Source organism: Cololabis saira, chromosome 2, assembly GCF_033807715.1.
Source record: "Cololabis saira isolate AMF1-May2022 chromosome 2, fColSai1.1, whole genome shotgun sequence".
NCBI lineage: Eukaryota > Metazoa > Chordata > Actinopteri > Beloniformes > Belonidae > Cololabis > Cololabis saira.
The window spans coordinates 34887785-35031963 of NC_084588.1; the positions used below are offsets into that span (position 1 = coordinate 34887785).

Genomic DNA, 144179 nt, shown 5'->3' on the forward strand with positions numbered 1-144179 from the left:
TGTTTGGAAAAATGCTGTTTAAATGTAGTTTTTTATTACCATTACACGTTTGACTAGACGACAGACTAGTGAACAATATCATCATTATAAAATTGCCCTGGTTGTCTGTTTATCTATGTGGCCCTGCGATGGACTGGTGACCCGTCCAGGGTGTACCCCAGCATCTCACCTGAAAGTAGCTGGGATAGGCTCCAGCAGACCCCCGTGACCCTGCAAAGGATACGCGGGTATAGAAAATCGATGGATGGATGGAATATCATCAGTTAAGCTAGTTAACTAGTTACAGTCCAAAACCCTGAAATGTTAAATTAACGTCTCACTTATTGGACGTAGTGGTTCACTAGTGAGGCAAAACTGGATAAGAGAAGGTGCCAGTTTATCCCAAGGGCTTAAATGTTTGCTAGATACATTTTCATACACGAGGCGACTTGTAAGAAACATATAAGTATCACTAATAAACCACTGTTTCACTCTTTTTGGGCATCCATAGTTCACCATATAATAATATTATATGTATTATTTATTATTATATGCAGTCACTGTATAATATATATGATAACATTATTGAGATTATGCTCGATAAGTAGTAAGGCTACTTAACTATTAAGTACACTATGATCACTAGTAATATTAGCTGAGGTCTTGATGATAATAGTAATGATGGTTTTTATGATCATAATCATTATTACTATTATTATCTGACAGAAATATTTGGGCTTTTTTTCCTGACGAAAAAAAACAAACAAAAAAAACAAAACATCACTCAGCTCATCACTTCAGGGGTTTGCGTCCCACATTTTGAGAATCACTGCACTTAACTCTCAGCAGGGGTGCTAAAAGTTTTCCCCCCCGTTGTGACTGGAACCATATATAGTGTTAGTCATTATTATAGGTCTAGACGTGGAGAAAACAAGCTTTTTTTTCCTGTCTGGTAGAATCCTGCAGGCCAGTGTGTGTCTGTGTATGAATCAGTTCTGGATGTGTATATATATATATATATATATATATATATATATATAGGCCTGCTACGCAGTTTCACAGATGACTAAATAAATAGAGCTTAAATTAATCAACTATTTCAAATCTTTCGACGTTGATCACAAAGAATAATATGTCAGGCAGAGAGTAAAAGCGGGTGATTGTTGGTGGCTCTTCTAATAAAACTTTTAATTTCATTCCAATCATGGACGCTAATATTTCCTCCAGCTTTCATCCTCCCACGTGCTGGATCAATCTCTGAGAAACATCAAATATGGATCACCCGATCAAGCAGTAGATTAAAAAAGATGAGGAAACCAGTAAAGAAGACAACAAGACACTGAATTTGAATACGTTCAGCTCTCTTTATATTTCATTGTGTAGAATGAATTCTCAACATTTCTCAAAACCAATAAATCCCTTCAAATCTTTTTATTCATTATTTCAGTTATCCAGCATGAGAAAATTGTTGTTCTGGTATGCACAAAAGTGATTTCTCCGATTCACTACAGTTCTTTAGAGACAAATGTTCCTCTGAATAATGATTATGAATCATTGGAAAACCAGCGATGCCAAAATCCTTGATGACTGGGAGATATAGTATTTGCTTGTACATACTTACACATTAAGTCAAGAGTATAAAAAATAACAACAACAACAAAAAATGGAGTCAAGGTAAGATTAAAAGGATAGATTTACCAGGAATGCAGAAAAAGCAATTCTGATCTATGAAAAGAAATAATGATTTAAAGGCAACTTCACTCCCTTACATTATAGCTTACAGCTTTCCAGCATTGATTATAATATAGTTTGCAAATTATCCATAGGGATTTGTAATAATATATTAAATATAGGCAATCTTCAGCATCTCAGTGTAAATGCAAACATTTCACAGCACCAATGCTACAGACCAACAGTGCATGCACCTCTCAGCCTCACGCTCCATTCCCAAGTCAACAAGTCAACATCAATCTTATATATGAATACAAGTCTTTCTAACAAAATATGAATTCCTTTTATGTTTGCATTGATTTTCTGATTTCTGTCAGGTTTTTCTGAGTGGTTCATACAGAACATTTGCCGTCCCTGGTGTGGTTCATCACGGTCTGATTTCAAGACTAAATAAGATAAACTGACAAGGCCAATTCACCAGGCCAGTTCATCAAGAGGAATAAGTTAATGTCATCTTGGAGGTCAGCTGGATCGCTGCTCCGATATTCATCAAATGCAGCTGACCTCCTTCTTTTATGTTCCTGCGGAAACGCTCCTGGCATTTATCCCATTGTTTCCAATTTTCCTGTTTTCTTCTCAGAAGGGTTGGAATTTAAATTTAAAAAGTACGATAGACACATTTCAGTAAAATATAGGGTGTATTCTGTCCAGCAGTTTACTGAACCTTGATCCCAATTATGAATATAGATTTTTAAATTTTTTTATTTTGGTCTAATTCATGTGCAATGTTTTTATTTCACAACCGCTTGGCTCTTTTAAAGTACACTTTTAAGCATATTTAAAGTTACAAAAATAGCTTTTTTAGATAAATGTCTACCATTCATAGTGTATGCACTTTGCATAATACAAATCAGACATTTCAGGGCACGCTGACGGTCGACAGTTAAACACTCATACCGACCTTTGTCTCGCAAAAAGTTCTGGGAAAAGTGCTGCACACTCAGGTAGGCATTCACATACAGACAGGGGGGTTTGTGCCCGGAAAACACCATTAGAGAACCTTTTATTAGGCCAACATTTCACTCTTTTTATTTAAATTATCTGCCCTTTTTTCAATAAAAGGAAAACATATTGCTGAATAAAATTAATTACCATCCATTACTGCCCATTTCTGTTTCAGGAAAAGCTCTTTCACTACCAACCAATGCCAACAAGTTTGCATACTTAATGTGCACCTTAATATTGCAATGATAATAAACTAACCGTTTCAGATGCATAAACCACAACTTTCATCTGTAACCTACATCATTTATGATGCTGGAATTGGGTTGGGCTGTTTAGTCCATTTGTTAATAACCGGAGGCTACAGTTAAAAGCTCAACAGAAACATTACTGTTAGTGTTAGAATTATGTTAACATTTCAGATGTAAAAAACTTTACAAAGAAGGATTTTCAAAAACTGAGATGTTATTTTGACATGGTATGGACGTTAACGTAGCCCGTCTTGTTTAAGCCGATTCTCTATGAAAGGAGGTTAGATACATGATGTCCTTAAACTTTACATGCTCATAAACAACGGGACTTATACTTACCCATCTGACAGAATTTGGTCCTTTCAGTTACAGACACTAATGTTACCATTTCTCTGTTATCATTTGATGCAGAAATTGTCTAATACTGGGGGGAAAAAATGCTTTTGACATATTGCGTATCTACAAAGATGTGTGTAATTACTTATAACGTCATTAACAAAGAATGAAATCTGCTCTCGTGGAGAAGTAAAATAACCTTTTCAGATTCATTAATTCAAGAGCTAAAATACACCAGTTGTGTGTGAAAGGACGTTAAGAAGAGGCTAATCAGCATGTAAAGAAGACCGGCGGCCTTGCTGCCAGTACAAATATTAAAAATCAGTCTGAAGGAGGGCCGCCTCCGTGTGCCTTTGCTGAGGACGAGTTAAGCGTCTCCCCCCGCGCACGGGAGCGGGACTGAAACTAGAACTCGGACATGTCGTTCTGCTTCTTCGCCAGCTTGGCCACCTCCTGCCTGATAGCCTGCACGAGCGCAGAGGTGGAGAGGCTGCTCAGGGGCATGTTGTCTATGTCCTTCAGCACCTGGGGCAGGCTTTGCTCAGAGGCTGTTCTGGGGGCAGAGGGCAGCTGCTCCAGTGTCTGGTTATACTGCAGAGGCAGTCTGGTGGAGCTCCCCTGCGGGTAACGAGGATTAGGAAATGCCTCGACATACCCAGGCAAGGGTACCTGAAAAACAGGGCAGACGGGACACCAGAAATACAGCATCTTTATTATAACTGCCCACCAATAACAAGCGACTGCTTAAAGGATACACCATAGTGTTAGTTGTCAAAGTGCTCAGTGAGCATTTTCTCCTGAATCAATGGATGGGTGATAGGGAAATACAAGAATGTCTTAATTTAATTTGTATATATATATATATATATATATATATATATATATATATATATATATATATATATATATATATATATATATATATATATATATATATACCGTATTTTCTGGACTATAAGCCGCACCAGTATATAAGGCTGCATCCGCTCTATTTTAAAAATAAAAATAAAAAAAAGATATACAAGCCGCACCTGTATATAAGCCGCATCCGCTCTATTTAAAAAAAAAAGATATGCAAGCCGCAGATATTTCTGTTGTTAGATTAGATATTTACTACATGTACAGAAGGATTTTGAAGTGTAAATGATGTACATGTTTGTACCTAAATAGATCCTTTTAACACGGCAGAAACTTTGCTGATTAAAACGGGACAGAACCAAGAGAAAATAACCAAAATAAATTATTTATCTGTTTGAAATCTGCTTCTACCTACTTCTATCTGCTAAAGAAGAAGTAGCGTATTCTTCTTTGCATTTATTTTGTCTTAGTTTTGATTCTAATTCCGGTTAGAGCGCCCCGAGCGGTGGAAGACAAATCCACAGAACAGCCGCACCTTTGTATAAGCCGCATGGTTGAAAACCTATGAAAAAAGTAGCGGCTTATAGTCCAGAAAATACGGTATATATATATATATATATATATATATATATATATATATATATATATATATATATATATATATATATATATTGTATCGAAGGTAATTAATTTGTAGGTTTCTGTGCTGTGAACAAAAATACGTTTTTAACTACCCAAGTGTTACAGCTGTACATTTAAATTCAGCAAAATGACACTGGTTCTGTAAAAAAAGATACTGCGTGAGGGTGTCCATTTGGCACAAACACACAGACAGGAGGGAAAAAAAGACCATACAGTCAGAGAAAAACCCAGGGCAAGGGAGGGAAAATGCATCAACAGATCAAATGAGACGCTTCATAGACAGATGAAGACGCCCTCACCACGGCAACTGTAAAGCGTGAGAGCAGTCAGTCAGAGAGACAACAATCGAGGGAATCCCACGTGCATCTGGCTGATATATTTTGCTTTACTAGCTCATTATGGAGTGTTTAATGCCTTTAATGCTGGATTGTTGAACTGTAGCACCATCTCTGCGTTAGACAGAAGTTATGACAACCAACAAAGGTCGAGGCTGTGGTGGAGCATTTTCGACAACACCTACTACTAAAACCACGAGCACGACACAAACGGCAAGAAAAACGAGGAGCTACTATTCTATTCATAGCATTTTTCTACGACCCGGCCCAGATGGAACATTAATTGTGAGACAAACATCACAAGAGCTGACTTTAAAGGTGTAATCATTGGACCAAAGGGCCGTTTGGACTACTGGGACATCTGCTTGAGCTGGACTGTAAAGCTTAATCTGAATAGCTTCTGCTATATTTTCCCAGTAGGCCTGGGTAGTTCATAGGCAGGAAAAATGGGCTTCCTTACAGAGTCTGTCCACTGTGGTGTTACATCCTCAGGTTCTGGTGGGTAGGACATCCAAGAGGGACTGTGGTAGGAGGTGGGTGATGTGCTGACAAAATACTCTGAGTAGTCGGGCCTCGCGGCCGGGATGGCGTAGACGGACGTTATTGGGTTTCCTGGTGGACAGACCGACGGTGCAATTCAATCATTAGTATATCACAGAGTCAAAGCACATTATAACCTTTTGAAACGCTAAGTTATGTCCTTATGTGCTTACCTGAGTAGTTAGACACAGGCTGTTCTGCAGTGATAGCTGGAAGTGCTGCCCTCGTGGCCGGCCCATATGGGTTGTTCTCGTGTGGACCCCGTGTTTCGCTGACAGATGTCTCTGAACTCCTTCCCTTAGGCCCCAAGTCAGAGGTGGAACTAAATTGGGCCGAGAGTGCAGAGGCGTAAACGCAAGGTTGCTGCAAGATTTGACCACTAGATGGCACAAACACTCCATGTGGGAAAGTCCCTACCTCATTAAGATTCTCTCCATTTCTCTATACACTAGTTTATATTAAAATTCATTCAAAGCCTAAAATCACCCTGGCCTCAGCACACCACCTCCTCATGCCTCAATATGAATTTAAATACGATTAAATGAAGTATATCTTAAAGGTTTCAGAATGCTGCAGGCAAAGTGTCGGTCTGTGTTAGTGTCTGTTTGTTGTTTTTAATTCTCGATGCTCATCTTTCCCCTCTGTGCTCTCTCTTCAGCCAGTTCGTGGTGGACCCACACAGCCACCAATTCTTACACAATTCTATCAACATTTTTCATTCCAACTCTCGCCAGACGCTTGCTCAACAGGGATTTATTGGGTCTCACTTGTACCATTATCTAATACCCTCATGAGAAAGCCCTGTGGTAACTTATATATTATTTGGTGCAATAAAAAGATAGTAAATGCCTCTATTCATAATACACTCTTTCTTCTTTAATCTTTTATTCATCAATCTGTGATATTAGTATGATCTAATATTTATTTCAGATGTTAGGAGTGAAATAAAACATGACCAGAAGTACTTAATAACATTCTAAAAGACAACTTCATCACTTGTGGTTGCAGAATCAAGCGGCCCAAGAGCAAGAAACAGGAACACGTGCACGAGCTCCTGCTGTGCGCGCGCGTGCGTGCGTGTGTGTGTTACTGCACCGAAAATGACCCATCATTAGTGGGTCAATACATTTTACTGGTCTCCACCTCCAGACTGTCAAGTCAAACTGATTGCAGGAATCTAGAGGTGGTCAAGCAGAAACCGTTGGGCCTGCGGAGAGGAGCATGGAGAGGAGCTGAGCGTGTGTAGAGGGCTCCATTGCATGCAGTGGCCTTGGGATCTAAACCACTGTGGGCCCTTGAGCAAGGCCCTTAACCTCCAACTGCTCTCCGGACACTGGACAAGCAGCAGAGGACCAATTTCGGCATGTTTTGTGAGATATATACTGACAAATATGGATGATGATAATAATAATAATAATAATAATAATAATAATAATAATAATAATAATAATAATAATAATAATAATAATAATAATAATAATAATAATAATAATAATTGTTGTTGTTGGGTCACTTAATTCTGCAACAAAAAAAAAGCATATTTCATTTCCCTTTTGACAACTGAATTGCTTCCTGAAATAAACCGAATTATATAAGTGTACTTGTTTGCCTTGTGTTTCTGTGTCTGCCTTGTGTTTCTGTGTGTGTCCTCAGCTTTACCGTCTTAAGGACGTCCGGGGAGGAGGCCCAGTCCGAGGTGGTAAAGGCGGAGGAGAGCTTAGAGCCATCTCAGGAAGCTGGGTGAAGCGAAAGGCCTGAAAATGATGACGGAAGACAATCAAAATGAACGTCTCTCTACTCGGGGGCCACCAGAGAAGATTAAGCAATCTTAGATAACTCACTGGTTTCGGCATGGTGCACTGATACACGTCAGCACCGTAAGACGGCACCCACTGCAGGGCCCCCCGTCCGCAGCGCATCGTGCCCGGAGCACTGGTCACCACGTCTGCGTAGGGGAGGGGAGGCGAGGCAGAGCTGTACTGCTCAGGATGGGGTTGGTGGTGGTGGCTGTGCCTTCCGGATGTCGTCTGCCCCCCAGATGCAAGGCTGAATGCCTCCTCCAGCAGTAGGTGCATCTGATGTCGCACTTCGTCAATAGATGGCTGTGAGCTCAGAGTGGACGTCTCCGAGTGGCCTTTCAATCCCCGGCCGTACATGTATCCTAGCGGCGCCATTAGATGATCAACATTTGTTTCCTCAATCAGCTCCGGCTCAGTCTATAACATGAAAATACCAGGCTCTTGTAAGCGCCGACAAGGTTATGTTCAGATGTTGATCTACACTGACTCTCCCCCCTTATCATATCCCCCCTCTTTTTTCTCAGTGGTTCTAAGCTCCCTCCAAACCGCTTCATCCCGTCTCCTTCAGCCGGTGTCCCTCTATTCAGTTTTAAATTCAGGGACACGCTTATATGAGCTGAGTCTGCCCTACTTCCTGTGCGAATAGAGAACAGCCATGGGAGACCCTGCATAGTGCATCTCATAAATCAGTCCCCCTGCAACAGCAGTCTTGCATCTGCAGCCACACCAGCCCCTTCGTTATCAACCGGGCTGGGAATTGTGAAAATGAACCACACAGCCAACCAGGAGTCATGGCGATGCAAGGTCATCAAAAGCAAGCTCCTTTCTCAAGGGTTTGGCAAGACTTTTTCTGTGAAATTAATCATGTGATTGCAGAGGCGTTTTGTTCATTGGACCTTCGGAAATTGCTGAACCCATGATCATGTAAACCTGGAGGATCAGAGGTTCTCAGGGCAGAGAGTAGCGTTGCCATTAGAGGACAAGCACAATAACAATCCACATAAATGCTCCACTTTGGTCATGACCTCATGTCAGCAGGCCAGTTGCCACAGTTGCCACAGCACCAGAGCCGGTTATATCCGTGCTTTTCTAATGGTTGGTATCAGAGAAAGTCCAGAATCCTTTTTTTTTTTTTTCCAAACAGCTCAGAGCCAGAGTGCTATTTAATAATTGTCTACTAGATCACTCTTTGGGGCTCAGATATTTATGATTTCATGACCAAAAAAAGCCATATATATAGAACAATAATGGCACAATAACTGAGTGAAGACACAAACTGACCAGCCTAGGATGCATTATATATCAGTACGACAGGACGTTATAAGCCTTTAATCTTAATTATAAATGACCCACTTCTCTGCTTCACTTTACTGTGGGACACTTAAAACCACACCTGAGCAGAAACATCTGATCTCCATCTCTGTTGCTAAACCCTCTCTGAGACAGTGAGGGGATTTAGCACTTATCAATTGTGATAATTAAATTTCAGTTCCATAACTGATTAAAAGATGGTGGCCACTGGACATCTAATTATAAAATAAGACTTTTTTAACGAGCACATGATTGCATTTACCACATCACTAAGACACATGTGTCTCCTAGGTAAAAACCCCTTGCCTGTCTGCCCTCTACACATATATCAAAATGAGCTAATAACTATCAGTAATTTTCTAAATGTTGTTCATTTGATTATACGGTTAAAGTAGTTGGCAGTTTTTTTTAAATAATAATATATGCAGCTTAAAAGCTGTACTCAGTCATTTTAAGACGTCATCTACAGTATGAACACCCACTACTTCATAAGTGTAAAATGCTAATGGGAATGCAAAATAAATGATGGGGAACATCTGAATGTGTAAAAATACTTCCGAAGCTAATTTAAAGGTTTGTTTTTTTCTCATCACATTGGTTTCTTGCAAAGTTATAGAATAACCCCCCCTCCCCCCCCCCCCCCCGCCTTTCAATGCCTCTCTGCAGCAGGACAGCAGTGAGCGCAAATCAAGAAAACACAAGCAGAAAGATGCAAAAAGTGCAACTTTGAAAAAGTCATTCTTTGTTTGTCTGAGTAAGCTTATGCCTCATTAGGGGTTTGAATGTACTGTAGAAATTGTTACACAAAATTACCACTGTGTATTTCTATTTTCTTGTTGAGAGATGTCCTAAAGCCAGCAAGTACAACAGGAATAATTATATCCGTCAGCGATTACCCCATTGTGTTCTATATTTGACTATGTCTGCTTCAAAATAGAGTCGAGAAAATGATAAAGACATCTTTTAACGCTCACTTGGCTGAGACTGGTGGATGATGACATGTGACTTACATCATAGCCGCTGTTGCGGATGCCTCTCCTGGGCCTCTCTCTCATCACGAGCAGGTCCATCTCTGTTCCTCCAGGGCTCGGGCTGCTCAGACTCTGTCTGCTGCGATAGGCTGTCTGTCCAGCCTGGGACTGCCTGCCAATTAGAGTAAAGACGCAGATTCAGGAGAAATCAGACCTGGAGCGTGCTCGTTATTAATTCAAGGCTTTTTAGTAAATCTTTTAGTTTAAGTGCACCTGCAGTAAAGCGGAGGTGAGGGACGGTCTTGTACAATAAACCTTATGGTCCTAATATGCCAGACATGATTAACAAACTGGGAAGAAATAACAGAGCCCCCCCCCCTCCCCTCAAAAAGTGACAAGTTATATGTCAGCAAAGCTGGTCGGATATGGTCACTTCAGCTTGGCAATGGCGGTGTCACTGACATGCCATATAATAGAGCTGTCAGTGAAAGATTGCTTTTTTTTGGCATTTTTTCAAATATAAAAACTGTAATCCAACTTTTTGCTGGATCAGCGTAAAACATGCAATGCAAAACTTGCTTTCCATCGAGAATACAGCCATTACAGAGTTCTGCCATGTGCACAGAGCAGAAAATAAAAGTTTTTGGAAAGCTGTGTTAAAAAAATTGTTGTGCTCAAAGAGTGAAATAACCTGCTTACGTAAGTGTCCAGAACTTATAACCCCCTCAAATATCACATCATAATTCTGTCGGGAGACCTTGCAATGCCTGCACACTTTGAAGTCCACCTGTGCCTAAAGGAGATCACTGAACCTAATATGGAAGCTCCGGTTGTACAAAGAGTACAAAGACCTGCAGGACAAACCAGTGACAAGGGACGGAGTCATAAAAGGCTGATACATTTCACCGGTTTTTAAAGTACCTAAAAGTCAAGTCGTTCCTGTTATTATCAAATTTAGTACGTTTGGAAACATCAGTAGACTTTAGGTGAGCAGGAACTGCCCACATTACGGCAAATATATCAGCTAGTTCCTCCAGCAGATGCCCTTCTCAAATCCGGTGGAGAAATCAGTGTATATGGTTTAGAGGAAAACAGATGAAAAATATATGACAACAATGGGTGAAATGATTCACGATGCATCAAACTGAAATGCTCTGGATTTTATAACAAGGAAAGAATTCTGGATAAAAGCCTGCAGGGCATCTGTAACATGAAAAACCTGGAAGATCGCCTGATGAGATGTTGAATGCCTGGATGCTAATATAGCTGGTTCAAACAAGAACAACGCATAAGATAATGATAGAGGTATTGATGACTTGATCAACTTCACAGTCATCCAGATTGGCTGTGAGGGATCTCCTTGATGATGCTGCACAGCTGTGTTACCTAATCCACTGTCCTGCCTGATTTAGATGTTTTTCTGCCCAAAAACACCAAATTCAAGCCAATGGATCACCATCAGCTTACCATCAAGGTCCACACAGGTCTGTTTGTGAGCCATTACAGGAGAATCCGTGTGTTGGAGGTAGGAAACATCTGAAAGCTGAAGGGCCCTCAAGAACCATCACTGGTGTACATCAGAACTGGGCTTAAACAGTGCTTTATGACAAATGTGAACAATATCAAGTACAGGACTATGGGATACGTGTTTTCTTGTACAACATAAAAACAAAAGTACTCGGGATTCACTAGTCCTTCATTAAATGCACTGCATTTATTTGTATCTACCTGACCAGGCAATGTCACATGTGCAGAAAGGATTTGTTTCCATTTACAATAAGAGATTAATAACTAAATTAAACACATTTCAAAGAGAACATAACATGCCTTTCTTTGCCAAGAGATAATAATTTGGTTTCTGAAGCAATCACTAACTCAGCAACATGACATAACCCTGTTACCCGTTTGAGGTGATCAAAGCCTGTCATACATCATTCAGTGACGAGTTCAGTATTTTTTAAGACAGCCTGATATCACAGACACAGATCAGAGTACAGTTTTCCTACCACCCAACTTTTAACTCTTTCCAGTTTTACAACCTGCTGCATTTGTTGTACCTTGAAAATTGGTGGTGCAAAGATGTAAAACTGATTTTTAAAGATGGAACAAATTGCACAAAAGGAGGAAGAAGCTGGACCAAATTGTTATATATGTTCTCTTTCAATCATATTGTATTCTATGAATTCTGATCCACATCTAATAAAGAGGGAGAAACACACTTCCAGTCATTGTTACTAAGAATCTAGATTTTTCATACACATGGGATGCTGTTAGAGTAGATCGCTCCTTTACTTACTAATTATAAAAGGTCCTGTCAGCTCTTTAAGGTACAACTGCCAATTTTTTGCAACACTAAAAAGTATATGAGAGAGAATTTTCCCAAAGACAACTCTCAGACCATGAGGAAACACCCATGATCTATTCTAAAGCAGGGGTCGGCAACCCGCGGTTCTAGAGCCGCATGCGGCTCTTTAGCGCCACCCTAGTGGCTCCCTGGAGCTTTTTCAAAAATGTTTGACCTTTTTTTCCTTTTTTTTCCTCTTTATTTTCTCTTTTTTTCCTTTTTTTTCTTCCTTCCCCTCAAAATTGTACTTCAACATTAATCTCGACATTTCGACTTTTTCCTCGACATTTCCACTTTTTTCTCGAAATTTCCACTTTTTCCTTGACATTTCCACTTTTTTCCCGAGATTGTACTTCAACATTAATCTCGACATTTCGACTTTTTTCTCGACATTTCAATTTTTTTCTCGACATTTCGACTTTTTTCTCGATATTTCGCCTTCTTTCTAAGGCTTATAGAAGACTTTTCATTTTTTGCGGCTCCAGACATATTTGTTTTTTGTGTTTTTGGTCCAATACGGCTCTTTTAACATTTTGGGTTGCCGACCCCTGATCTAAAGAAACAAACATTGAAATATTTTACCACACACTGTCATTTACTTTCGAGCTGACGGGGTGAAGGTGAGCAGACATGAGGCACTGGCCAGTGTTAAAAGCAAAATCAACGAATATAAAGTGCATTTCACTCGCAAGTCTCCTCAAAACCACTTAAACAATGAACATTCCTTTTTGTCAACATCCAACCGAGCCACTGTTCGTTTTGCTTTCCCGAACCCTCCTCACCTCTTGTGTGACTTGACATAAGTGGAGCCTCGCTCATCGTCGGGCTCCAGAGGTCTGCCGTGCTCGCTGGCGTCCCTCTCATGTCCGCGCCGCTGCCTCTGCGCCAGGGCTCGTCCTCCGCTGCTGCTGCCGTTCGTAGACGGGAAGTCATAATAGCCTTTCTTCTTAGCCTTCAACCTCAGCTTGTTCCTGTAATGCTCGATGTCTGATTTCTGCTTCAGCGCCAAGTTGACCTGCAAAGAGTAAAGGCCAAAAGATGGAACAGAACATAGGGAAAAGAAAGTTCTTCTAGCTGCTTGTCATTGATTTTCTCTGAAAATGCACGTAGATGAAAGAAAGGATGGCCTATTCCTGGCAGGGCCTTAGCTGAATAAGACTACTCAAGCTCTCAGATGTGCATGTAGACACGCTGAGAGGGAATGAAAGAAGGATCACCTTGAAGTCTCTTTAAACATTTTAAGAAACAACCTATTGGAGTGCAAGAGTGGGTTTTAACACTTCTGATTGTATTATAAATCCTCCTGATTCCACTCTTACTATGTTTTCACCTCCCCTTTGTGAAAAAGTTTTCTTTTCCTTTTTTAAAAAGAAAATCTCCATTATCGGATCTTATCTCACTTCTGCCTTGGATCCCGCTGCGCTGCCTTTATACCCAGAACTCCCAACAGGTATCCCTGTCTTTTTTGACTGAAATAGTTCAGCATTTACATTTGCCCCCTGGAAAGCATCCAGCCCAAATCTCCTTTTGGATATTATTAATCCCTCGGGCCATGTATTGTGGATCTAATTAATTCCTCTCTGATGTCTGGCAGGGTCCCAGCCACTTTCAAAGATGCCATAGAGCAGCCTCTCATCAAAAGGAACAATCTTGATTATTCTATTCTTTCTAACTTTACGCTAATTTCTGAGCTCCCGTTCCTATCAAAGGTTTAAGAGAAGATAGCTTATCCATCATACCTCTACTTAAATCGGTTTTCTGAAAAGTTCTGTCCTGGTTTCATAGCATAGAAACAACTCTTTTAAAGGGGACATATTATGGCATTTAATGTATATTTTAAACAGGGCTTGAATGTCTTAAAAACAATCTAAAGCTTGTTTTTTCTACATAAATCAGAAATCCAGCCTGTGGGCCCTGTCACTAGTTTTATCGCTTGTAACCCCTTTTTCTGTGCTCCATTCTAAGGGAAGGGGGGGGTATGATAATGAGGCTCTGTGCTGATTGGCTCCCTGAATGACGTGTAGCAGGGGAGGAGAATAAACCTCGCACCGCCAGAGCAGCCCGAGCCTGTAAATAAATCTCAAGACTGAATTTTCACAAATGGCAACTTTATTGTTAAAAAAATAAAATATGAGTTGTATATAAATAACATTTATGCACTATTTCAGCCGGATCTGCCCGGCGGATGCTGAACGATGCGCCCCGGAGCCACGCCGGGCGCCCGGCGTGGCTCCGGGGCGCATCGCCCGTTACCGGGGATCAGACCGACAGATTTCGCTGAAAATCTCAGAGGGTGAAGCTGGTCCAGCCTGGGACGTACCCCAGAAATCCCTGCTCCCAAAGCGGCTGGGAACCTGGACAATTTAGCCGGAAACCCCGCTTTGGAAACCAGGAAGTAGGCTGGAGCAGCGCGCATCACCGCGGCTTCAACCAGGGAATCTGACCGGTTCCAACCGGCCGGGACCGCAGGAACCGGCCTGGACTGATAGCAGGGACTCCTGGGGACCGACCAGCGGAATTTCAGCCGGAATTGCCCGGCGGATGCTGCGCGACGGGCGCCGCAACTCCATGGCGGGCGCACAGATCGGCTCCGGAGCGCATCCGCGGCGCATCGCCCGTAACCGTGATCAAACCGACAGATTTGGCTGAAAATCTCGGAGGGTGAAGCTGGTCCGACCTGGGACAGACCCCCGAGGACCCAGCTCCCAAACCACCCGGGAACCTGGATGATTCAACCCGGATCCGCTCCGCCGCGGCGCAGCGTCCGACTGGCTGAAGGAAGCACCGCTCCAGCAGCGGAGAGAGCTGGTTGTGGGCGTGGTTTCAGCAGCGGAGGCTGAACCTATGGAAATGAGCGCCTATGGTGACGTCACCATAGGCGCAGATTCAGAATGGCTCAAAAAAAGGCCACGTGACACTGGGGACTCTGTCCGGCGGGGGTCAGAGACCTTGCAGAATTTCATGGTATTTTGTCTCCCCTGTGCTGGCAGGGTGAGGGGAGACCACTTTATATATGTTAAAACAAGAAAAAATGCGTTTTTCATAATAGGTCCCCTTTAACAGTTTTTTATGACTTGTGTTTAAAGGTTAAAATGCGGAAGAGGACTCGGTTCTAAGTGTTGGAGAACATGCTGTTTTCTTACAGGGTCATTGAGGGAATGGTGAACTTTGGTGCATCTGTGCACATCACTTCAGCTGTTCATGCCTGCATTCATGTCAGTTTGTAAATGAGTTAGTGTGTGCGGGCTTCACCTCTCCATTGACGATGGTTGAGTCCTGGCTGTGCTCAGAGGATGGAGGATGTGAGTAGTTGGTCTGAGCCGCCATGGGCTTTATGGAAATGAGCTGCAGGGAGCCGGAGGAGGAGTCATATGGATCTGTCGAGGAGGGAAATCCACCAACAGAAAACAAATATGATATCTGTTACACTCAGTCAAACAGGGGGGGAAACAAACTGTTGCACATCCTGTCTGACTCCACCCCAACACTAGGAACCCCCCCACCTTTGGGATTACATTAAACAACAGTCATGTGTCTCAGTGCATGAAGCGGCTGATAAATCACAAAGACAGCTTTGGCTCGGGAGGCTGTGGCAGTGCATCTGTGTGAAAAATGAAAGAAAGTGAACTTGCACTTTCATTCTTTATCCAACATCAGACAAACCTGATTGAGCTCTGGATTCCCTTAACTGCGCTGATGAATAATTCATATTCAGCCGTTAAGAACATCGTAATCTGGTGGCGCTCGATCCAATTTACAAAGAGAGTGTTGGAATTGGATGACTTGAAATCATACGAGGAGCATTTAGCTTCCGAGGACAGGAATAGAGCGTGACATAATTCAAAATGTTAATAGCTTTTACCTAGAGCAGCGCGGGATGCGAGCACTAACGTGGTCTTTCTGCACTTTCTCAACGGAGCCTTCGTAAAGGTGCACACAAAGGTATCATGTCAGCAGAGTCTCTGCCTCATGCATATTGATGTGGTCAATCTCAGCCTTCTGCTGAGCGCTTATCTTTCGGAGAATAAAAAAAAAGCTGCAGCGCCAGTGCATTTCTCTTAAGGTACCTGTGTGCTTCAGAAACGGAGACTGCAGAAGTGTTTTCCCGCTTGAATGGGAGAGGATTATTTCTTTTTTTTTTTTTTTTTGCATTTGCCGCACACCTGAGCATGTCTGCAGAGGAGCAGCAGAGGCAATCCTTTGTATTTGCATCTACGAGCGGCTCTCACCATCCCTCCTGCGCGTCTCCTCCTTTGTTAGTTTCTGCTGCGCTGTGACTTTCGGCACCGTCAGACCCCTGCCGGAATTCAGCTTCTCTGATTCGTTGCTGATGACGGAACCATCTTCACTTGGCAACTTGCTGTAAGTAACCATAGCAACAGGAAAGGCGGTGAGCTCTCAGGAAGCTGGGCTCACGGCCAGGTTATGTCATCCTTCCCTTTGACAACCTCACCGTCCTCTCTCTCCCTCTCTCATGTCCAGTAACCATAATGTGTTATTACTGTATTTGTTTGCAGTTAAAACAAACATGTGTTCATATTAAAACCATCACTGAGTTCTAAGTCAAATCCAGACTTACCAGTCCCCATGCTCAGATGTACGCTTTGAAGTAAAATTGTTTATTCATAAATGACAGAAAAGTCCACTTATTACACCAAAAACATCAGAGTTTTTATCAAATTCATAAAATTATCACAATAATGCTCAGATATCACCAGTACTCGAGTTGTAAAAGAAAATCGGGGGGGGGGGATTTTATCATATGGGGACAGATAATTTGTGCTGATTACAAATAATATAATATATTACAAATAATAGCACTGACCAAAACACCTGCAGAAATACTGCAGGAATGACACAGCAGCAGTTAAATGCAGCCTTCTGTAAGCTTTAAATATCCACTGGGCTTACATCAAATACATCAAAACACAACAATAAAAAACAGTTTTCTGAACTTATCAATATGACTCTTTCCTTCACAGGATAAGTAAAATGGAGCACTCCAAAAACGCAAAATCTTAACAAGAATATTTGTCTTATTTCTAGTTAAAATGTCTCATTTTAGTAAAAAAAATCTCATTACACTTAAAATAAGAGTCATCGCTGGAAAAAACAACAATTTTCACCTGTTTCAAGTAGATTTTCACTTGAAATAAGTAGAAAAAAGAAAAAAGATTTTTTTGCTTGTAATGAGAAGATAAATCTTGTCCCACTGGGCGATTTTTCTACTTATTTCAAGTGAAAATGTACTTGAAACAGGTGAAAATGGTCAAATAAGTTATTTTTCTGGTGTTATTTTTCTGGTGATGACTCTAAATGTTGAAATAGCAGTAAAACCACATTCATTGATGAAATTACATAAGGGATGGAAAGGGGGTATGGCAGTTTTACAGGGGGGATGATTTTGACCGTTTTTATTTCAGGGGGGATGCCATCCCCCCTCATCCCCCCTCATCCCCCCTCAACTCGAGTACTGGATATCACTATTGTCCTCCAAAGTGGTGTATGAGTGTGTATTTTTTAGGACATGTCCACTTAAACACTTCTGTATGTGCATCCGTCTCTGGTCATAAGCTTTATGAGATGCACATTTCAGGGTGTGTATTGTACGTGTGTGTGTTGATGTCCTGAGCGACGCACGAGTGATTCTGGCACTAAAAGGGGCAAACAGTTGCTTTACCCAGTTCTCGTTTCACTGGCCTGAAACTGCAGCCGGAATTAGGGCTGATCAAGCCTCGGCTCAGACGGCCACAAGTCTGACAATGACTTCAAAGCACCCCAGTCTATCCCCTTATTGTCTGGTAAAATTGATAACAGCGGGGAGAGGGAAACAGCAGTGGAGTGGCCACCCTCCCCTGCTCTAACGGAGGCAGTGCTGCAGAGAGCTGCTTCCACTCAACACTCGCAGCCGCAACAAAGAGGTGTGATGTGTTCACATTAATTGAGGTGTACAGATTATGTTAACGCTTGCTATCTGGGAGGGTTTTACGCTTGATCCTGCGCTGGTGTTTACAACAGTTGTTTGGCCTTGATACAAATGAGTGAACCATTCAGAAAAGAAGAAGCGATTTGAAGCGAATTGTTGAAACTACGTCTGGAAACACAGATTTCTATTATAGATATTATTCAGGACCTTTGTCCTGAATTTATTTCACGCTAGATAAATATTTTCAGGGCAAAGTAACAATAAACAAAGATGTAACCTCACAGTTTTCTCTTCATTCCTTCATTTAACCCTCGATAATTTGCAGAGCGGGGCTGCTGCTCTTCCATGAGCATGTTTCATGGTGGCCACTTACTGAAATTACTCTGATTATTTTTAGCCTTTTCTGCTAATCTACAACTGTGCAATGTGATTGTAAGATGCTAATATTCTCCAATTTTGAATGCCTGGTACGCCCCTGTATCCGCCTTGGGACAAAGGTTACTGGAGCATAAGGGGGCGAAGTGAGTGCTCTGTGAATAGGCAATGTATAAAGGATGTAGCGAATCTGGTGTCTGGAACATTCACGTGACATTTATTTTTTATAATTTCTTTGAACACCGAGATCCAGGTGTCCAGCTTGTGACTATCACAGTCTGCTAAACAAAGGATGCGTGGAACCAACAGGAAGGATTTACGACGACTGCAGGACTCCCTGAAAGCCAGAATCAGCGTTTTCATGGCGACCCAGTAAAGAAACAGTCATAAACTTTTGCCACATCCCCCTTTGCTGCAGACAAAGCTTTGTTTAAGTTGATCAAAGTTTGTGACTTCACTTAAATTCAGTTGCCAATGTTTTAATGACAAGTCATTATTATTTTCAGGATGGCTTTCAGGAAGATTAAAACAATATGACTTTGTACTATTTTATAGAACCTGAAGTAATAAGAGCTTCGTTAACTCCATTTAGCATTTATCACTGAAAACACTGTTGCACTTATTGTGGGTTTAAAACCAAGACATTTGAAGGTTTTGTTTTGAGTCCTTATTTGGTCAATATTGATCAACTTTCTTTATTTTCTTTCGTAAGGTTAATTTAAGCTTGTTTAGTAGGTATCATTTCATCTTAATTAAGTTTCTGGAAATGTGTATTGACATTCCTTTACGTAGAGTGAAGGTCTTCATTGTTTGTGAAATCTAAATGTTACTATTAAGGTTTAGTTTTTATGGTATTTTTAGTTAAATCCTGATAAGATACGATACCTCTGAAGAGGAGGGCAGATCAGCCCTTTTAGAGAGGAATCTTATGTTGTCAAATTCTGATTGGCTCGAGCCCAGAGCCCACCAAAGCTCATCATAGAACTGCAGTTCTTTTGTCTTAGTTCAGAGAGCTTGGGGATTTTCTTCAGTTCAGGGCCGTCATGAGTTTCTCTCAGTTTTGCAGTTCAGTCATGACAACACATGGAAGTCAACAAAGAACTTTCCTCTGGATTTTTGGTTTTCGCCTGGAAGTTTTGACCAGTTTCATCATGATATTTTGAAGCAATTTTACTCAGCTCACCAATAATGTGCCATCATCATTATTTTTTTCTTTTTTATAGAAACATTCATTTTTGTAATGTCGTTACTTTTCTCTTATCTTGAAATCAGCTCTAATCCAGAAATCCCTTTCTGATAATCTAAGCATTTTTAACCTAACGTTCTTCTTCATCGGCTGCTTGATCAACCCAACACCTGCATGAGTGAAGATTCCCTCTGAAGTCTCCTAAAGATAAACAGCTGAGTCCTGGTACTGAGCACTTCTGCCCGTCGCCTGCCTGCAACCATCTTCTGCCAGCGAGACGCTTCCTGGGGAACCTGGGCTTTCATCTCCATCAGGAGAGCCTGAGCGGGGCCTCGGCTCACACCGCTGCCGTAACTATGAAGACGTGCAGATGATTTTGGGTTGATGTCACAAATTACTCGACAGAATTATGTTAGGTCATTTTAGTAAATGTTTCATAAATAAATCAATTCTCAAATTTCCATTCAAGATTTTATCAAACTCTTGACTTTTGACATCCAGCTGAGTATTCTTATCATTCTCTACAGATACCGATACATTTTTCAGGTTACTTTAGCCATTATTGAGTCTTAGATCTTTTTTTATTATTTATTTTGTTTGTTTGTTCAGTTTCCTCCAAGTTATTCCACTTATGTTTATCACCATCCTATAATCATTTAGCCCTGGAATAATATACATTTATCTGGACATTTCACTATTATTACACGCTGTTAATAAAAGTTCACAACTCACGTGTGTTTTTCCACAACGCTAAGATCCCTTCAGTGAGAATTACAACTTTAGATGATTTCGATTAATTTCCTCCTTAATGGAATGGGATGCCATCCCCCCTCATCCCCCCTCAACTCGAGTACTGGGTATCCCCAATGAGACAATTAATCATTATTAATCATTTAGTATGGTGACGCTACAAGGAGTAACAGAGCTGCGAAAAGATTGCTGCAAACTCCACACAGAAGATGAAATCTGACCATTATACGGATGGTGAGTGAGTGGGATGTCTGCCAGTGGTGTTCAGTCTAGCTGTCTGGACATCTAGCCAACTGACAGGGAAGTTAAACACGCTGCAGGAAAAAAAGAAATACCACTAGGTTTTTGACCACGGTGGTCAGAGAGACAGCGACTGGATGGAGCTGAGCTTTTTACACAGGACACGAGATGCAGAGGACTCTGCTGCTATGCTTTGCAGCCTGAGGATCCTCTACCAGCTGCAGCTTCCTCCACCAGCCTCGCTAACAAAGCACACCAAAGCAGTGACAGGGAAACAGTGCAGCACTACTGTGTGTGTCCTAAGGGAACAACCAGGAAGAAATGTGCATTTGTTTGTGTTTTTTTCTATTTTCTATTTTAAAATAAATGTTCTATTTAACAGTAAACAGTAAAGACATTTGCGACCGGTGCTACTAGCGACTTCCTACTGACTGTGGACTGCAATGTCCACCAGTTTGAAGAAAGGGACCATCTTCAGATTTCAGAATGCTGCAATTCTTTATGAAAGCGCACATTGGGGAGGGAGTATTGCACCTTTGTGGGATCACTGTGAATGCACAGCTGGAGAGTGGAGGCCGAACCAAGCGGAACAATCTAACATTTTGTAATTCAATTCGTCACAAATGCTCCATTGAGAAGTCACCACTCTCAGCTTTACTCTCAGGTCAGATGGTCCTCCTTACATTCTCGTCGTAATATTCATTGGTTCACTCTTAGTGACAAAACCCTCCTAGGAAACTCACCTCTGTGTTTAAGTCAACTGCTGTCTCCAGAAACTGCAGCGAAGTACAACACACTAGTGTCCACAGTTTGCTAAAAATATCCCCCAACTTGTCCTATTATGTTACAGCATCAAATTACTTTAATACAAATAACACTAACACTGGATGCTTTATTTCGGTTTCTGGTTTTAAAGGCTTTTTAAAGGGATTTTTTTTAAATCATAATCTTAATCTTTTGAAGTCTTATTCTACATGAGTCCTTGTTTGTATTTTGTTGCATCATGTGTTTCATTTTTTTCCCATCTCCCTTATCCTCAAGTGTTTTGGTTTTTTTTTTTAGTTGTTTTTTTTTGCACTTGTCAACTTTGCAAATACAATGGTTCTTAATGTTCTTGCCCGGTTGAATAAAGGTTAACTAAATAGTTGAAGCCTTAAAAATGCTTAGTCAGGTTTCACAACTCTTCACCTGGGGCCTCATTTATAAAAGAGTGCGTAGGATTCATACTAAAAGTGTACTTGCGCTCAAAAGCCGAAAATGGCGTGCGCACAAAAAAATCCGGATTTATAAAACCGTGTGCACGCACATCTGCACGCAATGTTCGCTTTATAAATCACAGTCCAGCTGGAAGGTTGCGTGAATTCGCCTCATATCCCGCCCTCTACACGCCCACTTTATACCATGAATGGGCAATGCAAGGTACTTGATGACTGTATTTGCATATAAATGAGACTGCCGATCAATGGTGTTTTACACTCAAAAATCATGGCAGGGAGGACCAGAAAGCGAAATTTCGCGGAGACTGAGATCGAGGTGCTCGTGGATGAGGTGGAGGCCAGGAAAACAACATTATTTGGTGGTCACAGTAGTGGCATCACTAATAAAAAGAAAGCAAGTGAGTGGCAGCACGTCGTTGCTGCTGTAAACGCCGTGAGTGCCACGAACAGATCTGTGGCTGAGATTGGTGGTGCGATTTGAAGGCGGAGGCCAAGAGGACATCAAATAATTTCTGAAAAATGTCTCTTAATATGAGAGCAAAAACTTTTAATATTTTTCCTTTAACAACCTGTCGGAGTAGTGTACTTAAATGTTGAATAATGATATAATAAGTTTTAAAGTTTTTATCCTGCTAAATAATTTAGAAATATATTTTGGTCATTTTAAAATACTACGGTATTTTGACGACCATACGGGCGCCGTGTGGAAAGGCGCACCCTCAGTTTTGTGTGTCATTTCTGTATTTAAAACACACACACGGCGCACCGACCGAAAAGGCGCCGTCTACACACACGGAGCGCCGCCTTACAACAACACACACGCACAAGCATACAAGTGTGCGTATTTAAAAATAGAGCGGGAGCAAAACTTAGTTTGATTGTACTTTATTTAAGTTATTACATTAATCAGTTCTCAGGACTCAGCGTGTCGGGCTTCATCTGAGCCTGATCGCGCTGAGACCGGGAGAAGTGATCAGCGCTGCGACGGGCATGAGCCCGCAGCTCTGGCCATGCTGAGCAGCCGAGTCACTTTCCGATGCCGGTGTTCTGCCGAGTTGTCCTACCTCCGCGAATCGTCCTACCCGTAGGATGAACAGAAAACCAAGAGTGGTCAGCACCTGTATGTGCACCGGGATGGCGCGATTCCGGCGGGTCGGTCTGTCTAACACTGGACCAGTTCAGCACATAGATCCAAGAGCACTGCTCTAGGGAATTGAAATCGGCTTATTAGCCAGTCATCATCATGGGCCAGGAAATCTTCATGGTCCCTAAATACTTTCTCCATCCGGATCCTGCCATTTACGTGATCTTCAAGCAGTGCCAGCGCATCCATTGTGCAACATTACACACGGCTGTCACCACGCAATTTATATTCTTACTCAGCAATTAGACTGATTGTTACACACCTTGTCACGATAAATAATCATTCTGGTGCTATTCACCACTCCATACCATTTGAAGATGGAAGTATGATATATGAACGTATAGTACCTACTACAAATACCTGCGTAATGGCTCACTTACGGAACACATAGATCTATAACACTGCCGGCTTGAGTGTACATGGATCTATAAGTCTGATATGTGATGGCATTAAAAGTATGACATGAATCTGGCTTCATTTCACCACCTGCATCGCCAGTTCCCCATATCTTCAAAATGTTCGTGCGCTAAGATCATCATTGGCGTAAAAATACGCACATTTTCCCGTTAGTTTTTTTTTTTTAATCCCAACCTTTGCGTAGAAGGTGCTGTGCGCATCTTTCAAGCCCTGTTTTGTGCGCACGCAAGCTTTATAAATGAGGCCCCTGGTCTTTTCAAGAGGCATGTCACAGCTCATTGCCAGGCATAAAATCCAACATCTACTGGACATAACTATATCTCTGGATCGTTATCGGACTTTTACCTTTCAAGTGAGGGTGAGAGAAAATCAGTCAACCTCAGGATTGTTTTACAAATGTTCTTGAAAAAGTATTTCTGACACCTTAACTCTCATTTCTCAAATTGCTGCATGTGTGTGATTGTATAAAGAAGAAAAGTACAGAGGATGTTTTTCAAAATGTATCAACAGTTCCCTGAATATTTGTACATTTCTCCGTTAGCTGAGCTCACAGTCCTCAAGTACCACTTCCCAGCACGTTTTAGCTGTTTCCCTGAGCCAACTCACTTGATTTCAAAGGAATGGATCACCTCTTTTGTTTCAAATCAAGGTCTGCATAAGTCTGTAAACAACCCCTTAATTTGAGCCTGCTGCGCTGGAGCAGGGAATCATCTTAAAAATGCCGGGCAGTGATACTGAAGCACTGGAACTGTGCTTAAGTATCCCCTGGAGTGGTCAAAAACAAAAACAATCCAAGAGTACATTTAATTTATGAGGAGAGTCTTCTTGGCAGTCCCTTACTGACTTTGACAGGTGTTAATGTGCACATGTTCAGGATCAGAGAAACTCTAAACCATAATGGTGCATCTGGCAGGACTGTTGGAAGAAAGCCGTCATTCGTCACAAAGAAAATCACCGCCTCGCAGCAGATTCCCTCCCACCCCTTTCCAAATGGCTAGGTCAAACTCCTGAATACAAGTCATTTGTTTCAATTGGGTTTTTCTTTATTTTCTTTGATGAATTTGTAAAAATCTAATGAAGTCAAAGGTCACGTACATAAAACTGCAAAATATTCCAGCATCAGTTTCATCGTGTGATTTCCTGGGATTGGGCAGAATGATGACACGAACTTTAGGAAACCTCAAGACCAGATGCTCGCTGAATATCTCATTTAAGAAATGCTGCCTCAGGAGTCCACGCAATCATTTCTCCAGGTCCTCCAGGCTTTAGATTCACTGCTTTGTTCCATAAATCTTTCATAGTATCATCCTGCATGGCTTTGAGAAATTATGCCCTTTTGCGTTCCTCTATAAAACAATTCAACATGATTTAACGTGGCAATTAATTTCTAAAAGAGTGCTATCTACTGTCAAACGAGGAAAATGGTCAATTTCACCTGAAAGTACCCAGGCTCTCGATAATGATTTCCAGTCATTCGGCATCGGGGTAAAGTGAGAACAGACTATAGGACCAGAGGGAATTTAGGGTTTTATTGCCCTTCTTCTGTACGTATGCGACCAAAGAGCTTTCTGAATGAGGAGCAGGAAATACACAAACTGTAAACAGTTGTATTAGCATGCTAATGTTTGCCATCTGTATCTCTTGAAGGAGAACCCATCAATTCTTCTAAATAAATTGATTTGACTGTGTTGTTTTCCTCCATGCTAATATATTGGAAACAGCTGAAAAGGTAGTAAAACCTAAGTTATATTTCCACTGAGGTTGTTAAGCTGACTTTGTGAAACCTTAATGACCGCGGAAGAGGTGATAAATGTCTATTTATTTGGCTTACCGCAGTACCGCCCTCACACAAACCTGTCTGCAAAATGTGTCTTTTGTGTTGTTAGAAAGCCTTTATCCTCCATATATATATATATATATATATATATATATATATATATATATATATATACAAGAAAAAAAATTGCTGCAGGATTACAAATGTATGTTTTTCTGGCACAAAATGGGAGGTGAAATCAAATTTCACTGCAATTCTGCAGCATCAAAGGAATGCTTCTCCAGTGCGTTTACTTTGAACACCCAACTTGTGCTCCACACAAAGTGAGGCATCTAATTAAAACACAAGCTTTGATACAAAGACGAAGTGGATTGAATTTAAATTTTGGGTGGAGCTCCGCTAAGCAATTTCATATCAGCTGCCGTGACAGTTTGCAAAGTTGCGCGCACATAACCTTCTAAATAAACACACATTTGTCTGCATCCACTGCCTGGTAATTTAATGCTTTTTGTGTCTTTGACTTTGCATCTTGCATCTTGTCCGAGGCTGAATATTTATAAAGTATCCCTCCCATCCACATTTGATCAAATTCAAGACTTACAGCTTTTTCACACACTTCTGATAGTTGGTAGTGCACATCGCAGCCTGCAGTAGTGAACAATGAGTGAGGAGTCAGCGATACCTTTTATGTTTGTCTGAAGTGAGGCTTTTCTTGTTGGCAGTCCCATCTTGTTGCAGGGCCTTTTCTAGTGACAGAGACGTGTCCCGAATTTGTAGGGACATGACTAAAGTATCCTGACTGGCAGGCAGCGTCTCCTCCTCTCCCCCCTGTTGGCCCAGGTGCTGCTTGGCGTAGTCAAAGCCCTGGACTGGCTGAAGGACAAGTGGAGAGAAATTGGAACAAATAAGAAAGGATCGCTTGAGCGGAAAGAAAAGAAAATCTGCCATTTATGAGAGAAACTAGAGAGCTGTTTAACATCTGGGGGGGGACAGCTTTAAGTATGGATGTAAATAACACGGGACAGATTCAGATTCAGATTCAGATTCAGATTCAGTCACTCTGGGCACACATTTATATTTTGGAAATGGCGTCAATTCAACACCAAATATTTAGTGAAACGAAACTCAAATCTGAGAAAGTCTGACAACCGAAACCCGGAATCTGTAACCAAGAAATCAAAATCTCTAACCGAGAGTCCTATCACCTTTCTAGGTTATTCTTTTCTTTTCTCTCTATCAGCTCTAAAATCGTCTCTGTTTCCAAACTGTTTTCTTAGTTGTGCTTTTTCTTTTTGCGAATGCAATTCTGAAAAACGGTTGTCTAATCAGCGTCACGTCAAACTTCAGAAGGGAGGCAGGACAGAGCCGACATCTGGTAGCACCAACGTCAGAGCACCAAAACCTCGCTGGTCCTAGACCCAACAAGCGGAGGTAAGTTGTTCACGTCCGTTCCTTCTTTATCATATACAGTATGATAAAGTTGTTCATGTCATTAACAACATACCTCCGTCAACATAAGGCGCTTAGCCAGCAGTGAGTATCCAATGAGCTACTAGATGTCGGCTATGTCCCGAACCTTTAATTTGCGTATGGGGCAGGGGAGTGAGATCCAATCACAAGCTGCCACTAGAGACACATGTGGGGACACGGTTACGCTCAGGTGTGAACTGCTTAGAGCTGCCCACATGTGAGTGGATCAATCAGAGGAGAACTTGAAAACCAGGTGTAAACAGGGCCAAAGATTTAAACTAGCAAAGACCTACCCTTTGAGTGAGCATCTATATATAGCTAATGACTGTATCTATGCACTGGTGTGCCTTCAAATAGACAAGCACAGATTAAACTAAGGCCCTATTTGGAGTTTTTTTTTCAAATTCCAGTCCAAATAAATGTTTCACATTGGGCAGAGTCAAGCTGAGATTTGTGGACTTTTTCTTTATAGTAAGTAAGTGAAACATTAGATTACTTTAGAGGATAAAAGTCGGAGGATGAAAACTCTGCTTAAGATTTTATATCAACATCTAAAGAGAGAAGACTACAGTAGAGGCCAGAATAGTTCACACTCAATCCCCTAAAGCGCACACACACACACACACACACACTGAAATATTTAGGACCGCTCTCATCACCGTGTCATAAATTGTCAGGCACACATCACTGCTTCAAAGCCGGCCGGCAAAATGCAAAATCAATGTGTGATACTCCCCCGAACATCCATCGTCTATATCGTGCACACACACGCATTGCACAAAGAGTAAAGATTTTCATTGAAAGTGCTACTGCAGCTGGTCTTTAAAGAAACTCTAACAAGCCGGTATGATGAAAGGGGTTGGCTTGCACACAGAGTAATGCAGAGGAGGTGGTGAGAGCCTCATTTCAATTTTTAGAAGTAGTATCTGTGAGCATTTTAAGAATTTCTGTTGGCTTTTGCATTAATTATTAGCCAGAACTGGCTGTATAATCTGCCTACAATATAACGGGTGGTCTGCCAGGGCACTTAACATGTATTTGATGGAATTAATTGTTAAGGTGCATATTTTACAAGATAAGCCTTTGTAGGACCATAGTGTGCCATATCAGTTCTAGAAATGGATCCTTTTTCAGTTTAATATAGAATAGTTTATTGAGTTCTCTCTAATGAAATTCAATAAATAAGCAGAGGAAGGTGCTGGGATTTACACTCTGCACTTTTCATTTCTCTTTTCTGATGTATGCCGGCTGAGCTACTGAGCACAACAGACAAAAACCACAGGTATAGAGCTATAACTTTGATTAGGACATGATGCAACTATGGAACTGAAGAGTTATCAATTTTTGTTAGATGTTAGAAATAAACAAATGTTAGTGTGCACAAAAATACAAGTACTTTTTCTGCTTGGAAAAAAAACAAAGCTTCCTAATAACCAGTCTCTGTACAGCTTCACATTTAACCATCTGGAGACCAGCATAAGAAGGATTGACAACACCAGTCTTTTATCCCAGAAAACTTCATCTGGTGAAAGGTTTGCTACTCTGAATCCCTGCAACATGTGCATATCCTTAGTTTTCATTGGCACAGCAAGATTTATTGAAATTTATTCAATATGTTGTCTGCACCGTATCCCGTTCAAATTCCCACTACTGGCTCAGTTATGCCTTGAAAATGAAAACACAGTTTGCTAATGAGAAGAAATACAAACATACAGATACCTGATGATAATAGCCCACATCTCTCCGATACTGCATCTGAAAATAATGAGAGAGAATATTTCAAACAGTGCATGTTGCCAAAGTTGATGTTCAAATTTGACTACCAATGTGTTAGAACAGAGCACTGAGAGAGTACGATGTATTAACATGGAAGAAAACACAGAATACAACACGAAACATGCGGTTATTGTCTACTGTCACTTACACGTAACATAATTACAACCATCAAACACAAAGTCTGCAAACTGTGACCACAAAGTCATCGTCATGTCAACACTGCATGCCAATTGCTCTCTCAATTAATTGTTTTGCTATCAGACAGTATTGAAAAACCCTCATTATGAGGTCTTTATATCTTCATCCAGCCAATAATTCACAAACCAAGAGTTATCAGATAAGGATAATACAAAACCCCCAAAAAGCAACAAATGATCACATTAACTGAGGATGAAAATTGATGGAAGTATTAAAACAGTTTCAGACAGATAAGGATGAAGACAGGTACCTTGGCTCGGGGATTGAGGTTACCGATGGCATCAGCTTTAAACTCATTCTTATTCTTCCTGCACAGCACAGCTGTGATAATGATAATAATGAGCGTTACCACTGAGATTGGGGCCAACACTGCAGCGATTATCCAAAGGTTATTAGGGGGGTTCTTGACCACAGCTGAAAAAGCAAAAACGAAAAAAAGAAAAAAACATTTTTCTTTATTTGTTCACTCTCTCTCCGTGACCTGGCATGAAGTAGACTTTAAATTAGAACTGTTCATTCCACCGGCTGCTTCGCCGGGAAGATTCACAGTGATGATGCTTTAACTACTAAAAGAGTATTCATGTAGCATTCGTCACACCCACGCCAAGTGGCACAGCTAAGCCTGATATGAAGTGGGCCTGATTCAGCTATTGTGGGCAACAATCTATAAGAGAATGCTGCATGCGCTCACCCTCTCTCCCCTTCTCTACGCCTCTGAGCACTGAGCAGAACTGCAACCCAAACAAACACTGTCCTGCTGGGAGCGTTTCAGAGAGATATCACAGCAGCCTTTTCTTCTATGCCCCTCACCCCAATACCCGCTTTTTCTTCCCAGACATGAGTCAAGTCTTTTTGGCTTGGCATGTCTTGCTGTGAGCGTTTCTGTTGATTTGCCTTGTTGTCAAATGTGAGCAGAAAGCTGTCCTTACGTTCCGCTTGCAGCTGGACAAAGTAGCCCAGGGTGAGTGCCATGATCTGGGAATCCACCGTGTTCAGGACTTTTGCAGCTGAGGTGCCAGATAAAGGAACGCCGTTGTGTTGGACGTAATATGTCATCTCTGCCGGGTTCTTGGGCCCTGAAACTCTGCGGATGCTCACCATCTGGGTGAAAATGACAAAGTATCTACTTACATAACTGCAAAACACTTTGGGAAAAACTGTTAATGAATTGTCAGTGCTACAGAGTGTTTATGTCTCATAAAATAAAGTATGATTTAAACTATACACTTTGGCATAAACGCCACTCAGAGGGACACACTCATGAACTAAGAATAACAGCTTAAGAAAAGCATTGAGACTCTGCTTGTTTTGATTAGCAATTAGCAAATGATGAGTTAAGAAGCTCTCCAATTATTGAAGGATGACCACAAGTAATCATCCAAGTGTGTGGAGAAGTGCTTATTAAAGTGTACCACTTATGAAATATTCATATTGCTTGAGATAATTACACAAAACAGTTTACATTTCTGACATCCAACCAAAGAGTCACAGTAAAAATCTAAAGCAGCTGCCAGGCCTGTTTCCTACCTGGACGGTGTAGCTGCCTACAGTTGTGGCTCGCCTGAAACGAGTGCCCTGCTGGTCCGCCAACACAAACAACTCTGCCAGTCGCTGCTCCATTAGACTGGCGAAGCTTTGGTAGTGTCCCTCCAGGCTGACATTATCAACATCCTGGATCACTGCAAATGGAGTTAGAGACAGAAGATGGACAGATGCAGACAAGACAGAAAGTTATTTAAGAGAGAAAAAAAGGGTGCAAGGTTAAGAGTGTGTACATGCATGTGGAAATGTGTGTGTCCTCAGTTTCCACATTTAGCTTGTGTCCAGATTTAAATAAAATGTGCAAAAAATCTTGAAAGGATTAAAAATATTACATTTTGTTTCAGTTGGCTAATGACATTAGTGCAGTTGAGGCTGTTTCCCAACTACGTGGCTTACAGTGTCAGCAACTTGGTACGCTGCTCAGACTACATGGTTCGCTTTTTTGTACAGTAACTGAAGTCTTAAAGCTGTTGTGGTGTTCACACTATATGACTGATCGGCAACAGCGGGTAATACACTACATGATATGACATTGAGTTGGTCACCAAGCAGTTACAAAACCATATTTTGTCACAAAGCTTGTGCAAGAAAAGAGCTAGGAAACAAGAAGGGATAGGAAACAATGACCAAGAGAAAAAAAAGCAGTGTAAGCTCACTCCTCAGCTCTGTTGTAGTATTCATCATGTGACAAATCATAAAGACATTGATGCATCCCACAATCCAATCAAATGTTTGCTACCTTATTTGTGTCTAAATTCGCCTTGGTGCAATTTTGCTATTGCAGATAATTAGAACATCAGTACAAGACATCAGGACATCTGCAATACATCTTTGAGTTATTCACACATAATGACGGACTGCCAACTGGCAAACATAGATCCCTAGCTAATTTGCCTCCAACCAGTTGGTGATCTTGGCAACTGGGAAATTAAATTTAAATCATGTGTGTGGAAACAGCTTAACACACAAAGTGGAGACCTTCTGTCTCATACGTATTCCAGCACAGAAGCTACTCATTTTAAAATATGGATTCCCATGAAAAAGTCTTCAGCAGCACAAAGATCTTGTTAGATCAGCCACAACATTACATTTTGCTACAGGTTTGATCGGTGAAACTTTGTATGTCAAAATTATTGTCTAATACATTGATGCCATAAAGAGGTGTATTTTATTTGTTTGTTTGTCAAAATCTAACCAACCAGTTGTGATGCCCAACCCTAACCAAGCAGATATAGCAGAAGCTTGCTCATCAGGAACCAACACCAAAAGGATGTACAAGTGAATATTTATCATGACCTTTATCATTTATAGGACTGCAATGAATAATTGATCTAGTAGACAGAAATCAATGACAAAAATTAGGTGCCAACAAATTTCATAATTTATTATTAGTTGGCTAAATTGTCACACGTCTGTGGATTGAAACTTAAAACTTTTCTTGAAGGAATAATAGTGTTCATGTTTCTTTTAATGACATCAATCAATATAACAACTTAAAAAACCTTTCAAAAAACGTTCAGGTGTTTGAAGCTCTGTGTCCGTTTAGCATGATTAAGGGCAATTAAGAGCTCTATATGCATGTATGTCTATAAATATAAATATATACACACACATACATACAGTAATCGATAGATTAATCGAATACAAAAATAGTTGTTAGTTGCAGCTCTAATAGTTAACATGTTCTTTGGCATCATAAACATAAAGTGCTAATCTGTTCACGCCTGTATCCAACTGAGTGTCGAATTTTTGGGGGAACAAATACTGGAATTGAAACAGGCAAGTCAGAACTTAAAAATGTGCCGAGTTTTAGTCTGTCTGCCCCATCATTGCACAAGAGCAGAAGTTCTCCACTTTATTAACATCTGTAAAGCAATAAAGCTGCTTATATATCTTATCCAGTCTCGGTAAATCCCATTATGTAGGTTTTGACCTTGTATTGACTTGGCCTCACATTGCAGCAAGTGCAGGTTTAAGAACAACAGTCTGATGTGACAGACTAATCCATAAAACAATGTAACTGTATGGACGTCCTTGAACACTGGGGAGATTTATTGCTGCTGCTCAGCATACATACTTATTCATAAAGCCCACAGAGTAAAAACGATCAAGGATTGTTCCATGCCTAATTAATCGCTCATGCAAACACCAAGACAGTTAAGATTGTAAACATGAGCAAAGATCTTAAAAGTTTCCATAAATAGTTAATAACACATTCTGTTCATGTGTGCTTTTCCCCATTAAGTTTTAAAGACAGAATAGTTTGAATGTTCCTCTCAGATGCATATCTGCCGGTGATTTATCACAGCATGGAAGGGAAACACATGTTTGCCTGCATGTTAATGGACACGTTCTATGACAGCACACTCACACGTTCATCAACAAGAAGTACAGTTTCATTGTTTTTCCAGAGCAAGGCCATCCCTACCTGTGACAACCCACAAGTCTCTGGTCGCAACGGATGTGTTTAGATTGTGATATTCAAGTGCTGCAGAAAAGACAAAAGATCAAAGTCAAGGTTAAAACAAACATTCCCTTCTGTAGTGCGTACATTTACATTCAGCATCAGTTTTTCAACTTAGTTATTCAATGTCCAGTGGGGTTCTCCTTCACCAGGTATTTTCAATTTCTCATATACCTGGATTAATTACATTCAGACTTCATGAATGGGGGAGATCGGTTTAAAGTTTGGCACAATTTTGTGGTTCAAATCACAGCCTGAAGCCTCATTATCACCAAATGTCAGACAAATCCGGACGCTAAGGGAACCCGAAGCTGTCTGAGCCCTGGTCGTCTCTATTCTCTTGTATCGTTTCCCTGCTTGGTTAAGCTCTTGTGCCGGGCGCTGGTGCAGCCGTGTTCGGGGGAATGCTGTATCACTGGTCTGTGAAACCCAACTCGCAGGACTGTACACTCAGGCATGACGGCAGAGAGGGTTGGGAGGGGGTGAAGGGTGAGAGGAATGCCAGGGTTTTAGCTCCGGTAATCGAAAGGGCTGTTAGCAATATTGCAGTCTTCAGAGGGGGTAATGGAGTCTATCTCAGCGGTCATCAAGCGAGAGTCGGGGTACACCCTGGACAGGTGGCTAGAGGCTGTGAAGGGGAAATCAGGGAGGAGATTTCACATGAACCTCCGCTGGTCTGTGATGAGCATCTGAAGGAAATTTGTAACTGTTACAACCAAAAATGTAATAACGGCCAATAACGTAATAACTGCCAATAACGTAATAATTTTGGCCTTTTCAAATGTAATAAAGCCAATAGTGTAATAATGTGCCAATAATGTAATAAAACTTTTGAGCCAATAACTTTTAAGCCAATTTCAAAATGTAATAACTGGTGCCGATAATGTAATAACACATAAATATGAAAGCAGCTCTTGGAAATAAAGTTTTTTTTTGCAGTTATTGGGCAGTTAGACGTTCTTGTCTAAACAGGCAATTTTTCATGTGTACCATGCATATACCATAAAATCAGTGTCTCGTTGAGGGTGTTGAGGTGTCAAATGAATTCACCATATATTTTCCTGGACTTGCATTATTATTTATTTCCAATCCCAAAATCTGAACTGCAGTGTACAGTGCAGTGTACTATAGTCGACTATAGGCTACCTATTTTTGATTAGCAAACTGCACAAAAACTTCACAAAAGCCTTTATTTCCAAGAGCTGCTGTCATTTTTATGTGTTATTACATTATCGGCACCAGTTATTACATTTTGAAAGTTTTTTTTTTAATACCAGGCCAATAACGTAATAACCAGCCAATAATGTAATGCCTTATTACATTATCAGCAAAAAGTTATTACGTTATTGACTCAAAAGTTTTATTACATTATTGGCACATTATTACACTATTGGCTTTATTACATTTGAAATGGCCAAAATTATTACGTTATTGGCAGTTATTACGTTATTGGCCGTTGTTACGCTTTTGGTCTTAACAGTAACTCATTTCAAGTAATGGAAAAAAAAAGGGCTATATTGTTCAAACATTATTTCATATTTTGCACGAGCAAAAAGAGTGCACTTTTCATTTGCAGGCTGTGACATCCAGTCTTGCTAATAGTCCACTTGGGAGAAGCAGAGCTGGAGAGCGCTGGAGGTCAAAAAGAGCTACAGTCCAGCCTACACAATTGCCACAGGAACCTCGGTGCTGCCAACGGGCCCTTAAGAGTGGACTGAGAACTCGGGCCTTTTCCATCAGCCCGGAGCCCAAGGTGGCGCGAGAATCCCGTACTGTTAATTATTTACTGCTATAATTGACTTTGGAGTGAGGAGCCAGTTGCTCCGAGCTAATCCTCACACCTCCTGTGAAAAGTGTAATGTCACTAGTGAGGCTACAAAACAAACAGCAGAATCTATGTTGCCTACGCTCTTGTTCTTTCCCTCACGCTCCCGTCTCTCTGGGTTTGCCTCCATATCAGGTTCTGCTGTTGTAGTTATGGAGTTTTCCTTCCTTTCGTTATTTGTTCAGCGACTGAAACATTCTGTCTGTGTAACCTGATTTTCTAGCAGAATTCAATCACAGCACAGGATGATTTTTAATTTAAGGCTTACTAACAGAGATTCAATTTCTCTTCATTTAAACCCCACATAAAACACGACTGGTATCTGGCCTCTGTGGTTCTGCATTCCAGATCAGCAACTAAATCCTCCTTTCACTGGGTTTAAGGGAAGCAACCCCATTAACCCCAAAGCTCCTGTAAATCAAGTTTGGAAATGCAACGTCCTCAGTTGGGAAGGCAAAACCTCTAAATGTTCCTTCTGCAGTCATCTACTGTATATCTCATAATCCATAGCTGGTTGAGGCGGTTACTAATGGACGATTGAGGCTCCACATCTCCAAAAGAAGAAGAATATTATTTGACCATGTTTTATTTACCAGGTTGAGCTGGTCATCAGTCAACTGTAAACACATCACATCTGCACCGATGGAAAGGCCACTGCAGTGAAAGTGAATAATGAGAGCCATAAACGCTATAGGTCTTCTAAGAGAGCTGGAGCATTCTGGGTGGTATAGTAGTAATTGAGTAAGAAGGTTAATACAAAGGGCACACCAGGCTCTGAATTGTGAAAAAGTATGAAAATATGAAAAAGTATGTGTTTTTCTCTATAGAATATATATATATATATATATATATATATATATATATATATATATATATATATATATATATATATATATATATATATATATACATATATATATATATATTAGTGATGCACCGAAATGACAATTTGTGGCCGAAACCGAAACCGAAAATAATAATAAACACTTGGCTGAATACCGAACAATAACGAACATGGTTCTTCGCAGTTTTTCATTTTATTTTGCCAATTTTTTCACCATTGCATAAATCAAATACATTTGATTTAGGCATGCTTTTCAAAGAAAAAAATCTTTTACAAAATTACAAGGTAGAAAATATTTATTGAACATAAAAAAATGAAAATTTCCCAGCATTATGTTGTTTTGGTTCCACCTCCTGTTGAATGTTAGGTAAAATTCTTATGTGGTTACTTTTTGGTTGGCCAACGATTTATATTTGTGGTGCAACCGTTACGGGAGCGGCCAGTCTATTTCATTATTTTACAACGCCATTATTAATTGTTCGGTTTTTTTCCCACTTATTCCACCGAACACCGAAAGTGTTTTTTTACCATTTTCGGCCGAACAATTTCGGTTACCGAACAATCGGTGCATCACTAATATATATATATATATATATATATATATATATATATATATATATATATATATATATATATATATATATTCCTATTCCTGCACCAGCCTCAGCAAAAGGTTGTAGTATAATTTAAGCTGGCATACCAGCTCCCTATCTTAACCGTTCATCTTTTAAGGTTTATAATTGTACGTTAGAAGAGGATTACAGAAGCCTCTGTGTTGCAGCAGCATATTATTGCAGTCATGCTGCACGCTGCTGCGGCACCTCTTGTCACCTTCTCTCTAAATCACTATGTTTTGGTTAGTGGCCCTATAGAGCTCGGCGGCGTGACTTCACACTGCGGTTCACTACATAGGTGATTGTGTGAGCTGCCACGCTGTGAAAGCACCTGCCTTTTGTTCTGGTAACTTCAACAATGTAATTTACATTCATACACCAGCTTAGAGAGGATCCCCCCTCATAGTTGTTAATCTACATCTTCAGGAAATTTAGATCATTGTTGGAAAGTCTTGTACTAGTTTGATTTTTAAATATAGCAGCATTTTTTTAATTATTATTATTAAATGTAGACATTTCAGTATTTTATTGTCTTCTTTTTAAAATCATATTTTAGGTTCCAGTCAAAACACTTAATTCGCATTTAACTGTGGTTGTGTGTGGATACACTCAGCCTCTCCTCACAGTTGTTTCTGCACTCAGATTCATTGTTTGGCATACGTACAGTATCTTGTGGGCTTCACTTACAGCACTCATCCTGTCATTCAGGCTTCTGTTTGAAGATGATCGCATTTGTTCTTGTTGAAACTAAACTGTAAAACTATCAAATCAAAACTGTCAAATTCCCGCCTGCCAATAAGAAGTCAGATCAGCAAAACTGTCACCGCTTTATTGTACGTGCACTTGGCTATATTGATTGAAGACAGTAATATAACCACATAGGATCCAGGAATGTTTAATTCCATATTTGGCAGAAGTAAGCAGTCTTGGAGTGCCGCAGATGTATCATTTAATTCTGCTTGGAAGCAGAATTAAGTGTGTGTCAACGTAAGGATGAGAACAAGATGGCTTGGAAATCAGCTGTAAACTTTTGATCATTTTAGCAGTGCGTTAATGCTGAAGTAGTTCACTTCTGGCTCGCTTCAAGATGGGCAAAAACAGCTAGAAATGTCAATAGCCTGGCTCACCAATCCACTTTTCCTCAGTTTTCGTTAAGCATCCATGTTTCTGACTTTTATTTATTTATTTATTTATTTAATGTTGCATTTCGTTTGCGTTCAGTCACACTTGTGTCTGTATCATCCACTGATTGTGACAATAATTAGATGGTGGAGGAACTGTAAACGGTACCAGTATAAGCAGAATGCTGCTAATTTGTCTTCAGGCATGGCTTCACACCATAGCATAACTGCTGCATTAAGCAATGCCATTACTGGCAAAGCTCTATTAGGGCATCTGCCTGGTTGGCCAATCAGCTCTTATTGGTCAGCTAATTGATCCAAACTAGTGGAGTGTGAGCCAGCTGGCCCTTCTTCGTTTGAGGAGTGTTAAATATGCCAATAGTAGGCATGAATTAAATGAAGCAAAGCCTGGACTTCAGAGGCCATGTTCAGGTAGTCCAGGAGTGGTGTTTTCTCCCGCCAGTGTATACTTTGGGCTTTATCATGCAGAAAAAACTATTGAACACAATGAAGGAAAGGAAACCTTCGCTAAAGCATAAAAGGATCTTTTTAAGTATTTTATTATCTGGCTAATAAAAGTTATTCCGTTGAAAGACAAAGTGGAAGTCATGATTCAACACAGTCCTTGGAACTGGAGGCAAGTATAACAGACTAATACATTCAAAAAGGCAGACTCTTTACAACTCCGGTATATCTGTATCATCACAGCACTTTCAGTGACGGTGTCCATTCAGGATAAAGATAAATGTGATCACCATCTCCTACTCCTGGGTTATTATGGACAAATTATGACATTTTGGGATGTAAAATGGCATAATTTGTTTAGTAATTTTTCACTTATAATTCTCAAATACATTCATATAATACTAGACAGGTTAATCATTTTCATTTTCCTTTTTATAAAACTAAACACGGACAGTTTTCCCTCAGATATCGCGGTGTACAGATATGGAACTCCAAATCTCACATTATCAAAAGCTCTGCTTCTCTAGAGATTTTTAAAAGAAATGTATCATCTCATTTAATTCACATTTAAAAAATGTCAAGTTTTCTTTTTTTTTTTTTTTTTTTTTGTTTGTTTGGTTTTTTTTTGTGTGTGTGTTGATGATCTGTAACTATGTAGTCAAACCTTCTTTGTTTTTGTTTATAGTCTTCGTCTTGTTGTTTTTGTTTTTTGATTTTTTGTAATTACTGTTTTACTTCCTAAATTGAGGGGAGGTCCGTTGCATAAGCCTGTTGGCTTTTTGACCTCTCCTGTCACATTTGTTTTACTATTTTGATTGCAAGTGTTAATTTTATTGTGTGCAAACTAATAAAATAAAATAAAAAAATAAAAAATTCATGATTTTATCCTAACATACATGTTTGGGAAAATTCATTATGATTGTAAATGACTAGTGTTTTGGCCAGAAACACATTTTCAAATAAGCCCATCCCTCGGGTCCAGGTGAACATCTGTGTCAGATTTGAAGAAACTCCCTCTGGGCAATGTTCACAATGGGACACGTAGATGGAACATAATAGCTCCCACGTGGCTGTTGCCAGGGGCCAAATGAAATGCTCTCAAGACCATGCTTTGTCACAAGGTATTACAAGACAGGTGCTGACCTAAATCGAGGCTCACGCATAAACTCTATTAAGATCTTGAGCGTTGCTCTACATAGCTCAGTGTTGTCGGACTGACCACAGTTTAGGTTTCTTTTTATGCCCAATAAGACAAAGCTCTGTTTACAGAGGAGGAAATCATGAGGATGCTCAGTGATACACAAGGCGTACCCCCCTCCCTGTATGACAGCATGGACAGGCTCAATCCACTTACGACTCACTTAAGTAGGATGAAAAAGGTTCAGAAAATGGATTTGGTGAACGTAAAGCCATTTTTGTGCATGTGAGCAGGGAGGGACCCCCAGGTTACATTCAGACACAGCATTGAGTTTAGATTGGCAGCACTTGCAGCCGAACATGCAAGTACTTTACTTTAAAGGGGACCTATTATGGAATCTAATACCTATTTTAAACAGGCCTTGAATGTCTTAAAAACAAGCTTTTGATTTTTTTTGCTAAATAAATTAGAAATTCAGCCTCTGGGCCATGTCTGCAGCCTCCCAGTCTCTAACCACGTTATCTATCTATCTGAGTGGGCGGGGCTATGATAATGAGGCTCTGTGCTGATTGGCTGCCTGAATGACGCGATACAACGCTACGAAAAAATGGCGGAGGCTCTGGCCGGCGAAGTTAGTTGTGGGCGTGGTTACACGCATCGGAGGCCAACCTACAGTATGTAAATCGCATTTTCGTTACTTAACGACGGGAGCAGAATCTGAACGGCTCGTAGAAGCCACATCACACTGGACGGCTTATCCGGGCGGCTGTACAGACACTGCAGAATTTGGTTGCTTTCCTCCTTCTCTGAGTTGGCAGGCTGAGGGGAGACCACTTTATATATGTTAAAGCGAGAGAAAAAGTGTTTTTTACAATAGGTCCCCTTTAAACAAGAAAAAAAAAATATATATATATATAAATATGTATCTGAATGATTTTCTTTTTTTGTTTGGTTGGTGTTCTTTAAGACTTGAATTCAGATCCAGTGATTTACTGCGACCTCTCCCGGGTGTACTGCTGCCTTTTGCCTCAAGAAAGCCGAAGCAAGCTCAAGCAGAGCCTTGATAGGTAGAAACGGGTATAGAGAATGGATTTGAATGTATTTAAATGTGACTCTTACACATGAGCAGCACAGATGATTAAAAAATACAGCTGAAACACCTATGATACAGACTGCTGAGGATGTTATTGTCATTCCTCTCATGCTATTGGCTCGGATCTGCAGAGGCTTCAAGTACAATATGTGATGTAATATGACGACTTGCCTTCAGGGTAAACCATTTGAGTGTTTTGCTGACTATTTAATGCGTCAGAGCAATAAATCATGAAGGTCAGATGGATTTGTTTACAGACAGAGCAATAGGGACTCCATTCCAGTTTCTGTTCAACAATGAACATTTTAAGGCAGCTTCTGTTTGAAACTGAGTGTAAAACAAGCTTAAGTCTGTACATCAGCTGCAGATGCTCTTTTCTTGAATGATTGTTGTGAATTGAGTACAATTGGGATTGTTAAAAACAATTAATTGCTCCTCCAGAGATGAATAAGGTACCATACAGATTATGCCTTGTCATTTGTGCCTATGAGGTCTCTGTCTGTGTGTTATCTCTTCCTCTACTGAGCATCCGAACTGGGAATAGAGACAGACTGGGACTCCACTGGGACAGCTGTTTAGACTCCTGTGGATTCTTTGTCATACTTCATTTGTCTTCGTCTGTGTGTAACATTAAAACAGATGGAGGCTGAGTTTGCCCTCAAAGGACATTAAGATGGAAGACGTGGGCTTAAATGTACAGTATATATCATTAACTATCATTGAGCGACAAAGATAAAATGATGAAAATTAATAAATAAATAAAAACATCTGGTTACTTTAAACTGGAGTGTCACTCAGTCATAGGGACTTAACTCCTGGTGCACTCGCAACACTTTTAGAGACGTAGATTTTTTTGAATCACTACAGACTAAAACGTGTCAGAACAGAAACTACCACTTACGCTCAGCAATGACAAGTGGGGGATAGAAGAGGAAGTAGCCCACCAGTTCAGCTGACAGCTGACCAAGGAGGTTTGAGGCAGCCGTGCCATTAAGATAAACAGTCCTGTTTTTCACAGCGTAGACCAGTGACACAGAAGGAGAGCCTGCTGCTTGAGATACGCTCAGCATCTAAAAAAAGAAAACACACGTACACAAAAACAGTTCAGGTCAGAGGAGAGACACAGAAAAGAGACTGGGGACTGTGTTGTTTAATGAGCAAATTAGGAGTCAACGATGTAGAAGAGGGTGACAAAAAATTGAGTTTCCTTGCATGACTTGTATCAACAGATCAAACTCATACAGCAGCGTGAAAGCACAGAATTTGGCAAGCCATGAAATGCAATGATATTACAGCATCATTTCTTACGTTCATGCTTAACTGTCAAATTAACGTTAATAGAAGATGCACTTTAATGTTGCAGCTCATTAAAATTCATGCAAACATTCCTTCTCTAGCATAATTAATTTGCATCTTAGCAGAAGCTCTTAAAAACCGAATACCTCAATTCACTGTGGTGCCATTTACAATAGATTGCACCCAGTTTGTATCTGTTTGTGGCTGCCAAATGACATAAACTACATGGTAACACTGACGTCTACAAAGGGACATACTGTTATCTTTATTCCAGTAAATGTTTAATAAAAATGAATTCTGTATTTGTGTTGTAGAATGTTCCCTAGAGATAATGCTATTAAAAGGTTCTTAATTTGGTAAGTTTAAGTGCAGTGACACCATGTCTGCTATTTACAGCATTAAACCCAAGCAGTGAATGCAACACCTTTGTAGATATATACTCATTTACATGCACTAAGAGAAAGTCGAATTGCCTTAACCTGACCATTATCACATTTTTAAAAGGCACATATACACCTTATCCGGGCTGTAGTCGAACCGAACTGAAGCTCTTGAGATCGAGCTATTAGTGCCAAATAATGCATCCTAATTTGAATTATTCCGGCATGTATACACAACCCACGCTTAGCCGAGCTAGTGACTGCACCGGGACTCCCCCTTCTGGAAGTGACGACACCGCAAAAGCCAGAATATCAACACAGTAGGAGAAGAAGAAAACGGACAACAAAGAAGGAACCAGAAGTGCAAAAGTGCATCTGGCGTCAACTAGCATGGTGGAGTCGAACGCATCTCACTCAATAATCGATTGTCTTCTCGCAGATGTATACTTGGATTTCTCGGAAACTCCAGTTTAATTCTTAGCTATATTGTTGCCAATAGCTTGTTTTAGATGTGCATGTAACCACACTGAGTGCAAAGATAGGCCCTCTAGACATAACCCTTATATTCCTCAATGTAGACAAAACTGTCTTGTTTTAAGCAAAAAGATATCCCTGTCAATGGGGTAAGAAAAATGTTATTCACAAGAATTCTTAAAGCTAACACAATGGTCTAAAATAGTTAGTTTTTTCGAAATTTCCTGAATCAAGGGGTTTTTGCTGTCTTTAAAAATGTGTTTTTGCAGTGTAGGCATGCAACCCAGTTATTCCCCGACAGTACCTGAACTGAGAGCCTGCCATTGCTGCTAAACGCTTTGGCCTGCGCCTCAGAGAACACCTTCTCAAGCCGCTGTTCCATCATTTGGGAGAAGCGACAAGATCGAGGATCATCGCTGGGCCCAACGAACTGCAGCACTGCAACAGAAGTAAAGGCGTGTCAATGAACACATTTTTAATATTGTGATTATGTTATTTTCGTGTAATAATGAACAGTAAGAATGTGAGTCAAAGATAAAAAAAATTAGAATCAATGTAAAGGGACCTTTCTGATAATGGCATTTTTTTCTCTGGTGAATGTCACAAAAATGTATTTCTCACTTTTTCCACCTCTCTTTAAGTGCACACTCACAACAGGAACAAATGGCACTAAGTCTTGTGCGTATCTCTGACTTATTTATTTGTTTTCATCCTGCATAAGCACGGGCTGACCTGTTTTCAGCTGGAAGCCGTTGGCTGGGCTGGATCGCCACAACGTAACGGGGACAGGGAGGGCTGTTACCATGGGGAGGTACTGTCGCAGGTCTGCAATCAGTTTATCACGACCGTAGGATGCCAAGCCTTCCATCACCACGGATGGAGGGTAAACTATATCACTTCCAGTCACATGATAAGCCACCGTCATGTTGGGAGACCCAAATACAGTCTCCACCTGAGAGTTGGGGGGAAGAAAAGAGGTCAAATTGGACATTTGTCAAAGAATATAGCTCATTAATTAAACAATGATTGGGTCCAAAAAGCCAAACTTATAGAATAGTTTTGCACAAGGTTCACAAAACTGTGGTCCACTCTCTTCTGGGGGAAGGTCTCAAGCCTGTTTCATCTGCATCCTGTGTAGTTACTGGGTCAGATAAGGTTTGTTGCAACCACACCTGGCACTAATGCTACAGAAGGACACATGTCCGTCAGTTCAGTCGTGCACAGGGTTGATGCCAAATATTCTTCAATACTAATTTCTAAATGTAAAAAAAAAACATTTATGCATCTCTGTGTTAATTATGTATCTCTTAAATCAGCATTTTTGCACAGATGAGAATAGTTATAGTAAGTAAGTAGTTGAATAGCAAGTTTGGAAAAGTTTAAACTGTCCTGTTTTTCTTCAACTTATTGCTCCTCACAGTGCATTCAAATTAACATTAGTTTACCACCCTATACGTAGAAAACACTTTTTAATCTAACCTCCTTGGAAATGTAAACTGTGGCCGGGTGGAGAGGTTGACGGGACACGCACCCGTGTCCCATCCACCTGAGTGGCTGCCACGCCTCCACCCGGCCTGCCTTTATAAGGCAGAGCTGGACAGCAGCAAAGAGGTCGGAGGAGCTGCTGTCATTTTTGTGCACTGTGTGTGGGGTGTTTAAGTGAACAATAAAGGGTCTGCACGAAGCTCTGTGGGCCCCCGTGGCACGCACCCTGCCACATCTGGCGCCCAACGTGGGGCTTCGAGGGACGGACGGGGAGAGGCATGGAGCGGGCCCTGGACGCGCTCGCCCAGGCCATGGCGGGCATGACGGCCATGTTCCGCGACCAGGGCGAGAGGCAGCTGGCCGCAATGGAGGCGCTCGTGGCCGCGGGGAGACCCGCCCCTGCGCCAGCAGCGCGGGAGGAGATGCCAGCGCCGCAGCTAAGCGGCCGGGAGGCAGGAGCTGCGGGCCGCCAGGTGACGGCTCCCGAGACGGCGGGACCGACGGAGCGACCCATCCCTGCACCCCGTCTGAGGTTCGCCGCGGCAGCGCTGGTGGCGCAGCTTAGGGGCCGCGAGGCAGAAGCTGCGGGCCGCCAGACGACGGCTCCTGGGATGGAGTCAGCGGCGGAGACGGAGGGGGAGGCGGAGTTGGCGGGGGAGGCGGCTGCGGAGGCGCAGCCGCCCGCGACGGCGGGTCCCGCGGAGACGGGGCCGGACCGGCCGGACCGGCCGGACCGGCCAGAGCAGAGTGTGGGGGAAGAGGCGGTCCTAGAGGCGGACCAGCAGCTGGCGCAGGGCTGCGTCACCAAGGAGAGCGTGGTCCGGGACGCACCAGCTCCAGGACGGGGCTGCGCCGTGAGGGACACGGTCGTGGACGCACCGTGTGGCCCGAGGCCACCATGGGCCTGGCCCCGAGAGCGTCTTCCACGGCGGGCGGGCCGACGCCGGGGGCGACCCCCCCCGACCGTTGCGCTGGTCAGGCCGACGCCGGGGACGACCCCCCGACCAGGAAGGCCCGGAGGGTTCCAGGCTTCCTCTCCCGCTCCGAGGGGGCGGGGGGGGGGGGGGGGGGGGGGGGGGGTAGGCTCGCTCCGGACGGACCCCGGCTCGAGATTGGCGTTGGGGGTGTGTGGCCGGGTGGAGAGGTTGACGGGACACGCACCTGTGTCCCATCCACCTGAGTGGCTGCCACGCCTCCACCCGGCCTGCCTTTATAAGGCAGAGCTGGACAGCAGCGAAGGGGTCAGAGGAGCTGCTGTCATTTTTGTGCACTGTGTGTGGGGTGTTTAAGTGAAATAAAGGGTCTGCACGAAGCTCTGTGTCTCTCCGTCCTTCGGTCGGGCCCCCGTGGCACGCACCCTGCCACATAAACAAAGTTGAAACATTTATTTTTATGCTGGGGGGGGGGGGGGGGGGGGGGGGGGGTGGCTGCACACTGGACATCTGGACTAAGTAGAATAAAATGAATGATATTTGATGGGGGTGTTGGCAAAATGTCTTTAATGGAAGAATTATAATTCTCACTAAGTGTCAGAATCAACTTACACATTAGAAAAATACATTTTTAACCTGTTTCACAACAAAAAGTTGACTTAGCAAAATGGGGTTTTAGACTTCTGGTATTCAGAGTCACTAGATTACATAAGAATAAGAGGCAGCAAGAAATTCAACAAATGATATAACCAGTTCCAGATTGTATGGAGGCAAGGGTTCATGAAGACCATGTGACTGAATCAAACTGAATCCTGCGACACGTAAAGATGCATCGCCCTAATGGTTAAACTAATTGTTTCATGTTCAGTAAGGTGGTGTGCATGCGTGCTGACTCACTATCACTACCACGATTGCGTACTGGAAGACTCGACTAGAATGAGAGCCAGTGATAATGTTATTTGTCACACCTTAGACTTTTTTAACTGCAGCACTTCAGCAGCACTGCAGAATCTCTGCTAAAAAGGGAAGACTGTGAAGCAGGTTTTTATATTGATTTTTCATACTATACTAAAGTAAACATAAAAGGAAACTGAGACTTTAACTCAAAGCGTCACAAGTTATATAAATATTCATATGTTTTTTTATTTGGATGAGCTGAAGGACAAGGAATGAATAACAGCGACAGTAATGGCAATAAGCTACACGGGACCGATATCGTACTTACAACATGTCGTAGACTAATTGGTTACCAATGAGATTGTGAGGAAGAAGAGAGTGTGATTGTGGAATACAGATATGTGGGAGAAGATGTGATAAGAGGAAGATGTAGGAGAGACTGTTAAATAAGTGAGTTTGGTACAGAGAGGCTTTTGTTATGAGGGCAGGTATCAGTGAAATCACATTCCCCGGCAATAGCAAATGCCAAATCCATGAGTGTTGGCAGCTGTGCCCCATGAAGCGGTAAAAAGTGCGTGTCTTTGTCAGGAACGGTTTGACTTTTCAATGAACTCTTACATACGTGGAGACAGGAAAGAGAATGATGATGGATTAAGGCGTTGTGCAGGAGAGGTGAAACCATTCAGATCCGTTATCTAAACCCATCTGAAAGCCTCAGCCGACAAAGTGGCTGAAACAGCCTCTCGTCACGGTGGCTGAAAGTCACTGCTCAGCTCGGCACAACTCAGCCTTGTTACAAGCGCTGTGAAAAGAGACCTTTATTATCGCTTCATCCTCTCCGGCTTCACCCATGGGAAGGTGTTATTAAGAGATTGCATTTCCAACACATTCATTAACTCATCTCAGAAGAGCATGACAGACTGTGGCCCATTAACCCCACAGATCTCAGATCTGGCATTCAAATGGCTGTGAGTCATGTGTAAACTCATATGACACACACAAAAGTAGTTGACCATTATGTTTTAAAGTAGTTTTGTGGTTCATTTCATTCCGTCTTTTTCTCATCATCTTTTTTACCATCAGCTTGGCACATCTCTCTCCTCCCAACCATTTATAGCCTATAATTAAACACAAAAGCAATTACCCCAGCCAACAGCTTGCTTCCTATTGGACGAGAAAGCAGTGCTACTAAAAGAAACCATGCAATGATGAAATGGGTGACAGGGGTGCACTGATCAAAGACACCTTTTGAGGCCGTGGAGAGAGACCCGGGTGAACTTGTGAGTGTGCTGACCTTCACAGGGACAGGATGTATCCACAGGCTTCGCTATTTGATACTTCCACATCAAGAAATCCAAAACGATAAGACATTTACTGAGATTGCATGCACCCTGGAGTCCCCCTAACAAAGGATAATTTATCTCTAGCTGCCATTGTTTTCATTTGTTCGGTGTTTGCACAGGAAGCCGATATTTTTCTCACATTCCAGACTTTTACGTCCTTTTTCACACAAGTACTAGCATGAATATGTTTCTGCTACTCACTGACGCTGCAATTTAATATAACTTTGCATTGCTGAGTTGGGCTCCTAATACAAAGTAAAACTGAGTGGCAGTATTAAAGACTTGCTGGAGAGAGAGAAAGAAGGAGAGAGAGAGGTGATCCATTTTGGCACATTGGGAACCATGACTTGTTTCAAAAATGACTAATCAACACACACAAAGATCATTGTGTGTGCAGCAGCTTTGTCAGGGGCATGCTAGGAGTGCTTTCCTTCTAATTAATCTTTTATCTAACCAAATTTAGTGTGTCCAAACTATGGATGGCTTCATGTCGATTCTCTGGTTGTAAATAAAAGCCTGAAATCTGTCTAAAGCTCTGCTTCGGTCCTAATCTACATCTTGTTGGTACAGTTACTCAAATATGTGACACCGTGCTCTGCCTTCTGGGACACAGTCAGTCAACCTAATTTCTATATTGGTCTTCATCTCCTCGCATACCCTACATGAGGGTCCTTGGTACAATGATACATATCCAGTTTTCTGGCGGGTGCAAAATTAGAAACCATTCACCAGCGATTAAAGTAGAATTATACATCTTTTATGCTTTAAATGACTCAGAACACATTGATTCATAAAACATAGTGACGCAAATTCCCACCAGTTCTTTCACCGAGTCCAGAAGCAATTGAAGTTACTTCAGGCATCTGGTCTCGGGGTGAGTTTAATACGTCAATTGAAGGTGATCAACTGATGAAACAAAATGACCCTTTGGTTGTTTACCGTTTCTGCCTCCTCTCCAGCCTGCTTTATAACCACCCCAGGGCCGCCCTTTAACATGTATCTGGTTGCATCCAGTGTCATATCTGTCATTTGTCAGAGGGGGGGACTCTTTATTGCTGTTATGCTTGCCACAGGTGTTCCCAGGACACATCTGCGCCACTAAATATACAGCACTATTTTAATGGAAGCCTAAAACTAAGACTAAACTATGTGCATGCCACAATAGCTGAATTGTTTTAAGGCAGATTTAATAAGAATGCACAGTCATATTAATTAGCATCATTCGAAATAATTAGCCTCAGAATGCCTCGGAACCCCCCCAGAAAAGCTGGAGGAAGTGTCTGGGATCTGGGAAATCTGATTTGATTTTTGATTTGTTTTTTCTTATTTGCCCAACATAAAAACGGTACAAAAGTTGAAATGAACATAAAAGCATGAAAATATGTGCAGGTGAGAAAGGAAGCCCTAAATGGGCTTATTCAAAGTTCTCACCAAGAAAATACATTATACTGTAATAATAGCAAGAACAAAATATATATATATATATATATATATATATATATATATATATATATATATATATATATATATATATATATATATATATATATATATATATATATGCAAGATAAGTGCATTTGTAAATGAAAGCACATGATTGGAGTATGTTAATATAATAGATGGATAATAAATTTAATTTTTTAAACAAAGGGGCAGATGGGGCCAAATAGGAAGCAGAAGTAGCTATTCTTACAAACTTCTTCTGAGTAATGAGTAATTTGTGTAAATTTGATGAATATGTACTTGCCCAAACAATGTTGCCATAAATGAGATAAGGATAAATTAAACTATAATAAAGAGTAAAGAGACAAGCCTGATGGACCAAACCTCTGATTCTTCTGATGATACCGAGGTATCTAGAGATTTTGTTAGTTACAGAATGTATATGCTCTTTCCAGGACAAATTCTCATCCACAAAGATACCTAGAAATTTGGTGGATGAAACCTGATTGATTGTAATACCACCAATAGAAATCTTAGCTTTTTGCGGACAATATTTATTGTTTTTACTTGCAAATACAATAAAATTAGATTTATTAACATTTAACGACAACTTATTTGCAAGGAACCATTTTGAAAGCAAATCTGGGCGGACAGCGGGGGGCGTGGCCGACCTGTCAAACCTGGCAGGTTGGCCACGCCCTCATCATGAAAACAGCTGATAAGGACGTTGTCACTTCCCATCACGTGACACTTTGAGGAAGGCGGGAGAACCGCCGAAACTGTCAGATTGAAGGTAAGGAGCGGGAATTTGTCTGGAAAAAAGAAACTTTAGGATATCTATCTGAAGACATAATGAACACAATAGAACTATCTGGGCATCTCTGCTCAGACTGCTGCCATCGTCAGATCAGCGGATGGATGGATGGATGGATGGATGGATGGATGGATGGATGGATGGATGGATGGATGGATGGATGGATGGATGGATGGATGGATGGATGGATGGATGGATGGATGGATGGATGGATGGATGGATGGATGGATGGATGGATGGATGGATGGATGGATGGATGGATGGATGGATGGATGGACGGACGGTCAGCATAAGCCGAGTCAGCTGAACTTAATGGCGAACAGTGAGCGACATGAGGCGGCCGTGGTCCAACCAGCTGCAACGCAGCACGATACGATACGAGAGGCTTCAAGCACACTCTTCAGACAACCTATGGGTAATGTCACAGGGGGGTGTCCAGCTGTTTTTATACAGTTTATGCATGCAACCAGTCAGGGGAATTAAAACTGTGACGTAGGCAGAACAGTCTCAGGTTAGTTTCATTAGAAGACATCCAAAACGTTCTGCAGTGGAGTTGGAACACCGGGTGAATAACTGCTGCTGTCAGTGTTGCAGTAAAAACCTGATTCATGTGTTAGTAGAAATTCTGCAGACGTATTGTTTGTTTTGAATAGTGGCTCTCCGGTCCTCCTGAATGAGTTGTGTTTGGCTCGGTACAATTTGTACCAATAGAAATGACCGATTGGGAGGGTTACTAGACCTTTTTCACAAGAATATTCCCACAAAGTGAATGTGTATCGATGGTAAGGCTAGTGGAAAATATCTTCTTGTAGACACTGCGAGTGTGTGTAAAACATGCTCCTTCAACAACAATAAAAGAAGAACAGGTCTAACACCCTAAGTCGTATCAAGAGTAGAAATGGGTCTCAAGCAGGTCTCACACGAGTCGATATCTCTTCACACCCGAATCATTTAATGTATTTGCGATGTTAACAAATCCAAGATAACTTGTGAAGCGTTTGACCTCTTGACGTGCGATGGATCAATACTCTAAAGAGCACAGTACTGTTTTGTTGACATCTCATGCAAACACACAAACAAACACGAGAGAAAACATAAACTGTTAAATATAGTGCTTCCTGGATGAAAGTGCTGTTTTTCAGTAGTAAATATCTGCAGCCTGACCTGTGCTTGGGCAGACGTGTCATTCAGAGCCTTCCTGAGGCCTTGACTCAGTCCCCTTCGCAGGTTCTGCCTCTGAATGCTATCCAGCCTGTTCCTCCTCACATAGATGGAAACAACTAAGAGAGACATAAAGTCAGGCAGCAGGTGAAGATGTCACAAAAATACTAGAATATGTTTTTGTTCTCTTTACCTGTTTTCACCCACAGTCTCTCGGTGATGTTGCACTGCTGCGGCGGAGCCTCCGTGGTGGTGGTGAAGGGGGAGAGGAAGACGGTGGGGATCACCCTCGGGGGGCTCGTCCTCGACAAAGGTGGCGTGAACGTTCTCCGGTTGGACTGAGTCTTGACGACGGTGCTGGTCGTGGTTCTCCTGGTCGTGAGTGTGGGCTGGGGTGCGGTCGGGGCGGTCGACTGAGTCGTGACCCTGACGAGAGGTGTGGTGGTGGTGGTGGAGGTGGGGGGGTTGGGAGCTGAAGCCGGCGTTGCTGCGGAAAGCGTCACGGAGGCCGTGGTGGTGTCCTGTTGTGCGGTCAGCGGCGATACCTGAGATGCCCCCTCAGCAGACCCGGTAGGAAGTGTAATCCTGTCTGATTGAGAGGGGACTAGACCGGCCTCTCTTTCTTTGGGGAACGAGAGCACGACGGATTTAGAAGTTCCAGCAGATAACTCATCCACCTTTGCCTCTGTAAAAGCAAACGTCTGAGTCACTTCCTGCGAGCGGTCAGAATCTAATGATGAGGTTAAAGTCGGTGATGAAAACGTGGGTTTTACAGAGACAGACAATGATACTCCGTCTGACATCATACCAGCTGAACTTACAGGCAAAAATGAGAGTGAAAAGGCAGGCTTCACGTAGAACTGAGAGGATGAAGATGAAGATGACAAGGTTACTGGTGATGATGAAGATAATGATGATGACAAATGAAATGAGGCAAAGGATGATACCACTTCAGATCTCTTCAGAACTGTATTTGTTGTAATATTGTCTGGATGCGTCTCTGCTGAGTGAAATGCAGACTCGGGATAGAGAACATCAGGCAGAGGCGGCCTGTGCTCGCTCTTATACTCGACTGCAAGATCAACAGTTTGCGAGGATGTTTCAGAATCAGCGGTTACGTAAGATGGGGACAGAGACGCATTTCCAGCCACAGCAGGTCTGAGATAAGCAGGGGACAACTCAAGACCCTGCTCTTGATGGTCTGATGTCCCTTTAACAAATGTAAAAGATGGATACTCTCCAACAGTTTGATCTGGATCACTGGTGGCAGCTGTTGAATCATTTGAATTCAATATCTGCACATCACGTTCTTGTCTGTATTCCAGTTTTTGATGCTCATATGATGAGCCATCTGCTGGAAAACTATATTTTCTCCTGTCAAAGCTAGCAGGCCCTATTTCTGATTCAAAAGCCTTACTTTGAAGAGGCATGGGCTTGGTGGCTTTCCACTGTGTATATATTGCCATTAGCTTTGTGCCAAAGGTGGAAATAGCGCTCGAAGTCTCTGCGCCGTTCTGTCCATCACTAACGGAGGAAGATGCTGCAGGGAAAGCAGCGGAGGTGACGGTTGTTGGTCCGTCTGAAACTGAACTGGGTTTAACAGCACTCACGCTGGTGATCGGTACCAGTGAGGAGGAACTTTTCCTTCGTGTTGGGATCATTTCTGACCGAGAGGAAGGATGTGTCTGCTCACGATGTCCCACGAAAGTCGCAGCAGCTGTACGAGAGGGGCTTTTAACAGGTTCTATACGAGCATCAAAAGTCACAGAAAAAGAAGGGATTTGAGTAAAAGATCTTTTTCCATGGCTTTTACTTTGCATAAAGAAAACCTCTGAAGTTATAAATGATGGGAGGGGTGTTATGAGCGGCTCTGTCTTGTAAGATGAAGAGTCCCTGATCAGAGCAGACTCTTGATTTCCATTTAATAAAGGAGAAACATAACTCCGAGCAGTATTTCTGTGGAAATGCTCTGAAGATGTGCTTCCCTGTGACATGTTTGACGTTGCATAGTTTCTTGGACTCTTTTGAACCTCATTGGTTTCCTTGACTTTTATATATGCAGGGGTTTTCGCTGAGGATGCTACTGTCTGTTGAGATGTTTTAGAAGTTAAAAGAGGCGTGTGAAATGTGAGGGGGAAATTAAGGGGGAATCTTGTCGGAAGAGGACGCTCAGAGGGAAATATTCGAGGGGCAGAATTTCTATCCCGATTGATATATTTCTCATTGGAGCCATCTGTATCATTATGGCTTGATTTGAAAATGAGAGAGAGGTATGTGGGCTGAGGGAAGTATGAGCTGCTTTGAAGCTTGGTTTTATAGGTCATATAGTTTGCAAACTCTGCAGCATCTGAAGGAGATGTCCTCTTACTGTAAGGAGTAAATATCATCTTCAGAGCCGCCCAACCTCTGTCAGTTACACCCTTAAAAGCCTCCGTTTTGGTTACTAATGCCTGAACAGCTGGTGGCCAATCTGACTCTGATGTGGACAACGGCGCTTCCACACTGTTGCTCAAACTGGACTCAGTTCTCCGCAGGATATGTGCAAGTGAGTTACTCGGGTTAGCTTGAGTGGAGGCAGATCTGAGCTCTGTTCCTGATATCGCTCCTTCTTTGTGATTTACACTGATGGCACGAAGTCGGGAACTGCTGTAACCCACTGCTGTCAGTAAATCAGCAGGATTAGATGCATTCTCCGAGGACGCCCTGCCAGAGCGGGCACGCGTTGGTTTGGTGATTGCGGTTTGAGACAGAGACGTTTGATCGGCCGTAGACTTTGAAGCTCCTGTAAGAAACAATTTGTTGGATGTGAAGGTCAATGCTGGTGTTACAGTGGGATTTACAACTCGTGAAGTGAGCGGTGACACGACTGGAATGCTTCTGTGAACCAAAGTGTGACGATCCACTGCATCCTTGTCTTCTCTTCTGATATACGCTGCGTGGTGCAACAGCTGCTGTGTGACATGACTAGAAACTGAATAGCCTTTAGGATGGGCAGACAGCAGCGCTGAAGTGAGATCCCATGAGGCTCTCTGCTGCCTTTGAACAGCTTGATTCCCTTGATTGGAGGGAACAGAGGGGCTAATTTCAGGATTATTTGCAGATATAGAGTTCGTGCTTGTGTTCTGATTTTGAATGGGTCCGTATAAATTATCTAAACTATTCAGACCACCGTTTGAAGAAGTAGCAAATGTGCTGGTTTCTGGTCTGGAAATTGCATTTGTGCTGGTGCTCCTTATGTAAATATCATGCATTTTATCCACTAAATGGAACGAGGACTGTTTTGTCATTTTATTGCTTTTTTTAGTGCCGACTTTGCTGGAAAAGTTGGATGGTTTGCTTGTGGCATCATGCATTCCCTGTGTAACGGCATGTAGGTCATCAACTAAATGAAAAGTGGGTTTTGCAGTTGTTAGACTGTCCATCCAGCCCGGAGGCCCTGCTGGTGATGAGCTTTTCTCTGTATAAGGCGCGTTTACCTGACCCTGAGATGAAGCAGCTTTGTTTATCCACTCAGTGGATGATGACAGAAAAAATGAAGATGCAGAGGACGATGGCACAGAGGACATGGATGGAGCTGAAGGAGACATTGATGTCAATGATAAGAATGGAAATAACGAGAGAGGCTTCCTCTCGTTTTTTAATGATGTTTGTGATTGCCGGGAGTCTGTGGAGTCAACGGCCTGAGATGGTGTAGTGCGTTTCAGAAACAACATGCTGAAAATCAGACCTGAGCTGGCTTGGAGGATCCTGTCTTCCAAATATGACGAGGAGGAGGACAAGTCCAAGCCTCGGCTGGAACTACGAGAAGGCCATTGGGTGGTGTGGGTCTCTTCCCTGCTGATAGTCGGTGAGGTTCTACTTTGATCGGGACTCGCTTGTTGTTTGGCGGTTCCCGCCATCACAGTTAAGATGGACGAAAAAGCAGGCTGCCTCGACTGACGTTTCCCATTTGACTCTGAGTCGCCCTCTGAACGGACGGCGTCCTCCGCCACCGGCAGCCTGGCCAGCGGGCGAGCAGGAGAACCTGCGACTGCAGGGTCAGTCAGTAAAGGGGAGGAGCCAGAGGCATCATAGGTGGATTTATCTGTTGAAAAGACCAGAGAAAAAAAAACATGACAGTCAAATTTTGAAACTGCATTTAATCGCTATTCCTTTACTTAAATTTCTGTACACTTATCATTCAACTCAGCTACCACCAAGACAAATATATATCTTCAATAAGCCAAAGTATCAGCCAAGATGACTTCTACTTAAGTTAATGTATTTTTAAGTAAATCAATACCCAGTCTCTAATAAGGCTTGAAAGCCCTGCAGTTAAGAATGGTGGTAAATCATCATCCAGGTAAACTTAATAAAAGTTTGAGGTCAAACAGTCCTTTGGAGATAATTTCAAGACCTAATGTAGCAGCATCCACAAAAGAAGAGAGGCAAAAATCCACAGCCTTGCACGCCAGAAAGCTGTTTTTATGAATGAATTATAACTTCCCTGAAAGCCTAATTTATTAATCACTATAAAAAGCTACAAATTATAATTCAACATTCAACATAGGGGAGTCCTAGTGAAATGAGATAACAGGTCTGCTGTTTTTAAAACTAAAAACCACATCAAATGTCATGTTGACATGCTCTCTTGTTACTGACCACTCATTCCGCTTGCATGTCAGCGCAGGATAACCGTCACAAAACGAGACAGCTGAGGTCATCGCAAAGAGTATGTGACATCGTCATGGAAGATACCCACGCTCTCTCACACAGGCACACACACACGTACACACACACACACGTACACACATTCAGAAGCAGCAGCAGCAGCAGCGATGAACCGTATCAAATGGGGATAACATGTTACTTGAGGCTAGTAGGTGTTTTTCCAGCCTGCTGCCACAGGAAAATATGAAATAGCAAGGAAACAGATAATTCTGTATCTGTGCTGGCAAACTCAAATTCTGTATTTTCTTTTGTTCTTTTTTTAAGCAATATACTGTATGCCTATATTTCTAAAATGCACACTTGTCCCCTTGGACTTACATAAGAGCATAATTGCATTCATGACTCACTTTTCTGTCATCACACAGTATCCGGATGATGAACTTGCTAACGCAGAAAGGTCAGTATCACCATTTCCAATGAGATAACTACATCTGTTTTAAATTGCGAAGCACTCATTCACACACTGGACAGTGTGTGCGTTGAGCTCTCTTATAGAGTTTACTCAAAGAAGTACTCTGGAATATATACCGAGTATATATTCCAGAGTATTAGTAGTAGTAGTATGTCATCAGCCAGTGATGGATGCAGCAAACCTGCCAGTGTTTATTTGTCAGTGTTAGTTGCTATCAGGGTTATTTAAACACTATTTATATTAAAAGTAACACTTTTAGAGTAAATTGAATCGAGTTTTATCGAGTGTTCGTGTATATTTTGGGGGCAACATGTTTTCCAACACTTGCAATGTTAAATTGACCACACGGGTGAAGAAGCGCCTTCTTTTCATTCTGCAGCTGCAGTAAATTTTGCTTCCTTTAATACCAAATCTTACAGAAATATTTGGTCGAAAATAACCTGAACCCTAACCCTCGGGTTTGTTGTTCAAGTTAAAGTTCAAATAAGGTGTAAATCTCAACGTTTTCCAGTTACGTAGCGTTGTGTTAAAGCGCTGTTAAGTTCACTACACGGTAACCAACAATGCAGTTGGCCCGACATGTTTTCCCGACCTTATCTGTGTGCTGTACCAAACCTGAACCAAGCAGGTCGTCATGTGTAAAACAAGGAAAAGGCAACTGAATCCAAAAATGACGATTCAGAGTACAACAGCAACAGGGGGAAGACGACTCAAACCTGGTTCTCCATGACGTTCCTGTGTACAACTCTCAGCAAACTTCAAACTCCCAAATGCTGATTGTCTCCTGTTAATGTATTGCAGTTGTTTGGTGAGGGTTTTTTTTCAAAATACTGTTCCTCAGTGCATTTAATTGTGTTGCCATTAGCATGAAAAAACAGTAAAATTGTGTCTGGAAACAATAAGTCTCATTTTTGCAAATATCATATGTTGCTGTGAGACGAGGTTTGTGTTCCCGACAACCGCTCCGAGGGGTTTTAGGCTGAATGAGAGGAGATCCTATTAACACAAACAAATAATGACTGAAAACATTCTGTTTTGGCTGTGTGGTTTTATTTTATCTACATTTTTTTATACAATTGTCTCTAGATTTGACAATGGGAATGTTTTATTATTTTCAGCTTTTAACACATACATATTATAACAATATTACTGTTCTGTAGGATAATGTGGCCTTAAAATGATGATGGCACCAACTATTGCAATTACTTCTTGGAAAATAAATAAGACATGACAGACCTTGGACCAGGGTCAAATAATTACTAAAAAAAAAAAAAATCACAAAATATAAGCCAGGTTTGCAGGTGTAAACACATCTTTGTAACAGCTTCAGACAGTACACCAAGGGTAGACATTTGCGTACTGCCAAAGAATAATAATCTTTTAAAGAAACAATACTCAAACTGGAACAAATAGAATTATTCAAGAGATCGCAGCCGTATGCTGAAGTATGGCTAATGCTGTTTCTGAGAACAGACAATAGACTCACGCCGCAGTGTTTTGTGCCTTTGCAGAAATCGCACATTAGACACACATGTGGAGAGCATTTGCTATAATCAAGAAACTACAAGTGATCAATACACCAGTACAGCTGGTACGGTGATGTCTGTCATCCATTTCTGTCCTCACCGCTCCTTTTTTTCCTCAGCACATCCTCAACTCCTCTATAAAGCGGTTCTTTTATCCATTTATATAGCTTAGTAGTCGTGTCACATCTCCCATCCCCGCAGCATGTTTCCCCTGCTAAAGTGCAGCATCTCTCTCTCATGTCTGACTGCTTCAGTTTTGGAGGAACATTAGGCGGACGCTTTGGGGAACCTCATAATGACATCATGTATATCATGGCAGAAGGGTACTGAAGACTTGCATATACAGTGGGGCAAAAAAAGTATTTAGTCAGACACCAGTTGTACAAGTTCTCCCACTTAAAAAGATAAGAGAGGCCTGTCATTTTTATCATAGGTACACTTCAACTATCACATTGTCTGATTTTTAAAGAATGTATTTGCAAATTATAGTGGAAAATAAGTATTTGGTCAATAACAAAAGTTCATCTCAATACTTTGTTATATACCCTTTGTTGGCAATGACAGAGGTCAAATGTTTTCTGTAAGTCTTCACAAGGTTTTCACACACTGTTGCTTTTGGCCCGTTCCTCCATGCAGATCTCCTCTAGAGCAGTGATGTTTTGGGGCTGTCGCTGGGCAACACGGACTTTCAGCTCCCTCCAAAGATTTTCTATGGGTTTTGAGATCTGGAGACTGGCTAGGGCTAGGCCACTCCAGGACCTTGAAATGTTTCTTACAAAGCCACTCCTTCTTTGCCCGTGTTCTGGATCATTGTCATGCTGAAAGACCCAGCCACGTTTCATCTCCATGCCCTGCTGATGGAAGGAGAGTTTCACTCAAAATCTCACGATACATGGCCCCATTCATTCTTTCCCTTACACGGATCAGTCGTCCTGGTCCCTTTGCAGAAAAACATCCCCAAAGCATGATGTTTCCACCCCCATGCTTCACAGTAGGTTTGGTGTTCTTTGGATGCAACTCAGCTTTCTTTCTCCTCCAAACACGACAAGTTGTGTTTCTACCAAAAAGTTCTATTTTGGTTTCATCTGACCATACAACATTCTCCCAATCCTCTTCTGCATCATCCAAATGCTCTCTAGCAAACTTCAGACGGGCCTGGACATGTACTGGCTTAAGCAGGGCAACACGTCTGGCACTGCAGGATCTGAGTCCCTGGCTGCGTAGTGTGTTACTGATGGTGCCTTTGTTACTTTCGTCCCAGCTCTCTGCAGATCATTCACTAGGTCCCCCATGTGGTTCTGGGATCTTTACTCACTGTTGTTGTGATATTTTTTACCCCACAGGGTGAGATCTTGCATGGGGCCCCAGATGGAGGGAGATTATCAGGGGTCTTGTATGTGTTCCATTTTCTAATAATTGCTCCCACAGTTGATTCTTCACACCAAGCTGCTTACCTATTGCAGATTCAGTCTTCCCAGCCTGGTGCAGGTCTACAATTTTGTTTCTCACGTCCTTTGACAGCTCTTTGGTCTTGGCCATAGTGGAGTTTGGAGTGTGACTGTTTGAGGTTGTGGACAGGTGTTTTTCATACTGATAACGAGTTAAAACAGGTGCCATTAATACAGGTAACGAGTGGAGGACAGAGGAGACTCTTAAAGAAGAAGTTACAGGTCTGTGAAAGCCAGAAATCTTGCTTGTTTGTAGGTGACCAAATACTTATTTTACCGAGGAATTTACCAATTAATTCAGTAAAAATCCTACAATGTGATTTTCTGGATTCTTTCCCCCCATTCTGTCTCTTATAGTTGAAATGTATCTATGATGGAAAATTACAGGCCTCTCTCATCTTTTTAAGTGGAAGAACTGGTGGCTGACTAAATACCTTTTTTGCCCCACTGTGTATATATATATATATATATATATATATATATATATATATATATATATATATATATATATATATATATATATATATATATATATATATATATATATATATATATATATATATATATATATAAATGATCAGCACATTCTTCAAAAATTTAAGGACTTAGACGCCACCCTTTCTGAATTATAAGCAGTGATCCGCCTCCTTAATGTCATCCATCTCTCAGTGGATTGTCAAAATGTTTTCATAATTTGTGTGCAGGGGAATAAACAACCCAGTCTCACATAAAAACATACCCTGTAATTAATTTTCACACATTTAACTAATTATATATTTAAAATATATTTACACAAATGTGCACTCTTATTTTAGTATTAATTTTAGAATTAACAACCTCCATTTCTGTGAAAAAATGTTTTTGCTAAGAACTACATTTCCCTAGAATCATGCTATACAGCTTTATGCTAATCAGCGCCATATTTGTAGTCACATTGGTTTGGGTTAAACCTAGAGTAACCCTAACCCTAATGTATAAAAACGTGTGTAAAAAACATATATCAATTGAATATCTCTATTGTGTAGTGCATCTGAATTAGTAACTACATTTTATAGAGATGATGTATGTTAAGGAATTGTAAATATGTTTGTTCATTTAGGATTGTTTATTTAACGTCATGTAAATGACATTGATGTATTCACAGTGATTCAATATAAGTTGTAAATGTACCTGTGTATGGTTTATTTTAATATTTACCATTCAAAAGCACAATATATTTAACCGTTTACTTCCACGTGCACGTCGTGGCACTTGTCACGTGATCAGGATCTCCGCTCGTCACTCTATGACGTAGAGGGGACGCCCAGGGAATTCCCTGTGGTTGACAAAATGGGAGAATGGTTAAAACAATTAATTTAAATATCGCCTGTTTTCACTCCCTGGTTCAAAAGGTTTTATGGTCGGACGACGCTTTGGTTAAGGTATGGTTAGGTTAAAGCACCACTTATGATTGGTTAGAAGTAGGAAACGGTTGACAATGGATCTCAATTGACATAGGTACAATATCCGTGGTGCTCACACGGAATTTACCACTTTCTGTGCTGGTGCCACGGAAAATAGTGGTGAGAGGTCCTGGGCATTTCACGGATTTTTGTGAGATCAGGTTGAAAACGTTGCAGTTTTGCATTAAGCCTGAATTATGGTTCCGTGTTAAATCGACGCAGAGCCTACGGCGTAGGGTACGCGGCGACGCGCACCGTACGGTTCGCGTCGCCGCGTGCCCTACGCCTTGGGCTCTGTGTTGGTGTAACGCGGAACCATAAATCAGCCTTTATTCTGGCGAGATCTGAAAAAACTTCGCAACAACGAGCAAGTGAGTGATTATGTACATTCACTGAGTGAATATTATGAAAGTAAATTATATATTTCTCGCTAGAAATGTAATCAAAACGCATTTTTATGCAGAAACTAACTCAAAATATTGATTTTTTTCACTAAAAAATGAGAAATGTCCGCCATGTCTTTTGGCCAGAATCTTGACAGTCACGTGACTTGGACGCAAAACGAATAGACAGAAAAATGTAACAGTTATACAATTCAAGGGCTATTATTGTAACCCCTCTACATTTTTGCACTTTGGACCAATGTAGGCAGGGTACGTTTTTATGTGAGACTGGGTTGGAATAAATCACTGGATTTTATTAACTGCTCATGTTTTGTCTTTTTCATTTCATTCATGATCCCATTTAATTTCTTTTCCCTAATAAATCACTACTGTGCTAAAATATGATTAGTGAAATTGCTGTACTGCAATTCTTAATCCATTCTTACAATCTGGTGGTACAGATGAAATAAGGGCAAAGAGAGAATTGCACTCCTGCAATCATAAAAAGACTTTTAACACGATGAATCCCACTTCTAGACTTGTCAGAGGTCAGAGAGAACATCCACAGCTGATTACAACAATAACATGAGTCTGCATCCGTGGGGTGGATCCCAGTGCACGCTGAGGTGTAGGTTTCACCTGTGGTTTGCCACCTGCTCCGAAAGAGCAGAACATATGGGAGGATTTTAACAACGGACAAGAGAGGACAAGTGATGCCGATAAAAAAGGTGGGAATGGTGAATGAATGGGAGGTGTGGGAGGAACACATGAATTGAAAGAAAAGTGAGAACATTTCTGGACTAGAAGTTTTTCTGAAAAAAGTCAGCGGGTCATTCCCTACAAATCTAATCCTTACGTACAAATCTAACTCAAATGAGTAACTCCTGAAAGTCCTCACAGACCCCTCCCACTGCAGCACCTACTCATCAACAGTGTTTCCAGATCCCACGAGAAAAATAAGCAGCAGTCATATGAATGCTGGAAACATGAAGAGAGAGATCAGTGTGAGTCAGTGGAGTTTTAAACATTACTGAAAGAATCATGATGCGTTAAAGCGACAAATCAGGGAGGAGCAGGCAGGAGTGAGCGAGAGTAATTTCTCCTGACAACTCACATATCAGTAACTCAGAGACAAGCACTATCTGATGTAATGTTGTATTTAAAAGTCAAGATGGTGTGGTGTGCATACTTTATAGTGTTATACTTTGGTGTGCAAGATTTAAATGTTTCTCCATAAGGAGCAGCTGCCAGGCACTGCTGTGATTTGTGTCCCTTCCCACTCCTAAAGTTTGGTTACATTTCAAGTGCAGGCACATTGAGTTGATGCAACATGTAAATATAAAATGAGAGGCAGCAGATATGTTCATGCCTGAAACAAGCCAGAGCTCCGTAAAACAAGCACAAATAAAAGCCCACAGCCCGCGTATTCTGATATTTTAAATATCTTCACATAAAACAAGCCTAAAATTGCTTACAACCAGCAGACTTAGCAAGCCTGTACATGTACCACGACAGCAACAACAAAACAGCGATAGTACTGTGACAAAGACAACAGATTCAAAGTTGATGAAGGAGGAGAACAGCATGTTTGAAGTGGAGGAGGAGGAGGAGATTTAATGTTGTAATTGCAGATGAGATGAAATAAGTTGCAGTGAAAGATTCTGTGGGGAAGACTTCTCTGCATCTCCACATTAACCACGCCCCCCATTACATTTCTGACCAATCACACAAAGGTTTTTGGAAACTGCACAAGAAAAACAGTTCAGGGCTGCGGGAACAAACCTGCCACCGTGAGAACAAGAACACATCCCTCTGTCCTCGTGGAGCATCAGCCTTAAACCATGTCACTAATTGGGCTCCAGGTTTGCAAGCGACTGACTCTAATTAACTTACATTGAAGTAATTAGTCTATAGGTTCACTTATCTTTTTCCACCAGCACTGTCAATATTTGACAGTATGTGTTCAATAAAGTCAAGTGAAATTATGATTGTATGTGTGTTTTTTTAAGCACTTTGCGCTTGTCTATTACATTGACTTAGATGAAGTTGACGTCACATTTTTTGGCATATTAATGCTCAGTTAATTTCTAAGGGTTGTCATACTTGTTCATCATAGTCCCTCCATTTTATCGGCTTGATGTGCTATATAGTCGGGATATTTAAAAAAAGAAATTTGAAACATTTCTGTTCCAGCATTATTAGCATTTTTCTTTCCTCGGAGAGGTGAATTTCACATCTGCTGATGAGAATTTGCTGATAACTGCAAAGCATGAAGCAAAAGCAAAAGGGTTTTGACTTCCTACTTGTGAAGTACAGCAAATGCAGCATGATCTGAAGTTGGTGAAGATAACGACTTGGAGGCTGACTGATTATATTTCGATCTGGTTCTGTAAGATAACAGTACCCCGCAAATCTCAACGTCTCACTGAGTGAAATATTTTCAGACCAAGAGGATCCCAAACGATGGGAAAGGGTCATTTGATGATAGATGCCAACAGATGCTCATTAAAATGCAGTTGGCCAAATATCAGAAGTTAAACAGTCTGTGACAAATGATGCATTTAGATCGCAGCAGAAGAAGCTTGACCCGGCTCATGTGAAGTGGAGCGCAGGGTAGACACAGAGTCATTATTGCACGTGTCCACTTCTAAATCTCTTTTTATTCTCTTTCCTTTCAATTTAGTTGTCAATTTCAAAGAGAGAACATATTATTGTTGGTTAGTTTGAGTAAGTCATGAATATTTATATTTAAAGGAGCTGTATGTAAGAGCAATAATAAAACGAATCATAAAATGACCCCGATATGTCAACAGACATTTAAAAATCACTTTCATTTCAAATACATATGTCACTGACAACAGCACTCAAGCCAGGATATTCCAGTTTAAAAAGAGGAGTTGCAGCCCTCAACTGATGTTTATGTTGTCATTTTTTGTTTTGGCCTGAAGCTCCACCCTCCACCTATCTCCCAATCACCAAGTCAGTATTGTTTCTGAAGCTCCACCCTCCACCTATCTCCCAATCACCAAGTCAGTATTGTTTCTGAAGCTCCACCCTCCACCTATCTCCCAATCACCAAGTCAGTATTGTTTCTGAAGCTCCACCCTCCACCTATCTCCCAATCACCAAGTCAGTATTGTTTCGGCATCCGGGTTGCCAGCTCTGCTCTAATTATCGCAGCCATGGCAGCCTACGTTCCTGCTGCATTCTGCAGCCTACCTGGCAACCTCTGGTCGGGGGGAGGAGGGGGAGGGTACACGCCGCTCAACAATATTTTGAAAGTGACTGCAGTACCAGTTTTGGACATTTCTTACAGACGGCTCCTTTAAGACAAGGTAAGTTTATTAGTAGCGCAATTCAACAACAAGTGCTTTACGGGGATATTGAAATATAACATAGTGGAACTAAAAAACAATACAGAATTTAAACAAAAAGAAAGAAAAAATAACAACAAATAAACTCAGTAGTTAAAATATGATCAATTTATGAAACTTATGAAACCAGTGCAGATTTGGAGCTTTATTCAAATGCAGCTGAAAACAGTTGTTTCAGCTGATCGGAGGCTTTCTGGGAGTTTGTTCCAGACATGTGGTGGACAGAAGCTAACTGCAGCATAATAACTAAATATAGAATAATTATTGGAACATATCATATTGTTTAGTTACTGAAAAAGAGAGACATGTTATCACAGCAGAGCGGGCCCTCACTGCATTTAAGGATCTCTTGAAGACTCATCTCTTTTTAGCCCACCTCCACTCCTAGCATCTCTAACAAGCCTAAGCAACACTTAACTTTGCATTTTCATACCTGTCATTTAAACAGAATTTGAATTAATGCTTAAGCCAGGGTTTCCTGCTGCACTGAACTGAAGCCTGAATGTTGTTCCCCAACTGGCCGTCCCTCTGGGTGAAAAGCATCTGCTGGAGGAACATATGTGAGGTAATCACAATGGAATATGCACATAGAGTATGTAAGATCAGTATACATTATTATGAGGCATAATATATGGCTTGTTTGTACCAACCTCAAAGCAAAGAAATCTGATCACCTGTGAAAAATTGCTGCAAGCAAATGTGATCAATAAACAATTTAGCTATTACATACATCTTGATTTTAGTATACTTTTTCAGAAAATAAACGATTTCTATCTTTGAGCTACCAGGACGCCGACGTGACACTGGTGGGGCCTCCACTGCTCATCTTCTATTACACACAGCTTCTGTTCTAGCTTTGAGCTGTTTTTGTTCTTTTATGTGCAGAAAACGGTAAACAAGGGAGTATAATTCAACAGTGAACTGGATGGCACCCTGGGAGCAGAAAAACACGTTTGAGGAGGCTGGCCGAGCAGTTCAGAGAAACTGCTTCGGAAGTCCCTCTTACGTTTGGGCTGTTTATGGAAAGCAGCAGCATGCGTAGCTGCTTTGAGCTGTTTTATTCCAATTATAAAAATGCTTCTGAATGTATTAATTTCACATCCCCTCACTGCTGTTGTCTGTGTACAAAGCTGGGGAACGAGGAGACGAAGGAACTGGCAGAAATCCCAAGCACTGCCAGGGTGACAGTAGGGATAAGGGAGGGGGGATGGGGTTGAGTCACACACCCTGCACTTTTTAATTTATCTATTTAAGTTTTTACAAACAGCACAGCAGGATAAGACACGCAACAGCTGCATGGAACAGAGCCCTGCAGCTCCTAACTTAACCCTGCAACCAACAAGAAGAGATGATCAGGCAGATGGGCATTTTGTTTTAGACCTGCCTGAAAGCTTGCTGAAGACAGAGGGAACTACAGTCTTTTATTACATACAAAAAGTTGAAGTTGGAAGCCAAGTGCAGCATACTGTCAGAATTCTATTTAAAGAAAATTTGATCTCGACTTGATCAAAATTCACTGTACAGAATACTTGATATCAAGAGTCTAACACTGACTATCAGATGAAATTAAAAAGCAAAAAGACCCCGACTGCATGGCTAACGTAAACATTTATACTACAGGTGTAGAGGGCGTGGTTTTGACTTTGCCGCTCTCATGGTTGGCTGGTTCTGGAGGCTCGTCCCTTCCCCCAATCCGGTGCCACCTGAAAAGGGAAAAAACTATACGGTGACACCGGAGGAGAAAAAACTACAACCTCCAGCCTTTTGTCTTGGTTTCTCACATGTCCTTTGTTCCGACCACGTGGTTCACCAAGGGCAACTAAAGAAAAACATATTGACCTCATGTATGATATAAAATGAAGATGGCCGATACATTAAATACATTTAAAAGATGAGGAATAATTATTCAGACATGAATATTGTATTTGACATGAGATATGAAACTTTACTGATCAATAACAAAATAAACCAAAGAAAATGGATGACATGAAAAGTTAGAAGATGGCATGGAAAGGCAAATCTTTCCTCCCTAACAATACTCAGCAGTGCTGCTATTACAGCCTTAGTGGCATGACGGATAAGTAAGATAAGTAAAATAAACAATTTACTATTTTGTCGTTAATATGTGTAAAGATACGATTTTTTTTTAAGCAGTAAGGATGGGCGGTATGGACTAAAAAATGTATCACGATAATTTCTGGCATTTATCCCGATAACGATAAAAATTACGATAAAAAAAATACTAATTCAACTCCACCTTTTTAACTATAAATCTATCACCACATTCAGTCTTTGGAGCCCCCAAAAAACTGCTCTAAAAGATACTAAATGCTACTAAAATACACCAATTAAATTGAATTGATAAAAACCAATTAAATGAGTTACACCTGTACTGCAAAACTGTAATGACTCAAGATCCGCCATGTTTGTTACACAAACACCTCATCAACCGGAATGTATCCTTCTTTCTTTCTTTCTTTCTTTCTTTCTTTCTTTCTTTCTTTCTTTCTTTCTTTCTTTCTTTCTTTCTTTCTTTCTTTCTTTCTTTCTTTCTTTCTTTCTTTCTTTCTTTCTTTCTTTCTTTCTTGCTCATTTCTTTCTTTCCTTCTTTCTTTCTTTCTGGCTCCTTTCTTTCTTTCTTTCTTTCTTTTTTCTTTCTTTCTTTTTTCTTTCTTTCTTTCTTTCTTTCTTTCTTTCAGGCTCATTTCTTTCTTTCTTTCTTTCTTTCTTTCAGGCTCATTTCTTTCTTTCTTTCTTTCTTTCTTTCAGGCTCATATCTTTCCATCATTCATTCATTCATTCCATCATTCATTCATTCATTCATTCATTCATTCATTCCTTCCTTCCTTCCTTCCTTCCTTCCTTCCTTCCTTCCTTCCTTCCTTCCTTCCTTCCTTCCTTCCTTCCTTCCTTCCTTCCTTCCTTCCTTCCTTCCTTCCTTCCTTCACGTACGTTGTAAGTCAATTTAACGCAGAACCATAAATCCGGCTTTACACAAAAACGTCATCAATGGGAATTTACCATTTTTACCGCGAGATGACAAATTCTTACCGTGGGGAATTTTTTTGACGGTATATCGCAACACCTAGCTGTCACAGTCTCCCCACTCAAAAAAAAAAAAAAGAATCCACTCAAAGTCACTTTGGACTCCCGCTTGGTTGTGTCTTGGAACAGTATCTTTTGACTGTACGATGTCAAAGATCAACAACAATGGAAGTAGCTCACAGAGCTGTGGTGGACATCCTGGCAGAGGGGACAAGAGGCTCAGGAAAGTAATGACAGAAAAGAAAATGAAAGCGCAACCAAGTCTGAGCAAGAGTAAATCTCAGATCGTGTTCTCAACCCAACTTCCCTTCTACACCTGTCAGGGGGCCCGCTGAGATAGCAGTCGCTTACATTATGAAACAAATCATAAAAACTATGTTTATTAATCAGGACCCAAACATGTAGAATCTGTGTGCTGTTGAAACAGAGAGACTGACAACATGCTGGAAGGCCAACTCGACCAGTGAAAGTGACGTACATATCCTGAGGCACTGCCCTCAAGGTAAAAGCAAAAACAGCATCTTGGACAACCAGCACTGACACGTTCACGGTGCGCCACCAAATATGTCTGGACGTGCTTGAGGTTTTACAGTAAGAGGGGATCTTGTGCAAAAGTCGTAGTGCATCGACCAACTACAGCAGTAACACAAGAAGCGGACACAAAGAAGCTGTGTGAACGCCTGCATGCTAAGACAGGAACCATTACCATAAACAACAGCCTTGAAGAAAAAGACACGGACACTGGAGACTTATCATCCACATCGTAGTCACAACTCATCAAGACCAAAGGAAACTGCAGGATCCATTCAATCGATTGTTAGAGATGTGTGATTTTGCAGGGAGGCTGAGAGAGATTTAGTAAGGTGACAATGGGCATACGTCTTAGCATACGTCCAACTGGACAGCATTTCATCAGGAAACAGGTGGAAAAGTGCGAAAGCTGTAAAGCACTTTATGTTTATGTCAAACATAAAGTGTAAAATATATGTTTTCCCTGTGCGGTGAAGTAACAAGAATCATGATTCCCTGGTCTCTTCCTAAATGTGACTGTTCAGTGCCATATTTATAGATGGCTTCAGTTTATTCAAAACAAAATCAATATCTACATTTAAAAGAAGAAGAAGACTAAAAACTGTCTCCAGCTGCAGTGAATCCTTCACAATGACTGAAACGGTTCTGTTTAAGAAAGCATCGTCCCTGTTGTGTCTTTATGCAGATAAGCATCCGATTATTGTCGGACAGATACACCCCCCTAGTATTCAACTGCACACCCAAAATGTAATTCTAAATCTTTATCACTGCCAAGAAAAAAAAAACCACATTTGGCAGAGTTTATCCTTTCGTTTTTTGTTGATTAAGAGATATATGAAGGAAAAAATATCATTGAAAGGAAAAAAAGTGAAAACTTGACAGAACACTGAGTCAGAGGAAGCTGCTCCTGCACCGATCTTTCTCTTTCATCCGTCTCTCTTCTCTCTCTCCCACTCCGTCTCCTGCTCCCTCCAGATGAAAGTGCAGCCTGGAGCTGAAGAGATGAGGCTCTTCAGCTTTTTCAGTCTAACAAGTCAACACGCCGACTCCTGTCCTGAAGCAGCTCAGGACACTGTAGACACGGCTCATGCTGCTGCCGTCTATCCGCTCCTATTACTTCCATCAGAGATTGTTCTCCGCCGTCCTCGTTTGGCATTTGAGCTATAGTGCCACGAAGGGTTGAGCAGTAAAATCACACTGTGAGACTGTAGCATCTGCTAGATTATAAGATAAATAAAACAAACTCTTGTTTTGTAAAAAGAGTGTAATCAAATAAGAAGGTGCAGCCATGTTGAGCAGGATGGACATGGAATTAAAATGATGAGGTACATTGTGCTCTCCAAACTAAATGTTACAATCATGCCCTCAACTGTATATGGTACATTAGGATAATGTTTCTATTGAGTGTCTCTATATTTGTCACTGCCGGAACTAGCTAAGTACAATACACCAGAGTGCCCTAATTCAAGGCTTTTAGCAAGCTCTTTTGGAAGGTGACCGTGGACTCGTACTCTCCACTCTCACACGTAGGATCACATATCTGCTTGCCCAGACTCTTTTGGCAAAAATGGAGATCAAGATGAAAATAAACCACTGCACAATGACTACCAGCCCAATCCAGTTAGAATAATATGAATGACTATAGCTATAAAACCCATGGATGGCATTATATTCTTTGATATTCTATATCAATTTCTTTTGAAGTCAAGTTTTCACTTTAGTTCGTCTGTTTTGTTGTTTTTTTTGCCTCGTATCTGAATTCTAAACATTCACTCAGCAGATTTAATTAATCTTGTGTGGTCACCGTATTGATGGATGACTGATGATGATGTGTTCCTAGTGTTCAACACTGAAATATAAAAGGATGACAGAGAACGTCCCCACAGCTTACAATTAACATAAAAACATTCAATGATGCAAAATAATTCATCTCTACTGCATTCACCTTGCAGATTCCAGGAGCACCACTTCACACCTGTCCCCCGCCCCTCTGCAGCTTCTCTTCCTGCCCTCTACACCCAGCTTTAGCAGTCTGCAGATTCATCACTTCCCCCCTCCAGAATCCCTGACCCACAGTCACTTTGAATCAGCGAGGGGGAAGTGAATCGGCTGTTCCAGAGACAGAAGACCAGGGAGGCTCCGGGCCCAGATGGACCGCCCCCCTCCTGTGCAGATCAGCTGGCTCCCCTCTCCGGGGAATCTTCAACAGATCTCTGGAGTTGTGGAAAGTCCCCTCCTGTTTAAAGCACTCCACCATCATCCCGGTACCCAAGAAATCCACCAGTGACTACAGACCTGTCACACTGACATCTGTAGTCACAAAGTCCTTTGAGTGCTGCCCTATACCTTACGTCCCTCTCCACTCTGACTACCAGGAAAAGGGGCATTCACATACACTGCCCCTTCAAAAGGATCTAAAAATAACAGAACTTATTCCACTGAGTGATTTTAAGTCTAGAATGAGTGCACTTGAGACAGCATCTCTGATTTGTAACTGTTTTAAATGATCTCCATTTTTTGTTTCATTTGATTTTATTTGATTTTAATATTTCATATTACACCTCTGTAGATTTTAATATCTGAAATCTTGTGCTGCCTCTTGGCCAGGACACCCTTGCAAAAGGGTTTTTTAATCTCAATGGGTTTCTTTTCCTGGTTAAATAAAGGTTAAATAAAAAAAAACATTACATCCTCCATCTGGATTGTAATTGGAGTTATGCATGGATCCTGGTGGACTTCAGCTCAGCATTCAACACCATCGCCCCCCACATCCTCAGTGCCAAACTGCCCCAGCTCTCTGCACCACCTGCCCTATGTCAGTGGAGTGAGGTCGAGACAGTAAAAGTACTGTTACTTCAGAATAATATGATTCAAGTAGAAGTAAAAAGTAGTCATCCAAATAATTACTTGAGTAAAAGTAAAAAAGAGTAACTATTGAGTAACGTCTGATTTATTTTTTTAACACAACCATTCAAACAGACAAAAGTACAAAATAATCATCTTCAGGCAAATTAAATCAATAAAATAATAAAATAAAATAAAATTAATAAAAAATAAAAAATAGCTTAAATTAAAATAATCTTAAAGTAAATTCAAGTACTTTAATAAATAATAAAATAATAACAGAATAAAAAAATAAATTAAGCACAAGTAGCACAAAATTTCAAGCCTTTGTACTTTTCTTTTTTAATCAGGCAGAACTAGAACAAGCCCATGAACTCATAGAAACTCTGTGTGTGTTTGAGTCTGTGTAAATGTGACAAAACATGCAAAAACAAATATTTTTCCAAAAGAATCACTCAGTGATGTCATGAGATTGACGCGTACGCGGATAAAAGGGATAAAAGAAAAGTAACAGCTCAACGTAGCCTAATGTAGCGGAGTAAGAGTAACAGTTTCTTCTTCACAAATCTACTCAAGTAAAAGTAAAAGGTATAGTGATTCAAAACTACTCCTAAAAGTACAACATTTCCCAAAACTTACTCAAGTTAATGTAACGGAGCAAATGTAACTCGTTACTACCCACCTCAGCCAATCAGTACCGATGCCCCCCAGGGATGTGTCCTCTATCACTGCTTTTTCCCCTCTACACAAATGACTGGACCTCCTCGATTCCTCTCTGGAGCTTCTGAAGTTTGCAGACAACACCACTGTCATCAGTCTCATCCAGAACGGCGACAAGCCTGCATATCAGCAGCGAGTGAATCCGCTGGTGCTACGGGGCAGTTGGAACAGATATCCCCCCATGATGCACCCTCATCACAGTCCTCAGCAGTCAACAACTCAACCGGCCCAGCAGCAGATGTACCTCCTTCAGTTGTTGAGGAAGCTGCATCAGGAGCTGCTGCTGCATTCAGAAACTGCAGTCACTGATTATGTCCCGTCCACCTCCATCGCTGTGAGGTTCAGAGCTGCCACCATGAAGGACAAAACCAGATTCAAGCATGCTGAACAGTCATTAACCTGAATCTGAGGGGTGATTAACCCTGGATCTGGAGTGATTTCAACATCTCTAATACAGACTCTGTTCCCTTAATGTTAAAAGCAAACAAGCAGTTTGCTTTAAAATCTATTAAAACAAATGTGATGTTTACCATTTATGTGTCCAGGTAAGGCGGCGTGCAGAGAACCCTGAAACTGGAATGAAATTCAGCCATCATATCAGCAGCCTGGTGATATCTCACTTCAAATGTTTTATATGAACAAGATGTTGTTCCTCGACACTGTGACAGACATAAATGTATTTTCTGATTGACAGCTGATTGACTCGGGCAGTAAATGATCATAAAAGTACCCCCCCCCCGATCATTACCAATTGATGGCATTTAAAGATTCAAGACTATATCAAGGTAAAATACTCCTTTGATGTATGAACTAATCTGCAACACCCTGCTGAGCCAGACATGGCAACAGCAAGTTAGAGACATCCATATGCCTCTGAAGGCGTAGACCGGCAGAGATAAGTCGTCTTTCACTCCAGCAACATGCCCAGAGGCTAAACTGGCCTCTGTACTGAAACATAAAAGAAAAGGTAAATTCATGTACCGAGTCTCCCTGGAATTATCATACCAATGAATTTTAAGGACTGAACTGAACATTTACAAAATTTGAGTCACTGAAAATGATCCGCAACCCAAAAAAAGTTAAATCCATATTGAAGAAACTCCAACTAAACATCAGATGCATTAAACATATCTTATTTACAACCCTGAGAAAAATAGTTAAGTTTATTTATTTACTAATAATATCTTACATTTCAGGTTGTTATATGGTTCTTACCAGGTAATAAACCAAAACACAGACGTGAGTCAAAATCCAGCACCATCCATGATCAGACAGATTGTAGAATCATCTTGAGCAGTAAACCTGAAACAGTTGTTTCTAAAAAGTATTATCAGTCTCTCGTATTAATACGGAGAATTTTTGGTTTTTCTTCTTTAACATTCCTTCAGTTGATTGTGTTTGTGGATAATCATTCATGTACTGCTCTTTAAAGGTCTTTAAAGAATATCAGTCAGGTCTGGCCACAGGGCCGAGTGCAGAGGATCTCTGAGTGCAAAACAAGCCCAAATCATCAGTCCTCCACTACCGTGCTGGGCAGTTGGTGTGCTGTCCTGATATTCTGGAGATGACATAAGTGCATTGGACATTGTTGCAGAAATGAAACACTAAGAAAACTAAGTACGGTAGTGCTGCTATGTCTTCTTTTTTCTTTTTTTTCAGAGAGCAAAAGCTTTTCAAAAGATTATAAACACTTCTAAAAGTATTTATGAATTATGAAAATTAACATTATGACCGAGGCATCATGGATTGTTTTTTTTAGTCACTGCATATTCTGACCTTGAGGTGAACTTACTGGAACGACTACTCCTGAGAAGATTCACACTTACTATAAACAATCTTTCTCGATACAGAATGATGAAATGTACATTTGTGTAAATGGCCTTATAATGCTTGACATTATGGTTATTGTGCCAGCAATAATAGTCTCTATGGTGGACGCTCCATTCGTTGCAGTACTCATCCCAAACACTATGTGTCACTACTGAGAAAATGACACCACTTTATGACAGGAATAACACTAAAAGGAGTCATTCAAAGCACCATCTAAACACAAGTAGAACCACGTGTCAAACAGATGTCCGTAGAGAAGAGCTGCTCGCTAACGCTAGTTACTCTCCAGTTCTTCCTGATTTTTTGTTTGTCTGTTTTTAACACAGCACTTGCATATGACAGGTTACAAAGATTAAGAGATGCATGACCACCTGAAATTTATGAACCCTTCTGATATTGATGCGCAGCAACAACCGCTTCTCTAAGACCACTCCTGATATTTTCCTCCTTGGCATTGTGTTATCACACGCCTGGATGCCTCTGAACAACAAACTGCAAAAACCTCTGCTTTCATGCTGATGATCGGTTAATCAAGTGCATTTTATCAACATCTGGATGCTAATTGCCCCCTTTTCCCTTAATGGAAGCAGCAAGGGTGTACTTAGTTTATAATACACTACTTTTGAATTTTGTAGTTGTTCAATGAATTATAACTTGTATTGCTTATCAGAGACTGTTTTGTTTTTAATTTTGTCCTGATACATGAACATTCAAAATTAAAATATGGTGTATTTCCTTTCTCACTTTGCTCCGTCGCTGCCACTGCAAATGAGACCCTCTTGTCTGGTAAACTGTCTGATACATGTAGTGTGTGTGTGATTCAGACACAGACGGAGATGGGGCTGTATCAAACTGGGTCTCATCGTGGCTGTGTCACGGAGAAGTGCATGCGAGAGCAATCAGGGGCACAAGTGTAGAAGTGTGGATACATGATGGGAGCTATGATGGGCCGGGAGATTACAGCAGCTATTTGACATGGCAGGCTGAAAACGGAAGGCATCTGATAGAAAACACAGCAGCTGATGACTGCGAACAAAAGCAACGTCAAGTCCCACTGCTAGGATGTTCATATGCATCACTTTTTTGGGACAAAGGTTTTTTCTTCATTAAAAAGGATTATAGTCAGATAAAAAATAATTTCAGGTCATGACCTAAATGGTCAACCTAATTTAGAAAACATTTCTTCAATAAAAAAAATGATGGGCATACCTTCCAGCCAGATGAATCAAATAATTTTAGATTTTCAAGGGGCATTGCAGTATCAATTAGTGTAAAACAAATTGCCACAGGATGCAGCTATTTAAACAACACAGATTGTGATGCTACTCTGTGTAGCCGCAAAGAAGCAGTTGTGACTGAAATGGGCTGGGTGAGATGATGTAGAAGGATGCCTTCTGCCAGAACAAACGTAGCATGAACTCTGAGATTCATCTGGTTCCCAGACTTTAGGTCGTAAATTGAAGCCAAATATCGGCCACAGCAGTCAAGCACTATAAATGGGTCATCCTAAGTGTGGTCACTTACTATACCACACACAATGCTTTCAGCTGATGTAAAACATACATACTTGTGCGTGTGTGTGTGTGTGTATAAAGCATATACATACATATATAGTACACACAAACACAAGCACACAAATATATCTAATTTCAAATTTCAGCCCTGATATCATAAAGATCTCAGATGTCAGATGTCTCCAGATTTAAGTCTAAGAAAACCTCATAAGATACAGAATACAAACCACAGGCTCAACAGAAAAAAGGCAGGAGAAATAATGCATAGCAGCAGGGTGACCTCGCCGACGAGCTGAGGCTTGAAATCTACCATTCAAAAGACCATCAAATCACAGCAGGAGAGGTTCAGCTTGCTCAGCCTTTATCGCTCGTACGGAGAAGATTACATGGCTGAGCCTCTGACCATAATTGGACCCTCAGAGAGACTTCAGAGGAAATTAAAGATCATCATGTGAAGTGACAGAATGCTGACCATACCTGTTGTGTTATACATTCCCTGCACTAATCTCCACTTATAGGTATAACATAGCCTTTAAGACTTGTCTCAGCTCCCCTAGCTCTGCTGTCCTGTAATGATAAAATTACCTTCAAAGTTACAGAATTACATTTTCAGTAAATTCAGTTTGGTTGGGAAATGTTGGGATCTGTTGTCCTACAGTATCTCAGTATCCCTCTGCAGGTGATGGTGATAAGAAAATAAAACTGCCCTACTTCTATTTTGTAAGCTCTTACATCCCTGTGCATCAACCTCTGAAGGGCCTTTATTTGTGTGGAGTGAATACTAATTAACCCAAGCTATTTAAGTAATTTATGTTCAATTCCCAGGCATGGCATTTTGTTTCTGAAATTTTAGCACCACCATCATAAAAAAACAAAACATGTGCACAAAAGAAACCTTATTTCTTTTGTGAAATGTAAAGAGCTTGTTCAGAGCTTGTACATGCATTGCATCTATTTACTGCAGGAACAATAGAAAAGTGAGCCATGACATGACTGACTTCAATCATCCATGTGACATATTGCACAGAAGAATGTGTTCAGATACTGACATGCTTTGTTGCTATTCAGGCTCTACTCCTCCCCTGTTGCTAATTGGTGGCTGTGGCTTTCTTAGCCGACTGTCACTAGGGGCCTTCCAGCCAATCACTGGTCAGCAGTGTCCTATAAAAGCACTCTGCAAATCTGGGCCTTTTGGCCACTTTGCAGATACAAAATCACTGTGTAGGCCTTTTGATTGTAAATCATCCATAAGCATATGCTTAATGGTTAACTTATCATTCGCTACACTGGCCATTCTGGTTGTAACTTTTTCTTTCCTGCAGTTTATGTGAGGTGTGAGAGAATTTAATTGGAGAATATATATTCTTATCTTGTGTGGTTAGTGGTGCTTTTTTCTTTTGAAACAAGGGGGTGTCTTTCTTGTTATGCTGACCTTGGCTTCCACCGAAGTGATTTTCTTTTTTAGTACCTTCTTTCAAAGCTCTATCCATATTTAATATTAAGATTTATATTAATTTCTTTTTCCACTACACAAGCCTAGAAAACATAACAAGCTGGAGTTAATACATGTTTCATATAAGCACTTCAGGAATCTTGGCATCATTCAGTAACTCAGAAGAAAAAAAACACAACCTTTAGGAGAGGTGAAAAAAAAGCTTTCAAGACAATAAATCCATACCAGAGACTCAGCAGATATTCAGTATTCGATCATAGTTATTGCCTTACAGTGCAACATAGGATAACCGAGGTGTTAGGCATGTGATGGAGGGAGCAGGGTCATGATAATAATGTGGAATAAGCATATTAAGCCTCCAGGATCTAATCTGAAATTTACATTGGAGTCAATCTCTAGAATATTAAAACATTGGTAATATAGCCACAATACTGGGCTGGGATCACAACAACAACTAACCAATATGGATTTATGCATCAAACTTTGAGAAATTGCATTGGTGGATTACACAACTTAAACTATGTACAGCAGAATGAAATGCGTCATTTAAGTATTTCCCTTTAAGATGTCTCATTTTATATTGTTAGCTCACTAACTGAGTGAATTAAAAATGCCTGGGGTTTGATGATAATGAAATAACAGTTTCACTCTTTTATTAATATTAAATTTGCATTATTTCCCTTTTCCTGCATACAAAGATTAAGAAAACATGCTTGAATACAGTCTCATGGCATTTTGTTAAACTCTCAGATGTTTTAACAGGCGCAAATGCCTGAATAATAGACTGTATAGCAGAAACGTTTTAAATGCTTTTGAAGCTTTTTTTTTTACTACTTTTACCATGTTGCAAATGGGTGGAAGGCCTGGAGACCAGCTAAAACAATCCACCTTGGTTCAGTCACTGGAAGATAGCTATTGCCCTGCTAGAGCTGAAACAAGGACCTCCACTGGGACCCGACGTCACTCAGCCTGTCGCTCACCGGTCTAGGTCACTTGTGACTACATGTCGAAACGAACTTCCACAACTTGTCATTGCTCGTTTTGGATGTCGTTGGTTAGCGGCCCTGCTGGTTAACTCGTAAGGGCCCTGAAATGATCTGAGGCTAAATTTGATTTGACTGGAGGACTAAGCTGCTGAAAGAGGAGGTAGAGCCTGCTGAGCTAGCAGTGTTTCTCCATTCCAGTCCCCCTGTCCTGCATGTTTTAGATGTACACCATGACCATAGGCGGCCTTACCTATGTTTCAACCGTTTCAGTTGAAACGGGCCCCGGCCACCAGGGGGCCCCCAACTGACTGACAAAAAAATAAATGCGCAAGGAAGACACAATAATAAATCACTACCCGCCATTAAATTAACCAGCTAACATCCAAGAAAAATGAAACGAACATACCAGAGTGGTGCTGAAAAGCGAAAATGAGCAGATATAAAAAAGAAAGCTGTGAGTAGTGTTACCGGCCAGCCTGGTCCCCTTTAAGGCGGTGTGTGTGTTCGGGTGTGTGTGTGAGACGTAGTGGGTGCAGCGGAGGAGAGAGAGGGAGATGCAAGTGTGCGCGTGTGGAAGACCGGTACACGTGTTCAGTTACTTTTCAGTGTGTCCTCCGTTAGCTTTCAGTCGTCGGCCCTCACGTGTTTTGTTTGCTCTTATTACATGTTTGTAATAAATGTGCGAGGTTGCACGGACAGTATTTTTCCTCCGTCCTTTTTTCCTTCACTTTCCCCGGACTCCTAGACAACCGGTTACCAGCAACGAGCCAGAAACCGTATTTAAATACCAGCTATCCCAACTACGGTTCGGAGATAGGACTGGAAATTAAGAAAGGTATAGTAGTCTTCCGAAAGTGACCTCTTTCTTTGGTCCAGCATCTGCACCGACTACAGCAGCGGCTGCCGCCCACTCTAATAACACAAACGCAGTAAACTTTACTGCGTTCTTTCAGCTTATAATGCGTCACGGGCGCAGGACACATAGCTGGCAAATATAGTAATAAATAGGGCCCACGTATTAAATATTGAAACGGGCCCCCTGATGCCAAAGGCCGCCACTGACCATGACACAAGTAGCTGTGTCATTAACAGACTTGTGAAGAGCTGGAGGACAAGCTGGTGTTGGCCATTAATTAGAATCAGGTGTATTTGATAGAAGGAGACATCTAAAACAAGCAGGACAGAGGGTCCCGAGGACTGAAATTGAGAAACATTGACTACGTTTACATGCAGTCAAAATTCGGGTTATTGCTAATATTCCGGTTACTGAAACATTCGGAATATTCCGTTTACATGCGTGAGCAAACAGGGTTATCCCTGTGTACATGGTGATTTATCATTCGGGATATCTCGATCAAACCAGCGACGCGCGGAGAACGTGATGACGCAATTACCGTCATTTCCGCTTCTTCTTCCTGTATCCAAATTCAAAACAAATGCTGCTTCGCGCAACTTTTCTCTCACCTTCTTGTAAATCTCGCTATCCCCGTACTTTCTACCGTCTACAAATGCCAAAATGTTCATATCCTTCATTACATTTATGAAGTGTTTGTCTCCTCCTCACTCCAAAAGTGTGGCGTGGTCTTGCGTTTCGCCGTGTTTATAAGAACTTCCTGGACTCAAAAGACCAGGATTCCTTGCGAACAGCGCATGCGCAGAAAACAAATTCATGTTCCGTTTGATCGGGATATTCCGTTTGGCGTTTACATGCCCGAATATTCGGGTTTTAAAAGGAGTAACCCAGGGGTCATATTCGGGTTTTTAAAAACCGGAATATGAGCAAATTCGGGTTATTCAAAGGGGTTATTGGTGTTTACATGGCCGTGCAAATTCGGGTTATTGCCAATATTCGGGTTTTAAAAGGGTTATTGAGTGCATGTAAACGCAGTCACTGAGCTAGAGACAGTACACTGGTGTCCTCTGTTCAGCAACATGGCCAGTACCAACGGCCTTCACCATGTTAAGAGCCTTGATACAAGAGCAAACACGGCTTCTTTGCTTTACTTCCAAACCCTTCCAGGTCAATCCAAAACCAGTCACAGTGGTCTCTCGATACAGTTTACAGCACAACAAGCCATATTCTCCGTACAACAAATATGACTATGCTGTGTTATGTTTTTATTCGCAGTTCAGACATAATTTCAATACAGTGCTAACCACTAAGTAATTTAAGTGATGAGAGCTTATAATTTGCTATGCCCCTATTGAGTAACAAGCCAACATTGTACATGACTTAGTATTAGACTGGGATGAATATAATCAGTGATGACCACTAGATATCTTTTGTCATTGCCATTGTGAAATAGCATCCAAAGCTTTGTATTTTGATTGCCCAAACCAAACAAAGTATCAATAGAAAGTGTAAAACAACTAGAAAGCAAATTATGATAAAATCCTCAAAGAGGCTTAGCAGCCCCATGGATGAAAGTCATCAAAGTCATGATGACATTACATTCTGCAAACTCCCACTCTTGACTTTAATTGATATTTCAAACGATCATTGGCACATGTACTTTTATATTTGATCATCTGTAAGTGACATCTTGGCGTAAAATGTGGCACTGACTTGTTCTCGTGTAGTAGACCAGTAGATACATTTCATGCTTTGCCATTACATTAGGTAGGAAATGTGAAAAAGGCATTAGGTTTGATCTGAAGCATCTTACAAGTGGGAAGAAGAACAAAGCTTCAGTGCAGTAAGAAACCTGACATTCGCCAGGTAATTAAAATGTATTTAAATGCAGAACGTCAAAAAACATGCAGGCTGGGCATGTTAAAGTGAAAGGAAAGAAGGTGTTTTCTAAAGACATAAAGAGTCCTCAAGATCTTCCTGAAGGTAGAACATGATGCCCCTGCTCTGACAGCACTGAGTACTCGTTAAAATGAAAACAGTCTGGACTCAAACAGCTTTGTGTGTAGGGAGGGCATTACAAGATGACATTCCTTAAAGTGTTGAGAGGAAATAAGCCTGTATCAATGAGTTTAGACGGCTGGTTGCAAACCATGCAATCACTCTGGTGGGAAATCGTTCATGAATGGAATTTGGCTCTTGGAGTTGCTGAGTAATGGAGCAATATGCGTCTTTGTGGTCAAACACCAGACATGTCACTGCCTTCTGGATACTCCATAGGGCTTTCACTGTGCATGCTGGGAGACCTGCTAGAAGAGTATCACTGTAGTTGAAGAAAGAGCTAACAATGGTCTGAACCAAAAGATGAGCGGCACACTCAGTTACAACCAGTACTCAAGTTGTAAAAAAAAATCAGGGGGGATGGTGGATTTTATCATATGGGGACAGATAATTTGTGTTGATTACAAATAATATAATATATTACAAATAATAGCAGTGACCAAAACACCTGCAGGAATACTGCAGGAATGACATAGCAGCAGTTAAATGTAGCCTTCTGTAAGCTTTAAATAACCACTGGGCTTACATCAAATACATCAAAACACAACAATAAAAAACAGTTTTCTGAACTTATCAATATGACTCTGTCCTTCACAGGATAAGTAAAATGGATCACTGCAAACACTCAAAATCTTAACAAGAATATAAGTCTTATTTCTAGTTAAAATGTCTCATTTTAGTAAAAAAAAATCTCATTACACTTAAAATAAGACTCATCACTGGAAAAAACAACAATTTTCCCTTGTTTCAAGTATATTTTCACTTGAAACAAGTAGAAAAATCTGCCAGTGGAAATAGATGTAATAAGAAGATAAATCTTGTCCCACTGGCAGATCTAATTATTTCAAGTGAAAATGTACTTGAAACAGGTGAAAATTGTGAAATAAGTTATTTTTGTATTGTTATTTTTCTGGTGATAACTCTTCATTCATTGATGAAATGACATAAGGGATGGAAAGGGGGGATGGCAGTTTTACAGGGGGGATGATTTTGACAGTTTTTTTTTCAGGGGAGATGCCATCCCCCCTCATCCCCCCTCAACTCCAGTACTGGTTACAACCTAATAGCTCTTATGTTGTAAAATACAAGCAATATGACTGAGAAACAAATGCATCATAATGAAAGTAGAACAAATGGTCAGCAATCGTGACACAAAGGTTTCTTGCAACCTTTGTTGGTGGTTTTTATGTGGATATTGTGCTGTATGGATGGATTGGCTGGTATGACTGACGGATGAAGGTGGTGTTTCTTTATTGAATTCAATTCAATTCAATTTTATTTATATAGCGTCTAATACAACAGATGTTGTCTCTAGACGCTTTCCAGAGACCCAGAACATGACCCCGAGCAATTATTACATAAACAATGGCAGGTAAAAACTCCCCTAGTGGGAGAAAAGCCTTAAGCCAAACAGTGGCAAGGAAAAACTCCCCTTTAGGAGGGAAGAAACCTTGAGCAGGACCAGGCTCATAAGGGGGGACCTTTCTGCCGAAGGCCAGACTGGGGGGGTCGGGGACGTCAGCAGCACACAGCAGGCAGGTGGAAGCAGCAACGGGATGCCCAGAGGGGGGTGGGGGACAGCAGGCAGGTGGAAGCAGCAGCTTTATCCAAGAGAATATGTCAAAGAGGGAAGCTTTACAGATCAGTTGAACAAATTAGTTTTGGTTCATGGACTTCTTGTTTTCAAGAAAAATCACTGAATAATTGTGGACAGAGCGCCTGCTTTTTATCTTATATGTATGGAAAATTGAAATAAACACAAGAAAAGGCTGCATTATGCATTTCATCCCAGCTGAATTCGGGGTCATACAACACAGACAGTGTTCATGCTTCACATCAGAGCGATGAGACATTCAACCTTGACACCACACATACTGAAAGCCAACAAAGAGATCTCCACCAACTTCAGCGGGCAGCATGACGGATGGGCTCTCATGCAAATGCTTCGGCCACATTCTCAATTCACCACAACACCGCAGGGCCAGCGGTGTCACGCTTCAGCTGCCACTGTGATGGTGGCGAAAATAAGATCCCACTGACTAATACAGACAAGCAAGTGTGCATCCTAATTTTGCACATATTAATAGAGGGGCAGCAGCAAAGACTGTGAGCATCCCTGTGAATAGATCATCTCATTGCAGGCCTCTCCCTATTTGAAATGCACCCATCATCATATACAAATCCTTTTCCTACTAAAATATATCAAAATTTTCACTGTGTTACTGTGCTGGTGAAATGCGTCGTTCTTTAGTCCATCTGTTATTCTTTTCACGCTGTTGTTGCATTATAATGCAGCTGGAACAGCAGCTTTAATACTGACATGCAATTAAATTATTTCAAAGTAATTATAAAACCCTGCTCCAGCTGAGTACAAAAACAAACATTTAATTAAATCTATTAATCATGAGAACAGAAACTTGAAGCTCTTAGGAGGCATTTTGTTGAACTTAACCCCATAAGATTTGTATTTTCAGAACCTGTTACTAACAATTAAAGAATTCTGGTGGAGGAGAAAATGTCTAGTGGGAAGAATTGGGATTAGAGACAGAATACTTCAATAGCTGCAAAAGCAATAGATGTAGTTAGTTATAGACTGCTTAAAAAAGGAGGTGCAAAAAAATATTTTTTGAACAATTTTGGCAAAAACTGTATTTTGTTCCTCTTTTATTCATTAATGTTAAAATATACATTTGTATATGGGGCAACAAATATACCTGTAAGATGTCAGTACATAAAATACTCTTAAGCTGAGACTGAGAAAAAACAAATATTTGTGAAGAAATATGCCATATTCAGTTACAGTACTTTTAGGCAGCAGTTTTGAGCTGTTGATCATTTTTGTTTCTTTTCCAAAACTCTTGAGAATTAGAATTTTCTCTCAAATAACTTGATATTTTTGTCCAAAATGTGTAAAACACTATCCTCAAAATAATATCCCTTATCCCTAGCCGCAGGTGGGCCGATACATCTTGACCTGAGGAGCTGAATTATTTATTTGTGTCAACAAATGAATGATGGCAAACTTTAGAGATGTACAACTTGTGAAGGGACTGTCTAATTCATTAAAGTTTTATGTAAGTACTTTATTATGCACTCACTCACCGTAGTGGTGCAGATTTATTCTCCAGTTTTACGATGAGCACACAGATACTGTTAAGAGGATGGACGCTTCCATGAGAGCCTTCTTTGCAGGAATTATTTATCCAGCTAAGCTAGGGAGCCCCGTCTCAGTGGGCGTCTTTTCTTTTTTTTTTTTCCAAACTGAAAAAAATAGAACAAATCAGCACTGGAATGGGGGCATTTTTTCCAAAGTGCACCCAAGGTGTACATGAATTTATGCGCAAGCACAGTCAATTAAGATTGCACAATGCTTTTGCTTCTGTTTCTCTAAAGGGAGGCAATTAGATTTTTAGATTATAATTAGATTATAATTAGATTATAACTGCACTATACTTAAAAAAAAAAAGGATTTTTATACTGTGATGTCACATTCAGACTTTTGTGCTGCATAATCATGATGTTTCTGTGTGTTCAATTTTTTTTCACTCATTGTCATCTCATCATTCTTCGGAAAAGAAGGAAGCCAAGAAAGCTTTTTTTTCTTGCTTGATATATAAAAACTGTTTCCAGCAGGTGAGACAAAATGTTGAGTTTTCCTAGCCTGTAGACTTGTTTTATGAATATAAGTGTATATTCTAACATGCTCCTAACCTTTTACTCTTCCCTGAACTCACTACGGCCATATTCATGTCAAACAATGACACCCGGTGTAATGTAAAGCTGCAGTAATATCATTACTGAGAAGTCTATATGCTAAGAGGCAACATGAGCTAATTCGGATGCTTGAGTTACATTAATCACCGATAATGTTGTAGTGATGCGACAAAGATGCACTGAGTCAGTCATTCTCTAAAATATATTTCATTTATGCTCCACCATGCAGTAAAAATATTCACTTGCCTTGCTTGTTCAGTTAGAAGATGAAAAATGGAACATTTCACTCTTGTAATTGAATCATAGAGCTATACGTCTCCTGTGCAATATATGAGAACCAGTGCTGTCTGGTGTTTTAGCCTGAAAAGAAAAGAACATTGACGTAATACGGTTGATATTGAGAAGCAAATGGAGCATCTAATAGGCTGGCTCCAGAACGCGGAAGCATTTATGTCAAAACAACAGTATTACTCCCTTACTGAAGCAGGTTTCAAAGTGCTGACAGCTTTCAAGTTATGACCAGTCACACAAGTAAAACACACAAACAGTGTGAGAGGATGGAGGAAAATATCCATGAAAAGATATGAATTATGTAGCTCGCACAACTTTTGTTCCGGAGTGGGATCAACAGTAAGTGTAACCATTTGTGTGTGTGAGTGTGCAGAGGATAAGTTCTCCAGAGGCAGTGTAGCTGCACGCTCAAATAATCCCAGTAATATATTGATGAATTGGCCCATGGGAAACAACCTGTCTCGCTTTAAGACTTCAGAACACCAGAGAAAGGCATAAATCAACCAACTTTCAAACAGCATGATTTTAGATTCATGAATGCGCCTTAAAGTGAGTGAAAATCCTTATGTGCTGTGTGCATGACACATGTTAAGGTTTAATATGTGCTTGACTACAGGTAAGATCTTTCAGTAGTTTGAGAAAGTGAATAAAATTATCTGCAAAGGTTTTTCTACATTCTGTCAGAAAAACATTTTGATAACTGACGGATAAGAAAAGGGTTGAACTTTTCCTTTAAATCTTCTTTGAGAGTGGCTTCCTCTCAAAGCTTCACCCATGCTGTCATCTCTGTAACAAGTAGGCCACCTCCACCCTTAACCTGCTTTAATAGAGCTAGAATTGAAAGAGCGATGTGACTGAGCCTGAAGCTCATGAGCATTTTTATAGACCGTGAGTGGAGAGCCGATGTCATTTCATGTGGTTTATAATCATTTTTCCTACAAGATGAAACAACTGAACTGTTGCTGATGTCACCACAAGGCTGGAAATTTGATGTTTATTGGAATAAAAGCTCTTTACAAATTAAACTCAGCAAATTTAAGAAAACTTCAATTCATTTTAATTCGTTGAAATTATTTAGTAAACAAATCACGCCGCAATGGGAAAACTCTCTGCTCATCCTAGCACAAAGTAATTGTGTTAACGGGAGATTATTTATGCCAATCTAGCCTCAGTGTCTATCTAGTAGCAATCTAATTAGACACACAAAAGATCAGCATGCTCAAATTTACATGACAATTTGAAAATTTGTTACCAGGTCCGCTCTTGAAAATTCCCGGACTAAAAATGGGGTCACAGACCAACAATAAAGGCTCCACTGATAATTCTATAGATCATTAAAAAGAACGGTGTTGGCTCTGAGCACTTACTAAACAGCTTTTCATTGTCTTTTAATTGCTTCAGTTGTTATATTTTCATGACAACATTTTGATTGAATTAACATTTCGTTTATGACAAACCAGCTGAGGGGAAGGAATAATTAAACTTAAAAAAGATTTTTAAGCTTTCCTCCATCTACCTTGTAGAGGAGTTTTTTTGTTCACCTGTTTGCTTCCAGTTAGCAGCCTCTATTTCCTCCATTATAACATCAGCCGCTCTCATGAACACAATATATTCATTTGTGTCCACAGAGAATAATTGCTAATGGTAGCATTATTTTGAAGCTACTCTGCCCTAAAATGTTATTTTTGGATTCACTTGTGTTTTCAGTAATCATCCACATACAAGCTACGATAATAAGGTGAGGTTTAAAACAGGAAAACGCCTTCGCTGTGAGCACTGCCATCACATCAAAGTGCCCTTTTCCCGGATTACAAATGTAGAGATTATAGCGCAAAATGTGTTGGACACACACAAGGCACATGGCTTATAAATATACATTCTTTTGAGAGTTCTGTGTGGCATAAAAACAAAAAAGACGTCACTGCAAACACCATTTTTTTTTTCACTTCATGATTTTATCTAAAAGGCATTAAATGTTCCTTTCTCTCTACATTTTTTGCTCCAGGTGACAAATAAATCTCATAATCTGGACGAAATGCATAAATACGCCTACACTGCAAGATCTGGTCATGACTGATGTTGATAATATTTACATTTTAGATTTAGAGCGCGCTCAGATTTGGCAATCTGCACCGTTCCCAAGCATGACTGGCCCCCTAAGGCCTGGCTTGTTTGGCCAGTCGTGGCTCTGTTCCATCCTCAAGCAGCTGAAATGGCTTTCAGCTGCAAACAGTGGTTTGCAAAGTATTTGAATAAGACACACGTCCTCTCAGAAAACAAACAGGTGCCTAATGTAACAACATGATGCCATTTAAGTGACGAAGTCTGATCACACACACGAGTCACACATAAATCAGTGTGCCATCCTGCAGTGACAATACAGAATCTTACATCAATAATATTATGCAATTCTTTGGTCAAAGGGGGGGAAAATTACAGAGAAACAATCCATTTGGTGAATTTTCAACCTTGAAATGGCATCTCTTTTTACTGCATCACAGTTAAAGGGTGGAGTGAGATACTCTGCTCCATCCCCTTCTTTTCTGCAGGCTGTGTCCTATCTGTCCTCCACCCTCAACCTAACATGTGAATATACATTTGCATCCAAGTTACACTCATGAAACTTTGAAGCATGTTATACAGTATGAGGGAGTAAGAAGAACCTCGCCTGAGAGCTGACAACAGCACACAACAAACTCAATAAAACATATCTCCTTTCTGATGCATTTCTTTAGTTGTTTAGGAGCTTAAATTTAAAACGATAACTGATGTTGGCAACTTTCCATTCATGTTAGCAAATGTGTGCTAGTAAAGAATGGAAACTCACCAATTGAAGGTCAGCGAGTTCCTAGTCGAGACATAAAACATTAAACAAGGTGAGTGAAGCTCACATCAGCACATCTGTCCCTCACTGAATTACTTTCTCAAAACTACAAAGTCGCAAGGTTTTTGAGTTGGTACTGACTGACGTGTCAGTTTTACAATCAGAAAAAACTTTAAAGGGTATTGTTTAATATTTGATTTGTTGAAGGAAAATATAACACTTTAATGCTTATTAAACCATCATTTCCCATTCTGCCTTCACCAGACACAGAACTCAGTAAGTCTTCACGTCATGTGACTTCATGTGAATGTGTCTTCTGAATATGAAGTTTGTTTTTGACAACTGTCATCTTCTTGACAATAACTTTTTTTTTTTATGTTTTTTTACGGCTCTCTCATTACAGTCGACAGGAGCGAGGGCATCCTTAAGGTCCGAAACTGGTATATTGAAGAGTAAACGAGGGCTGTTAGAGAGGATATGAGATGTTATTCAGCAACCAGTCGTCTAATTTGATGTGTGAAGCATTGATGAGTCGTGTTGGTCCTTAAGTGATCCCATAGTACATAGTACCGTTGAGTATACAATAAGATCTGATTAGCATAAGACATCAACTAGGGATGGGCGGTATGGACTAAAAAATGTATCACGATAATTTCTGGCATTTATCCCGATAACGATAAATATGACGATAAAAAAAATACCAATTCAACTCCATCTTTTTAACTATAAATCTATCTCACTCTCAGATCCGCCATGTTTGTTACACAAAAACGTCATCAACAGGAATTTATCCTTTTTTCTTTCTAGCTCATTTCTTTCTTTCTTTCTTTCTTTCTTTCTTGATCATTTCTTTCTTTCTTTCTGGCTCATATCATCCTTCCTTCCTTCCTTCCTTCCTTCCTTCCTTCCTTCCTTCCTTCCTTCCTTCCTTCCTTCCTTCCTTCCTTCCTTCCTTCCTTCCTTCCTTCCTTCCTTCCTTCCTTCCTTCCTTCCTTCCTTCCTTCCTTCCTTCCTTCCTTCCTTCCTTCCTTCCTTCCTTCCTTCCTTCCTTCCTTCCTTCCTTCCTTCCTTCCTTCCTTCCTTCCTTCCTTCCTTCCTTCCTTCCTTCCTTCCTTCCTTCCTTCCTGTGTGGATTTAACACAGAACCATAAATCAGCTTTACACAAAAACGTCATCAACGGGAATTTATCGTTTTTACCGTGAGATGACAAATTCTTACCATGGGGAATTTTTTTGATGGTATATCGTGAACGGTAAAATATCACCCATTCCTACCGTTGAGTATACAATAAGATCTGATTAGCATATGACCTCAACCCTGTGATGTCCAGGGTGTACGACAGCCTTTCGCCCCAGGACAACTGGGACAGACACCGGCAGAATCCTGTGACCCTGAATAGGAAAAACTGAGAACGGAGTATGGATGGATGGACCTTGCTGCTACTGATTGGTTAAATAACCTGAAAAAGAAGGGCCATGATTGATACTAGCATCTTAACAAATAGCACTACACTCTTGGGTGTTCTTAAAACGTCCTGGATGGGATCTCTGTTAACAAGTATTTCATTGGACCTCATAACAAGATAGTGTTCATAAGCAAAAAGTTAGTTAAAAAAGCTGCAGTACCACACAAATCTTTGCAGATCCGGCTTAGGTTCCATGTTGTTTTGACGGTAATACTAAACTAAAAAGACGTCCACACTGTTTAAAACAAGAGTATTGTGGGTGGGAGCAGTTGAAAATGATTTCTAATCAGAGAGCAGACGCGTCAGGTGCACTTAAATCGCCTTGGGATGCTTTTCTGTCAAACTCTTGGCTCAGGTCCTGTGAAAAACAACAACAAAGTACTGCACTAATGAATGTACTGTGGGTAAAAACCATGGAGGAGCAAAAATTGGCCTCATTGCTATTTATTTATTTAATTGTGCAATCTGCTGGATTCCTCTGAGCAGTTGATCATATGCCAGGTTAACACCCACTAATCTAGGTGTCTGTCTGTAAATGTAACTTCTGCAGATCAGTCTTTTAGTAATAGATAGATGTTATTAGGTCCAATCTAGCCTAATGAATAAGTCCGGTCGTAAACCAGATGGAACAGAAAGGTTTTCAGCATAAGAGCAGAGTGTAATCAGCCTCGCTGCTTGGTTTAACAGTGGTTACCTTCTGCAGCCCAATAAGCACTCTCCAACGTGAGATTAAAGAGAGACACTTCTTTGAGACCGTCTAACAGGCCACACAATGCCCAACCAAACCTGACATACAAACACTTTTCTGGCTCATGGACCAGCCGAGCAATTATCAACGCTTTCCAATTCTCCTTAAGACATTCATGGTGCAGAAAAACTTTGCTAGCTCCTAAGTGGGTAACATTTCGAATGAATATGTGGGACGAATGAGCCTGTATGTCTTATTAATCTCATGTTCCCTCCTCCAGTGGTTCAGAGGGATTTGCTGAAATGCCAAATTCCACAGAGTCTGCCTGGAAATCCGAAGGAAAGCCTTTAGCTACAATTAGTATTTCAATTTATAACAATGGAAGACAAAAACAACATGATTCAATGGCAGTTTGCAATTAAATGTGACCAATAAATCCTTCTGACCATCTATTGTGCACAATAGATCTGGTTCAAACCAGCCAAAAAGTTTTAAATGTAAAACTTCTGTCTTGTGCCAGAGAAGCTGCTGGATCTGGCCATCAGCTTTTAAAGCCGGGCCTTACCCTTTAAGTACAATGAGCTTTACGGAGCCATCTAAAACCTTAGTGGGTGATTTAATTTACCTCAGCTGATGAGGCGTCCTATGGGGATCACGGGGGCATGTGCAAGCCTGGCATGCTTCACACTCCTCCTAACTTTGTTTTACTTTTATCATCTTTAGTACATGATGTAAAGGCGAAACTAAACATCTACATGTCTTCCTTGAATAATTAGCCTCCAGAAACCAAATCAAGTGCGATATTCAACAAATTCAAACATACAGTTAGCGGTATTGTCACATGTACACTCTTAAAGATGAGGCAATCTTGCAGAAATGATAAAAAGTTGCTCCTTAAAGTCAGATTTTCCCCGACGAGGCTCCGCACGCCTGCTCAGGCCCATTGTGATGCAGCGTGATTAACGCTGGCCTTTCGCAGAGCGGTGCGTTGCATTATACAGTGCGTCCCGATAAATCAAGCAGCCTGATGGCCTTTCTGAAGCGGCCGCAGAGCGCCAAGCCTTCATCTGCCATCAGCATCCAACAAACAGCCAAAAAACAGGGAAACAGACAAAAGAACACGGCCGCTCAAAGGTACCTTGAGATAACAGAGGGAAACGTGGAGATACCTCCCCACACATTCACAATATTCCCTGATAGCGCTGAACTATCCATGGGATGATCCGCAGCAGATGGTCCATGATGCTAATTAGAAGCCTGTTTGCCTTTGCTATCATCGCATCTCTGTGTTGGGGGAAAGCTGCCTGCTTTGTTTACGGCAGCGAGGGAGAAAGAAATGCACACCTTTGACTATTTTTTAATATCTGTCTGAAACTATGAGTGCTCTGGGAACGAATTACAGCACAGGGCTAGATAGCAGCAACTGTTCTCTGACTCTGACTGATTGCCAGTACTAACATCTTTTTCATTACTTGATAATACTCCTTTCGCTCCTTTGCTGTTTTCATTTCTTGCACTCAAGTTCCTCTACGACATTGAACGGGAGCCACATTGTCTCCCTGTCAAAACAAGTGTGTCGCATGTAAAACGAAGCAGATGGAAAACTATGTAACGTTATCTTTTCCTGAGAAATCATCGTGGATTTGTAAAATGACTTTTCACTTTGACAACGGCTCACCAAGACAAAGCCTTTCATCTCATTGAATTCTAATCAAAAATGCACATGAGGAGAAATCCTCAATCTTGACTGCGCCAACACATGCGCTCTGGACGAGGCACATGCGTCTCAAGCCCTGCTGATAGGGTTACCCCTCAACGTAATTAACTGTCGGACCATCAGTCACTGCAATGAGATGAAAGCAGAGACGTAAACGGGGAAATCCTGTCCTCCATTAGGTCCAGAGGACCGTCAGCACGTAGACAGGTTATCAGACTGAGCACGAGTCATGGGTTTCTTTGTATCTAAACCAGTTCCTGGGAGTTTTTTAAACGTTAACCATATAGGCGGCATTGAAAAACGGCACAACTGGAAACAAGGACGAGACAAAGGTGAAAAAATAATGAACCACACAAAGTAAGGAAAAGCACAGGTAAAAAAAAAGACGGAGAAATTCAACTGAATAATCAGTAGTGAAAACCTCAGACTAAATTGCAGGAGGAAATACAGTATCTCCTCTCAAAAACATTTCTAAACAGCAAGCAATGACTGGCAGCAGCTCAGGGATTTCACACAAAGAGGTCGGTGAGGTCAGCTTGTTGGGAAAGTTACGCAAGACACGCGTTCTAATGCCGTGTCCTGCACCCGCCGCCGTCCTCTGAATGGTTCAAATGGAAAAATGCCACTGGACAAAAACTGCTGTTGCTATAGAAACCACATGTTGTACTGATGCAGACATTAGGAAAAGAGGTTGGAGTCTGGATAATGCTGCCTCGCAGCAACTGAGAATGTTTTCATTCATTAAAACTAAGACACACACGCACATGTAAACACAGCCTGCAGCTCAGCAGGTATTGCACATTACTTGCAACGGTAAACAGATTTTGTTCTTGTTGTTTTTTGTTACACATCAACACAATTTGAACACGTGAAACAAATAATATTTAAGTATTTTGTTTTCACTTAAATGTTTGAATTAGAAAAATGAACCTCCCTGTCTTGATGTTTGAGGAAACTACACAAGAAAACTGTTTCATCCTGACTCAGACTTAATTTGTGTTTCTTATGATCTTATAATGGATAGATTTTTCACACTTTGTCTGCTAGATTGGATTTAATCTAAAGTAATCCAGAAACTTCTTCAATTAGTCTGATTTGTAATGCAGGAATTTGTGGGGGACACCTTTGACCTTTGCTATTTCCGCTTTGTTGTTGTCTGATTAAGCACCTTCAGTTTGGTTGTTTATTTTATTCCGACATCACATGTTGCAGCTTCTACATTGACCATAACATTGTGACCTGTTATTGAGTAAATCTGGCCACCTATGCTGCCAAAACAGCTCTTAACAAAACACATCTGAGGATATTACTCATAGATCCATCGCTCCTGTGGGTTCAGGGGTCTCTGTCAGGTTGGTATCTGGAGAGGCAGCAGGCTGGGTGAACACATCAGACTCTGTTATACTGTTTTAATTCTCGCTAAGCTGTTGTTGTGACCAAATGAAGTGAATTTTTCCTTACATAGTATAATTAATATAAAAAAATGTGTGTCTTTGTTGAGAGTTTGAGATCCCTGGTACTAAAGGAACCATCTGAAACTGAGCCAACCCACCAGTCAATCCAAATGATTACAGGTCCACACTTACAAAGTCCCATTAATCCTTATCTATGTCCTACTAAGCATTATTCATGCAATCACTCACGCATAAATGCACAAGCCTAATAGAAAATGCTAGAAACGTTGTGGAAAATGCTAGTTGGGAGGGGAAAAGAAACAAATAAAACTGTACAAATCAAAACCAACCAGCAGTACGGTACTTAATAAAGTGGCCGGTGCCGGTGCACATATACACACACACACACACACACACACACACACACACTCTATGCAGAATGCAGCACTCAGCCTCAGCAATCCCACAGCAACAAGGGCCAGTGTGGGGTTTCAGCATCTTGCCCCGAGGACATGTGAAGAGGCTGGGGATGAAAGCTGGTGTTCTGAAGGGAAGACAGTCCCCTCCAGGGCCACCTCCAGCCTGACTCCCCCGTACAGTGCAGGCCAGCAGGACGGACACCATACTGAAGTAATATGTGGGCAGAGATGAAATGAACAATAAAAACTGAAACAGTGATGCAGTCGCTGAATAAGTGTGACTGACGAGTGATGACAAAAAACAAAAAACATTCCTTCGGTGTTCATAACTGATACTGCAGTAAGTTGCATCCCTCGTTCACAAAATTATGAATTCCTCTTAAATATCCAGAAGAAGCAATGAAATGATGAGGTTTAATAGAAAGCAAAGTTTAGAGGTTATTCCAGTCAAAGACTACTGTAGCAGGTTGATGTACAGGCATTAATCTTCCTGGTTTGGTGTAGACCGATCACTCTCTGCTTCCCTGTGCTGGGAAATGTTTAAGCTCAAGAATCCCGATGCCATTTGTGTTTCATAAGCTTTTTGTTCAGGTGAGTTTTAAAGAAAATGAGTGGCAGGAAGAGATATGGGTCTTTTGAATTAGTCTGTTTTAAAATTTGCAGGACCTTTATATCAAAGTGTGACTGCAGTATGAGGACACTTGGATCATCACACCAACCCGTCAAAGAAACTCTCATCAACGGGAATATTTCTTTCTTTCTTTCTTTCTTTCTTTCTTTCTTTCTTTCTTTCTTTCTTTCTTTCTTTCTTTCTTTCTTTCTTTCTTTCTTTCTTTCTTTCTTTCTTTCTTTCTTTCTTTCTTTCTTTCTTTCTTTCTTTCTTTCTTTCTTTCTTTCTTTCAGGCTCATTTCTTTCCTTCTTTCTTTCTTTCTTTCTTTCTTTCTTTCTTTCAGGCTCATTTCTTTCTTTCTTCTTTCTTTCTTTCAGGCTCATTTCTTTCTTTCTTTCTTTCTTTCTTTCAGGCTCATTTCTTTCTTTCTTTCTTTCTTTCTTTCTTTCTTTCTTTCTTTCTTTCTTTCAGGCTCATTTCCTCAATTTATCGTTTTTACCGTGAGATGACAAATTCTTACCGTGGGGAATTTTTTTGACGGTTTATCGTGAACGGTAAAATATCGCCCATTCCTAATCTGAATTACATGAAGCTTGTATGCTGAAAACATACAACGGAGCATTGTGGGGTGTTTTTTAAAGCTAAGAAAAGAGTACATCTTCCACTTACAAGAAACTAGGGTGAACACACACTAAATATTCTCACAAAAATAAGATTTTACGTGCACATGTACAGTGCAAGTACATAGTTGTAACTCCCCTGTGCATTCATTGAGTCTGACAGGAGGAAAGGCCAAAGGTCAGTCTCTGTCACCCAATATTTATGGCATCGCTCAGGTGCTGCAGCTGCACTCGTGTTTAAGCATGGACGTGCTGACTGCCAGCAGCAGCAGCAGGAGGAGGAGGAGGAGGAGACTCTGCTACTGTAGCAGAGCATGAGCAGAGGTGAGAGCCGCTACATCACAGTTTGCAGACTGAAGAAGGTCGACAGAGCCCCTGCTTGCTTATCGCCTACAAAAAGCATCTGCTTCTGCTCTCGTTTCAGCGTTGAGCGGAGCCATCTGTGCTGAAAGCGGCACCAAAAATCACACGGAAGGAACCGGGGGATGCTTTCCAAATCAGTGCACATGCAGCGAGGGATCATCTTTCGCAGTCGAGCACTTTCCCCGAGCCGTGACGGTTGAAGGGCAGCAAAGTCGGCCAGCCTTACCTCAGCTGCCTCTTGTGCCGCCTGAGACAAACCGATCCCCGGTGGACTACAGTATGTGTGTCATTAGTGCTGACCCAGATGCTCTGAAACACTGACTGTCCCGTGACTGCACTGCATTCCCAGAATAACTCCCTAAAGCTCGGTACAGACAATAATAATGTTTACTAATCTCCTTCATGAATATGCAACCCAAATAAAATGGCAACAGAAGAACAAGGAGGAAGTGAAGTTGAGCTGAGCTTTACAATGTTGAGGTTGAAATGGCTCGTACAGCTTCACGAGGAGAAGCAGGGGGGTTTTCTCGTGTGACCAATAAGACAAAGGAGCCCACTGGCTTCAGGCTCAGGTGGAAAGATGAGTGTGAGAGAGATGGTTACATCATAAGGGAGCAAATCCTGAGCAGTGCAGTATCAACACAATCTCTGAAATATCATGTCATATATCAGTGCAGTCAGCAAGAGACTTCCTCCCGTGTGGCTGATATTCTGTCACAACACTTAATCTGGAAGCAATGCAGCAAACAGCTTCTAAGTGCACGGATCACAGATACGGATGTACTGTAAGTTTTTTTTTATGTCCTTTGCACACAAAAAAAAAAGAATGGTTCTTTATGGTTCTCTATTCACTCCACCAGTTCCAGCTGCTCAGCCTGTGATTCGTGCACCTTGCAGAGGATTACAACAAGCTTGCCTGTGTAAAACAAAAAGATCAATTTTCCACCAATTTGTGCTCTTATCCCCATCGCTGCCAAAGACGCACACGCTGCATGGCTTTAATTTGAAAGAGGTTCTAAAGGCTGATTTATGGTTCCGCGTTACGGTGCGCGTCGCCGCGAAGACCTACGCCGTACCCTACGGCGTAGGCTCTGCGTCGATTTAACGCGGGACCATAAATCCGGCTTAATGCCACAAATCGGCGTGTTTTCTCTCACCGTGTGCGGCCGCGGAGCTCCGGCCGAGCAGCAGGAGCAGAGACACGGACAGCAGAGCGTTTACGAGCATCCCCGCCGCTCCGGCTCGCAGGCTGGTCCTCACGCAGCTCCCCTGCTCCTCTCCTCCGGCCGCATCCCTCACCCCGGGGCGCCCTGCCCGCCCATCAGCCCTCACACCGGGAGCCATGTCCAGCATGGGATGAGTTGCTGAAGTTTCGCTCGTGAATAATACATTGGATCAATCCTCGTGCGTGATCGGGGGGTTTGGTGAGATGGGGGGGGAAGGTGCCGTCCAGGGCTGGATGGAGAGACTGGAGATGCGGGGCTGGGTTGCAGAGGGGGAGACAGACAGACAGGGGCGGTGAAAAGGGAAATTGAGAAATGCGCCCTATGGCTCGGCTCTGCTCGGTCCTCCCACCACCACCGCTGCTGCTGCGTGGCGCAGGGCGGCACATGCAGCACCCTATAATGGAAAATGTACGGAAGACTATTAGGGCCAGGCAGGAGAAAAATAAAAATAATATTTTAGAGGAGGAAGATTTTTTTTTTTCATTGTGCACTTCGAGAAAAAAGTCAAAATGTCGAGATTAATGTTGAAGTAGCCTACAATTTCGAGAAAAAGTTGAAATGTTGAGAAAAAAGGCGAAATGTTGAGAAAAAAGTTGAAATGTCGTGAATAAAGTTGAAATGTTGAGAAAAAAGTCAAATTTCGTGAATAAAGTTGAAATTTTGAGAAAAAAGGCGAAATTTTGACTTTATTCTTGAAATTGTATTTCAACATTAAAGGAGCTTGAGGCAGGATTTATGAAAAACAATTGTATACGTTTTAAGTTATCTAGTAATAATGTCAGATGAAGCGTTCCAAACCAAAAAGAATGAGCCCTCTAGTGTATCTCTCCGTTGCCTTGAACAGGCTGTGTGCTGCAAAATGCGCTGCAATTCTGGGCCCGAATTTCCCGCGCTGTCCTGCGGATGTGACGCCAAATGACGCTGCATGCGCGTTCGGCCGTGCCGGCTTCGCTGTTGGCTGCAGTAACCCCGACGGTCATCGTAGCGCTAATGAGTCTCATTTCTTATTCTTGCCTCAAGCTCCTTTAATCTCGACATTTTGACTTTTTTCTCAACATTTCGACTTTTTTCTCAACATTTCGACTTTTTTCTCGAAGTGCACAATAAAAAAAAAATCTTCCCCTCTCAAATATTTGTTCTACTCCATGGCCCTAATACTCTTCCGTAGAAGCGTATTGTATTCACTTGAGAAAAAAAATCTGCTCTGATTTTCTGAATTAACGAGATAAAATTTTTATTTAAAAAAAATCCTTTGTTTTTTCTGAATTAACGACATAATTATCTCAGAATTCCGAGAAAAGTTTTAATGAAAAAAAAAATCTGCTCTGTTTTTCTGAATTAACGACTTGCAAGAAGCTGTCATTCACTTGAGAACTCGATTTCATGGAAGCAAACATGTTCCGCCTGTCCAGTATAATCCAGTTTTATTTTGCTTTTGGTTTGAAACATTGGGAGATACTCTTGTCTTTAAGTTTTATGGATGGTTATTGTTATTAGTTGGTCGACTTTGCGCCTCAGTCACCTCAGGACTTTGCGGTTATTCAGACGGAAAGCCCATTCTGATCTGCTGGACATTATCTCTTTAATTCAGAAAAACAGAGCAGATTTTTTTTTTATTAAAATGTCATCTTGTTAATTCAGATAAACAGAGCAGATTTTTTTTAATAAAAATGTTATTTCATTAATTCAGAAAAACAGAGCAGTTTTTTTCTCAAGTGAATGCAATGCGCTTCCATAAAATTTTTTATAAAATCCAATATTGTGATAACTTCACCAATAATGTAATAAAATATCCTGACTGTAATTGTAATTGACAAAACCTGTAACTGACAAATAATGTAATAGATAATGTAATAATGTAATAATGTAATAGATATGTTCATTTTCAGTCCAGAGTTCTACATTTTGTGTTTTAAGTATCTAAGAATGTTATATACGCTGGATTTGAAACACCAGAATGACTATTGGGTTAAATTGCAGACTTTGAGTACCATGTAATAAATTCCCAATAATGTAATAAGGTATTACATTATCGGTAAAAATGTTATTACAATATCTGTCGGGATATTTTATGACATTATTGGTGAAGTTATTACATTATTGGGTTTTATTACATTTTCGATTGAGTTAAGTGCAAATTTTATTACATTTTCAGAAAAGCATTACATTATAGGGTGCTACGGGCGCAGCACTTTTCCAAAGGTTACAGCGCACTGAGCGTAAAACCCGCCTGGTTCACACCTGGATGACGATCATTAACCTGTGCATTAACCGTATATGTCAGCTTTCCGCCGCAACAAGCGTGCAGATCACTTAACTCAGCCACTAATGTTTTATAGATGAGCAAATTAGCATCTGTGTTAATTGTCTGGAGAAAAGTCAAGCTTTCTGCAGTATGGCGCCCTCTGCTGGCTACATGTGATACGACACCTTATCCAATAAGGTTGAATGGATACTTCATTTTCAGTAGGTTGGATTATTGCAATGGCATCTTTACAGACCTTAACAAGAAATCTATCAGGCAGCTGCAGCTGATCCAGAACGCTGCCGGCAGAGTCCTTACAAACACCAGGAAACTGGACCATATCACACCGGTCATGAAATCACTACACTGGCTTCCAGTGAGTCAAAGGATAGAGTTTAAAATCTTACTGCTGGTCTACAAAGACCTGAATGGTCCTGGACCAAAATACATGCTGGATCTGTTAGTTCCTATGAAGCTCCCAGACCCCTGAGGTTCATCTGGATCTGGTTTGTTGTGGTTCCCAAGAACCAGAACTGGGCAAGGTGAAGCAGTTCAGTTATTCTGCTCCTCACCGGTGGAACAAACTTCCTGTAGACCTGAGGTCTGCTCCAACTGTAGATCCTTTAAATCAGGGTTAAAAACATTACTGTTTACTGAAGCGTACTCTTAAATAAAATACTTACCTGCTGTACTCTACTGCCCTTATTTTTAACAACTTGTGGTTTTTATTATTTTACCTCTTTTCTTATTTTATTTCATTTATTTGTTATTTAAGCGTACTCTTAAATGAAATACTTTCTGAAAACCACGAATGAGATGTGTACCTGCGGTACTCTACTGCCCTTAGTTTTCAGCAACTTGGGCTCTTTATTATTTTACTTTCTTTTCTCATAATTTTATTTATTTACTGTCTAATTATGTCTTGCCGCTTTTAATGTTGATGTAAAGCACTTTGAATTATCTTGTTGAATTGTGCTATATAAATAAACTTGCCTTGCCTAAATTAAAATCCGCCTGTAAAGACGGCGTTTTGCTTCCGTCAAACCCACTGTCCAACATTGGATTTACGGCTTTGATTTATTTAAGACTTTTTATTTTCATTTTATAGAGATTCTACTAGAACTTCCTAGCCTTGTGGAAACAACAGTGGTTGTTGTAGCGCATCACCTCCACAGGATGTCAGCACAGAACCACACAACGGGGTTTAAACTGTTGACGCCAACAGATTCCCATATTTTTATTATAAATCACTTCACATAAATAAAATACTGTACTGCGTTTTAGTGCTAAATATTATTACTTTATTGCTCTGTCATTCAGACATGTCACAAGATGCTCTTCAGCAGTCTCCGGTTTTCATGAAATTATTCATGTTCTTATTTTTCACATTCATCATGCTGCTGAACGAAAGAAAACAAATCTTTAATATCTCAGAAATAGATTTTTATAAACAACTGTAACACGTCATGCCAAATCACCTTTCCTTCCAGATTTACATGTCTAGCAACTTGTATTTTTGGGGGGGGGAGGGCTCGAAGTATATTCCAAGTGGACTATACATTTTTATTCATTAAAATGTTGTCTATGCCATTAAAATAAGATTGAAATCATCTGTATGAATGACGAAAAGAAACAGTCTGGAATCAGGAAGAGCTGAATCAATATTTTTTTAATTCAAAGAAGTGAATCTTAACAATAATACACCATAAAGTCTTATTTTGACACTCACCAAAAGAGTCACCTGGAAAACCCGCTTAATGTGACAAAGTAGAGAAGGCTTGGTCACACCTAAATTACTGAGAACTAGAGAGGAAACACTATCGCAAACTGTAAGAGACATCACATCCATAGAGTTAGTTTTCCCAGTCCTCATACTGTAAATATTGCACAGTGCAATTGCTACATGGCAAACTAGTGTAGCACGAAATAAAAAAAGCAAATGAAACAAAAACGTAAAAACAAAGCCACAAAATTCTACAGGTATTAATACAGTAACAGTTCAGATTTCATAATCAAGTCTAATTTATGAGCAATCGAAACAGATGATTCCATAACTTGCAGTGTGAATTAACTCTGAAATTGATAGAGATGACCAGAAGACCAAAAACAAGAGCTTGAGAAAAAACAAACCTTATTCAACCAAAATAAAATGTTGCACAGTAGCACAATTAGATTAATAAAGACCCTGAATTGAGATCTCTAAAGGACAACACCGCAGCAGAGGATTTTTTTTCTCCTTTTTACTGATATCAAAGTCATGACTTTAATAACCATAATTTTACAAATGCCTGTTTTATCTGATAAATGATACATGAATTCTCAAAAACAAGTTATTCACAAATCAAAGTGTCAATCATGTGAAAAGTTCAATACAGTTAAAAGATTTCTCTCCTCTTGCATCCATTTTTTTTGTGTGTATTTTTCCTTAACAAGGACCGGAGAGTTAACACAGGCGCATTGCTGGTGAATACCTCTGAGGAAATCAAAACACAGATTCTGTTTTACATGCGTATAAATGGGTAACTGTTTCAAGCACTAATCTGCCACGTTCATGCCTCATCCTCCAGAGCTTTCGATGACAAAGTGACATTTGAATATGATCAGTAAAGCATTAAAGAAAACAAAATAAAAGCCATTGAAAACACACAACTTCTTTGCCAGTGTTAAAATGTGGAGTATTGTACCTGTGACTGACAGAAAAATAACAAAAACCTACTGGATGGAGCAGTTTCCACCCATGGCGCAGGGTTGGAAACTTGACAGACTAATCCTGGACAGAAAACATTTGATTTTTTTTTTTTTTTCTTAAAAGGCCAGTGTTGTCAACTGTGCTCCGGTTACTCCCACGTGGCCTTAACCGACACAACAGAGGCCACGTTGAAGCAACCCGTGTGTACATGCAAGGTAACATAAAGCATGGAGAGATCTAAGAACACTTGGTGGTGCAATGACCGCAAAATATAGAGTATTGCATCAGAGTGACTATCCAAATATTGTAGAGTGTCATATCATTCAAAGTCTATGTCTGTGTGTGTGTGTGTTTTTTGTTTGAATCAGTGTGTTATCACAGAGAGGCTGATCAGGAGTCAAATTCTCTGGAATGATGTCATGAGCTCCTATTTTATTTTTTCCTTTTCTCTTTCGTGGCCATTAAGAGACTGCTTACATGGTCAAAGACTGTTACCTGGATTCTCTGCCTTCCACCTTCAGGGGTGAGGCGTCATCATCACGAATTCTCGATTACTGAATCTCAAGGCACATGCACAGTGCTGCTTGCACTGTCTCAATTTCAATACAGGAACATAACGCTGGCCACCGCTTCGTACTGACGAAAAAACCCACTCTCGGATGTGGCACTCATAAAGGGGAGAGCGATCTGAACTCAAGGCAGTTCAGAATATCAATCGTGAAACTGATATTCTAATTAAATATAACATTGAACAGATTAAAAAAGGTTGCAATAAATACTTCAAATTGTTTGTAAAATATCTTTTGAGACAAAAACACTGGGCTAAATTTATGTTGCACAGTCTAATCACCCAAACCTTCCAAGCCTCACTACCTGCATTAAGTGCTTAGTGGGTAAGTGTGTTTGTATGTGACGTGTGAGAAATGCAGAATCTTTCCGAGGGACAAAATGGATTTCTTTTTTTCTTCCTGGCATCTCACAGTGCTCCTGTAACTCACAAAGGAGTACTGGTAGTACACGGTACAATGAGAAAGTTAAATCAATCCTGCAAGCTACAGCTTCAGATGTGTACAAAACATCAATATGAAAACATACAAAAAATTAAGTTACATCAATACATCATTTATATGCAGTGACGAGCCCGAAAGGTTAATAAGGATAAAATACTGATGCAAAAACACGCACCCCGAGAAACAACAAATGCAACTAATGTTTATCATCAGCAATACAGTAGTTACAGTGACACTCCAAATATGAACGCAAAACACAAAAATCAAAACCACTTCTATTTCAGATAATTAGGGACCTATACAAAATGCTAGGTTTAAAACTCAGAGAAATCACCTAATTTCACAGCTATTGAAGTGGCAATCATCATATAGCAGCTTATCTATGATACATTCAAGAAAGAAATGATACGACTCATTAATTGCCCAATAAGCTAGACAAAACATTGGCTGTTTTTTGTTGGTTTTTCTTTTTAAATATAACTTTTTTTGTTTTAATTTTAACCTCACTCTACAACTACAGTATAACTGAGGTCTATGCGAACAGAATAGCTACCTTGCTCAAAGAAATGAATTACAGTCTTTGGTGCTGCACAAGCAACTTCATTTGAAAATAAAATGACCCAAAAAAAAATTACACACGACTAATAAAAGGAACCGAGAAAATACACACACAGCATATCTACACATACATATATATGCATATATACATATATGTAGACTGGTGCAACCATCACACACACGCATATATATATATATATATATATATATATATATATATATATATATATATATATATATATATATATATACACATATATATACATATACACACACACACCACACACACATACATATACTCCCTGACGGAATGTATAAAAGAAGCTGTTGACACCGATAAGCATTAAGCCTTTAACAAATGGTAAAATGTAAAGGGAAAAAAGTTAACTTTGTCACACATGCATAAATGAGAGAATTGCACACAATTAACTCACACCTGTATCAAGCATCTGTACTTAATAGTCTAGCTCTATAATATATGTCCATATATGTGTGTATATCGAATACTGCATGGTTTGCTCAGGCTTAGAAGATTCCATACCATGAATTCATTTGCATTTTTTCCTTACCTAATCAAAGCCATGCCCACCACACTTCTAAATATCTAAAACAAAACAAAAAAAGTGAAAACACTTAAAAATGAAAATACAAAGACAAAAAAGAAAAAAAAGAAACATAATCGACGGCTATTTAGATTGTATTGCAGTTTCAAACAGTACAAATACTGTTAGTAGTAAGAGTTCACTAAATAGAAAGTGATTATCAAATATTAAGCAATATTCAGTACTTGCACTTTGTACACTAGTTCATTCGGGAACTTAGAGAATGAAAAATAAAACGGATAAAATAAAAATGAAAACATTTAAGGAAACAGCAGGCATTTGCAACAGCAAAGCATGCTGTTCTTGAGAGAACAGAAAAGTAACTCACTACACGCTGAAATATACACAGACTCCAAAACGTAAGCACCGCTATCCGCGATATATCACATCCATGCAAGCTATGCATGAACATATACACATGTGCATATACATACTCACACATAGGATGCATCGACTGATTGGAATTTCAAGTGCTGCAGTCCAGTACATTAATATTCATGAATATAGTCATATATAAGTAGTAACATTAACAACCTCAAATATGTAAGGCACTATGGCTGGGGACAGTTATACAATGCAGCGAGTCTTGTGACACAAACAATAAGAGCAACGTCTATGCATCTTTCCGTTTACATTTTTGCTCATGCAAAACCACATGCAGCGTGAGGAACAACCCTATTTAAATCGGATAATTGACTTGACATTGCTAACACCTAAAGACACCGAAACGGTACAAATACTTCAAACGCAGTACAATGTACACTGTGGACAACATGTGCATCTGTCAATCTAGAGCTAGAGACTGGGATGGCTTCACAAATATGTATGTGTCTTGCACATGTAAGAAGGCATTATAGAAAAATAGCTGGGATCAGGGGTGCAAAGTCTAACTATTCAACAACACCCCAATTATTTACCTGTCTTGAGGAGTATTCGTAGAAGATCCAATGCAAAGATATATCAAATGTGCAAAAACACATTAAGTGTGAGTTTAACTATTCATTCATTCTTCCATTCAGTCATTCATACATTATTTCCTCCGTAATTTTTGCCAAATCATCTCCATCATTGGAACTCTTTCTTTTTTTTGTTATTATTTTTAAAGCTTAAAGTTCAATTACACACAGGTGTACATGATTCAAAAAATAGCTTGCTTCTCTCTGTGGTTGTGCCATGGTTTTCGGAAATGAAAGCCATGTTTTATGTGGTTAAAGATAGACTTCGCCCTGTCTGCTTAGCCCTCGGGTGGTATGAAGGGTACCAGAGCAGCCATGCTCAGATGTAAGGGTACTGGTTTATTTTGGTAGGGCTGAGCGGGAAACTGCCATAAGCGGGCGAGGCAATGTAGGAGTGCGGGGGAAAGAGGGGTTTGAACTGGCCCTGGGGGTGCAAGGTGGGGGAGGGGAGCAGGCGGGGGTTGATGCCCACAGCCACCTGATGCACGATGCCTGCTGGGTGGGAGATGCTGTAGGTGGGCTGCAGGACGGGCCGGGAGGCCCCAGGAGAGGCCAGGAGGTGCGCCACGGGGGCGGCCGTGACCAGGGGGCCAGACGGCGGGTACGACAGTAAGGTGGGCTGGGAGGGCGGGTGCCCTCCAAGGTGGGGGTGGGGGTGGGGGCCCGTTGTGTGGTTTGGGCTGCTGTGGGAGAGCGTGAATGTGTGCCCGTGCATGGTGGGAGGGATGTAGGCATGTGGTCGCCGGTGAGCAAAGTTGCCGTTCCATTCCTGGTGGCAGGGAGTGAAATGCTGCACCTGAAGGAAAGTCAACAAAGAGATATTAGATACATCGTTCTCATCGGCCACTAGAGGCCGCTGCTTCCACGTTTTACATGTCAATATTATGACTCATCCCTCAAACTGTCATCATTTGCCTGTTTATCATTGCAACATTGCAACTTCTCTGTACAAGGTTTTAAAGGATGTCTGAAACACCACTTAATTTTTGTTTTGTAAATGGAACTGCTCCGGCATAAGTAATGGATGTGCTGAAAAATGTTATCGTTTTGTGTAATCTCCTTGAAATTATTTTTTGTTTTTGTTCATTTGGTTTGTTATTTAGTCGTTTATTTTTAGTTTGTTTCTTAATTATTAAATTGTACTCGTACTCATATATCCGATCATTTTTCTTTTGTGTAAATTCTTTTTAATTTTCCTTTAATTTCTATCATTTATAGATTTCTAACTGCTCATTTGTATATTTTGTTTTTATAAGTATGATATTAAATTTTATGTTAACTATAGGTGGAGGCACCTGATAAGCTCTTTTGAGTTTTCGCCTCTTCCTGCACTTTAATTTTTTAAAGTTGGTAATTTTATTTGTGTAATGTTTAACTGTGCAAATAAATAAATCTAAAATCTAAATCTAACTGTTCTACATTACACAAAAAGTAAGCAACATACTTATAGGAGGCTTTCACCCCTAAAAACTACGGAAAAGGAGTAATGGAGTAGTACAGAGTAATTTGGAGCTAACAGTTCTCAAAACGATCATGGTGCTGCTCCGCCACACAAAGGAAATATTTGCAATTCAAATGTGGCCTTTATTAGCTAAATTCAACAAGTGCAGTCAGAGCCACCTTGGTCTCTTTGCAGATTTGCTTCCCAAAAAATGTGCAGACATTGTTATCAGATGAGAAGCCTCAAGTGAAAACAACCAACTCTGTCCAAACAATTACTTCTGTTTGAAAGGAAAGCCGAGTCTGTCGTCAGATTTAGTTTCGCATATTGATGAGCATGACACGACAAAACAAGGAACATATTTTACTTAATAAGACCTGATAACTTTACTGAAAAGAAATACAAATGTAATGCCTTTTATACACTTATGGTGTAAGCTGTGTAAGCGGCGCAGCTTTTCTCTACAGCCAATAACCCTTATAACACACATTTTCATAAAACTGGCCATGATTATCTGCTTTTGGATAAAACTTGTGTGACAAAGTGCTCACCTGCCCAAATCCAATAGGCTGCTGCTGCGGCGGCGGGAATGCAGGGGTGATTTTCTGCGGCCTGTTGAGGAGCGAGGTGGAGTGGTGGTGCTGTCGCCCAGGAATGCCCCGCCGTTTGGCCTGGCACGAAGACTCTGCAGGTCGCGTGACAAGGGACAGAGGAACACACAAAGACGGAGATGACATATGTAACTACACGTAACTTGGTGTCATCCATCAATATTAGAAATTAAACATCAGGCAGATGAGACTAGAAAGAATTATATCCAACTACAACAAATAAAATGGAAACATTTGTGGCAGGAGGATCTGGAGGCTGATCAGGGATTTTAGTTGAGCTGAATTTGTTCCATACCTTGAAACATAATGGTAACTGTCCTTTGGTCTGGATAGTTATAAATAGATATGTTTTGGGGATCAGGGAGGGGTTTGTAACTAAGCTTGTTCATAGCGCTTACAGTGGGGTCAGGTCATCCACTAAAAATACACCTGACAGTACTAGAATAGGAAGCTCTGTCCTTTTATGTTGTGCTTGAATAGTAACAGTTTGACTGCTGTAGAGAGAGAGAGGTGCCCTTAACACGAAAGCCAATACGAGTCTGTATGATTTTCTGAGGATTTACAGATGAACCTTCCACCATAAAAAGGTTGATCTTTAATGAACGCTGCTGCTCAGTGTCCCACTGACCACAGCTGTTATAAACCCTGCATACCTCATGCGTAACCCCACTTTAACGCCTGAGACAAAATACTCTTCAAACATTTACTTGTGTAAAGACAGGTCACTTCCTGGTTGACATGTATACTTTGAATATTTTATTCAGGACATTCTTAGATGGTAATTACACATGTGTTACGCAGGTTTGAGAATCACACTTCCACACAGATGCAGCGCATCTCAAAGTCACTCTGGAAGTAGCGTAAGAAGTGTTGACAGCAAGCAAAGTATCCACTTCAGAGATCAGAGCAGATAAGCCGGGGCAGGTAACTGATAATCACCTGTGAGAACCTCTGTGGCCTAATAACTCAGCGTAATCCCAGGCCCTGTGACCTGTGGAGCAGACAGCATCAGTAGTGACTAGACGTTTGAGCTAACACGACCCCTTCATGCACTTGCTGGCCTGGCGAGTGGATAACACCGTCAGAGCGTGCTTCATACACATAGCAACAGCCTCAGGAGGGAAAATGTTAACAACTAAACTATCATTTAGAGTTAGAGTTATGGAACATACTGTTCCAGCCACTTCCAGGACCAACTTAAAACAGAACATTCGAATGCTGTGTTGTCACATTACCATACTTCTACCCTTACCTGCATGTCCAAATGTTTCTCTGACCGAAGCGTTGTTGTTGTTTTGCACGCGCATCGGAGGCACCACCACAGTGCGAACTGTCGGTCGGCTGGGCTCGGTTTCCGGGGCTACGCACGCAACGCGAGGCTCGCAGTTCTGGTTGCTGTTAGCGATGTAGCGGCGCTCAGGGAAGGGACTGCTGCTGTGGCCAGACGTGTGAGAGGCAGGCGAGCTGTCCACTGTGTCGCAACCGCTCTCCTGATCATCGTACGACATGCTGCAAGAGGGGAAGCAAACGGGAGGGAACTTAGAACATGAAAAGTGAAGGAAAACATTGCCAGGTTCTGTATGGCTTAGCTTGGTAAGCTTTTCAATACTAGGAGAGGATCTCGATAGCATTTCCATATAAAAAGTAAGTCTTAGTGCTTTGATCAGGAATGATACAGTATGTTTTTTGTCCAATTGCACATACCGTGTTTCCTGGATTATAAACCGCTACTTTTTTCATAGGTTTTGAACCATGCAGCTTATACAAAGGTGCGGCTATTCTGTGGATTTTTCTTCCACCGCTCGAGGCGCTCTAACCGGAATTAGAATCAAAACTAAGACAAAATAAATGCAAAGAAGAATACGCTACTTCTTCTTTAGCAGATAGAAGTAGGTAGAAGGAGATTTCAAACAGATAAATAGATAAATAAATACGGGTTATTTTCTCTTGGTTCTGTCCCATTTTAATCAGCTAAAGTTGCTGCCGTGTTAAAAGACACTGTTAGGAAAGGATCTATTTAGGTACATACATGTACATCATTTACAGTTCAAAATCCTTCTGTACATGTAGTAAATATCTAATCTAACAACATAAATATCTGCGGCTTGTATATCTTTTCTTAATTCTTTTTTTTTTTCCAAATAGAGCGGATGCGGCTTATATGTAGGTGCGGCTTATAGTCCAGAAAATACGGTACACTAAAGGGATAAAAAGCAGGAAATACAAATATTTTAAAGTTTACTTCTTATATGAAAAACTGTATATGCCTCATCTGTAATAGTATTTTACCTGTTGGGGTGCTTGCAAGGTGAATTGCTGGACTGGGCTGAGGCTGAAGAGCTGGTGCTGAGCGTGCTGTCTGGACTGCTGAGAGAGCAGACTCTCTCCATACTCACGGTGCTCTGACACGCCTCACAATCTGCACTGCCCTTACACCTGTGAGCAGGATGTGAAATTAACATCAAGCACGCATTTTTTTACAACCTAAAATAGCAAAAACATCATAAAAAGGGTGCCTGGCGCCCAGCACTCACTCCCCCATCGTGTGTCTTTGTGCGCCCTCCTCATCACTGCTGATACTGATGACACTGGCAGTCGGGCTGGCAGGGTCAGATATCACCATCGGCTGCCGCTGCTCCTGCGAAACTGAGAGCTCCTCACAGTCTGGCTCCACTTTACAGCAGTGGTCTTCATCATCGTCATCCTCCACCTGCACTGCTGCTTGCTGTTCTCCCGCAGAGTGCCCTTCCTCTGGACATCTGGCTTCCTCCTCCACCACCTCTTCCACATTCTTTGCTGTATCGGCCATCTTTGGGGACTGACATGTTAAATTTTGGATGTTCGTGTTTTGGGAGAAGTTGCTGCCTCTACACGGGAATAGAAAATGAATTCAAAGTTAAAACGGTGCATGTTTGTATGTCTTTGTTTCTTAAGGAAAAGGGCCATGTGACAAACCTGTTCACACAAGGCTTTGCCCTCTTGTTGGCAGCTGGCTGCGGCCACACCACATGTGCAATGCCAATGTTGATCGGCTGGTGGGTGGATATGCTCATTTGGTTGGTTAAGAATGGCTGAGGATGCGTAATCATGGAACCATAATGGTTACCGTGGGGACGCACGTTCCTACAATTAAAAGAGGGGGGAAAAATGAACACAGCAAATACAAACAACAACCTTTAGCACCATTTCTGACAAAATAGTCCTAGTCAAAGGACAAGCATGAGTCATAGGTTATTAACATTCAGGGGAGCAAGCATGCTCTAACCACCGTTCATTTGGAATAATGACAGATGGTGGAAACATATCAGTGAATTTAGATCCATCCATCGTCTATACTGGTTTATTTCTATTTAGGGTCATGGGGATCTGCTGAAGCCTATGCAGCGCTCTTCAGGTGAAAGGCAGGGACAAGTCACCAGTCCATTAGCCACACATATAGACAACAAACCACAACCACTTGCTTTCACTCCCACAGGCTATTTAGAGTCAGTATTTAACCTGACATACATGTTTTTAGACTGTGGGAGGAAGCTGGAGAAAACCCATCCAAGTATGGGAAGAACATGTAAAGTCCACACAGAGATTTGTGGGGATTCAAACAAGGAATCCCCTTCTAGGAAACGGTGCTAACCACCAAGCAGCTGTGCTGCCCCGAATTTAAACACACGTTCTGAATTTACAGCAACAATGTACTCTATATTTAAACTTCTAATAAACATGACAGGATACAGATGACACGTCCAGGGCGTCCTAAAATAGAAAAGCTCTTACCCCCAATCACCCAATCTCTGTGAGCCCGTCACAGTGTCAGATGCCAGAGTGGTTGGTGGTGGGGGCACGGATGTGACCTGCTGCCAAGTGGGCACCAAGATTTGCTGTGCACGACTCGACCATGCCTGTTGGAGGGTAGACGAGTAAAGCAGCTGCATCATTTCACTGACATTTTCCTCAATTTGAACATTAAAGACCAACTTTGGTCCTTAACACTGCACTTAAACCACTACTTTCTTTATATAAAAAAAACATTAAGGTACTGGACAAGAAATCCAATGACTATCATCACTGCCATATTTTACTGAAATATAAGTTGTTACATCTGGACAATCTCATCCAATACTCACACTTATGTCTATTGTATAAAATCATTCATGGACTTGCTCCACCTGTACTGAACCAGTTTATAAAGGTGGCATCAACTCCACATGGAGTGCAGCTAGAGGAGATTGTGTGGTCCAGTTTAGGAAAAGTGCTTTTAGCCAGTCTTGGAACTTCATACCAACTGAGATTAGAAACCAATCACATTATTCTTCTTTTAAATTTTATTTAAAAAAGTGGTTAATAAGTGGTCAAGGCTGTCAACATTGAATTTTAGTGTGTAATTTTCCTGGCTGCTGCCCTGCCTGTCGGTGTTTGTCTGATGTCACCTGTCATGTTGCCTATTAGTTTGTCTAGTTATAATGTTGCTTTTTGTGTGTGGCTTTTTATTCTGTGTTTAGTGCTTTTGTCTTGTTTGTTTTTGGCCTGTTAGTGTGTTACTGTGTCTTGTGTTATTAATGCTGATGTTACTGTTGCTGCTTCATGTTGTTTCTGTTTTCGTTTGTAGCAATTGTCTGTTGTTGAGCTTATGTTAACCTGTGTATGTATTTTAGCTTAGTCTCTTACCTTTTAATCTTTATTCTGATACAGCCTTTTTATTCGGAAATGTTTTATTGATTGTATCTGAATAATTTTTCTTTTAGGTTGACTATTTTTACACCAGTCCAGGGACAGCAGATGCAAAATAGCCTTTTTGGCTAATTCTTGCACATTTTACATTTGTTTAAATGTAATGGAACCGGATTCCATTATCAAAACATTTACCTGATCTACACATATTTTTGAAGCTGTTCTATCCTTATATCTGAGCGCAAGTTCTGTGTAGTTAATGCCATTATTGCTGCTGTTGTTTCTACCTGTGTGATGACTCCAGGTCTGATTTGTAAGGGCTGGATTGAGGGGGCTTGAGTGACCAGAGGCACCGACGCCTCCATACGAACAGAGTAGCCAGTTGGTTTAGCTGAGTTGGTAGGGATACCTGCGGGAGATCCATAACAAACTAGTATGTCATAAGATCTTTAGTTTAACCAGGAAGTTTTAAAAACTTTCAAAATCAAGATTTACAGCACATGACCAACCTTGAATGGTAGGGGGACATAAAATAAGAGCCTGCTGGAAGGACTCGGTGCAACCAAACTGCCCACTTCCTGTCTGCATTGGTATTCCAGGGTGAATCACTGAGGGGGCTGATGGGGCTAACCCCTAAAAAATAGAAAGAAAAAAAAGGGTTAATTGGGAATTGTGAACAATAGCTAAATATGGCCAGCAGGTGGCAACATCTTCGTCAACACCACCTTTTTTTCCCCCTTTTAATCCAGCCAAAGCCCAGGAACTTAATTTTCCCTGAGAGCAGTGAGTTGCTCATTAACTTTAGGCAAAACACTGCCTTATCGGTCAAAAGACACTTGGCCAACCCACAACACAAAACTGGTCTCCATGATCCTTAGCCAAGTCAAAACAAGTTCAAGGCTTACCCGCTTTGGATGGAAAAATTAAATCGAAGACTAAACTTCTGTTGTTGAGCTGTTAAAACCGCATATGATTAGACATTCATTTAATTTGATACGAACATACGCAGACAATAATTGTAATCAGCTGACTGATATTCTTCTATCAATTCATCCAGGCTTGCTGTCTACAGTGAAAGTTGTATAAAACTGGGTAATGAACAGGTTATCAAACAAGGCTAAACTTATTCTTTGAGACGGGCCAGAGGGTGAACAAGAGAGACATGTGTTTTTACTTCCCCACTCACACTGCTCTCGTGCCTGGGTATAATCACATTTAATGAATAACGAGAACTAGGGCTATATTGTTCTGCTACAGCTCTTGGATGTGGCCCATACACATGATAGTTAACACAAAGCAGCCATTCAAATGGGTAATACTAAAACAGTCACATTCTCCCTGTAAAAATCTTCTGAACATAACTTTTTTTTCATGTTGCTCCACAAATACAACAGAAAAGAAAGCTGATCAGCGTTACTGTGCAACACATATGACAGCATATTCATTTAAAAGAAGAAGACGACTGAAACAGACCTCTTGCATATATTTATATCTGTATTCTTGAGCATGTATTGTATGTAGTCATTACTGCACTGTGCTTGTAAATATTTGTCGCTTTTGGCTTTTAAGCAGACTTTGAGATGTTTTTCATCTTCAAAGTCCAAACTGAAACAGGGGGGTCAGCTCCTCTTTTCTTCTCGGCAACAACACCATTTGAAATGTTGCCATGCCCTTACAAACATGACGTGATTTTGTTGCCATGACAGCAGTGCTGGGACGCAATAAGACGGGTATGTTGGCTTACAAAAACAAAATAAAACCAAGGAAACTCAGTCTTCTTTTGAGTAAACAGAAAGGAACATGGGGTGTCACTCAGGCATTAAGATTAAGACGCATTTATTTCCTCTTTCCAACTCAGATGGGAGGGAAAAATATGATTAATATGAGAATTACTCCTGTTAGTTATGTAATTCATTTTTTATGTTAATCTCTTAATCTTATGATTATTGTGCACAAGCACTAAAAATTCCTAGAGCCGAGTGCAAATGCACACTGACGAACTTACTTGAGCGTGAACTGCAGGGATCTTGCTGAAGGGGTGGTTGGCTGAGGCAGCAGCGGTTGTAGTTACAGGTCTAACGAAAGGACCTTTATTTCGGTTTGCAGCCTCATACGCACTGGGACGAGTCCAACAAACATCCATGATGTGGAAACATGACTTCACGCTATACACAGAGGAGGGACATGGAGAATTCAAGTTGAGTATGACAGTCACTGTGACGGCGCGTCTGAAAATCTGAGGCAAAGTTTACTCACTGGCTGCTGTGGGGAAAGTCAAGCAGGTGCTGCATTGTCACAAAGGGGTGGATCAGGACATCGGCCGGGGCAATCCTCTCTTCTGCGTCAATCAACAACATCTTCTTCAGCAGGCCCACAAACTCCCGGCGATCCGCCTTCTCAGCGAGCAAGTCACTACCTTCCAGGTTCATTATCAAGTTCACCTGGAATACAAATGACTGTTAAGAGGACATGTGAAAATAGCCCTTTACCAACAGAGTAACATGCAAGCTAAAGCAAAATGAGAAATTTAAGATTAAAACATGGTCAAACAGATTTATCAAAGTATTTTAAATTCCCAGGAAGCCCTGCTGACCTAAAAAATAAAACAAGAGTGGTTTCCATTTTACAAAGGGGAAGTTGTGAGACGTTAAAGCCACACCAAGCTTTTTCTTTCACAGTAGTAAAATGTATATGATCCACTTTCTTCGTACACCTGAATGAGTACTTCCTCTGTTTTACACCCAGTGTAAAAAAAACCCTCGTAATATCCAGCATTTAACTTTCTATCAGCCTTGTTAAACTCACTGAGCGTTGAGCAGATAAACGTACGTGCGCTATGTCATCCAAACAGCTGAAGATGTATTTCCTTGCTTCCTTTGATTTCATTCCCGTCTCCGTCTCATGCTCATCTGTTGACTGTAGAACAAGAAAAAAAGAAAATGCTCAGTGAGAAAATATGGACAACAATCTCTCATCTCATGTTTGGTATGATTTTCAATACTGATATAAACAGCTTCAGATCCAGGTGGTAAAAATCTACTGTCTGGCAAGTTTAAATGTCAACTTTGAGTTGTAAAGTTGCTGTGAGCTGTGAACAGAGTTACTGCTGACCTATAATGTATACATACATATACCTGCACATGCATAAACATACACATATATACATACACACATTTTCTATCCACCTACCTTCATACATACATTTTATATTATATTATATTATATATTATATTATATATATATATATATATATATATATATATATATATATATATATATATATATATATATATATATATATATATATATACATACATACATACATACATACATACATACATACATACATACATACATACATACATACATACATACATACATACATACATACATACATACATACATACATACATACATACATACATACATACATACATACATACATACATACATACATACATACATACATACATATATATATAAATACACAAATAAAAACACACACACAAACATATATATATATATAAAAGATGCAAACTAAAAGAGCACTCTAAAAAGAGTGCAGGAAAAAAATAAACAAATACAAAGTAAAGGCCAATGAACACAAAATCCCCCACCCCCACACCACCCAGCCCATCATGACTAATACAAACATCTATTTCTTGTTACTTATGCCTCATAAAGTACAACATCATGCACATATTCACAAGGAAAGCTCCTCTACATTTTTGAAATAAGAAACAAAAGGGTGGCCATTTTATGGAAAAACTTATCAGTACATTCTCTCAATGTATATTTAATGTCAAGTTTTAGAAAAAACATGGTGTCTATAAGCCACTGGGCGATGGAATGATATTTGGGATACTTCTAGAGCAGGGGTCGGCAACCTCAGGCACGCGTGCCATGATTGGCACGCGGCGGCATAATCATTGGCACACTGGAAAAGGCCCGCTCGGTTGGTCTCAGCAAAAAATGTCCGCGGTTTCCGCGGAACGGGAAAAAAAAAATAAAAAAGTAGGGTTACGGCGTAGGTTCTGCGTCGATTTAACGCAGGACCATAAATCAGCCTTCACAGACAGACAGCCAGGACGCGGCAGCAGCAGAAATGAAGAGGAGCGGCAGCTCAGTTTAAAACACATTTTTGCAGCGGGACAAAAAAGCAGCAGCACTGCTTTTTTGCAGCAGGTAGGCTGTGCAGAGATGAGTGTGGGCTTGCCACCCGCCCCTTGAAATACGGAATTGTTACATAATTGGGAATTAAAAGTTGCGTTCCGTATTGAACCAATACGGAACCCCTTTGCGATCCGTTGCCTAGTTAAGCCTCATTTATGGTTCCGCGTTAAATCGACGCAGAGCCTACGGCGTAGAGTACGCGGCGACCCGCAACGTACGGCGTAGGTTCTGCGTTGGTCTGACGCAGAACCATAAATCAGCCTTTACCTCTCACTGCTGCTAACTGCACCGACACGCGCGGCTTTAAACAAAAAAAAAAAGTCAAGTCAAGATGTCTCCAGAGGCTCCAGACACCCCACCTCGTCCTAAAAGAGGAAACAGAGGTCTCCCGGAGGTGTGTCCGGCAGCATGCTGCAGGAACCTCCACAAACGTAATATAACGTCACAGAGGAGCCAGGCATCTGTTGCACAGTTCCTCATACCTGAAACATCCCCTGAGCTTGATATGGTGTGATACGGGACATTTATTATGCTCTTATTTATTGGTCATAATATACAAGTGAAGGTTGGAAAATTAGAATATATTGCTAAACTTAATTAGTTTCAATAAATTCAACTAAAGGTGAAACAAATATATTATTTCCCACTACATGCAAAGTGAGATATTTCAAGCCTTTATTTGTTATAATTTTGATGATTATGGCCCACAGCTAATGAAAACCCCAAATAAAAAATCTCAAAAAATTTGAATATTTTATGAAATCAATAAAGAATTAAATAATCAAAATTATAACAAATAGTTCAGTGGAGCTCCTCATCACTTTGAGCAGATCTGTTCGGAGTTCCACACTACAGTTCTGAAAGACAAGGAGCTGCTTGTCTTTTGTAGTTTTGTCAATTAATTTTGGTGTGAAAGGGGGATTCTGGCCATTGTAGAAGTTTAAGATATGATTATCTTGATTTCAAGATTTATTCATGCATGAAGAATTACCCATGATGATGAATGCGTGTTATTATGTTATCAAAATGCATCATTCTTTGCAAAAATTCTGATTTTTTGTGTGTATTCTTGCATTGATAAAAGATGTGATTATGGAGCTTTGAGACCACCAGAATGCACCATTTTGAGTCTATTTTTCAAAATTTTCCGGGGGGGCATGCCCCCGGACCCCCCTAGAGGGTTTGGGCGCGATGCGCCCTCACTCGTCCGCGTCAAGAATTTTCCTCTTTTTTTAGGACAAGCTGTTCTGATGCTTGTAAAATATGCTTGCATGTGGCCTGTATAGAATATAATTCCATGTGTGTTGGAAATGTTTTTGTATTTTGTGTCATACCTTAATGTAACTTTGTTTTAGCCTGCTGTTGATTATGGCACATTCATTCACAAGAAAATTTCACACTGGCACTCCATGTCAAAAAGGTTGCCGACCCCTGTTCTAGAGTAACCGTAGCTAGTGAGGATGCAAAAGTTATAATATCTTTTTGTGTAGAGTTTAGTAAGTTGTAATCATTCTTAATATGGGTGAGTACTGCTTACCTTTAGTCTCCATGTTGCATAAGGTGAATCAGACTCTTTGCAAAAGAACCGTGCCGTCTTTGTCCCTGCATTCAACAAATGTTCTCCTGGTAAACCTTGTGTCTGAGAGATGTAGCGAATCTGTTGGGTGTAAGAAGGGGGAAGGGATCACAAAGAGACATTAACGGGAGAGACATCCTGCAGCTAAATAACAAACAAGTTTTACCTTTTTGGATTGAGGGGGAATAAAAGGTTCTCAATTAGACTGCAATTACCGGTAGTGGTTTTGTCACTGGCGTCAGTTATTCCTCCATTACTATAATAACAGCGCTACAACAACAGTCATTCGTTTTGTTGAGTGGTGATGATAATTTACCAACTTATTCACAGTGATGTCTAACCACCCATTCCTGGAACAGTTACAGATATCTCTATATCTAAAATTGAGACGCAAAGAAAACCCCTTGTGCTAAATTTAGCTGGAGTTGCTGATATAGGAAACGTGTAGGGGTCTGTTACAGTGCCAAATGCTTTCCTGGGGAATGGTACTCATCAGTCAGATGCTGTGGGGCACGAAAGTCATACACAGGTTTGTGAGGGAGAGCAGCCAGAAGCCTGGCTGACGTCAATCACACTCCAGTGTAAAGAGGAACAATCATTAGAGATTCAGTGTGGCTTAGAAGCAAAGACACACTGAGAAAACGGTGAAGACCATGCAGCACTTGGTTCAAACATTCATTTGTAACATAGAACAGTTTAATTCTACAAGCATTTTGATAAATATAAGGATGTTTTATATTTTTTACTTTTATCACTTAGTTGCTGAGGTGCAAAATACTGCAACGTGTCTGTGTGTGGGTGGTACATTTTGTTCATGTTAACTGGCTTCATATGAAGTTAAAATGTAACAGCCCATTCACTCAGACTGATTCAGTCTGCAAGATGACATCTCATGTGTGGGGAGACTTTTACAGGATACTGGAAATTTCTGCCACCATTAAACTCATCATTGTCTGTTTCATGACAAAGTCATTCATCACTTTTTGCTCCACCTTTCAGTAACTTCCCCAAATGTAAGCATTCTCTGTGCATGATACCACATATTGTTAATAACTTGCAGTGAATTACAGAAACTTCATATTCAAACAAACATTACCATGAAAGTCCCCTCTTTTCAAGATGTGTTATCTTAATACAAGTTCAGAAGCAACACGCACGCACGCACGCACGCACGCACGCACGCACGCACGCACGCACGCACGCACGCACGCACGCACGCACGCACGCACGCACGCACGCACGCACGCACGCACGCACGCACGCACAAATAAATAAAAAGAAAAGCAAAGCAGTAAGTCAGTGGGAATATATTTGAAAGGAAACCCCCTTGGTTTTCCTGTAAAAGCCATTTGTGCAGAGAAATTCTCAGAAATGCAAGATTACTGACGCAAAACTAAAGCTTAGAAAAAAAACATCCATCCAGCACGCCTGGGCCTGCCCCTGCCCCTGAGCAAACAGGAACCACAGGTAGCCAATATTACATAACAGTCATGATAATGGTACGTGGTTCAGAAATGCATTTCAACGTTTTTCTTCACGATATAGTAATATTGTAATTCAGACATTAAACCACATCTCAGCTTCTAATCATACAGCCACACACATTTCTGACAGAACTGTGCCAGCATCCTGAGAGGACGATTGCTTCTCAGCCTTAACCCTACTAACCCTGATATTTTCTTTTTCCTTTGCTTGGACTGACCCATCTACATACTCTTATTCTTACAGATTATTTTAATTTCCTGTTGAGCTCCAGAATAAAACAGAAAGAGCCATAGGTGCACCATTTTCATTGCACCTCAGAAAGGTAGCTCAATATGTATTGTATTTTTTTATAACTTGTATTATTTATTATTGTAAATATTACAAGTTAAGTGTAAACATACATATACATATATAATAGTTGGATTATTGTAAGTACTTAGCTTAATAAAGTTAGAAAAAATCTTTTATGTCATGTTATTTCCATCTTCTTTCTTTTGGCAAGTTATGACTGGCATAGCGGAAATGATTTTTGTATATAGCACAGGAAGGCCATGATCCAATCACTCAAGACGCATTTGGATGCACATCTTAATGCCCAGCCGTAAAAACATGTGCTACATGCCGACCACCTGTGACTGGATTTCTTAGGACTCATTAATGCAAGGTCTGACCGGCTCCTTACTTGAGAAGTAAACGATGGTGTTACTAGGGGATGAGCTAAGAGGCGAGATTGGAACGAGAGTGGAGGGGGAGCCAAAGTTATAAATACCATATGCTGTGTGGGATGGAACAAGACCCCTTGCAGAAAGATAAGAAGAAAAGGGGAAGAAGGGGTAGCTGTGGCTCCTTCAGCTCCAGCCAAAACAACCTGCGACTGCTAAATGACAGCTCACACTAGCAGTCGGCTTTTTAATTTAATTATAGGAACATAATTTACTATTATGTGTATGTTTTGCCTTCAAAAATAATTTGGAAAAAGTTGGGACCACATTGAAAACAACTTTTACATTTACTTTGACGTATATTTCTTTGTTACAGTATGAACCCATGTTTTATCTTGTAGACTTAATTTCATTTGTAAAAATGAATCGATTCCTGATTGACTGACATGCCTGGTCCTGTTCATTAGGTCTCCCATATAGTGTGGACGTCTTAGACTTTGATAATTGTTTTAGTCAGATTGGTGCCAACTTTACCTCCTGCTTCCTATTTCAACAGTTCTTCATATTGCATGCAAATTAGCTGTAAAGCTCAATGCCTAATGTGGTCAGGACTGTTATTATTAGGGCTGAACAATTAATCGCATTTGCGATAATCTCGCAATATCATAAAATACAATATTAAAATGGCAACGTGAGCAATTATAGGGTTGTCAAGTGACGTGAGATTGAGCGAGCACTGGACGGCATCAACTCTTCATGCTGCGCTTTACTCTGCTGGGCAACGGCCTCTGGCTAGACTGTTTTATACAGTCTATGGGCTAGATGCACCGGTCTGAAACTCAATCTGCTGAAACTGTCTGGAAGAGGAACAGCACATCCATACTGTAGGATTATTTGGGTTTTTACAAAAGGAAGATGCACCAACGTCAGGTGTTCAGAGCAAGTTGTACTGACGTTGCTACATCATGGAGTAAAACTACAAACTTCGCGACATTGATAAATGATACTGGGGCTGCATTTGTCCTGGGCTTAACCCTGGTACAAAACCACTGCTGCATCAGGAGACACTCATCTAAACAACAAATGTTTGTCATGGTTTTTGGTTTTGAATAATTTAAATAATATTTTCAACCATTATTCCGATGGCACTCCTTGATTGTTCTGTTCTCGCTGTGGGATATTACAGTTTACAGTTTAATATCAGATTTCTGATTAAAACTATGAATATTCTACAATACAATGCTGACATACATTTTTTTTTCTTCGCGTGAGTCAGAGACGTCGTCACTCGTCAGTCTAAGTTCACAGATTGGTATTTAGATATTGGTAATTTATGTGCCCTTGAAAAGAGGTGATTAAACGAGTAACACCACCAGAGCTGTTTTAAACTATTCTGAGCCTTTTGGTGAGTTTAACTGTCCCACTTTGAATTGGAGCAGGAGCCATCTCTGCTAACACGGAACATTGGTTTCTGAATCACCACAAGGTTAAAAGACACAACACTAAAACACATTTTAGACAACATTGCTGTTGTGCTGGTGTGGTATGCCAATTCCAAAAGGCGTATGGGACTAAATTTAAAGTTTACCCATACTTTTGAAGAATTAGGGCGAGCTGTTTTTTGGGGGCTTTTTGCAGGGCTGTGTTGTTTTGGGTGACCCATGTGTGCGTGGCGATGCATCAACAACAAATTATGACGTATGGTATTTTGAAGTCGACGCATCGCTACAAGCCTACATATCATCCATACGAAGCCGTCGTTCTGTAAACAATCATTTTTCAAACTAGGATCCAGAGTGGAAGGATTTGAAGGCGCCGTTTACGTGGCTCTGTTACAACCTCTCTTTTCTGAAATTCCTGCGTCATACATGTCACTCTGTTTACCGATTTGCGCAAATGTTTTGTCTGTTTTTGCTTGTTTCCGTCATAGCATCACAGCGCCACTAACAGGCCTGGCAGGTATTTTACAGCGGTTTCAGGCCTACTGACGACATTCATGGGGATGCACACATTTACTGACACATCTCCGTCTTTATGAAGAACGTATTCGTGTGGATATAGCCTAAGTACCCTTGAAAAGGGTAATTTACACTTCTGTAAGGTCACTTACACGTGTAGAGCAACATGCTCTGCCTTCAAGAAACATCAAGGGCCTTCATGCATTTTTCACTGAGATACAAAGGCATGGCTGAGGAAGGAGCGAGTGCAAAGGTCCGGACTGGTCTTTAATCCTGATCTGTCCCTTCTTCAGTAGTGTGTATTTTTGGTGAGGTGTATCAAATGTCTCAAACACATCAATGTATCAAATTGTATCAGATTTCTGTCCTCAACAACTGAAAATTACAAATCATCCATTACCAGGAATGTCACCATTTTCCTCATGATGGATCAGTATTTTAATTGGTGATTGTGGCAGGGTGGAGGAGCAGTCACTCAGTTGAAATCAACCTCTCCACCCTGCCTGCCTTCATAAGAAGTGGCTGCACAGCAGCAAGAGGTCTCTGCTGAAGGTGCTGGTGCACGTGTGTCTGCAGTGAACGAGAGTAAAAACGTTTCCTGCACTAAACCCTGTGTCCTCTGTCCTGTCGGTCGGCCCCAGTGGCAACGAGCTTGCTATACTGGCGCCCAACGTGGGGCCCGACAGGATGGAGGAGGAATACGGGGAGCGGACCCTGGAGGCGCTGGCAGCGCTGGTGGCGCAGCAGCCAGCAGGCCGTGAGGCAGAGGCTGCAGGCCGCCAAGCGACGGCTCCCAAGGCGGCCCCAGCAGCTTCGGGACCCGCAGCGCGACCCACCCCGGCGCCACGCCGAAGCTTCGCCACGCCGAAGCTTCGCCACGGCAGCGCTGGTGGCGCAGCAGCCGACAGGCCGTGAGGTGGAGGCTGCAGGCCGCCAAGCGACGGCTCGTTGGCTAGGCCGGATGGTCCCCGGCCTGAGTTGGGCGATGGGGGTGTGTGGCAGGGTGGAGGAGCAGCCACTCAGTTGATTGGGCACAGGTGTGATTGGGCACAGGTGTGCCCAATCAACCGCTGGTGTGCCCAATCAACCTCTCCACCCTGCCTGTCTTCATAGGAAGTGGCTGCACAGCAGCAAGAGGTCTCTGCTGAAGGTGCTGGTGCACGTGTGTCTGCAGTGAACGAGAGCAAAAACGTTTCCTGCACTAAACCCTGTGTCCTCTGTCGTGTCGGTCGGCCCCAGTGGCAACGAGCTTGCTACAGTGATCATTTTTTCCCACATAATCAGATGAAGCTTGTGACACTGATTGTTATTTACATTACAACGAAAGCAACAGAATGCCAGATTTTCCCATTTTCCTTTCAGTCACAGTCATGTCCTTGTTGGCTACAGTAAGTAAGTAACTAAGTAAAGTTTATTTCTATAGTGCCAGTGAGCAGCTTGCAGTCAGGCATTTCGCTGCCACATTCACTTGATCATTACAGTCATGTGAAGGCACGAGGTCCGGTCCTCGAAGAAATCTGTACTTGAAGCAAAGAAGAAGACCAGGAGCAGCAAAAGTGACAGTCTCCTTCAGTTATGGGCTGTTTGAAGCCCCGTCTTTAAAGGGTCTGGAAAATGTTGTCTGAATCTCTTTTAATGGTGTAACCTGAATAGTTCTCGAGTTGTGCATGACTGTAATTTCACCAACAGCATGTGTTGGCTTTTTTTTTTTCTTTTTTTTTTATAAAGCTTTTAGATTTTTGTGGCTCTAATGGTTTTTTTGAAAAAAGTGTGACAGGAAATGAGGACAGCAAGAGCAGGGAGGCCGGGAGTCGAACCAAGGCCATCTGCACGAGGACTGTAACCTTCGTGCATGGGACATCTGCTCAACCAAGTGAGCTACCTGGCACCAACCACTGCATTGGGGGGGCTGATATACAGTCAAGACTTATGTGAGTGTGTGTGAGTGAGAAAGAGAGCAACAACTGGGCAAAGAAAAGCATTGCATGCAGCTTCACAATGCTACTCACTATATTGGACAGTGCAAAATAAATTCATGCTAGTGGGTTGCTAAATATATTTCAAGTAGCTGTTAACATACCAGGGGAGCCCACCAAAGTATTAACCTTGAGTGGACAACTCTGTTGATACCAGAGTAAGATAACACAGCCTGTGACTGAGGGCTCTGCTAGCGTTATTTTTAGGCTCTTGGCACTCGCTTGGGTATGTTTAGCACAGTAAAGTGGTCTTAAATGTTTGATAAAGTTTATTTTTCTAAAATGTCTTGGGTTGTTCCTTCTCCTTGGCATATTTTTACCAAACAGGTTGGGGTAATTGCCATCTGTGGGTAACTAACAGCAGTGAAAACATTTCACATGCCATAAAGAGGGATTTCTTCGCCCCTCATTGATCGGTCAAGCTGGAGATTGTCTGATTCTGGTCAGAGAGATCGCCCAGAGCTTAAAATCTACAGCGGTTTACAGATTCTGTCACTTCTTTTCTAACAGTGGGTTCTGATCTGTGTCTAACACACACTACATTCCCAACATTCCTTTCCTCCAGTCATGTTACTTTTCAATGTCAGTTGTTCACACTCCCTATCTCCGTCAACCTCTGGCTTCCTCGCTCCCTAAAATCAACACTCATTACCTCATCCGCACTAAGCAGCCCCATACTAAAATAAGAAGGTACCCCACCCCCTACTTCACTCATCAGAGATATCACTAAAGCCATTTTGCAACATAAAGACTTGTTCTTGCGAAAGCAAATTAATTATATTTAGACTGGTGCCACGGCACCCGAGGTGTTGAGTTAAGTCTCCTGTAATAGTTCAGTTGTGGGTGAAAAATGATGCCTGAACATAAAAATACATTGCTGTGAGAGCAGTATGCAGCTGCGCTGAGTAATGTAGGGGGCTGCATGGGACAGAAGAGGATCTGACTGAGATTCTTTTGGCAGGATTTGAGTGGATGGGGATCTGTGGCAGGAAAAAGCCGCTCAACATAAGCCCAGATCAGTCTAGTCCAGGGAAGACGCAGTCAGAGCTCCACTGGGAGGGAGGGTGGGGGCATCCAACAGCTCTTAATACACATCACATCAATCACAAGAACATGCCCTTCTGCTCACTGTAACAGACACCATCTGATACAACCCTCAGAGTGTGTACGTCACCAAGCAACCAGTCCATCCTGTGCTTAAATTTCCTTTTTGTAAGCACTGTGGGCACACTGTCTTTTCATTGCTTAAACAAAAAAAAATACATATGTAATTATTTACAAAAAATGTCTCCCTATCCTTAACTTAAAAAAAAAGAAGCCCTTTTTGAACATGAAATACATAATATTTAAGGCTTCCAGAAGTTGTCACAGTGGTGGAATTCAAGCATTCAGACAGTCACTTTTTCATAAAATGTTCCTGAAGGCGCACATTCCGGTACTGGGCTTTCGGTACAGTGCAGATGTGTGCCGATCCACATACAATTTAACAGTAGCTAGTTAACAGGCTTGTTTTGCGTGCAGAGCCTACTTCAAATCAGAGTTCCCACACGGCCATCTTAAGTGGCGAACTGGACTTTTGTAGCCAGCACCGGACTCCCACATGGGAGGAGCCGGAGCTTGAAGACCCTCCCTTATCTTTAAGGTCTCCTGTTTGGCAACACTTCGCTTTCCCGGTGAAAATCAACAACGGACAAATAAAAGTAGATAAGATGAGAGCAGTGTACCAGCGTTGTGGCAACACATCAAACCTCATAACATTTGAACATACATACATATATACACACATATATATATATATATATATATATATATATATATATATATATATATATATATATATATATATATATATATATATATATATATGGGTCAATGACGAATAAGGATTTTCAACAGGTCAATGTTTTGAGTTTCTTGTCAAGATGAATTGGCACTAGCCTTAAAAAAGTAATGTGGTGCAACCATGATTCATATTAAAATAAATTAATTTCCTTAACATCTTGACATCTTTTTTTTTTACAAGTTTTCAGTATTATACAGAAATGGTTGTTTTTTTAATGGTCGCGCCACATGATATTTCATAAAATGGACATAATCAGTCAAACTTTGTTCGTATATTATGATGGAAATATAAATACAAATGTGTTGCAATCTTACACACTACAAGACATTTCAGAAATCATGCCAGATAGAGCAGAAGATTGATTTAAAAAAAAGGTTTTCAAAACCAGAGTCATGGTCGGACGGTCGCACCACATGACATTTTGACGCTTAAAACGACAACAAAATCCCAAATAACTAGTATTTTTTGTAAAATTCAAGTGAGTCCATATGTGGGACAGGTTGGTCATATATATTGTATTTTCTTATCCATTTAAACCTTTTTTGAATTGAAAAAAAATCTGTTTTTCAGAAAATATAGGCGTCACGTCCCATATATATATATATATATATATATATATATATATATATATATATATATATATATATATATATATATATATATATATATATATATATATATATATATATATATATATATATATATACATATATATATACATATATATATACATATATATATACACATACATACATACATACATACATACATACATACATACATACATACATATTATATACACACACACACACACACACACACTTCATATGTATACATAAGCACATTGCCTATCCAAACTTCAACATCAGAAAGCAAGCTTGTAACAGAAAGCTGTATTATACAAAATTCAAAAGCAAACACACCGAGGAAAACAAAAGCCTGAGGAGAAGATCTGCCACCTGAGCCATGTGAGGATCGGCAGTGTAAAAATGGAAGAGCCAGAAGTACCAGAAAAAGATGAGACACGGTGACAGCTGTTAAAAAGCCCACGGTGAGAAAAAGGTATTTACCTGGTCATACTCCAGGGCCCCGGGGTAAAGAGGCCAGCCCAGAAACAGTTCAGCTATCACGCAGCCTAGTGACCACATGTCTATGGCTTCACAAAACGGCAATCCCAGAATAATCTCTGGAGCCCTGGGGAACAAACAATACACACAACTGTTAGTGTAGTCACAAAATCATTTTGATCACATTTTAAAAAACAAATTCCACATAAAATACAGACTGTAAATATACAGTCTCATCAAAAGGTGGTTAGCTGATTTGAAAAAGAAAAAAATCAACAACTGACTTTATACAAATGTATCTAAAAAAAACAGATGAGCATATAAATTACGTTCCTACAAAATGTAAATGATTATTCTTTAGCGACAAACAAATCTGGCATTTCAGAAAAAAACAACACCTTTGGGTTTTTGGAGTTCAAGTTCTTTACATATAAAATTTTAAAAAAAGGATAAAAATAAAGGCTACACCAGAGTTATACATGCACATATTATCATCTGTATACATCATTTACATACTAACAAAACCTAGACATTTACTTGTTATAAATTCCATGACTCGCTCTTGTATTTTCTGGTTATGTAAAGTTGTGTTCATGTGTTGACCAAATTAACATTTATTTTGGATGTCATGCAATTCCTGATTGTGGCCACCCAGATGGGATTTGCAGTACATGTCAAATGGAGCCAAGTGACCTGCCAGCCAGTGTTGCAAGGACTGTGTGCCAAGTGTCAGCAGGCCGTGCCAGTGGGTTAGCAGATCAGTCCGGCCGGGTTCAGCTTTGACTGGCTGTTATCTGCTGCATCTGCACTAGCCTGGTAGAAAGAACCCTACATGCTTACGCTGTGTTCATTCATAGTAATATTTTAATTCAACATCACAGGAAGAGCTATTAGAGACACAAGACTATCAACATCAGTGAGACACCCTGATCACCAAGAAGGCTGTGTTTACCACACCACAAATCCTACAGAAATCACAGACCGATGATGGGATGGAGACCACGGGCTCTTTTTTCTGCTGTAATCCGTTCTGTCCAGGAATAACCTTTAAATAGGGGTGGGAAATCTGCCCAAAGGATTCTAGGATGATCTTCTGAAGTACAATCATTATTCTCCCAACAGATTTGGTTTAACCCATGACTTTAGGGGATTATTTGTGCAAATGGAAACAAAGAACAAATAACTTATCACTCACAACAACCTGCCCAACTCACAACCTTACGTGCTACTTTCAGACAAGTCCGTCATGCTTATTCCACAAAAATAAAAAGTTAACACTTCTGTGATTTGTTCTGCCTTTAATGAACGTCATCCTACTTATGTCATAATCAATCACACTTTCACTTTGCTCATGTGGTGTAGGAAGATATAGATACGTTTTTTTTATGTAAATCACAAAAACTCTACTTTTCCATTGGAAAGCTAATCAAGTAATAATTTAAGACAATATGATTAATAAAAAGTCAGAATGCCCACCTCTACCTAATATATGAAAGACAAAAAGAGAACAGAACTGTTATATTGGACGCAATAAAAAGGAGACATTAAAAAGAAAAGAAAATACCCTGGAGAATAATGCCCTATGCTGTACACTGACTTATAAGAAAAGCTATGTGCACTGAGACTAAAATGTTCCTACATTGCAAATTGTATTCACCAGTAGTGCTGAAGACTAATTTCTCATTTCCTTCCATAGCTTAAAATAGCATAAATATACATATAAGATCATGCTTTGAGATTATTTCATAATAAAGCTATCCCTCTTATCTACGCAGATAACATCAAGAATAACTAAACCCTAAAAGTACACCAGCGAGATACTTGAGCAATAAAGATATATTGCATTTCTGTTCTGCATATACATAGAAGATATCCCCTAGAAACCATTTACCAGCATGAAACAATCCGGAGGATTTTAACACTCCAAGACTGACAGAGGATCTCATGTCATTGCAATCAGCTCACATTGCATCGCATGTCTGCTGTTCCACAAAACTCACATACCAGCCAAAACAACTTTTCACTCTCATACTGAAGTATTTAAAGAGATCGGGCAGACATCTATCTATGATGACATCCTTAAATCCTTATGGGGCTAAATGTGAGACGCATGGACAAGAACGGCAAACCTAAGAATTGCTAAATTAAGTTTTTGACCATTTTTTTCCCCACATAGAAGACAGATACAGTACATACTATGGCTGATGCAGTAGCAAAATGCTGCACTAAAAAAGCGATGCCAGTAATTTAGGCCTCACAAGCATGTGCTGTTTATAAAGAAAAGGAATTTACTTGAAGCTGTGGAGCTGTGAAGCTGGAATGAGAGGAAACATTTTTGAAAACTGGAAAAATACATAAATTATTGTTGATTGGCCAACGGCTTTTGGTGGGTAATTTTTCTTTATTTTACTGAGAAACCAGATTTCTGTATTTTGTTAACTTATTTAATAATAAGACACATGCATCTTTCCAACACATTCTAAAAAAGTAACATAGAATAAAATTCCTGCAGGTTCCTAGGATTGTTTAATGATATCATCTACTGTAGAGTAAAATAAAATGATTTACTGAAATTTTTCTGTGATGGAAAAAAAAACAAATAAAAGCACAAACCCAAATCATATCTGGGGTTCACACTAGCGGAGCAGCAAGCAGAATAACAAACTGAAATAAAGAGAACAAACTACAAATCACAAGGTCTCTCTTTTGGTTTGAACAGTTAAGTGGAGGTTGCCATGGCTGCACGCCTCTGTCCTGATCAACACAAGTAAAGCCTCACTGCCCTCCAAAGAAACCAAAGCTGTTTTCCACTCTGAGGATATGACATACAAGCTGAAGAACCAGTGAGTGCTGGAGGAGAGGACGCCTCGTGACCGTCCATCGCCACGTGCATGAAGCACAAAGGAGGTAGACAGGTACAACAGAAAGGGGATGACGCACTCCAGCATCAAGTAACATCCGAAGAAGTAGTGGCCACAGTATAAAAAGTACTGGTTCTCAAGTTTAACAGCCTAAAGTACAACCATCATATGCAGTCTTAAGTATCTGAATCATATCAATAATGAAATCATCTTAAATTAATTTATTAGGGTCTTTTTTTACACTGGAGTTGATTTGATTATACATTTTTAAGAGTGACCCAAATGCACGGAAGCCAAACAAATTTTTCCTCGGTCAAAAGACAAAAGTATGAACATAAGGGCTGCTGGCTGATGTTACTGCACAGGTTGAAAATTAATGACTTTGAACAAGACAAGAGTTGACACAATATCACCTTTTCCTCACAACCTCAAAGGTGTCCACAGAGATTTGTATCATGTGATCATTCAGTCAGCAAAGCAGAAAGATTTGCATCACTAGGACTTGCAGAAAAAAAAAAAAACATATTTAACTCATATTATTTTATTTAAAAAAAAAAAAATGGCAGTACATTTTACAATTTTTCTTGCTCAATTAATTTCTTATTCACAGCAGTGTCAGAACAATGTTTTGTTCAGTTTCCCTTTTATATTTTTTCCATCATGATTGTGCATGTACACATTAAAACTCTTATATTCTGTCATCCTGCCAAGACACGGACACATATTTAAGTTCATTTGCTTGCCCAAGTCTAAATTTGTCCTCATTATTAATAAATTGGGTACTGCCAAATTCCAATAAATCCGCAGTTCCTTCAAGGAGCAGAAACGAGCTTGAACATTGCCCAGACTTGTTTCAACATTAAGATCATCATGCTGGATAACCTTCTGTCATCAAAGACAGACAAGCAGCTTTACTGACAGCATTTAAAGCAGAAAACAAGCCACTTTCTGCAAATGTCAATCTTTCTTTAGTTTCTTTCTTTAGTGTGGAGACATTATGTGCATTTTTATCTCTTAGTTATACTTAATTTACCAGTTACCTACCCAAAGAAAAAAATAAATAAAATAACATCCACGAGTCCTAATGTTTATCGTAAAGACCACGAAAAGGAAACTTTACTTTGTATTCATCTCAAACTGCATAGAAAACTCCTATAGGTTCATTTACACGAGAGCTGGCGTAAGCTCAGCCACTGACGGCATGGTCACCCCATGATGAGAGAATCAACTGTATTTCAACTCTCTTTTACGACATCCTGCATTCTTATGAACACAGAAACAATGTACATGCACTCTGCTCAGACCTGTGATAAAGGATACAAAGTTTTAGACATGCTTTACGGATGTAAAGCCCTTAACTTGCGGACATGAAGATGCTGCTTTCATTTTTTCAGCACATCTGGAATGTGAATCTTGTCCAGTTTTCAATGGTTGATATGCAGAAAAAGAAGCAAAAGTTCTTCCTGGTGTTCTTATGACAAGAGCCTATGCCTCAGGATATTTCAAATATACAAGGGAACTCGTTAATAATAATAAAAACGTGTTATTTTTTGGACACCTACAAGGACATTTTCAGACATGATGAAGTGCTTGAAAGTGGGAAGACTGGTTGGAGTGATTTTTTAACTATGAGCATAATTTAGTAAAATAACAATGAAAAAATTCTGCTAATACTATTAATACAAAGGATCACACTTTTGTCTACACCTAATAAACAACATGTCCTATATTCAATGAGCAATGTTTTAATCTTACTGAAAGAGTACACATTAAACTGTGAAGGCTATTGGCCATTTATATCCTTGAAAATAAAATCTCTGCGTAGACGCCAGCAGCATGGTAGCAGCGAGATACAATTTTAAGGTGGTACCAGCAAAAAGACATTCATTTTATGAGGACAATTTCAGCATTCCTGCACTCCTGCAGTACCAGGAAAACAATCTGTTGCTGCAATTATGAAGGAATTCAGAAGGCTCTCATAGACATGTGACACCAACTGGCATTATTAAGAGTTGAACTCAAATGATTACCAATTATCTTTATTGTAAACACGTGAGCACACGACCAACATGTCCTGAAAGGGACTTATTCCATCTCATGTCCAACATCAGGTTGCAGAGTGTGTACACAGTCCAAAATGTTTTAATGTAATGTCATAGTCAGCCAAAAAAAAAAAAAAAAAAGAAACAACACAAATTCTGCTTTTGTTTTAAAATACATGCTGTTTTGAAACAAATCCTGCAGTACCAGGAAAACAAACTGTTGCTAGGATTATGGAGGTATCCAGAAGGCTACAAAAACAGTTCAATAAGAACTAAAAACCTTGGTGTTTAAGCGATGGACTACAAGCCTGTGTAAATGGCTTTTGTCATAAAAGTACACTGAAACAATCATTACCTTGTATCTTGGATATTACAGAGTTCATCAAAAAATGTTTTTTGTGTCACAAAAAATTCCCCATGACACTAAACAACCCTCTAAAAGCGCCTGAATTGATTACATGCTCACAGATGTACTTTTTCGGGGAAAAATTAATCCAGTCATGTTAGTCCAAATATCTCGATAGTCGAGAGTGAAACAACAGCTTATGTTTTTATAAAACCACAGACAATCTAGATTACATTCATTTCATTCAAATTTAATTCTGCCTCTATTAGTCCAGTTGGATGTTTTTGATATACGTGTTTCCAAAAAATCCTGGCAGAGAAATACATTTGTTTCTGGGAAGTCTTGTGATCTTCAGCAAAGATGGTTCTAATCTAATTAATCATTTACACCAAGGCTGGGCGATATGACAATATTAGATCGTGAACGATTACAACGTGAAGATGATCTTTCAAACTGCAGAGATCGTCTAGGGCTCATTCTATAAATTGCATTTATATACTGATGCACCGACTCACCAAACATTTTGACGCCGTCAACCTGACCGACCAATCATAGTGATCTACAGGCAGAGACACGCTTTCCTACCCGCCTCCTTGTTTGTGTGTGTAGTGATGGCTGAAATCACAACGGGGTTGGTTGCAAAAAAAAAAAAAAATTATTCCACCTCAATTATATGGAATTGGTTTGGATTTTCCGCAAGTGATCGAGTTCAAGCAAATGTAGTTTGCAATGCGTGTAAAAAATAACGTTTGCATGCCGGGTGGTCACACAACAAATCTGTTTAATCCCCTGAAGAGGAAATACCCCAAGCCGTATGCTGAGAGCCAAACAGCGAGAGGCCCGGCAGCTAGCATGAGACCAAAACAAACAATATTCACAAAGGCAAGTGTGATAAGTCAAGCAAGCGATGGAGAGAGGTAACATATTCATTCCTAAAAATCAATTTGAATGTCTAAAGATTGATTTTTTCATTATTACATTTTCGCCAGGCGAACTTTAATCCCAGTAGTCACGTCATTTAATTCACACGCGCGTGCTGTGAAACTATCAAACAATGAACATGGTGTCGAAGAGTATCGGTAGCATTAAAAGTTTTTGAGTGAAAAGGAGTTTGTGAAAAAGTTTTTTGTTTTTTTTTCTTCATTTCTTGGACTAAATTAACTTTTCTTTCGAGAAAATGCTCCAAGAGGGGTCACTAAAAGCTGGGGACACTGCGCGCTTCTCTACCCCCTCCCGCCCCTGCTGCCCTCGTGAACAAAACAAACATGTCGCCTGAGAAACCAGCGCAGAAGCTACAGAACGACCGGATTACTTCCAGGTACAGAGCAGCTTCCCCAGGACTGTTAAGGTTGGAAAATACTTGCTGTTTGAGCCTGTGTTAGCATCCGCTCGCACAGACATCCAGCTGCATTAAGAAACGGACATCGCTTGCGCACCACGCGAGGACACTGGGTCGTATTGTAATAAAAAACTACGATTCCACCTATTACAGACGTCGCCGTTAAAGTACATGATCAGCCTCTTTGTGTTGTAACGTTTATGCTTTTCACTCTAAGTGATCCTCGCATGTAACCTTTCATGTCCAGTCAACCGTGTGCAAAACTTGCAGATTATAGAATCGCCAGACACGTTACACACAGACACGGACACGCTCATACACACCCCCACCCGTGCACAACCAGCGTTCAGTGCTCTGTATATTTCAGCTTAAATTTCAAAATGTTATATTAGTTCAATGAAGTTCATATTATCTATATTTGCTATAGCTTGTTTGGTTTCTTCTGTTATCGGACACACGGTTTGTCATGAAATACCTGAAAAATGCCGGGTGCTTCATGGCAAGCTGTGTGTCTGGTGACAGAATGAATCAAGCTAAAATGATTTGTTCACTGCATGAGCTGTTGCAATTTCTTTCTTTTTTTGCACTTTAAATGGATATCGAAAGGAGTACTTGAGTTATTTATTTCTTATTTCATACAAATAACTTTTGGAATTTTTTTGTTTATGCCCAAAAAAGGAATGTCTTGTTGGACACGAGAATAACTAGTGCCATGATTTTGCCTTTAAATATATTTAAAAGTATGAAAACTTTTAAGTTTCCAGTTATAAATTGCATAAATTGTCTATATTTCATTACTTTATATACTGCCATGGGGTTACATTTGCATAAAAGGCTAAAAATCAAATGCTCAAAAATTAAAAACCTAAAAACAAAGAAAAATAAAAACAGAATGTGGGAAAAAATGAAACTGTTTTCATAGCGCCCTACCTCTGTTTGCTGCCCTGGATCTGTTTGATAATTCGGCCCCACACAATGTTTCTGAAAGCAATTATATCAGCATTCTGGGAGGCGATTGGTCCTTACAGCATCATTAGCTGCCAATAATTGCTGTTGAATCTCAATATAATACTAGTATTAATATGTTGAATTCAAACGCCTGCTTAAAGTAGCTGACCCACGGTACGAGCTGCCCAGGCATAAATACTTTTCCAATTGTCTGTTTTTCATTTTTCAATTCAAGATAGTGATAAAATTGAAATCGTAATTTTATTTATTTATTTTTTTAAATCTTGATATAATATTTTTGCCATATGGCCCACCCTAATTTGCACTGATCTCAGAACATATTTAAGAATTTATAATGTGACTTTCATTGGCGCTCTACAGTGTAATTGCTTGAAGGCATCTAATCATTTTAGAATGCACACAAAAAATGTGTATAATCCAAACTTGCACATGAAAATGAAAACAGCTGACGCTGTTGATCTGGTTGACCTTGAGTGAGCAGGTCAGAGCTCTCTTGTGTTTCAAGCTGTCCTTATTTCATTCTGGCTGTCTATGTGTTTCACCATCTATAGAAGTCAAAGCACACTGGCCAGCGTCCCATGAGCTATTTTAAGTAACCTTCCACTCTCAGCCTCAGCAACGCTGTTCCTTCACAGTATGCCCGGCCTCTGACTAGAGGTTCAAGATACATTGCAGGAGTGGGACTTCCTTCCTTAACGCAACTTAATCAAAACGTGAGAATCTAATCAAATTCTTTCAAAAAAGGGAGGATAAAAGAAACAGCCCAGACAACTTTGTTTCAATCTGTCTGTGACAAGTTGCTCAAACTTGAATTAGCAAATCAATAGGAAATGACCAGCTCATTTACCAACAAAACAGTGCTCGCTTGTTATTTAAAAATAATAGGCTCTACACGCGAGTAACACTTAAAGCAGCACAATGTAACTTTCAGCTTTTGTTGAGTTTGGCGGCTCCTGGTAGTGCTTTACCAGTAGTGTGGAAGGGTTCCTACCATGCACCTCCAAGTTACATAGCGCCAGTGAAGGCGATACAGACCCCTCAGACCATGACAGAGGTGTCATTAAACCTGTTGTAAGTTGATGTACCATCACAATGACTATGGAAATATTACATTAAGGTGGAAAAGTTACATAGTGCTGCTTTAAAACCTCTGTAACACTTAAAGGAGCATGAGGCAGGATTTATGAAAAAAATGTGTATACGTTTTAAGTTTTCTAGTAATAATGTCAGATGAAGCGTTCCAAACCAAAAGGAATGAGCCCTCTAGCGTATCTCTCCGTTGCCTTGAACAGGCTGTTTTCTGCAAAATGTGCTGCAATTGTGGGGCCGAATTTCCCGCGCTGTCCTGCAGATGTGACGTCAAATGACGCTGCATGCGCGTTCTCCCCGTTCTCCCGTGCCGGCTTCGCTGTTGGCTGCAGTACCCCCGACGGCCATCGTGGCGAAGGTGGCGCTAATCAGTCTCATTTCTTAAAAAGGAGCCTCATGCTCCTTTAAGTTGTTCAAAACATATTAACTGAAAAGTTAAATGAAAACAGATTAAAAAAATAAACCACTACTTTCACATATTGGTCATAACTATAAGACGTGAGATGGATACACGGAAGTAAGGAGATTACCATCGAAGACACAACAATCCCGATGAATACCAAAATAATACAAAAGATAATTTTCACTACTAGAATAAATAAAAGTGCAATCTTAACTTTAATGCTTAATTCATTTTATTAATGTAGGAAAATGATTCTGCTAATGTTGTCTGCATGTTGTTCTTAGGGTGCTGCTGCTGCTCTTTTGCAGCTCACAGACACTTCACCCAATTGTTGATGATGCTGGAATACACTAGTTGTCGTTTTAATTTAAGCTGCCATGGAGTATAGATAAACTTTACTGCAGACATAACATTGTACGTCTTACAAACTACCAGATACCAGAAGAAACTGTCTGTTCCCAGGAAAACTTTCAGAGAAAACTATTCACTTGTAAACAACACATGCTGCTATGTCTATGTTGCAGATGTGTCTACATCTTCAGAGAACTCAACTAGCGGAGGGGGAGAAGAGTTATACACTGCATGATTTTGGTTTGTCGGAGGTGAAGGATGGCCCTCGTGAAAAAAAAAGTAAATCACGGTACACCCCTTTCACTCTAACACTAACTCCCTTTACAAAACTGACATCCCAAGTTGGCCCCTTCTTCCAAACCATGACAAAATTATCCCCCTTCATTACTTTTATTTTTGGCATAAAATCTACTATTAAAAATGCAGTCCAGTTTCTTGTTTTGTTTATTGTCTACCAATCAGCAGATGCAGATGAATCCTAGCCTGAGTTTTATCTTATATAACTGAAAACACTGTACAGTGTCTAGGAGCCGTGAGAAACCGGTTCTATGAATGTTTTGATATATTGCCCATGTGTTAGTTTGACCACAGCAATATCTTAATTGGTTAAATAATGTGCCACTATGACAAATGTTCCTATTCAGTTAGTTACAGTTGCTTGTAGGGCTGGGCGATTTTGGAGAAAAATAAAATCCCGATTTTTTTTCTCTGAAAACCCGATTTTCGATTTCGATTTCGATTTTTTTGGTAAAACTACAAAAAACAATGGAATAAATTGTTTCAAATATTTTATCTTCATTTTTAAAGAAAAATAGCAAAAACTTTCCCTATTGGGAATTAAGTGAAAGATACTGTAAGAGTTTAGTAAAGTGACAACATTTACAATTTTCTTGACCAAACAAAGATGACTAGACGGGCTCTGTCTGTAATGCAGCCAGCTGCAAAAAAGAAAAATCGATTTTCCGATTTTCCTTTTTTTTAACATCGATTGTGATTAATAAATCCGATTTAGATTTAAAATCGATTAATCGAACAGCCCTAGTTGCTTGTGTTCAATGCTGAGTGAGACGTTGAAAGAAAAAAAAGAAAAAAAAATTATATACATACCTACATATATACACACACACACACTTACCAGCCACTACATTAGGTACACCTGGTATACCTAATGAAGTGGCAGGTGAGTAAAACATATATTCACCACTTCTTAGTTTGTGTGTATACATATATATGTACATGAATGATTTTCTGTCAACTGTTATAACTACATAGCAAAAGTAGTGAGAAACTGCAGGCCACTGACGCTTGAGGCTGACACAGTTGACATACTCCAGCAGCTGCACTGTTCACTTCCCCCCACAAAAGCACAGCAAAGTATGACAGTTCTATTCTGGGCAACTTCCTGAAATAAAGCGCATTCACAACAATGGCTCACACAGCTCAAAGAGTTGGACAAAGTACTGTTCACTTTGTAAGGAAAAACTAAATATACAGCCAATGCAAATGACAAGTATCTAATGTCTATTTGCATCTATTGTCAATGACCATAACATTTCTGGAAAAATATGACACTTCACTACCTTGGTGTTCAGGGAATTAAATGATTCAAATAGCATGTAAATGCTGCACATTATAACAGCCTGCTCCAAATGTGGCCCATAAAAAACCACAAATGTGGTCCAGTCAATCGGAAAATGGACTGGACAATCTGGAGGCAGAAAATCAAATGACTTAATTTGTCAAGTTCTCCCTTGGTCGTAAGATATTAGTATATTGGCAAAAATGTGAGTGGAAAAAGAGAATGACAGTGATTTGCTCAGTTTAAACTTCTAAATGATCCCTTTTCATTACATCTCACTAACATATGCCAACTGGCTAAATACACAAATATTATTCCATCTTCTACAATAAAACCACTCATTACTGCACAGCATCAAGTTGATAAAAACATCATACAGATATCATCCAAAAAAAGTCTAACTGGGTATGGACAGTCTTGGCTAATTCTGCCTGCTAGTGTATATTCTACCAGTATACTGGTTGTGTCCTTCACTTCTATTATTTAATCACACATTTTTGCAGTTTGTATTAATATTCCTGCAGTTTCCAATGGTGACGCTCAAATTCTTACAACCATCTCAAGGAAAAAAGACATGTAAGTAGGGATGTCCTGATCCGATCACGTGATCGGAAATCGGGCCCAATCACATTGTTTCAGACGTTGCATCCCGATCAGGGATCGGATTTGTATTTTATTCTCAAAATTTTGATCAGCGCATCAAACAGATGATGGAAAAAAAGCTAAACAACTGGTGTATCAACAAGCAACAGGTCCACGTAATTTTGTGGGACAACGCTGCTAATACTCACTTTACGTGACGTAAAGTGAGTTCAATATAGTTGTTTGTTTGTGGTGATCTGCACATGCACAGCGGTGTTACAGCAGAGGTAAATAAATAAAAAAACGAATTAAGCGTCTGTGTCGTCTTCCTAAGCTGAGCGTTCAAAAAAACGGCACAGGCTGCGTCGCGCATTCTAGCCGACTTTGCGTGCACGAGGTCAGCGTGATGGACACCCTGGCTGCTGCGGTGAAGATTGTAGGTCCCTTCAAACACAAACGTTTTATTCTTTATGCCAGAAAAGGACAGTAAGAAGTAAGAGTACAGTCTAAAAATCACATTACTGGCTTTATGACACTGTTGCACTTTTATTTGCTTATTTGTTTACAGGCCTGCTGTGTATTTTAAGTTGAGCTGCTGTTTTTATTTAATTCAAATTTATGTTTAAATTTGCGCTATTTTTACTGGGTAATAGTTGCACTATTATTACTTGATTCTTCAAGCTACCTCGAAGAAAACTGCACTTTTTAAATGCTAAATGATAAAATAAGAATAAAATAAAAATGAGGGACAACCGGGATCTGTTTATTTTGCATTTGATCATCTTTTTAATCTGTTGTGAAAGCATCAGATCGGGACTTGGTATCAGCAGATACTCAAAATCAAATGACTCTGTATCAGATCAGGACATCCCTACATGTAAGGTGTATGCTTTCGGGTGTAACCTCAATCAAGCAAATACAGCAATAAAACAATCATACCACAATAAAAGAAGCAGAACAGTATCCAACTTCCTCAGGTTTGTTCTAGTTGTTTGCTGTTCTGTATTCATTTATAGATCCAGAACAAACACAGATGTATTCATTTACAACACGTCACTTCTTTTTAAACACAGCTGTTGTTACCATCTCAAGGTTGTTTCTATTAATCAACGTAATCTGTAATACTGGTTTTCTTACTACATTTCCAAGACCGATAAAAACATAAGCATTCTATAATAATCTCAAAGGTACGGCTTGTCATGACACGCAGCCATGTTTATCCAAACCTTTCTTGATTTAATCCAACTCTACACATTAGGGCTGCACGATTCTGGACAAAATGAGAATCACGATTTTTTTGCTTAGAATTGAGATCACGATTCTCTCATGATTTTTTTCCAATATAAAATTTATTGCACTTATTACTTTAACTTTGCAACAGCTGAACAAACAAATAATAACAATAAACATCTCTTGTCTTCTTTACACAAACCTTTGAATAATTTAAACAATAATAACAATTTTGAACAATATTTGTTCCTCCCTGAGTTGAACACCCTTTCAGAAAGGGGACTTGTAACAGATCCTGTAGTTCTGAGGCAACAAATTATTCCTCTGGCTGGGATGAACCCCCCATTGCCTTTTGCTGCTATAAGCTGCCGATACAAAAGGTAAACGTTACAAAAAATATGATGGTGCCTGATAAAAGACTGGCATCAAATTTGTAACAGCTGACATTGAACATAAAAACAATAAACATATTTTTTTTTGTTTTTTTTTTATTTTTAAATCTTCGTCATTTGGAAATGAGATTGCGTTCAAGCATGAATCGAGATCGCGATTTTTTAATGATTAATCGTGCAGCCCTACTACACATTATGTATTATTCGTTTTCAAAGATTTGTTTATGATTTTTTTTTTTTTTTACCACTACATAATCCCTGTAAATCACATCTCCTCATAGTGCCAATGTAATTCCATATTTGTTTTAAAAAGTATATCAAACTTTTACGATTATTGTGGTTTTAAGGGCAAGGGAAAGCACACTGTAATTCTCAGGGACATCAGCAGTCACGCTGCTGTCTGCACTACAAGGTCACATCTTTTTTCCATCTAAGACAAGTGGCTCCTAAATATGCAGGATGCTGTGCAGCATGGCAGACATTTCCTTGTTCCGTTAGATGAAGGACATTTCAAACTAAATATGGCAGTGTGGACACCACAAGGGCCTGAAATGTGTGTGAAAATGCACAAAGTGTAAACCTGTTTTTATTCAAAATTGTCATACATTTCCTTTAACCTTTGTTGTACTCACCTATAGTACCGAGACTGGAGGTACGTTGAACATACTGCTTTGGATACGTGACTGGCTGAACCAAAGTCTATCACCTTCACCCTGTAGGGCTGCCTCACCGGGTCCACCAGCATTATATTCTCTGGCTTGAGGTCTGCATGGATCAGACCCATGCTCTTTAACTTCTTCAGAGCTGTAGCAACCTGCTGGAGCACAGGTCTTATCACTTTCAGGGGGAGCGGGCTGAACTTATTCTGCTTCAGGAAATCGTACAGGTTCTGCTCGAGCATCTCAAACACCAGGCAGGTGTGGCTGCGGTGCTGGAAGCATTCGAAGGCTCGCACCAGGTTGTGCTCATCTGCATTCTCCCCACTCAGACGAGCAAGGATGCCAACTTCTATTTGACCCTGCCGTGCATATGAAGGGTGGTTCTTCAGGATCTTCACCGCCACCACCTCACCCGTTCCCCTCTTCCAGCATTTTACTACCTGGCCAAATGTGCCCCGCCCCAAGAAATCCAGCACTTCATAAGTATTCTTCATGGAACACAGGACTTCATGCTGTACTACCTGATAGTCTCCATCCACCCCTCCTGTCCCTCCTGCAGCACCTACACCCCCATGCCCAACACCCTGTTTCGAGGGACCCCCTCCCGCAGCCCCGACAGCCGCTGGCGCCGTCACGGCTGCATTCCCCACATTCGTCGTTTGCAACATGGCCGGCAACATTGACAGTTCCTCCACGATCTGCATGGTGCTCCCTCGGTTTTCCAGCTCCTCACTTTTACGTTTCAGCCCACATCGCTGAGAGCTGTCGGCTGAGTTCAAACCTCCACAGTGCTCTTCTCCGTCCCCCTCCTCCTCCTCCCGTCCTCCTCCCTCGACTCCTCCACTGCAGCCCTCTCCCCTTCCCCCTCCTCCTGCCCTTGTTGCTCCACTGCTGCTCCCACTTGCTATGTCTGTCTGATGCTGTTTCCCTTTGCCCTGCGTTTGGACAACCCCTGCCTCCTGTTGCTTCTGGGCCACAAGTGGGCCTGGTCCACCTCCCCTTTTGTCGGGCTGTTGTCGTTGTACACCCCGGACCACCACCGTCTGCACCGGGTGCTCCTGTCGTCCACGTACTCTCAGTCCCGCTGCTAGGTCTCGGTTCACAAACGAGTCAGCTTGTTTAGTCGGGTGCACGATGCCAAGGGTTCTGCTGTTCAGATAAGTCCGCGGATGGGCCCTCTCATGGTACACACAGCTGCTGGGCTCGACTTTGAGTTTCTTCACACTGCTAAAGGCACTTGTCTGGGTTTGATAAATGTGTGGTGGGTAGACCAAGACTTGTGAGGCCATACCTGCAAAGACAGAATAAAACAATCGGTTATTAGATTTACAGAAAGCAATGTAGCCTCTTTTCCATATTACATTAAATAAATAAAACAAAAACAGGCAAGCAAGAACAAAACTAGGGCTGCACGATTAATCATTAAAAAAATTGCGATCTCGATTCATGCTTGAACGCAATCTCATTTCCAAATGACGACGATTTAAAAAAATAAATAAATAAAAAAAAATTATTTTTTTTTAAAGATGGCTGCATAAAAAAAGGACTAGGCCTATGTTCTAGGTTGTTGTAGTCCTGTCATGGTCAACTATCATGTTGTCATGTTTGTTATATTTTGTTAATGATTGTGGATTACATTTGGAGAAACATCTACCTTTCTCATCACCTGACACATATTGCACATAAATATTGTTAAAATTGTTATTGTTAAAATTATTTAAAGACAAGAGAGATGTTTATTGTTTTTATGTTCAATGTCAGCTGTTACAGCAAAAAGCAGCCAGATGAATAATTTGTTGCCTCAGAACTACAGGATCTGTTACAAGTCCCCTTTCTGAAAGGGTGTTCAACTCAGGGAGGAACAAATATTGTTCAAAATTGTTATTATTGTTTAAATTATTCAAAGGTTTGTGTAAAGAAGACAAGATATGTTTATTTTTATTATATTTTTGTTCAGCTGTTGCAAAGTTAAAGTAATAAGTGCAATAAATTTTATATTGGAATAAAATCGTGAGAGAATCGTGATCTCAATTCTAAGCAAAAAAAATCGTGATTCTCATTTTGTCCAGAATCGTGCAGCCCTAAACAAAACCCACTAAAAGTTTTTAAAAAATGTTGCTGTTATATCACAAAGTCCAAAAAAATACCCATGTCTTCTCACGAGGTGTCTTCCTGTCTTTGTTTGTCCAATTAAAAAAAAAAAGGTAATTTTTAAGTTACCAGTTCACTCACAATGATCTTTTTGTCGACTCATTTCCTTACTGATTAAAAAAGGAAAAAGATACTTACTGACCTGCATAAAAATAAGAAAACACAAAGAGAACCGTCAGAAGTGAGTGTGTGTGAGTGTGTGTGTGACATTAGCAATGGCGTCACCGACCGCCCTCTTTCTTGGAAAGCTATAATCTACCTGTTTTACTGACTGTGGTTACATGTTGAAGTTAGGAAGTTGCTTGTGGGTTTATTCTTCCATTTCGTCATGTCACTGCTAAACATACATCGTCACTGCTCGAAAAGGAACAGATCAGAGGAGCAGGACATGATGTAATGCATTAGAAAACATTTATCATTCTGTTTTACGCACAGCCACCCCTCCAACACCTCCACACAAAGATGACTAACTTCTCAAAGGTTTGTCTGACCTATTCTCACCATTTTCATGCTTTCTACCACAGGTCTCTAGGCAACCAAACGAGAGTGAACGAGAGAGACTGAGTGAAACAAATTCACATTGCATTGTCAGGTCCAAGTGTCCAGTCAGTCCCAGAATTATGTATTCTTCTCTCCTCCATTATTATGTTCACACGTTTCGACGGAGGATAAAGCACTTCGTGCTCACGGACTCAAGCCAAGTCTCGCTCAAATATCCCGAAATGAATTTACGACGAAAAAAAGTGATAAGCAAATAAGTAAGGTAGCATCATGATTATGGCACATCATGATTATGGCACATCATGATTATGGTCAGCTTTGAAATCAATATTCAAAACTAGCAGCGACCTTATCAGACCCTGTCTTTGAGTCGTAATACTGCTTATAACCTTCTTTCACTGTGATGGACCTGTTGTAAAGCCCCAGAGGTTTCCATACGTAGAACACTGAATTAAAAAGAACCCTGTTTACATAAAAACAATATTAGAGAAACCGTCATCAGGCTTCATAGTGTTGTGTATCACAGTAATGGGCCTGCAGAGACTGCCTACCTAAATATCTTTTTTTACTCGAGCTGATTCAACAGAAAAAAGAAAGATTTACAACATCATTCAGGACCTCGGTGTTAGTCCCAAATGATCTCAAAATAGATATATCTGATAGAAGGTTCTTGTGTTAAAACCAGCCACCTTGAACTACCCATCAGACTCTTCTGAGCAGAGATGAGGTTAATACATTGTCTTGCCATCTCTTTACACAAATGCCTACCCCATGATACCGTCCTCCCTGTTAAAACCACGTTTACCCCAAGCAAGGCTCAAGAGGCAAAGCTGAAAGCAAACCAATGTCGCCAACATTTTTACTTTTTATTATAACTCAAAAGTATTAATATCTCTGTCCAGTGCACCCCAGTTTACTACGTTTCAATTACAATGTTATAGCAGCTGTATGCATTTTTTCCACCCACGGCACCATCACAGTCTAATCCCTTGTTTTCACCGGACACAGTTGCGACACATTCAGATCCCAAGCAGTCACCATCAATGGTGCCCACTCTAGGCAACGATTGCGTTTCAGCACGCCACAACACGTTTCAACATCACCCCAGAAGTTACTGAGCTCTAAAAACTGTGCTGATTGGCATGGCCTTCATCATAAAATAGACTAGTCACATATTTTTAGCAAACTATGAGCTCTGCAGGAAGCCAAACACAGAAACTTCCTGGGGGAGCTTGTCAACTATCTCAAAATAAAAACATCATCCAGAGTCTCCACCGAAGGTTATACCAGTACATGGATATAATTAAGAATTTGGCCATAAATCAGTGGTTCAGATCAACCATGAGATATTTAACAGTTAGGAAATACAAGAAGTTTTTTTTTTTTTTCAATAAAAAAAGGTCAAATTCATAAAGAACACGTTGCTGATAAGAGCTTTAGGAGGAGACGGTGGTGACCGAGTCATTAGATACAACAGAAATAAGCAATTTTATGTTTTTTTTTCTTTTTCACATTTTAACACAAACATTTTAATCTAAATACACTACATCACCCAGTAAAACAATTCATTCATTGGTCAAACAGTGGCCACGGTTACATGATGTTTTTTAATTCGGAATTAATTATTCCGAATTAAATCATTCCGAATTAAACTATTTTCCTTCGAGTTTACATGGAAATAGTAATTCCGAAATTAGGTTTACATGGAAAACACGTTAGATCGGCTTTATCCAATTCCGCTTAAGGTCTGGGGGTTGGGAAGGTTCTGATTGGATAGGGGGGGCGGACCGGAAGTAACGTCTACCGGAAGAAAAACAAACTTAGCCGCTTAACCGCTACAACTTTGAAAAGCTCACAATTTTTATGTTTTTTGCCATCTGTTCTTTTAATTATTTCCAGGTCCTCCAAGCTATTTATTAAATAAATCGTCTCTGCTCTTGACCACCGTTTACTGCGTGCTGCCATCTTGAAACTTTGTTTCGAAAACAAGCCCAGTGTGGAATAAGCGTCATTGCGACAGACGGGCGAGGGAACGAGCAGCGCAGAAAGACCGGAATTAATTTAAAGCGGAGTGAGTGTATACATGATCGCGGAATTATTCTATTCGGATTTAAAATCGGAATAAACCAGCCACTTACTTCGGAATGGCCATTTTCATTTGGAATTAGGTGTTTACATGGTAATTTTTACTCATTTGAAATCTGATTTAATTTTAATTATGAATTAAAGAGGAATTAAACTTCCCATGTTAACGCACAGTGAGACTGAAAACGAGTTCCCAACTGCCATGCAGACAAATAAATCCACCGCATGGTGTGAAAGCTCCACAACCTCAATACGCCCCAACAACAGGCAGACTCCACATGTTTGAGCTAAAAGGCCGTCTGTAGGCAGCTGGGTAGTGCATTGTGGATTGTGAAGAAACACAAACACCCAAACATGACAAAAGAAGGACAAGGACAAAAGACTGCCAGTCGCATTTCATTTAGTTCACCACTTAAGTTTGCTTAAAGCGGTACAAACAAACAATATAGAGAGAAAAATAAATAAATCAAACTCTTGGTCCAAATGCACAGTTATGTCTGCATAGTTTTTGGGTCTCCTTTTCAGGCCAGTTGTCGTGGAAACAGGACGTTCCACCAAAACCAACCCAGCGTCCGGGTTAGATTGAAAACAAACCAGACTAATGAAAAAAAACGATGCATTGTAATCAGGTCCACACCACAGATGCCTACAAACATGTATGAAAACAACCTCACACTTAGATTAAGTGTGGGCTCGCTATCACAGCCCCTGGCAGGCCACACTCAATAGAAAAATAGCCTGTCCTCCACAGAGTTGCGCTTCCCGTTGATAAGAGCTGCAGCCAATAAATATCAGAGCCTTTTCACTGTTTTTCTATATAATTCTGGGTATCCTTGATGGGCAATGACAAGCAACTGTTTTGCTGATTTGAGCACCAACTGGGTACAAAAAAGCACTGTAGTCTTATATAACATATTATTCAATCTTAGTAGATTCCTTAAAAGTTGTATTTCTATTTGGGTTTTTCCCCCCACTCAAAAAAGGAACCCGGGCATTGCACAAGAAGCAAAAGTACCCAGATGTTTTGTTTTTAATGTGTACAAAGCCCTCATCAGATCTGAGTCTCAGTAGCAGGGTTATCACAAACTTTTTTTTTTTTTAATGATTCATCTAGCAATTATTTTTTTTCAATTAGTGGACCAATCTGTGGATTAATAATTTCATTATTTTTCAATTACTCAATTAATTTAGAAATGTATAATATATGAATAACAAAATATTTGTTGATAACATTTCAATTCTTAATGAACATTTCACTCCTCAGTATCTCAGTAAAATACAGTATATCCAATTTAATATCTTCAAATTAGATGAATAAGGTTCTGCAAAATAATCCAGTCAGAAGCCAAATCCCTCATCCAACAAAATAATCGAAAATTCTAATCACTCAGGAAAAATACAAAAATAAAAATCAAGTGCAAACAAAAGGTAACTGAGAAAGAGCAGCCAACACGTTATTGTTAGAAGTAACACCAGCCCACAGAAATGTGAAATAATGTATGGAACGCCCAAACTTTAAACAAAGAATTTGTCTCGCACTTTCCTTCAAATCCTCAATATCTCAACATTTCAATATCTATTAACCACTTTAACATTGCTCTGTCGAGCATTACTCTTCAACAAAAATCTTTCCAAACTGAAATAAAATCCAAGTGAGATTATTACTGTAAAATAATGCAGCAGGACTGATAACAGCTTTAAACTATGCTTAATGTTATCTACAGTGGTGCACTTCTAACAAATAACCTGACAAACGCGACGTTAAACTAAAATCC

The 144179-nt window shown here is 40.5% G+C and overlaps 2 protein-coding genes across 2 annotated transcripts in view; both read right to left on the minus strand.

Moving 5' to 3' along the window:
- Positions 1 to 1340: 1340 nt before the first annotated feature.
- kiaa1549lb (KIAA1549-like b) lies at positions 1341 to 94516 on the minus strand. Its single transcript, XM_061744411.1, has 22 exons — positions 94240 to 94516; positions 53574 to 53930; positions 50040 to 50531; positions 49850 to 49965; positions 42504 to 42723; positions 42076 to 42209; positions 40523 to 40691; positions 32486 to 32545; positions 30043 to 30194; positions 29445 to 29616; positions 28766 to 28929; positions 28261 to 28296; positions 25754 to 25944; positions 16269 to 16399; positions 15292 to 15416; positions 12822 to 13054; positions 9735 to 9867; positions 7456 to 7830; positions 7274 to 7368; positions 5788 to 5936; positions 5535 to 5686; positions 1341 to 3908 (listed from the first exon to the last, which is right to left on the minus strand). Exons 1-22 carry the CDS (start codon positions 94433 to 94435, stop codon positions 3645 to 3647), a joined length of 4116 nt encoding a protein of 1371 aa, XP_061600395.1. The 5' UTR covers positions 94436 to 94516; the 3' UTR covers positions 1341 to 3644.
- A 4845-nt stretch (positions 94517 to 99361) lies between these two features.
- Positions 99362 to 144179, minus strand: part of hipk3b (homeodomain interacting protein kinase 3b) — a 53087-nt gene continuing 8269 nt past the window's right edge. The window contains exons 2-16 of the mRNA XM_061744423.1: positions 137641 to 138958; positions 123829 to 123952; positions 114796 to 114915; positions 111915 to 112001; positions 111342 to 111526; positions 111091 to 111250; positions 109595 to 109718; positions 109373 to 109494; positions 108192 to 108316; positions 107376 to 107543; positions 106955 to 107287; positions 106710 to 106856; positions 105673 to 105929; positions 104361 to 104494; positions 99362 to 103164 (exon numbers count right to left, since the gene is read on the minus strand). Coding sequence (XP_061600407.1) covers positions 102688 to 103164; positions 104361 to 104494; positions 105673 to 105929; positions 106710 to 106856; positions 106955 to 107287; positions 107376 to 107543; positions 108192 to 108316; positions 109373 to 109494; positions 109595 to 109718; positions 111091 to 111250; positions 111342 to 111526; positions 111915 to 112001; positions 114796 to 114915; positions 123829 to 123952; positions 137641 to 138958 — 3881 coding nt within the window. The 3' untranslated portion in view covers positions 99362 to 102687. The remainder of the gene's footprint in view (positions 103165 to 104360; positions 104495 to 105672; positions 105930 to 106709; positions 106857 to 106954; positions 107288 to 107375; positions 107544 to 108191; positions 108317 to 109372; positions 109495 to 109594; positions 109719 to 111090; positions 111251 to 111341; positions 111527 to 111914; positions 112002 to 114795; positions 114916 to 123828; positions 123953 to 137640; positions 138959 to 144179) is intronic.

Coding starts and splice junctions, on each gene's coding strand:
- kiaa1549lb (XM_061744411.1), bottom strand. CDS start 94,435: ATGCTGGACATGGCTCCCGGTGTGAGGGCTGATGGGCGGGCAGGGCGC. Junction 49,966..50,039: donor GAGACTGTGGGTGAAAACAG/GTAAAGAGAACA, acceptor TGTCTCTCTTAG/TTGTTTCCATCTATGTGAGG. Junction 3,909..5,534: donor CACCACAGTGGACAGACTCT/GTAAGGAAGCCC, acceptor CCTGTTTTTCAG/GTACCCTTGCCTGGGTATGT.